The sequence below is a fragment of the Cryptomeria japonica genome, unplaced genomic scaffold (genome assembly GCF_030272615.1).
Source record: "Cryptomeria japonica unplaced genomic scaffold, Sugi_1.0 HiC_scaffold_59, whole genome shotgun sequence".
Lineage (NCBI taxonomy): Eukaryota > Viridiplantae > Streptophyta > Pinopsida > Cupressales > Cupressaceae > Cryptomeria > Cryptomeria japonica.
This window is the reverse complement of record NW_026728881.1, coordinates 241725-385903: the sequence shown is the minus strand read 5'-3', so window position 1 is coordinate 385903 and position 144179 is coordinate 241725. Positions and strand designations below refer to the sequence as shown.

At 35.6% G+C, this 144179-nt stretch overlaps 4 protein-coding genes across 4 annotated transcripts; all 4 read right to left on the bottom strand.

Annotated features, from left to right (window-relative positions):
• Positions 1-34716: 34716 nt before the first annotated feature.
• LOC131863298 (laccase-4-like) lies at positions 34717-58946 on the bottom strand. Its single transcript, XM_059215097.1, has 7 exons — positions 58899-58946; positions 36872-37003; positions 36615-36766; positions 36264-36508; positions 36033-36161; positions 34956-35927; positions 34717-34850 (listed from the first exon to the last, which is right to left on the bottom strand). Exons 1-7 carry the CDS (start codon positions 58944-58946, stop codon positions 34717-34719), a joined length of 1812 nt encoding a protein of 603 aa, XP_059071080.1.
• Positions 58947-59123: 177 nt separating this feature from the next.
• Positions 59124-83351, bottom strand: LOC131863297 (laccase-4-like). Its single transcript, XM_059215096.1, has 7 exons — positions 83304-83351; positions 61279-61410; positions 61022-61173; positions 60671-60915; positions 60440-60568; positions 59363-60334; positions 59124-59257 (listed from the first exon to the last, which is right to left on the bottom strand). The coding sequence occupies exons 1-7, from the start codon at positions 83349-83351 to the stop codon at positions 59124-59126; spliced, it is 1812 nt and encodes a 603-aa protein (XP_059071079.1).
• A 177-nt stretch (positions 83352-83528) lies between these two features.
• On the bottom strand, positions 83529-107707 carry LOC131863296 (laccase-4-like). The gene is made up of 7 exons (XM_059215095.1): positions 107660-107707; positions 85684-85815; positions 85427-85578; positions 85076-85320; positions 84845-84973; positions 83768-84739; positions 83529-83662 (listed from the first exon to the last, which is right to left on the bottom strand). Exons 1-7 carry the CDS (start codon positions 107705-107707, stop codon positions 83529-83531), a joined length of 1812 nt encoding a protein of 603 aa, XP_059071078.1.
• A 177-nt stretch (positions 107708-107884) lies between these two features.
• Positions 107885-134499, bottom strand: LOC131030741 (laccase-4-like). The gene is made up of 13 exons (XM_059215094.1): positions 134392-134499; positions 134135-134286; positions 133784-134028; positions 133553-133681; positions 132905-133447; positions 132602-132674; positions 132313-132370; positions 110040-110171; positions 109783-109934; positions 109432-109676; positions 109201-109329; positions 108124-109095; positions 107885-108018 (listed from the first exon to the last, which is right to left on the bottom strand). Exons 1-13 carry the CDS (start codon positions 134497-134499, stop codon positions 107885-107887), a joined length of 3072 nt encoding a protein of 1023 aa, XP_059071077.1.
• Between the last annotated feature and the right edge of the window lie 9680 nt (positions 134500-144179).

The following is a 144179-nucleotide window of genomic DNA, read 5'->3' as shown; positions in this document are numbered from 1 at the left end:
CAACTTCATTTTCAACTTGAGCCTTAAATATCTTGAATTTCTCTAATGCTTCTAGCTTCTCTCTCAAAAATGCAAACCATGAAATTCTAGAATAATCATCAATCAACAACATGAAATGCTTCTCACCTTGTATACTTCTTGTTTTGGTCGGACCGCATAGTTTTGTGTGCACTAAATTCAACAACCTAGTGGACAAGTGCTCTAAATTATTTTGTATTTTCCTTTCATCTACTTCAAAGTTTACATTCTCTACAAATTTTGTTGGTTTGGTCGAACTCGGTAAATCTCTCACTACACTTGATGAGCTAATCTTCACCAAGTTGTCAAAATTGATATGACATGTCCTTTGGTGCCAGAGTCAGATATCATTGATCTAAGATAACAAACAATTGTTTGCATCTCCTTCCAAGAAATACATGTTCCACCAATCTTTTTCCCTACTACAATAACAATTTCAGATTCTTTCTAGATCTCACAACCATCATCTTGAAAAACAACGTTGTAACCATTTTCACACATTTGTCCAACACTCAAAATATTAAGATGAAAACCATTAACATAGTAAACATTATCAGTATTGTTCTTTCCATCAAAAGAAATAGAACCAATCCCACAATTTGTGTTGTTTGATCATCTCTGAACCTAACAAAACTACCATCGTACTTTTCAAGTTTCACAAACTTACTTTAGTCATGAGTCATATGATTTCAGCATCCACTATAAATCAATCATTCATTTCTATCTCTTCTAACATGTACAACAGTAGCAACCACCTTAGGAATATCAATCTTTGTTACATCTCTTTTTACCAAAACAAGCAATCACCATCTTCATAATTTAAATCATCATCTAAAATACCAACATCATCTTTGCCATAATAGGCTCTCTTATTAAATTTTCCTTTACCTTCTCTAGACCTTTGTCTTGAACCTTTTCCCGAACATCTAGTAGCAATGTGACCAATCTTTTCACATCTAAAGCATTTAAAAGGTAACATACCTTTGTATTTGTCGGTGTCTCTCTTCAGTTTTCTCACAAAGCTTGCTTTCGTCTCATCTAAAATTTCATCTTCTGGATCTTCGTTAGATGCTTTGAAGGTAGACTCGATCTTAGCTTTGTGTTTTCCAAGCTTACCTCTCTCAAATCCTAATAGAGTACCATAAGGCTTCACTCTTGTAAATTTCTTCCGATCATAGGTTTCTTCATTAGTCAAGATCTTATCATTGTAGCTTTCTGGTAGGGACATTAGAATCTTCTCAATTATGTATTCATCCAACAAGCTGACACCAAGTTCTCTGATTTCATTTACCGCACTATCAACCTTATAAAAATCGGTTGTTATATCTTCTCCTTCTTCCATTTTCAAGTTCTCATATCTGTGATTAGTTTTTATCTTCTTTGATAATTTAACTCTGTCACTTCCTTCATAGATATCTCTCAACTTTTTCCAAACCTCATGAGTAGTATTCAATGAAATAATCATTGTCAATTCAATCTTTGATAAAGCACTAAACATAGCATACCGTGCCTTTTCATTCACTTCATAAGCTTGAACCTTATCTAGAGTACTAAGACCATTTTCCGATTGAATATACTAAGTTTCCACTGCTTTCCAAGTGTTGTATCCCAAAGAGATCAGGTAGCCTCTAATCTTTAATTTCCAAAAACTATATTCGAATCCTTCAAAAATAGTAATAGTCAATTTATGTGCCATTGGATCAAGATCTACCTCAAGCAGATAAGCTCTTCTCCAAGTAACCAAATCTCTGATACCAATTGTTGAATATCCGAGCAACTGATAGGGGGAATGAATTAGATGAAAAAATTAAATCAATTTCTTCTAACCCTTTTGCATATCTATAGTGACCAATAAAATTATTTAAGAAAAATATAGCATGAACATATAAACATACAATAGATCACACAATGAACACCAGATATAACGTGGAAAACCCAAGAAGGGAAAAACCATAGAGAATGTTAGTTCTCAATATAAAACACCGGTTAAGGTGACACGGGTTAAGGTGATTTTTACAAAGGGTGGCTCACTGCTAGGATCCTCACTATGAGAGAGAACACTACCCAAAAAAAGGCTCACTATCGAAGAAATAAAGGAATAATTTAGAAAAGAAAGAATCCACCACTGAATCTCAATCTACAAGACTGGACTGCTTCTGATACCTCAATACCAATGCACTCTCACCCATTTCCAACTATCAGATCTTTCCTTTTCAATCTCGCATATCTTCAATAATAATACAATATTTTTTTATATAAATTCATTCAAATCTTCCTCATATATATATATATATATATATATATATATATATATATATATATATATATATATATATATTATCTCCAAGAAACATAATCTTCTTAGTTGGCCAAGAGTGAGATCTAAAATAGGTCAACACTAAACATTCTTATGGTGGGAAGGAATGAGAATTAGATGATACCACAATGAACAATAATGATCATATCAACATGTTACATCCATTACAAATTCCAGAACCAAATCATGGCTCATACGCTACACCAAACCTCGAATTCTGGACTTAATCTATCTCCAAAAATCATTGCCCAGTAAAAAAAAAGAATGGAATCAAGATACACATGAATACAATCAATCAACACCATATCCAATAGATAAAACTATCCAGATTGCCATCAACTCAATTAACCCATGCTAAAACACAACTTTTATAGCACCAAACGTTCCAAGAACACATCAACTGGATCACCAACACCAAGGACATCAATGACAACCATTATGTTGACATTGAAATGACAACCAGTGATAATCATCATCATCACATTTGCAACAAATATCAAGTTTCATATTGTCCTCAATGTTAGGGGGAAGAGGGTCAATCCCATTCCAATAAAATCCTTGTCTTTGGAATGCACCAATATTTTCAAAAGCATCCGCAAGAGAATTACCTTCCCTAAAAATATCATAAATATACAAACTATCAAAATCCTTGATAATGTTTAACACAACCTTCACCAAATATTTAATGGAACAACTTGAAGTATGTAATAAGTTTAAACAATTAATTATGTTGAGTGAATCATCCTCAATCTAAACCTTCCAAGAACCAAGATCAAGAGCTAACTTGAAGGAATTAAAAATAGATGAGGCTTCAGCCAGGTGGTTGGACTTGATTCCCAAAGGGAGTGCCATTTGCAAAAGGAGCCTACCATAATCATCACTCAGCACACCCCACAACTAGTTGGCCCAGGATTCCCCTTAGCTGCCCCATCAAAATTAACCTTCACCGAATCAAAAAATGGAGTAGACCATTTAACATTAGTTCTAGAGGTTTTAACATTTCCCAAAGTTATAGAAATATCAAAATTTGAACCCCAATTAATAGGAGACTACTGATCTGAAGCATTAATATATATAGGAGGCAAGCCAAGATTAACATCCTTAAGTACAATCTAGAAATTATCCTTTACAACTGTACGAATCCTCTAAAACACCACCTTAAAAGGGAGAAGTACATCCCTAAAGACACAGTTGTTTCTCTTGTTTTCAGATCTACATAGACACATGAGGCATAATCAAAGACCAAAGTAAATTCAAAGATAGATTAAGAGAAGGAGGGGACCAGTGAGACCACATCTCCCCGACAGAGGAAAGGAAGACCCAATTAAAATTCTAGGTGGCCAAGATAAGAGACCAAAATTATCTGGTAAAACAACACTCCATAAAATGATAATTGACACTCTCTATTTATGCAAATAAAAAAGAAGGCATTTATTAACAGGAAAAATACCATGCTTACAAAGGTTATCCAAAGTAAGAATCTTAGTTTGAATCAAGAACCAGAAAAAGATGTTAATCTTAAGAATCAACTTACAATTCCAGATTGAAAATCCCATAGAGAAAAGGTCAACTTAGGATGATAGGGAAGGGAAAAGGCTAAGGTGGAAAAAAAAAATCCAAAGGGTGGAGGCCCCCAAATAATATGATCTAGAAAAGAAGCCATGAAAGGAATATGCTAGAAGCTCAAAAAATTGGAGCTCACCTAGACCTCGATCAATCACTAAGGTTCCTTCAACTATCATTAGTAAAGTAATGCACCATCTTATCACCAAATTGGGCCAAGAAAGCCTCCCTAATTGGTCTAAAGGAAGGGACCTCGAAAATAGGGGAATCTCCAATCCACCAATCATATAAAAATTCAATGCTCCATCCATTCCCTAGAATCCATCTAATACCCTCAGAGAGAATACATATGGCCTTGATCAAATTATTCCAAAGCACCATCTTAGTAGGGTGAGAAAGAGCCTCCAAGAGTTGCCCCAAACCAAGCATGGCCTGGGCATATTTACAGCTATAATCTTACACCAATCCAAATCTCCAAAGAAAAGTCTTTGTAATTACTTAGCTGACAAAGCAACATTGAAATCCTCAAGCTTTTTGATACTCAAACCACTAGATTTATAAGGCAAGCAAACTTGGTCCAAGAAGCCAAATGAATACATTTACTATCTTCTGTGACAAACAAGAGAAAGCATTTCTAAATATTTTCAATTCTTTCATAAAAAATTGAGGGAGTTTTAAAAAGGTTCATAGCATACACCAAAATATTCTAAATCAAATCCTTGATCATTTGAACTTTACTCGCTTGACTAAGATGCATAACTTTCCATCTAACAAGTTCTGAATTGAATCTATCAATCAACCCATTCCAAAATAAATTATGAATCACATTACTATGAAGCGGGAGACCAAGATAAGTTGTAGGAAGATCCTCAATTTTACAACCCAAAATATCAACAATTCTTCTCTGTCTAAGAATAGGAGTGTTAAATAAGAATAAAGAGCTCTTCTCAAAACTAACTTTTTGACTCGAGTTAGATTCATACCTAACAATATAGGCTTCAAAGATCTTACTTCTCTAATTCAAGAGTATCTCAAAATCAAAGTATTATCAACAAATTATTAATGTGGAGGGCATATGAAATAAACTTTGAAATAAGCGAAGGTGGGAGAAGTGATTGTGGGGGCAGTAGGGCATCTGTAGGGGAGGACGAGGACACTAACTCTTATGACGATGAAGGCAGCAAGGAGTGGTTGGTCGCAGGGCTTGCTATGCCAAATGGGTCGTTGTTTTGGGTGGTTCATTTTGTTTTTGGCTAGGCAGGTGTTATGATGGGCATGGACTGGTTTCTCCTTAACATAGTGGGTCTGCATGTTTTTTCACCTTCTTTGTGCCCTATGGCGGTAGTTGCAATTCTTTCCTATGGATCTGGAGTGGTGGTGGCCTTTGGGTGGTGTTGGGAGGATGTTGTAGGAGTTGTAGATTCTCTCATGTCTTTTTTTTTGCTCGCAGGTTTGCTACTCTATCATGCGTGATGGTAAGTGTGGGCTTGGTCTGTGATGAACCAGGATGGGACAGTTGTTATTATTTTTTTGAACAGCGCTAGTAGTTGTTTCTATTCTCCCTCCCTGTTCTTTTTCTCGCTTTCTTTCCTTGGATCTCATTGAGAACCCTCACCGGTAGTTGGGTGTTCGATCCAGGAAATTGCTAGAGCTTGGCTTTGTGCAGTCATTTTGGTGGGAGTTTTTTTTCTTTTGGGTGTGACCAGACCCTTGTTTATTTCCTTGTCTCATCCTGGTTGTGAGTCTCTTCTACTCTTCCCTCTTTTCTTGGTTCTCCGTTGGCTTTGGGTTGCCCTACTATTGAGGTGGAGGGGCTGCTTGTGTGTTGGGTTGTGCAAGGATTGCTTAAGCAGTGGGTCTTCTCTCCTCAGTGTCCTATTGAGGTGCCTCTTTCTCCTTTTGAGGTGGAGACAAGGTATCAGGGAGTGGTTCAGCTTCTGCGAACTGCGAATGGAGTTTGTGTATGGTTGGCTTGATTTCCACTCTTGCCTATAGAGGTGGCTCTTTATCCTATTGAGGTGGAGAGAAGGGGTGAGGGAGCTTTTTGAATCCTATTGATGCTTGTGTTGCTAGTTGTGGGTGCCTGTCAATCCTTCCATGGTGACCGTCACAGTTGGGTTTGGGTTTCCTTTATTAACCCAGCTTCATAAGTTGGTTTGTGGGTTGAGGGAGCCTATAAAAACCCTCTTGTTCTTTCCTTTAAAATGTTTAGGGTGGCTTTTAAAAACCCCGTTTCCCAGATTGTTGTTTTCAGGTTGTTTTATTGTGATCTGGTTCCTGTCTGGTTGTTGGATCCGTGTAAAACCCATTTTTAAGGTTGAGGGAGCCTGGAAAAAACGTATTGTTTTTCTTTCATTCAGGGGTTGGCTGGATGCTAGTAGTACGCTATCAAGTTGTGGGATCCTCTTAAAACCCATTCTCAAGCTTGTGGGAGCTATCGATTCTCTCATGTCTATTTTTTTGCTCCAAGGTTTACTGCTCTATCGTGTGTGATGGTAAGGGTGGGCTTGGTCTGTGATGAGCCAAGATGGGAGGTTGTTATTATTGTTTTTGACAGCGCTGGTGGTTGTTTCTATTCTCCCTCCCTATTCTTTCTCTCACTTTCTTTCCTTGGATCACATTGAGAACCCTCACCTGTAGTTGGGTGTTCGATCCAAGGACTTGCGAGAGCTTGGCTTTGTGCAATCATTTTGGTGGGAGTTTTTTTTTCTTTTCGGTGTGAGTAGACCCTTGTTTATTTCCTTGTCTCATCCTTGTTGTGAGTCTCTTATGCTCTCCCCTATTTTCCCGGTTCTCTGTTGTCTTTGGGTTGCCCTCCTACTGAGGTGGAGGGGCTTCTTGTATGTTGGGTGCTACAAGGATTGCTTAGGCAGTGGGTCTGCTCTCCTCGGTGTCTGATTGAGGTAGCTCTCTCTCCTTTTGAGGTGGAGACAAGGTATGAGGGAGTGCTTCAACTTCTGCGGGCTGCAAATGGACTTTGTGGATGGTTGGCTTTCTTTCCACTCTTGCCTATAGAGGTGGCTCTTTCTCCTATTGAGGTGGAGAGAAGGGGTGAGGGAGCTTTTTGAATCCTAATGATGCTCGTGTTGCTGGTTGTGGGTGTCTACCAATCCTTCCATGGTGACCGTCATAGTTGGGTTTGGGTTTCCTTTCTTAACCCATCTTCACAAGTTGCTTTACGGGTTGAGGGAGCCTGTAAAAACCCTCTTGGTCTTTCCTTTAAAAGCTTTAGAGTGCCTTTTAAAAACCCTATTTCCCATATTTTTTTTCTGGTTGTTTTACTATGATCTGGGTCTTGTCTGGTTGTGGGATCTGTGTAAAACCCATTTTTAAGGTTGAGGGAGCCTAGGAAAAACCTATTGTTTTTCATTCGTTCAAGGGCTGGATGGATGCTAGTAGTACCGTGTCTGGTTCTTGGAGCCTCTTAAAACCCATCCTCAAGGTTGAGGGAGCCTAGAAAAACCCTTGGTATTTTTCTTTTTTAATGGATAGGCTGGATGCTGGTAGTTTTCAATGGCCCAATTTGGCCAGTTTGTGTTTTCGATTAGGCTTAGGTTTTGCTGTTAGTGATCTGGAGACTCTGCTATAGGTTAAGGGAGCTTGGTAAAACCCAAATGTGTGGGTTGGGGTGCTAGTTAAACCCTCATTTTCGATTTCTCAGATCTATAAGGTGGTTTAGATCTGTTGATTTGGCCGGCCTTGTTTGCATTGTCGCTCTTTTGTGTTTGGCTCATGATTGTTTCATTTTGGGTGCCCTGTGTCTTGTAGCCTCTTGTGCCACAAGAGAAGTAATGTACAAACCTTCTCAGATGTTTGTGGCTTTTCTGTTGTTGAGCTTTGTTGTATCTGTCTACAGCATCCCTTTGTTGTTGTGAACAAACCAGATTAGAAGAGGAGGGGGATAAACCTCTTAGCAAACCAACAACTACAACTTTAAAAATGAAATAGCTCAAGGCTTCAACCATAATAATAAAGAGAAAAGAGGAAATTAGATCCCCCTATTCGATACCCTTATAACTCTTGAATAAACTAGAGGGGAAGTAATTAATCACCACCTAAAAGGTAGGAAGCGAAACAAATTGCCAAGAAATCTCCAAAAAAATATCTCTAAAACCAAAATCTTTAAGAACTTTAATAAGAAAACCCCAACTCACACGGTCATAAGCCTTCATAAGATCAAGCTTGAGGAGAATCCCTACTCTCGTTTTGCATCTCAATGAGTGACTGTTCTCGTAAAAAATTGCAATAGAATCAATAATTTTCCTCCTATGAAAAAAAACCATTTTTCTTAGGAGAAATAATCAGCGAGAGGACCAGCTACAATCTTAAAGCCATAATTTTGAAAAATATTTTATAAATAGAGTTGTAGAGACTAGTCTATCTGAAAGTATCAAAATAATTAGCCCCCATGAAACTAGGGACAAGAAAAATTAAATCGGCATTGAGTTCCTTGAGAATCCTTCTACAACCAAAAAATTCCTTAGCTGGATCATAAATATCTTTTTCCACAATCTCCCAGAAACATTGGAAGTAGAAAAATGGAAAAGCATCTGGACCCAAGCCTTGTTATATTCAAAAGAGAACACCATATTTTTAATTTTATCATCAAAGGGGATGGAATTGAGAATTCTATTAGTATCATCTTTAATAACATTAGGTATAACAACCAAAAAAATTCTCCACATCACCACTCAGAGGCAATCCTTCCTCAAAGAGGCGATTGGAGAAAAAACTAGCAACTGCCACATTAATGTGCTTTTCCAAATCCAATAGTGCACAGTTCTCATTGGTGGATGAGATCCAATTAGAAGCCTTATTTTTAAGAGTGGAAAGATGAAAAAATATACTATTCTTATCCTCGCATCGCAACTATAGAGATCTCTCTATATTTGTTAGCATAATTCTTCCTCCTTTGAAATGAGGTTATGGAGACAAGCCAGCAAGGAATTTTTCTAGTCTAGGATACTGCAACTTTAACCATCTTTTTTGAATGGAATCTTACACAACCTTGAGATCTCTTTAAATGATTTTCTTCTTAGAAAAGATATGAACAAAACAAGTATCATTCAAAAGAATAACCTTAGCTTTGACCAATCTCATTTTTTTAGAAACTCAAAACATAGTCGTATTGTTAGTCCTGACATTCCATCATTTTCTAATTCTATAGAATAGGTTAGGGTGCTTGAGCCACATTTTCTCAAAGTGAAAGGAAAAAAGAATTTCCTTCCAAGACAATCAAGCAAGAGAGATGGGGAAGTGATCAAATCCAATACGAAAGATCAACTAAAGGGACCACGAGTACAAAACAAAACAGTAATGGGTAATTAGGGCTCTATCCAATATCACTATAGTGTCAAAAAAAAAAATTAATTAATAATCAACACAAAATTTTAAATGAAAATTACAAACATTATTGACTAGGAGAAAAATAGTTACAGATGTAGAAATGAATCTCTATTTTTTTCCTTTTTTCACTTTGTCTTTGTTAACAAGTCGTGTCTCTTACATGCTTTGTTCTAAATCACTACTACATCTATCTTCTCAATCCATTTACCACACAACCCTAGCAGGCTCATCTATTTCTGGTTTTCCTTGTCCATGCTTCATATCCTTTTCCATGATCTCTACCCTGTCTGTATTCATGCACTGGGCATCAATTTCTTATCATCTGTTCTTTATTTCCTCCATCCCACACTGATTGATATGCCTGCAATATGTTTCAATTATTTTATTTAAACTACCTATCACTTTAAACTTACTTGGACAATATTTCTTATTGTTTGTTCATTTCACCTCATATTTGACTCTCCTTAGCTTTGTTAGTGTTGTTAATTTTCTTCAAAGAATTTAATTACTCAAATAAAACACTTACAAACTTATAAGCTAAAATTTATCAAAATAAAGATAAGAAATGAAAATCCTCATTTTAATATTTCAAAATTGAGGTTTGGTGGAAGCTATTTGTGCCCCCTCCCAGATGCCCCTGCATCAATTTGTGTTTGATATAATTGTTAAAACATTTATATGTAACATATGCTTTATTTATTATGTAGTGAAAGCATATTTCAATTTCAATGGTCCTTGGATTATAATTCATATTATGTATGAATTGATTTAAATTATATGTATGTAGAATTTCAATACAAGCAAGTAGTTATTTGTGTGTGTGTGTGTGTGCATTTATTCCAATAATATGTTTTCTTAACTAGAAGAGATTCTATAGAGCCAAACCCCATCTCAAAACTCCACACCACAAAGCCCCAAACCCCCTCCACTTTATGAAGCTTTAATTAAGAGAAACAAAATATGAAAACATAGCCACATTATTGGTAGTATAGATTATTTCGCAATGAACTGAATAATTCCCATACATTAAATATTCAATACTGAAGATGTAAGTCATCATCGATTCCATGAAATAAGTCAATATCAATTGACGCGGCTGTGATAGTGGTATGTGCACTGACAATAAAAATGTCTATAAAGTTTTATGTGATAAATCAAAACCATATGAATATCAATTGATATCAATAGGTATACACCTTAACAATGATATACATCAATTATATGTTGTAGCTAGCTATATTTGTGTTATATTGTTGTTAAATCATTTATATGTCACACGTGCATTATGTATCATATACTGAAAACATATTAAAGTTTCAATGGTACTTATAAGATTACAATTCAAATTATATAGGAATTGAGTTAAATTATAAAAACAAATTAAATCATATGCATGTAGCATATCAATACAAGCAAGTGCAATTATGTGCATGTGTGGGGGGGGAGAAACTAAATTCCAAGAATGTAGTTTTTATCTAGAAGAGATTCGACATAATGAATGCCCATCTCGGAGCTCTACACCACAAAGCCCCCACCCCCTCCGTTTGATAGAAGCTCTAATTAAGGGAATGAATAAATGTTCAAATATAGAGAGATTATTGAGAAAATATATTTTTTCACAATGAATTGAATAATTTCCATATATTTCATATTTAGTATTGAAGATATGAGTCATCATTAATCACATCAAATATGTTGATGCAAATCTAGATAGATTCTATGCATAGAAGGAGGAGAAGTGGTATTATAATTGAGATTAAATAAAACAAAGACAGATCTTTCATTTACATATCTATAAGTATGCCTTAATCCAATTATTTAATTAAATTTAACTTTTTATAATGCACTTAAAAACTAATTCAGAAAAGTGCTAGTCCTAGTACAAAATGAGGTAGTATCAGATAACAATCTGACAGAAATCATGAGAAAAAGGTTACAAACGATAGATATCAATGTGTTTTTAAAAGTTTCTTATAAATCTTACTATATTTCAAAATAGACTAAATTGTCAATAACAAAATTGTAATTTTTCTAATGATTCATTATACATTTTTTCTTATTTATTAATTGACTATTTAGATGTTGAAAAATGAAGATAATATTTAAGATTAAATTATCTGTCACAGAACAACATTATTTTCAATTAAGTATTCGAATGAAGAAATATACTGCTGAAAATCTCAACCATATAAAACAACAATAAATAAGTATATTACAAGGAAATGTGAATCTTACTGTTAGAAATTCTCTGCAAAACTTGTAATTTTAATTCTACCTTCGCACTTTCACTTTTGAAAGGTCCATGTGGAGATGTCTCTGTCATAGTAATTCAACCAAGGTCTCATCACTGATATATTCCAAAGCATACTTATTGATACACAAATATACTGATATGTTTCTCTTTATCGATCGTTTGCAAACTACTTTGGACCAGCACACGATTGGATGCAGTCAGATTTTAGGAAGCACAAATTGAATAGTCTAATTGAAGGATGAATGATCAACAGGGGGGAAGATCTTTGGGAGGAGGAAGAAGAGATTGAGATCTGCCACCATTTCCATTTAAAACAACCCACGCCATCTTCAATCCCCAGCTGGTATGCAGCTCGAGATGACAATGCATGAACCACACTCCTGCAAAAAACATACATACAATCGGATATATGTTTATACGAAAGAAGCACAAATCTTTGAACCAGATGAGCGATTGAAGCTAACATTACGTAATGATATTAATACCTGGATTATCAGCTAGGAATCTGAGAGCCACCCAACCTCCACTGGGAACTCCAACTGTGTTTCTCTCCGGAGGATCCACCAGATTAAAGTTAGATGGGTCAGTGCTTGCATTGTAGTTTCCCATACCCTGACCCACTATGAAGAAGTTGAAGCCGTGCAGATGCAGAGGATGGCTCTCGAAGGTCGCAATGCTGGTGTCCTGCAGAACTAGCTGTACGCTAGTGTTAAAGGGAAGCACTTCGACTCTGGTGTCGTTGAGGGTCTGTGTGTTGTTAGGCGGCGTGCCGGTGTAGTTGAAAGGAAATGGCGGATTGTCAGGGAAAGTGGTATTGTAAACTCCATTGGACTGATTAAAGTAGTATGCTTGAAGAAGAGCGGTGGTGGGAAGAATGAAGGATATGTTGTTAATGGAGGCTGCAAATTTGGTACCGTTGGGGCCTTGACATGTCTGTCCTTGGGGACACGGATTTAGCCCCAACCCGACTGTGAATAGGAACTGTTTATCCATCTTCTGAGGGACAGCTGCTGCAGGAAATTTCGGATTGCCCAAGCTTCTCATCTTTTGGCTAAAATTGGCGGCAAAGGAGGTATCGTTGGGGGCTGGAAGCGTCGGTTTCATCATAGGAAGAGAGGATGAGGATGAATTAACTGCTGTCGCATTGGAAGTTACATACTCTAAAATTCCAGCACTGGTTGAGTTATCAAAAGCTGCTGTTCCCGTAGCGAATGGGCCTGCTAACATGAGGAATGTGGCATTGGGTGGCTGAGACATAGCTGTCAAGAGGACGTTGGTAGTCTGACCGGGAGTGATGAGAATAACATTGGTTTGAAAAGGCTTGACATACACAGCATCCGCTTCTACCACAGTCAATGTGTGGTTGGCTATTGCGAAAAACAGGTCACTATTGAGTGCAGCATTAACTATACGCAGTAGGTAAGTTTTCCCAGGGTTCACTTTGAGCCTGAATGTATCTGCATTACACAACACAGGAAACCTTTGTTACATTTACATTTAAACAAATGAACAATAGCGACCAGTCTAGTTATGTTTCATCCATTTTAATACCCCGCCCTCACCGTTGGTAGAGCAGTTATACATAAGTCCAGGGAGCCCGTTGATGGTATATGCATCTGACACATTAGCTTGCGCACCACTTTGCATTGCTTGATTGATAACAGTCTCAGTGTCTGCATTCCACCACTCCGCTGCAATTTGCAACACATTATCAACAGCAGTATTTTCATTGTAAATTTAGGACTATGTACGTACAATGGCAACACATTATCAACGAGTACTGAAGGGCATACCGAAAACAATAGGCACTTCCTGGTGTGGGCGAGGGAATGGGTAAGAAGCATTCTTCTTGGGATAGATGATAATGGGCCCATGTATGCTTGCTCGCAACCATGAGATGTGGGCATGCCACCACAGTGTTCCTCTCTGCCTTTTGACAATAAACTTGTACACATAACTTTGCCCGGTTTGAATTGGACACTGAGTGACATAAGCAGGACCATCCGCCCATCCAGATCTAAGCTGCCGAATTCCATGCCTGAGCGATTCATAGGAATTCATTAGGTGCACCCACTAAAGGGACATCAGCATATAATATTATTTTTATTAAGTAAATAACTGAGTAGCGGGAGCAGAAGAGATACCAATGTATGCTAATATTGTTTTTAACATTATTTGTTACTTTGATAACCACGCGATCTCTTTCTCGAGCAACTACTGGAGGCCCCGGATATTGCCCGTTGACAGTCAAGAGAGCTTTCGTGGTGCAAAGACGAGTCACATTCGTCATTTGGATCTGTGGATATTTAGAACAAAGAATCAATCACGGCTATCTGTAAAAATTTAATACTTTCCTAAACAATAAAACATTCAACTCATTCCATAGAATTATATAACCCACAGTGAAATTGTAGCGCCGTGTGATCACAGCATGTTTCGCTGAAACAAATTGAATAGTGAACCACAATGCCAAAAGTGGCAGCACGAGGCGGCCATAAAATGTCTGCATTGCTAGAATCGTACAATACTTCCTCTTTCAGAGTCTGATCACAACTTAAACAGGCTAAAATGCCAAATTGTTTCTGAACTGAGATGTGAAAATCTGTTTCTTTGTGTTTGTATATATAGATACACGAATTAAATCAGCTGTTGTTGGGTAGGTTGGTAGGCAATACTGATATTTTAACACGAGTATAAATCGACATGAACAAGTATTGTTAGCAACTGTATTAATCTATTTCATTTTCTTGACTTTTAATGATTCACATGTACTCTTCGTCGTTTTTGTTTGTTATGGAGATAAGGTGGGGCTTTCTATCCGGAGTGGCAACCAAGTAAACGATTCGCCCGATGAATACACCATCTTTTCCATTGTCATTAAAATCCATGAAATGTAAACCTATTTTGGTATACCAACCACTGCTCATATTTTTGTTATTGGGAATTTTTGAGTTACTGGGTTCACATCCGTTCGTTCCAGACTGGTCTAAGCCTCCACTCCCGGTCTTCGAAGCAACATCGTTTACCCATGCGGGACTACGAAACTTTAACTCCTTTTAGCTTCTAGGATCACATGAAATGATTGCATGATTAGAATTTCAGTAAACATAAATCAAACGAGACCACTCCTAAAAACACTCTGATGTTTTCTCAATCTTCATTTATGATTGTCATATCTACATGATGCCAATCAACTTCAAGCATCCGATCTTGCTCATGGATGTGACGATATAGCTCCTATATATATTTTTAGCTCATTGTTAATCACACACCACACCCTAATTTCCCAATGGAAATTACTGAGCCCCGTTTTGGAGGTTGGTCTAATCCTCATTCATTTGAATTAGGTCCTATATTTGTGCATGTGTGGTCCCTTCATTGGAAAACCATAGTTATGTTAATAAGTGATTTGAGAGTGTTTGTTTTCGCATATAGATTTCCCTTGTGTTTCTCCCATGCCTGCGACATTCAGTCTAACCTCCTCACCCAAAGTTATGATTCCTAGGCTACCTTCTACGTTAGTAATTTGAATACACATGTAATTAGTGTTTATATGTCACAAATTAAATTTACTATAATGTTCAATGTTCATGTTTGTGGGTGTGCCATGAGGTCTTGTTTTGTGAGTAACAAGTCAGAATCAGGGCCAAGTGGCTAAATAAATTGGTTTGCAATCGATTTCATTCTCCTCATTTTTCACATATTAGTCGATCTAGTTGTGATCAATGTTAATCATAATATACATTTAAAGCCCTTATCCTAACCCATCTCATGTTCTAGTGAGATAGGGATTTAATAAATAAAAAATGATAATTGAAAAAGATTCTAGTGTATTATATGTTGTCACACAACCAGTGTTTCTTTTGTATCAATACATGTGGCTAGAGCAGATGATTAAAAATGCAAATTATAATACTTCTATGAGTCTTGACATAAAATAATGGAGATATACAACTACAAAAATGTGCATTATTAAATCTTTACTATACTAATATAAAGTGCATCCATTCATTTACAATTTATATGTTCAATTCTCTATAACACTAAAAAAAATTACTATACCTTAGAATTGGTTTAGTGACCAATTTTTTAAATGAACTACTAGTTCATATAGATGTATCATTAGATCTATCATTTATTAGCGTTTAGCAACTCTTGGGAGACTTGGTACTAGGAAATTGTTAAATATTCAAGGAAAATTGTGATGTCCCACTCACAATTAACTATTATTTAACAGTCACATTCAAAAAATTGTGAAAAACGTTTTAGTAATTTCATTCATCACTCCTATAGGTCTAGCATGAAATGAAGTGAGGAAACCTAGAAAATATATTGCAAATAGAATCTAGATATTGTCTTAAGTTTATCATGATCTATGATAGTAACAACAAAAATAATTAGGAAAAAAAAACCCATTTCATTCATTTTTACTTCTTAAATATAGGTCATTTTGGCTAAAATATATACCTTTGGGGCACTTGCAAAATTAAATTTGGTGATTGTAGGGGCTTATCAACCACTAATGGAATCACGAGCATTGCAAAAGGATAGGCGACATTTATTAGAGATATTTAGCATGCTATTATTCATTATATCTCTTTCTATAATTAAAATAATTATTTTAGCTACGCTTACTTGATATGTTAGATCTTTTTTCCTATTATGAACCATGTCATATTGTTGGCACAATAGTGAGCTTTTGAAATATGGACCACACTTTTGAATTGTTTGAAAACTCATACACCTTGTAATTCTTTTGCCTATGCATCTTTATTTGATTTTAAATGGTGATTCAAAGTGTTTCAAAGCCTACATGAAATCGATAATACCTATTCACATCATCTTCAGTTTAGAGCATTTCCCCTCACAGAATCATGTTGAGGATTTATAAGGTTCTTAAACCTTCATATTGTCCAAAACCAATACTTGCTTTTTTCTCTCTTTCATGTCAAATATTTTGTAAACATTTTAACTTGATGCATGAGACACTTCTTCATTGTTTGTGTTTGCATATTGAGAGTATTGAGGTAAACATCCCTTAAAGTAGGTGGATGGATGAAATCCTGACAAGTTGATAAGCATATAGGAAAGTTAAACTCCTAGAAGGAAGCATGGGGACCGAGGGAATCTTAAAAGTCCAACTTTAAAAGTTATTAAAAGGGCCTTTGAATATTTTAGAAGATTGAGGAAGGTATGAAGGGAAGGCCAAGTCTAAAGGTTGAAGAAATAGACTTAGAAAATGTTCAGAGGACAAGGGATTAGGATATCAATTTTAACAGGTAAATGGTATTTGGGATGGGAATGTCCAATGGTCCAGCTTGAAAGACTCAATTTTTTTTAAAGGTGATGTATTAGGAGGTTAGGATTGACGAGAAAGATGTGACATAAACTGAAACTTTGAAACTATATCAATTTGGCAAACATAGAAAACACCGAGGAAATCAAGTAGAGAGCTCTCATACTTAAATTTTATGGAAATTTGATATTTTTTAATATATGAGGGGATTAAAAATAACTACAATAAGTTATAAATCATAAATTAATACCCACATAGATGTTTCTTAGATTGATTACAAGTAATGGGTCAAATAGGGTTAAACATACAAAAGGGAGGGGACTCAAGAAGTATTGTGGGATCACCCGTGAAGAGGGACAAGAACAAGAAGAGGAACAAGACACAAAAGGAAAGGAACGACAAAAATCTAAGTAAAATTAGAAGAAGAAGGTCAATGAGAAGGAGAAGGAAAAGTAGAAGAAAGGCAATAAGAAGAGGAAAAATTACATGAAATTAAAATATCTAATACAAATATAGTGTGGTATTAATAGTAGGTCAAATAAGAGTATATCACAGAAGATAACATAAAACATTTTGAAGAATAAGTATCTGATCATTATACCTATTTCATTATTACAATATATTACCCTTTTACATGAATATTGTGACCAAATATGTAGCTTGATAATTCTTCTTGCCAAAGAGCTTCCTTATTTTTGGCGCTAAATTTTTTTTTGATTTTATGGTACTTGAATATTCATGTCAAACACTATATTTTTTTGTTGGGCACTGGGGTCACCATTCGTATTTTCCTTGTTGACCTTGGTGGCCTCTACAATATCCCTTTTTAAAGTAATTAATGCATTTAATACACTGCATGAGTTCTATGAACACAAATTTCTAAGTTAGTTTAGTGCACTTGTTCCCTTGAGTTGAGTAGTCCTACAAAGTGGGGGAAAAATTTAGTGTCGTAAACTACACCTAGTGCATTAATGACACTTATGCAATAGGCTCGGTGTGTTTATAATAAAAAATAATAATCAAGATACTATCATTCCAGCATCATGGATTTTAAAGATGAAGCATTAGCAACCCCTAATCCAAATGTGGGATTGATTTGGTCAAATGGGAGAGTGGTGAGCATACATGTATGTAGCGCACAAACGTCCCGAAATGATTTTAGATTTAAATTGGATATATTCTACATCGAGCCTCTTTTGATGCATGTCCCTTCTTTTGGGCACATTCAAAATGGCTATTCCCACTCATTTTGAGCAGAAAAACTCTTCTTTCTCTTTCATTTTGCAACATTCACACTCTCGGATATCTATCTCTCACACTAGTAATAAAACTCTACCAAAATCTGCACTCATGAAAATAAAAAACAATTATTATCTTGCTTACAATCGTGCCATTATTTCAAGAGAGGGGTCTTTCCTATGTAATGTTTTCCTTTCTCTCTTATCTCTTGTATGTATTTTTTTTCAATATAACATCATGTCACTAGTCTCTAAATGTATTTATTATCTATTTGAATTAATCAAATTAACATTTTATCTCAAATAATAGTGGGTTTCCTCCATTAAGAAGAGTTTGTTTCTATTGCACAATCTAATCTTTTATTTTATCCAATCTATGTATCTAGTTGTCTATGGAGGTATAAACATAGAAACAGGGGTTTGAATAAGGCAAACCCCTATACAACCCCAACATGTTGCCCTATATGAGTGTGTGTTGGTGATGAATAGTTTCATAGTGCATGAGATTCTTTTTGGTGTGACTTTTGGTGCTTTTCTATTTTTTGTTTCTACATATGACACCGCAATGTGTAGATGTCCCTCTGGCACATTGGTATCCAAGGCTAAGGCTTCACCAGTTCATGGGTAAAGTATGCATTTATAGAGATTTCTTTTTCTATAATCAAAATATTTTGACTATTTGATATTCCTTTCTTATGTAGTATTTTATGTTTATAGACATAGTTTAGTTTGTTTCCTTTCTTCCATATCAATCTTCTTGGCTCACGAGAGTGAAAATTAAGTGATGTATCGAAGGTTGGTTTCCTACACAAGATATTTTCATCTCAACGGTAGTAAATACTCTCCTCTACATTCTCTTTTTTAAACATGATAAATATCTAAGAGCATTTGAAGAAGATTTCGAAGTACAATGGAGGCTTCATACATTCAATAAATTCCTTAATCTAGCAATTCCTTTTCATTTAAACCTCCTTCAAAATTTGAAGGATTAAATTGTAGCTTCAAATTAATCCAGGTGATGGCCTTGATGAATATCTCCTCTCTTTGATCAAGCCTGAGTTGATTCACATTATCTCCCCCTTCAACAGTATACTCTTTGACATTTTCATTGACGTCCTCTATATGGGCTCCTCTTCTCTGAGACATCTCCAATGTGTCCATTTTCCATATTAAACCTCTAACTATGTCTGTAATATCGAGCTCAAAGCCTCTTTGTCTTCTTCCTCTTCAACCCTTGTTTCTATATGTCATATTGGCTACCTATAGGTCTTCTTCTTGACACAAATGAACTTCCTCTAATCCTACTTGATGCATGCCAACTTACTAAACAGAATTTCAAATTGGGTATGGTTTATTATTAAGGAAAAAATGGTTTTGAAGGGATCTGAAAACCCTGAGTACAAAGAGCTGCAAATAGAAAACACATAGCCAAACAACAACACAAAAATTACCTAGAATACAGAACCCTAAAATAGTAGGCCAACAAAAGAAAATATAAAACCTAACACAAATTCTTCAGGGCTTTAGCAAACTCAACTTTCATTTGTTCCATATTTTGGGTAATGTTCATCAGATCTTGCAATTCTATGTTTGCTTTAGCTCCCTAGCGTTCTTGAGATGTCCATGGGTTTGAGATGATGGACCTACACTATCATCCTTATTCTAGTTACTCTTCTCGACTAGGTTGATATTAATTGAAATGTTGCCCCCAAACTTCAAAGCCTACATAGTCTACCACTGATTCACAAAAGTTTTATCCCCTTCTACATTGCTGTGAATGGTTTTAAGGCTCATGCTAATAGATTAGTGAGGTTATAATTAATTCTCTTCATCTTGGCTTCAATAGCCCAAGTCTACCTTCATAGTCTTCAAGTGAGCAACATATTTGGTCATGTTTTCTAAGATAGAGAGCATTTTGTCTTTTTCCTCATAAGAGATCACATTGTCAACAGGATCCCTAAAAGAATATCGACCATCACCTTGCTCCAAAATAACCACTTTTCTTTTAATGGATTGGATGTTGATATTAACTTGATTGATTTCTAAAAAAGGCTCTTAGGAAATCCTAAACTAGTCTACTATGGCATCCCTATTAATACCCAAAAAATAGCTAGATTCCCAGGGTCACTTCCAAGGAAAGGGGACTATTTTTAAAGATCCCTAGGAAAGGGAGGATTATTAATTCTCTCTTGATTAGCATAATTAAAAGATCAAGGGGAAGGGGAACTCCCAAGAAGCCTTCTCCTCCACCCATCACATTCTCCCTTTCGCCCAAAAAATTCTCCCCTTCCAAATTTTGGTTCTTGTCAACCTCCTCAGCATCTAACTCCTCATCAAGTCATCTAGGAGAATCATGCATGTAAAATTATTTAATTTAACAAATCTTTCTTTTTATACTGAATTTAATGAGATTCTCTTTTTCTTCTCCTCTGACACATTATTCTTGTTTTACTTTGAGGAAGTTTCATCCTTTGTTTACTAGTCCTCATCCTCTGAATCATCATTACATTCCCCTATATTTCTCTACATACCCTCCTTTGACACCTATTCACCGAGTGCAAAGGGGGATAACCTTGATATTTTCACTTAGAGGAAAATGGGAGGGCATTGAATTGTTCCATAATTAGAAGGATCGAGCCCTCATGAAGATTAGGGTTTCTTTGCTTCTTATTATGTTCTCTAATATTGTCTTCCAAGGATGATAAGAGATAGAATGGAAACAAACGAAGAACTTATTTCTAAAGTGTTTAAGCCGAGAAAAATGACCACCATAGATTTTGGTAAACCACCCATCCAAGGTAAAATATTGTATAAGGACCTTAGCCACACCCACCCAAAGGGGTTTAACGGTGTCTACTTGGTAAGAAATGTTTGAATTGTTGACAAGATTCAACCCCTCTCCATATTTTAGAAAGGTTTTCACCATGGACTCAGAAGATTTTGCCCTTGAAATTGTTTGTTCCTTCCATAGGCAGCCCAATAAGCTCCACAATCAACTCCTTTGTGAAATCTGAGCTTTTATTGTCATTTCAAAAAAATAAAGTGCATCCATTATCTACCAAAAATCTTTGTTACCTTTGGATCAAAGCCACGAGGATTCTCTAAAAAGGGTGTAACCCCACATTAAGTAAAAATCCACAAATTTTTCTCTTTTATGTGCATTTCGTCAGAGGAAATGCGCTCCTATTGATGTCTCTCCTCCTATTATGGATCCCACATATAAAATAAAAAAGAAATGCCTACCCCAACAACAGTCATAATCAAAGCCCTAAAAAACCCACCATGAATGTCATCAGAGGAAATGGACTCCTATTGATGTATGTCCCCCGCCATGATGGAGCCCACACATAAAATAACAAAGAAATGCCTACCCCACAATTGACCACCCAACAACATAGTCTCAATTGAAGCCCTTAAAAGCGCTATTTGAAATAAGGAAATCTAAAAACCAAGAAACTGGGTACTAATATCACCCACAATCCAATTCGAAATAGTTAGCTAGTGAGCACCAAGGGGGAAAAATACCTAACTATCATCATTAAAACATATCAAATAATGAAGAAAGGATAGGTTGAAAAATATAATCACCCACATAGACAAAAACAAGTTAACCAAGGTGGTTAATATTGTTAAATATCCAGGCAACTGAGAGGGGCTTGAATTAGTTGAAAAACATAAATCAATTTCATGTAACCCTTTTGCACATCTGGAGTAACCAATAGAATTAATTAAGATAGATATAGCATGAAAACATAAACATACAACAAATCACACAATGAACACTAGATATGATGTGGAAAACCCAGAAAGCGAAAAATCACAGAGAATGTTAGTTCTCAATATAAAATATTGGTTTAGGTGACACCAGTTAAGGTAATTTTTACAAAGGGTTTCTCATTGTTAGAATACTCACTTCAAGAGGGCTCATTGCCCAGAAAAAAGGTCGACTACTGAAGAAACAAAAAATGAAAAGAAAGAATCCACCATTGAATCTCAATCTGAAACACCAGACTACTTCTGGTAGCTCAGTACCAATGCACTCTCACATATTGCCAAAAATCAGATCTTTCCTTTCCAATATCGCATTCAATAGAAATGCGACACTTTTTCTATATAAATTCATTTAGATCTTTCTTTTATATAAATACATATATACATGTATATATGTATATATATATACATGTATATATGTATATACATGTATATATATACATGTATATACATGTATATATATACATGTATATACATGTATATATATACATGTATATACATGTATATATATACATGTATATATATCTACATATATACATGTATACATATATACATGTATATATATATGTATATATGTATATATATATATGTATCTATACATGTATATATACATGTATACATGTATACATATATCTATACATGTATATATACATTTACACATGTATATATGTATACATGTATAGATACATATATATATATGTATGTATATATATGTATATCTATGTATATATATATACATATATATGTATATATATACATATATATGTATATATATACATATATATACATATATATATTGTCTCAGGGAAACATAATCTTCTAAATCGGCCAAGAGAGAGTTCTAAAATAGGTCAACACTAAACCTTATTGTGGTGGGAAGGAATCAGAAGTAGACCATACCACAATGGAGAACAATTGTCAGATCAAAATGTTACATCCATTATAAATTTTGGACCCGAAACATGACTTACACTACACCAAAGCTACTACACAACCTCAAATTCTAGACTTAATCCAGACCCAAAAATCATTGCCCAATACAATGAAAATAAGAATGGAATCAAGATACACATGAATACAATTAATCAACACCATATCTAATAGACAAAAATATCTAGATTGACAGATCAACTCAATTAACCCATGTTGAAACATAACTTCCAGAGTACCAAAGGTTTCAGGAGTTCATCTTTTGGATCACCAACACCAAGGACATCAAAAATGTTGATTTCACATCCATCTGATAAACCTTGAAATCCTTATAAGCTACAAAAGCCAAAAGCATCCTAATTTCCTCCATCCGAGCAACCAGGCCATATGTCTCGTCAAAATTAATCTCTTCAATCAAAGTGTAACCTTTACAAACCAATATTTCTTTATTTCTCATAACATTTCCAGCTTCATTGAGCTTGTTCTAGAATACCCACTTTGTTCCAATCACATTCTTATATGTCATTTTATTAACTAGTTCCCATGTTGAATTATTCTCAATTGTGTCCAACTCTTCTATCATTACCTTCATCCAATTCTGATAATTGCAAGCTTCTTCTGTTGTTTTCAATTCAATCTCTAAAAGTTAACATAACAAAACTTGTTCTTGAGCTGCTTTGCTTCTTGTGATAATTCCTTTGTTTGTATCTCTGAAAAAACAGTCCACTAAATGATTCTTCTAAACATATCTCAATGTCTTAGATGTAGAAGTTGAAGCTTCCTAATCTTTCTTTTCTTCTTCTCCTTCTTCGATCTTCTCTCCACTTTTTCTGTCGGTCAATTCATCAGACTCATAACCTACCAATTTGTCAGACTCTTTAGAAATGTATTCATCAACCTTCGCATTTTCACTTTCAACAATCTTGTTTAGCCTTATATTACAATGCTGATATGCTTTCCTCTTTGTTGAATATCCTAGGAATATGCCTTCATCTTCTCTATTGTCAAATTTTCCAAGATTATCTTCATCTCTCCGGATGTAGCAGTTTCTTCCAAATACCTTAAAATATTTCACTGTCGACTTTCTACCATGTCATAGCTCATAAGATGTATTTCCATGTATTTTCTTATATAAAATTACGTTAGGATTGTAGACTATAGTATGAAATGCTTCTCTCCAGTAGACTTCTCTGTTGATCACTATTTTGGTTGCATCTTGAATTATTTGGTTCATCCTTTCCACTACACCATTCTGTTGCAGTGTTCTAGGGGAAGATGACTATTTTCTAATACCATGTCTCTCACAAAAGTTGTTGAACTCTTCCGAATTAAATTCTCCTCCTCTATTAGACCTCAAACACTTAATTTTTCTATCAACTTCATTTTCAACTTGAGCCTTAAATATCTTGAATTTCTCTAATGCTTCTAGCTTCTCTCTCAAAAATGCAAACCATGAAATTCTAGAATAATCATCAATCAACAACATGAAATGCTTCTCACCTTGTATACTTCTTGTTTTGGTCGGACCGCATAGTTTTGTGTGCACTAAATTCAACAACCTAGTGGACAAGTGCTCTAAATTATTTTGTATTTTCCTTTCATCTACTTCAAAGTTTACATTCTCTACAAATTTTGTTGGTTTGGTCGAACTCGGTAAATCTCTCACTACACTTGATGAGCTAATCTTCACCAAGTTGTCAAAATTGATATGACATGTCCTTTGGTGCCAGAGTCAGATATCATTGATCTAAGATAACAAACAATTGTTTGCATCTCCTTCCAAGAAATACATGTTCCACCAATCTTTTTCCCTGCTACAATAACAATTTCAGATTCTTTCTAGATCTCACAACCATCATCTTGAAAAACAACGTTGTAACCATTTTCACACATTTGTCCAACACTCAAAATATTAAGATGAAAACCATTAACATAGTAAACATTATCAGTATTGTTCTTTCCATCAAAAGAAATAGAACCAATCCCACAATTTGTGTTGTTTGATCATCTCTGAACCTAACAAAACTACCATCGTACTTTTCAAGTTTCACAAACTTACTTTAGTCATGAGTCATATGATTTCAGCATCCACTATAAATCAATCATTCATTTCTATCTCTTCTAACATGTACAACAGTAGCAACCACCTTAGGAATATCAATCTTTGTTACATCTCTTTTTACCAAAACAAGCAATCACCATCTTCATAATTTAAATCATCATCTAAAATACCAACATCATCTTTGACATAATAGGCTCTCTTATTAAATTTTCCTTTACCTTCTCTAGACCTTTTTCTTGAACCTTTTCCCGAACATCTAGTGGCAATGTGACCAATCTTTTCACATCTAAAGCATTTAAAAGGTAACATACCTTTGTATTTGTCGGTGTCTCTCTTCAGTTTTCTCACAAAGCTTGCTTTCGTCTCATCTAAAATTTCATCTTCTGGATCTTCGTTAGATGCTTTGAAGGTAGACTCGATCTTAGCTTTGTGTTTTCCAAGCTTACCTCTCTCAAATCCTAATAGAGTACCATAAGGCTTCACTCTTGTAAATTTCTTCCGATCATAGGTTTCTTCATTAGTCAAGATCTTATCATTGTAGCTTTCTGGTAGGGACATTAGAATCTTCTCAATTATGTATTCATCCAACAAGCTGACACCAAGTTCTCTGATTTCATTTACCACACTATCAACCTTATAAAAATCGGTTGTTATATCTTCTCCTTCTTCCATTTTCAAGTTCTCATATCTGTGATTAGTTTTTATCTTCTTTGATAATTTAACTCTGTCACTTCCTTCATAGATATCTCTCAACTTTTTCCAAACCTCATGAGTAGTATTCAATGAAATAATCATTGTCAATTCAATCTTTGATAAAGCACTAAACATAGCATACCGTGCCTTTTCATTCACTTCATAAGCTTGAACCTTATCTAGAGTACTAAGACCATTTTCCGATTGAATATACTAAGTTTCCACTGCTTTCCAAGTGTTGTATCCCAAAGAGATCAAGTAGCCTCTAATCTTTAATTTCCAAAAACTATATTCGGATCCTTCAAAAATAGGAATAGTCAATTTATGTGCCATTGGATCAAGATCTACCTCAAGCAGATAAGCTCTTCTCCAAGTAACCAAATCTCTGAAACCAATTGTTGAATATCCGAGCAACTGATAGGGGGAATGAATTAGATGAAAAAATTAAATCAATTTCTTCTAACCCTTTTGCATATCTATAGTGACCAATAAAATTATTTAAGAAAAATATAGCATGAACATATAAACATACAATAGATCACACAATGAACACCAGATATAACGTGGAAAACCCAAGAAGGGAAAAACCATAGAGAATGTTAGTTCTCAATATAAAACACCGGTTAAGGTGACATGGGTTAAGGTGATTTTTACAAAGGGTGGCTCACTGCTAGGATCCTCACTATGAGAGAGAACACTACCCAAAAAAAGGCTCACTATCGAAGAAATAAAGGAATAATTTAGAAAAGAAAGAATCCACCACTGAATCTCAATCTGCAAGACTGGACTGCTTCTGATACCTCAATACCAATGCACTCTCACCCATTTCCAACTATCAGATCTTTCCTTTTCAATCTCGCATATCTTCAATAATAATACCATATTTTTTTATATAAATTCATTTAAATCTTCCTCATATATATATATATATATATATATATATATATATATATATATATATATTATCTCCAAGAAACATAATCTTCTTAGTTGGCCAAGAGTGAGATCTAAAATAGGTCAACACTAAACATTCTTATGGTGGGAAGGAATGAGAATTAGATGATACCACAATGAACAATAATGATCATATCAACATGTTACATCCATTACAAATTCCAGAACCAAATCATGGCTCATACGCTACACCAAACCTCGAATTCTGGACTTAATCTATCTCCAAAAATCATTGCCCAGTAAAAAAAAAGAATGGAATCAAGATACACATGAATACAATCAATCAACACCATATCCAATAGATAAAACTATCCAGATTGCCATCAACTCAATTAACCCATGCTAAAACACAACTTTTATAGCACCAAACGTTCCAAGAACACATCAACTGGATCACCAACACCAAGGACATCAATGACAACCATTATGTTGACATTGAAATGACAACCAGTGATAATCATCATCATCACATTTGCAACGAATATCAAGTTTCATATTGTCCTCAATGTTAGGGGGAAGAGGGTCAATCCCATTCCAATAAAATCCTTGTCTTCGGAATGCACCAATATTTTCAAAAGCATCCGCAAGAGAATTACCTTCCCTAAAAATATCATAAATATACAAACTATCAAAATCCTTGATAATGTTTAACACAACCTTCACCAAATATTTAATGGAACAACTTGAAGTATGTAATAAGTTTAAACAATTAATTATGTTGAGTGAATCATCCTCAATCTAAACCTTCCAAGAACCAAGATCAAGAGCTAACTTGAAGGAATTAAAAATAGATGAGGCTTCAGCCAGGTGGTTGGACTTGATTCCCAAAGGGAGTGCCATTTGCAAAAGGAGCCTACCATAATCATCACTCAGCACACCCCACAACTAGTTGGCCCAGGATTTCCCTTAGCTGCCCCATCAAAATTAACCTTCACCGAATCAAAAAATGGAGTAGACCATTTAACATTAGTTCTAGAGGTTTTAACATTTCCCAAAGTTCTAGAAATATCAAAATTTGAACCCCAATTAATAGGAGACTACTGATCTGAAGCATTAATATATATAGGAGGCAAGCCAAGATTAACATCCTTAAGTACAATCTAGAAATTATCCTTTACAACTGTACGAATCCTCTAAAACACCACCTTAAAAGGGAGAAGTACATCCCTAAAGACACAGTTGTTTCTCTTGTTTTCAGATCTACATAGACACATGAGGCATAATCAAAGACCAAAGTAAATTCAAAGATAGATTAAGAGAAGGAGGGGACCAGTGAGACCACATCTCCCCGATAGAGGAAAGGAAGACCCAATTAAAATTCTAGGTGGCCAAGATAAGAGACCAAAATTATCTGGTAAAACAACACTCCATAAAATGATAATTGACACTCTCTATTTATGCAAATAACAAAGAAGGCATTTATTAACAGGAAAAATACCATGCTTACAAAGGTTATCCAAAGTAAGAATCTTAGTTTGAATCAAGAACCAGAAAAAGATGTTAATCTTAAGAATCAACTTACAATTCCAGATTGAAAATCCCATAGAGAAAAGGTCAACTTAGGATGATAGGGAAGGGAAAAGGCTAAGGTGGAAAAAAAAAATCCAAAGGGTGGAGGCCCCCAAATAATATGATCTAGAAAAGAAGCCATGAAAGGAATATGCTAGAAGCTCAAAAAATTGGAGCTCACCTAGACCTCGATCAATCACTAAGGTTCCTTCAACTATCATTAGTAAAGTAATGCACCATCTTATCACCAAATTGGGCCAAGAAAGCCTCCCTAATTGGTCTAAAGGAAGGGACCTCGAAAATAGGGGAATCTCCAATCCACCAATCATATAAAAATTCAATGCTCCATCCATTCCCTAGAATCCATCTAATACCCTCAGAGAGAATACATATGGCCTTGATCAAATTATTCCAAAGCACCATCTTAGTAGGGTGAGAAAGAGCCTCCAAGAGTTGCCCCAAACCAAGCATGGCCTGGGCATATTTACAGCTATAATCTTACACCAATCCAAATCTCCAAAGAAAAGTCTTTGTAATTACTTAGCTGACAAAGCAACATTGAAATCCTCAAGCTTTTTGATACTCAAACCACTAGATTTATAAGGCAAGCAAACTTGGTCCAAGAAGCCAAATGAATACATTTACTATCTTCTGTGACAAACAAGAGAAAGCATTTCTAAATATTTTCAATTCTTTCATAAAAAATTGAGGGAGTTTTAAAAAGGTTCATAGCATACACCAAAATATTCTAAATCAAATCCTTGATCATTTGAACTTTACTCGCTTGACTAAGATGCATAACTTTCCATCTAACAAGTTCTGAATTGAATCTATCAATCAACCCATTCCAAAATAAATTATGAATCACAGTACTATGAAGCGGGAGACCAAGATAAGTTGTAGGAAGATCCTCAATTTTACAACCCAAAATATCAACAATTCTTCTCTGTCTAAGAATAGGAGTGTTAAATAAGAATAAAGAGCTCTTCTCAAAACTAACTTTTTGACTCGAGTTAGATTCATACCTAACAATATAGGCTTCAAAGATCTTACTTCTCTAATTCAAGAGTATCTCAAAATCAAAGTATTATCAACAAATTATTAATGTGGAGGGCATATGAAATAAACTTTGAAATAAGCGAAGGTGGGAGAAGTGATTGTGGGGGCGGTAGGGCATCTGTAGGGGAGGACGAGGACACTAACTCTTATGACGATGAAGGCAGCAAGGAGTGGTTGGTCGCAGGGCTTGCTATGCCAAATGGGTCGTTGTTTTGGGTGGTTCATTTTGTTTTTGGCTAGGCAGGTGTTATGATGGGCATGGACTGGTTTCTCCTTAACATAGCGGGTCTGCGTGTTTTTTCACCTTCTTTGTGCCCTATGGCGGTAGTTGCAATTCTTTCCTATGGATCTGGAGTGGTGGTGGCCTTTGGGTGGTGTTGGGAGGATGTTGTGGGAGTTGTAGATTCTCTCATGTCTTTTTTTTTGCTCCCAGGTTTGCTACTCTATCGTGCGTGATGGTAAGTGTGGGCTTGGTCTGTGATGAACCAGGATGGGAAGTTGTTATTATTTTTTTGAACAGCGCTAGTAGTTGTTTCTATTCTCCCTCCCTGTTCTTTTTCTCCCTTTCTTTCCTTGGATCTCATTGAGAACCCTCACCGGTAGTTGGGTGTTCGATCCAGGAAATTGCTAGAGCTTGGCTTTGTGCAGTCATTTTGGTGGGAGTTTTTTTTCTTTTGGGTGTGACCAGACCCTTGTTTATTTCCTTGTCTCATCCTGGTTGTGAGTCTCTTCTACTCTTCCCTCTTTTCTTGGTTCTCCGTTGGCTTTGGGTTGCCCTACTATTGAGGTGGAGGGGCTGCTTGTGTGTTGGGTTGTGCAAGGATTGCTTAAGTAGTGGGTCTTCTCTCCTCAGTGTCCTATTGAGGTGCCTCTTTCTCCTTTTGAGGTGGAGACAAGGTATCAGGGAGTGGTTCAGCTTCTGCGAACTGCGAATGGACTTTGTGTATGGTTGGCTTGATTTCCACTCTTGCCTATAGAGGTGGCTCTTTCTCCTATTGAGGTGGAGAGAAGGGGTGAGGGAGCTTTTTGAATCCTATTGATGCCCGTGTTGCTAGTTGTGGGTGCCTGTCAATCCTTCCATGGTGACCGTCACAGTTGGGTTTGGGTTTCCTTTATTAACCCAGCTTCATAAGTTGCTTTGTGGGTTGAGGGAGCCTATAAAAACCCTCTTGTTCTTTCCTTTAAAATGTTTAGGGTGGCTTTTAAAAACCCTGTTTCCCAGATTGTTGTTTTCAGGTTGTTTTATTGTGATCTGGTTCCTGTCTGGTTGTTGGATCCGTGTAAAACCCATTTTTAAGGTTGAGGGAGCCTGGAAAAAACATATTGTTTTTCTTTCATTCAGGGGTTGGCTGGATGCTAGTAGTACGCTATCAAGTTGTGGGATCCTCTTAAAACCCATTCTCAAGCTTGTGGGAGCTACCGATTCTCTCATGTCTACTTTTTTGCTCCAAGGTTTACTGCTCTATCGTGTGTGATGGTAAGGGTGGGCTTGGTCTGTGATGAGCCAAGATGGGAGGTTGTTATTATTGTTTTTGACAGCGCTGGTGGTTGTTTCTATTCTCCCTCCCTATTCTTTCTCTCACTTTCTTTCCTTGGATCACATTGAGAACCCTCACCTGTAGTTGGGTGTTCGATCCAAGGACTTGCGAGAGCTTGGCTTTGTGCAATCATTTTGGTGGGAGTTTTTTTTTCTTTTCGGTGTGAGTAGACCCTTGTTTATTTCCTTGTCTCATCCTTGTTGTGAGTCTCTTCTGCTCTCCCCTATTTTATCGGTTCTCTGTTGTCTTTGGGTTGCCCTCCTACTGAGGTGGAGGGGCTTCTTGTATGTTGGGTGCTACAAGGATTGCTTAGGCAGTGGGTCTGCTCTCCTCGGTGTCTGATTGAGGTAGCTCTCTCTCCTTTTGAGGTGGAGACAAGGTATGAGGGAGTGCTTCAACTTCTGCGGGCTGCAAATGGACTTTGTGGATGGTTGGCTTTCTTTCCACTCTTGCCTATAGAGGTGGCTCTTTCTCCTATTGAGGTGGAGAGAAGGGGTGAGGGAGCTTTTTGAATCCTAATGATGCTCGTGTTGCTGGTTTTGGGTGTCTGCCAATCCTTCCATGGTGACCGTCATAGTTGGGTTTGGGTTTCCTTTCTTAACCCATCTTCACAAGTTGCTTTACGGGTTGAGGGAGCCTGTAAAAACCCTCTTGGTCTTTCCTTTAAAAGCTTTAGAGTGCCTTTTAAAAACCCTATTTCCCATAGTTTTTTTCTGGTTGTTTTACTATGATCTGGGTCTTGTCTGGTTGTGGGATCTGTGTAAAACCCATTTTTAAGGTTGAGGGAGCCTAGGAAAAACCTATTGTTTTTCATTCGTTCAAGGGCTGGATGGATGCTAGTAGTACCGTGTCTGGTTCTTGGAGCCTCTTAAAACCCATCCTCAAGGTTGAGGGAGCCTAGAAAAACCCTTGGTATTTTTCTTTTTTAATGGATAGGCTGGATGCTGGTAGTTTTCAATGGCCCAATTTGGCTAGTTTGTGTTTTCGATTAGGCTTAGGTTTTGCTGTTAGTGATCTGGAGACTCTGCTATAGGTTAAGGGAGCCTGGTAAAACCCAAATGTGTGGGTTGGGGTGCTAGTTAAACCCTCATTTTCGATTTCTCAGATCTATAAGGTGGTTTAGATCTGTTGATTTGGCCGGCCTTGTTTGCATTGTCGCTCTTTTGTGTTTGGCTCATGATTGTTTCATTTTGGGTGCCCTGTGTCTTGTAGCCTCTTGTGCCACAAGAGAAGTAATGTACAAACCTTCTCAGATGTTTGTGGCTTTTCTGTTGTTGAGCTTTGTTGTATCTGTCTACAGCATCCCTTTGTTGTTGTGAACAAACCAGATTAGAAGAGGAGGGGGATAAACCTCTTAGCAAACCAACAACTACAACTTTAAAAATGAAACAGCTCAAGGCTTCAACCATAATAATAAAGAGAAAAGAGGAAATTAGATCCCCCTATTCGATACCCTTATAACTCTTGAATAAACTAGAGGGGGAGTAATTAATCACCACCTAAAAGGTAGGAAGCGAAACAAATTGCCAAGAAATCTCCAAAAAAATATCTCTAAAACCAAAATCTTTAAGAACTTTAATAAGAAAACCCCAACTCACATGGTCATAAGCCTTCATAAGATCAAGCTTGAAGAGAATCCCTACTCTCGTTTTGCATCTCAATGAGTGACTGTTCTCGTAAAAAATTGCAATAGAATCAATAATTTTCCTCCTATGAAAAAAAACCATTTTTCTTAGGAGAAATAATCAGCGAGAGGACCAGCTACAATCTTAAAGCCATAATTTTGAAAAATATTTTATAAATAGAGTTGTAGAGACTAGTCTATCTGAAAGTATCAAAATAATTAGCCCCCATGAAACTAGGGACAAGAACAATTAAATCGGCATTGAGTTCCTTGAGAATCCTTCTACAACCAAAAAATTCCTTAGCTGGATCATAAATATCTTTTTCCACAATCTCCCAGAAACATTGGAAGTAGAAAAAAGGAAAAGCATCTGGACCCAAGCCTTTTTATATTCAAAAGAGAACACCATATTTTTAATTTTATCATCAAAGGGGATGGAATTGAGAATTCTATTAGTATCATCTTTAATAACATTAGGTATAACATCCAAAAAAATTCTCCACATCACCACTCAGAGGCAATCCTTCCTCAAAGAGGCGATTGGAGAAAAAACTAGCAACTGCCACATTAATGTGCTTTTCCAAATCCAATAGCGCACAGTTCTCATTGGTGGACGAGATCCAATTAGAAGCCTTAGTTTTAAGAGTGGAAAGATGAAAAAATATACTATTCTTATCCTCGCATCGCAACTATAGAGATCTCTCTATATTTGTTAGCATAATTCTTCCTCCTTTGAAATGAGGTTATGGAGACAAGCCAGCAAGGAATTTTTCTAGTCTAGGATACTGCAACTTTAACCATCTTTTTTGAATGGAATCTTACACAACCTTGAGATCCCTTTAAATGATTTTCTTCTCAGAAAAGATATGAACAAAACAAGTATCATTCAAAAGAATAACCTTAGCTTTGACCAATCTCATTTTTTTAGAAACTCAAAACATAGTCGTATTGTTAGTCCTGACATTCCATCATTTTGTAATTCTATAGAACAGGTTAGGTTGCTTGAGCCACATTTTCTCAAAGTGAAAGGAAAAAAGAATTTCCTTCCAAGAACTGAATAATTCCCATACATTAAATATTCAATACTGAAGATGTAAGTCATCATCGATTCCATGAAATAAGTCAATATCAATTGACGCGGCTGTAATAGTGGTATGTGCACTGACAATAAAAATGTCTATAAAGTTTTATGTGATAAATGAAAACCATATGAATATCAATTGATATCAATAGGTATACACCTTAACAATGATATACATCAATTATATGTTGTAGCTAGCTATATTTGTGTTATATTCTTGTTAAATCATTTATATGTCACACGTGCATTATGTATCATATACTGAAAACATATTAAAGTTTCAATGGTACTTATAAGATTACAATTCAAATTATATAGGAATTGAGTTAAATTATAAAAACAAATTAAATCATATGCATGTAGCATATCAATACAAGCAAGTGCAATTATGTGCATGTGTGGGGGGGAGAAACTAAATTCCAAGAATGTAGTTTTTATCTAGAAGAGATTCGACATAATGAATGCCCATCTCGGAGCTCTACACCACAAAGCCCCCACCCCCTCCGTTTGATAGAAGCTCTAATTAAGGGAATGAATAAATGTTCAAATATAGAGAGATTATTGAGAAAATATATTTTTTCACAATGAATTGAATAATTTCCATATATTTCATATTTAGTATTGAAGATATGAGTCATCATTAATCACATCAAATATGTTGATGCAAATCTAGATAGATTCTATGCATAGAAGGAGGAGAAGTGGTATTATAATTGAGATTAAATAAAACAAAGACAGATCTTTCATTTACATATCTATAAGTATGCCTTAATCCAATTATTTAATTAAATTTAACTTTTTATAATGCACTTAAAAACTAATTCAGAAAAGTGCTAGTCCTAGTACAAAATGAGGTAGTATCAGATAACAATCTGACAGAAATCATGAGAAAAAGGTTACAAACGATAGATATCAATGTGTTTTTAAAAGTTTCTTATAAATCTTACTATATTTCAAAATAGACTAAATTGTCAATAACAAAATTGTAATTTTTCTAATGATTCATTATACATTTTTTCTTATTTATTAATTGACTATTTAGATGTTGAAAAATGAAGATAATATATAAGATTAAATTATCTGTCACAGAACAACATTATTTTCAATTAAGTATTCGAATGAAGAAATATACTGCTGAAAATCTCAACCATATAAAACAACAATAAATAAGTATATTATAAGGAAATGTGAATCTTACTGTTAGAAATTCTCTGCAAAACTTGTAATTTTAATTCTACCTTCGCACTTTCACTTTTGAAAGGTCCATGTGGAGATGTCTCTGTCATAGTAATTCAACCAAGGTCTCATCACTGATATATTCCAAAGCATACTTATTGATACACAAATATACTGATATGTTTCTCTTTATCGATCGTTTGCAAACTACTTTGGACCAGCACACGATTGGATGCAGTCAGATTTTAGGAAGCACAAATTGAATAGTCTAATTGAAGGATGAATGATCAACAGGGGGGAAGATCTTTGGGAGGAGGAAGAAGAGATTGAGATCTGCCACCATTTCCATTTAAAACAACCCACGCCATCTTCAATCCCCAGCTGGTATGCAGCTCGAGATGACAATGCATGAACCACACTCCTGCAAAAAACATACATACAATCGGATATATGTTTATACGAAAGAAGCACAAATCTTTGAACCAGATGAGCGATTGAAGCTAACATTACGTAATGATATTAATACCTGGATTATCAGCTAGGAATCTGAGAGCCACCCAACCTCCACTGGGAACTCCAACTGTGTTTCTCTCCGGAGGATCCACCAGATTAAAGTTAGATGGGTCAGTGCTTGCATTGTAGTTTCCCATACCCTGACCCACTATGAAGAAGTTGAAGCCGTGCAGATGCAGAGGATGGCTCTCGAAGGTCGCAATGCTGGTGTCCTGCAGAACTAGCTGTACGCTAGTGTTAAAGGGAAGCACTTCGACTCTGGTGTCGTTGAGGGTCTGTGTGTTGTTAGGCGGCGTGCCGGTGTAGTTGAAAGGAAATGGCGGATTGTCAGGGAAAGTGGTATTGTAAACTCCATTGGACTGATTAAAGTAGTATGCTTGAAGAAGAGCGGTGGTGGGAAGAATGAAGGATATGTTGTTAATGGAGGCTGCAAATTTGGTACCGTTGGGGCCTTGACATGTCTGTCCTTGGGGACACGGATTTAGCCCCAACCCGACTGTGAATAGGAACTGTTTATCCATCTTCTGAGGGACAGCTGCTGCAGGAAATTTCGGATTGCCCAAGCTTCTCATCTTTTGGCTAAAATTGGCGGCAAAGGAGGTATCGTTGGGGGCTGGAAGCGTCGGTTTCATCATAGGAAGAGAGGATGAGGATGAATTAACTGCTGTCGCATTGGAAGTTACATACTCTAAAATTCCAGCACTGGTTGAGTTATCAAAAGCTGCTGTTCCCGTAGCGAATGGGCCTGCTAACATGAGGAATGTGGCATTGGGTGGCTGAGACATAGCTGTCAAGAGGACGTTGGTAGTCTGACCGGGAGTGATGAGAATAACATTGGTTTGAAAAGGCTTGACATACACAGCATCCGCTTCTACCACAGTCAATGTGTGGTTGGCTATTGCGAAAAACAGGTCACTATTGAGTGCAGCATTAACTATACGCAGTAGGTAAGTTTTCCCAGGGTTCACTTTGAGCCTGAATGTATCTGCATTACACAACACAGGAAACCTTTGTTACATTTACATTTAAACAAATGAACAATAGCGACCAGTCTAGTTATGTTTCATCCATTTTAATACCCCGCCCTCACCGTTGGTAGAGCAGTTATACATAAGTCCAGGGAGCCCGTTGATGGTATATGCATCTGACACATTAGCTTGCGCACCACTTTGCATTGCTTGATTGATAACAGTCTCAGTGTCTGCATTCCACCACTCCCCTGCAATTTGCAACACATTATCAACAGCAGTATTTTCATTGTAAATTTAGGACTATGTACGTACAATGGCAACACATTATCAACGAGTACTGAAGGGCATACCGAAAACAATAGGCACTTCCTGGTGTGGGCGAGGGAATGGGTAAGAAGCATTCTTCTTGGGATAGATGATAATGGGCCCATGTATGCTTGCTCGCAACCATGAGATGTGGGCATGCCACCACAGTGTTCCTCTCTGCCTTTTGACAATAAACTTGTACACATAACTTTGCCCGGTTTGAATTGGACACTGAGTGACATAAGCAGGACCATCCGCCCATCCAGATCTAAGCTGCCGAATTCCATGCCTGAGCGATTCATAGGAATTCATTAGGTGCACCCACTAAAGGGACATCAGCATATAATATTATTTTTATTAAGTAAATAACTGAGTAGCGGGAGCAGAAGAGATACCAATGTATGCTAATATTGTTTTTAACATTATTTGTTACTTTGATAACCACGCGATCTCCTTCTCGAGCAACTACTGGAGGCCCCGGATATTGCCCGTTGACAGTCAAGAGAGCTTTCGTGGTGCAAAGACGAGTCACATTCGTCATTTGGATCTGTGGATATTTAGAACAAAGAATCAATCACGGCTATCTGTAAAAATTTAATACTTTCCTAAACAATAAAACATTCAACTCATTCCATAGAATTATATAACCCACAGTGAAATTGTAGCGCCGTGTGATCACAGCATGTTTCGCTGAAACAAATTGAATAGTGAACCACAATGCCAAAAGTGGCAGCACGAGGCGGCCATAAAATGTCTGCATTGCTAGAATCGTACAATACTTCCTCTTTCAGAGTCTGATCACAACTTAAACAGGCTAAAATGCCAAATTGTTTCTGAACTGAGATGTGAAAATCTGTTTCTTTGTGTTTGTATATATAGATACACGAATTAAATCAGCTGTTGTTGGGTAGGTTGGTAGGCAATACTGATATTTTAACACGAGTATAAATCGACATGAACAAGTATTGTTAGCAACTGTATTAATCTATTTCATTTTCTTGACTTTTAATGATTCACATGTACTCTTCGTCGTTTTTGTTTGTTATGGAGATAAGGTGGGGCTTTCTATCCGGAGTGGCAACCAAGTAAACGATTCGCCCGATGAATACACCATCTTTTCCATTGTCATTAAAATCCATGAAATGTAAACCTATTTTGGTATACCAACCACTGCTCATATTTTTGTTATTGGGAATTTTTGAGTTACTGGGTTCACATCCGTTCGTTCCAGACTGGTCTAAGCCTCCACTCCCGGTCTTCGAAGCAGCATCGTTTACCCATGCGGGACTACGAAACTTTAACTCCTTTTAGCTTCTAGGATCACATGAAATGATTGCATGATTAGAATTTCAGTAAACATAAATCAAACGAGACCACTCCTAAAAACACTCTGATGTTTTCTCAATCTTCATTTATGATTGTCATATCTACATGATGCCAATCAACTTCAAGCATCCGATCTTGCTCATGGATGTGACGATATAGCTCCTATATATATTTTTAGCTCATTGTTAATCACACACCACACCCTAATTTCCCAATGGAAATTACTGAGCCCCGTTTTGGAGGTTGGTCTAATCCTCATTCATTTGAATTAGGTCCTATATTTGTGCATGTGTGGTCCCTTCATTGGAAAACCATAGTTATGTTAATAAGTGATTTGAGAGTGTTTGTTTTCGCATATAGATTTCCCTTGTGTTTCTCCCATGCCTGCGACATTCAGTCTAACCTCCTCACCCAAAGTTATGATTCCTAGGCTACCTTCTATGTTAGTAATTTGAATACACATGTAATTAGTGTTTATATGTCACAAATTAAATTTACTATAATGTTCAATGTTCATGTTTGTGGGTGTGCCATGAGGTCTTGTTTTGTGAGTAACAAGTCAGAATCAGGGCCAAGTGGCTAAATAAATTGGTTTGCAATCGATTTCATTCTCCTCATTTTTCACATATTATTCGATCTAGTTGTGATCAATGTTAATCATAATATACATTGAAAGCCCTTATCCTAACCCATCTCATGTTCTAGTGAGATAGGGATTTAATAAATAAAAAATGATAATTGAAAAAGATTCTAGTGTATTATATGTTGTCACACAACCAGTGTTTCTTTTGTATCAATACATGTGGCTAGAGCAGATGATTAAAAATGCAATTATAATACTTCTATGAGTCTTGACATAAAATAATGGAGATATACAACTACAAAAATGTGCATTATTAAATCTTTACTATACTAATATAAAGTGCATCCATTCATTTACAATTTATATGTTCAATTCTCTATAACACTAAAAAAAATTACTATACCTTAGAATTGGTTTAGTGACCAATTATTTAAATGAACTACTAGTTCATATAGATGTATCATTAGATCTATCATTTATTAGCGTTTAGCAACTCTTGGGAGACTTGGTACTAGGAAATTGTTAAATATTCAAGGAAAATTGTGATGTCCCACTCACAATTAACTATTATTTAACAGTCACATTCAAAAAATTGTGAAAAACGTTTTAGTAATTTCATTCATCACTCCTATAGGTCTAGCATGAAATGAAGTGAGGAAACCTAGAAAATATATTGCAAATAGAATCTAGATATTGTCTTAAGTTTATCATGATCTATGATAGTAACCACAAAAATAATTAGGGAAAAAAAACCCATTTCATTCATTTTTACTTCTTAAATATACGTCATTTTGGCTAAAATATATACCTTTGGGGCACTTGCAAAATTAAATTTGGTGATTGTAGGGGCTTATCAACCACTAATGGAATCACGAGCATTGCAAAAGGATAGGCGACATTTATTAGAGATATTTAGCATGCTATTATTCATTATATCTCTTTCTATAATTAAAATAATTATTTTAGCTACGCTTACTTGATATGTTAGATCTTTTTTCCTATTATGAACCATGTCATATTGTTGGCACAATAGTGAGCTTTTGAAATATGGACCACACTTTTGAATGGTTTGAAAACTCATACACCTTGTAATTCTTTTGCCTATGCATCTTTATTTGATTTTAAATGGTGATTCAAAGTGTTTCAAAGCCTACATGAAATCGATAATACCTATTCACATCATCTTCAGTTTAGAGCATTTCCCCTCACAGAATCATGTTGAGGATTTATAAGGTTCTTAAACCTTCATATTGTCCAAAACCAATACTTGCTTTTTTCTCTCTTTCATGTCAAATATTTTGTAAACATTTTAACTTGATGCATGAGACACTTCTTCATTGTTTGTGTTTGCATATTGAGAGTATTGAGGTAAACATCCCTTAAAGTAGGTGGATGGACGAAATCCTGACAAGTTGATAAGCATATAGGAAAGTTAAACTCCTAGAAGGAAGCATGGGGACCGAGGGAATCTTAAAAGTCCAACTTTAAAAGTTATTAAAAGGGCCTTTGAATATTTTAGAGGATTGAGGAAGGTATGAAGGGAAGGCCAAGTCTAAAGGTTGAAGAAATAGACTTAGAAAATGTTCAGAGGACAAGGGATTAGGATATCAATTTTAACAGGTAAATGGTATTTGGGATGGGAATGTCCAATGGTCCAACTTGAAAGACTCAATTTTTTTTAAAGGTGATGTATTAGGAGGTTAGGATTGACGAGAAAGATGTGACATAAACTGAAACTTTGAAACTATATGAATTTGGCAAACATAGAAAACACCGAGGAAATCAAGTAGAGAGCTCTCATACTTAAATTTTATGGAAATTTGATATTTTTTAATATATGAGGGGATTAAAAATAACTACAATAAGTTATAAATCATAAATTAATACCCACATAGATGTTTCTTAGATTGATTACAAGTAATGGGTCAAATAGGGTTAAACATACAAAAGGGAGGGGACTCAAGAAGTATTGTGGGATCACCCGTGAAGAGGGACAAGAACAAGAAGAGGAACAAGACACAAAAGGAAAGGAACGACAAAAATCTAAGTAAAATTAGAAGAAGAAGGTCAATGAGAAGGAGAAGGAAAAGTAGAAGAAAGGCAATAAGAAGAGGAAAAATTACATGAAATTAAAATATCTAATACAAATATAGTGTGGTATTAATAGTAGGTCAAATAAGAGTATATCACAGAAGATAACATAAAACATTTTGAAGAATAAGTATCTGATCATTATACCTATTTCATTATTACAATATATTACCCTTTTACATGAATATTGTGACAAAATATGTAGCTTGATAATTCTTCTTGCCAAAGAGCTTCCTTATTTTTGGCGCTAAATTTTTTTTTGATTTTATGGTACTTGAATATTCATGTCAAACACTATATTTTTTTGTTGGGCACTGGGGTCACCATTCGTATTTTCCTTGTTGACCTTGGTGGCCTCTACAATATCCCTTTTTAAAGTAATTAATGCATTTAATACACTGCATGAGTTCTATGAACACAAATTTCTAAGTTAGTTTAGTGCACTTGTTCCCTTGAGTTGAGTAGTCCTACAAAGTGGGGGAAAAATTTAGTGTCGTAAACTACACCTAGTGCATTAATGACACTTATGCAATAGGCTCGGTGTGTTTATAATAAAAAATAATAATCAAGATACTATCATTCCAGCATCATGGATTTTAAAGATGAAGCATTAGCAACCCCTAATCCAAATGTGGGATTGATTTGGTCAAATGGGAGAGTGGTGAGCATACATGTATGTAGCGCACAAACGTCCCGAAATGATTTTAGATTTAAATTGGATATATTCTACATCGAGCCTCTTTTGATGCATGTCCCTTCTTTTGGGCACATTCAAAATGGCTATTCCCACTCATTTTGAGCAGAAAAACTCTTCTTTCTCTTTCATTTTGCAACATTCACACTCTCGGATATCTATCTCTCACACTAGTAATAAAACTCTACCAAAATCTGCACTCATGAAAATAAAAAACAATTATTATCTTGCTTACAATCGTGCCATTATTTCAAGAGAGGGGTCTTTCCTATGTAATGTTTTCCTTTCTCTCTTATCTCTTGTATGTATTTTTTTTCAATATAACATCATGTCACTAGTCTCTAAATGTATTTATTATCTATTTGAATTAATCAAATTAACATTTTATCTCAAATAATAGTGGGTTTCCTCCATTAAGAAGAGTTTGTTTCTATTGCACAATCTAATCTTTTATTTTATCCAATCTATGTATCTAGTTGTCTATGGAGGTATAAACATAGAAACAGGGGTTTGAATAAGGCAAACCCCTATACAACCCCAACATGTTGCCCTATATGAGTGTGTGTTGGTGATGAATAGTTTCATAGTGCATGAGATTCTTTTTGGTGTGACTTTTGGTGCTTTTCTATTTTTTGTTTCTACATATGACACCGCAATGTGTAGATGTCCCTCTGGCACATTGGTATCCAAGGCTAAGGCTTCACCAGTTCATGGGTAAAGTATGCATTTATAGAGATTTCTTTTTCTATAATCAAAATATTTTGACTATTTGATATTCCTTTCTTATGTAGTATTTTATGTTTATAGACATAGTTTAGTTTGTTTCCTTTCTTCCATATCAATCTTCTTGGCTCACGAGAGTGAAAATTAAGTGATGTATCGAAGGTTGGTTTCCTACACAAGATATTTTCATCTCAACGGTAGTAAATACTCTCCTCTACATTCTCTTTTTTAAACATGATAAATATCTAAGAGCATTTGAAGAAGATTTCGAAGTACAATGGAGGCTTCATACATTCAATAAATTCCTTAATCTAGCAATTCCTTTTCATTTAAACCTCCTTCAAAATTTGAAGGATTAAATTGTAGCTTCAAATTAATCCAGGTGATGGCCTTGATGAATATCTCCTCTCTTTGATCAAGCCTGAGTTGATTCACATTATCTCCCCCTTCAACAGTATACTCTTTGACATTTTCATTGACGTCCTCTATATGGGCTCCTCTTCTCTGAGACATCTCCAATGTGTCCATTTTCCATATTAAACCTCTAACTATGTCTGTAATATCGAGCTCAAAGCCTCTTTGTCTTCTTCCTCTTCAACCCTTGTTTCTATATGTCATATTGGCTACCTATAGGTCTTCTTCTTGACACAAATGAACTTCCTCTAATCCTACTTGATGCATGCCAACTTACTAAAGAGAATTTCAAATTGGGTATGGTTTATTATTAAGGAAAAAATGGTTTTGAAGGGATCTGAAAACCCTGAGTACAAAGAGCTGCAAATAGAAAACACATAGCCAAACAACAACACAAAAATTACCTAGAATACAGAACCCTAAAATAGTAGGCCAACAAAAGAAAATATAAAACCTAACACAAATTCTTCAGGGCTTTAGCAAACTCAACTTTCATTTGTTCCATATTTTGGGTAATGTTCATCAGATCTTGCAATTCTATGTTTGCTTTAGCTCCCTAGCGTTCTTGAGATGTCCATGGGTTTGAGATGATGGACCTACACTATCATCCTTATTCTAGTTACTCTTCTCGACTAGGTTGATATTAATTGAAATGTTGCCCCCAAACTTCAAAGCCTACATAGTCTACCACTGATTCACAAAAGTTTTATCCCCTTCTACATTGCTGTGAATGGTTTTAAGGCTCATGCTAATAGATTAGTGAGGTTATAATTAATTCTCTTCATCTTGGCTTCAATAGCCCAAGTCTACCTTCATAGTCTTCAAGTGAGCAACATATTTGGTCATGTTTTCTAAGATAGAGAGCATTTTGTCTTTTTCCTCATAAGAGATCACATTGTCAACAGGATCCCTAAAAGAATATCGACCATCACCTTGCTCCAAAATAACCACTTTTCTTTTAATGGATTGGATGTTGATATTAACTTGATTGATTTCTAAAAAAGGCTCTTAGGAAATCCTAAACTAGTCTACTATGGCATCCCTATTAATACCCAAAAAATAGCTAGATTCCCAGGGTCACTTCCAAGGAAAGGGGACTATTTTTAAAGATCCCTAGGAAAGGGAGGATTATTAATTCTCTCTTGATTAGCATAATTAAAAGATCAAGGGGAAGGGGAACTCCCAAGAAGCCTTCTCCTCCACCCATCACATTCTCCCTTTCGCCCAAAAAATTCTCCCCTTCCAAATTTTGGTTCTTGTCAACCTCCTCAGCATCTAACTCCTCATCAAGTCATCTAGGAGAATCATGCATGTAAAATTATTTAATTTAACAAATCTTTCTTTTTATACTGAATTTAATGAGATTCTCTTTTTCTTCTCCTCTGACACATTATTCTTGTTTTACTTTGAGGAAGTTTCATCCTTTGTTTGCTAGTCCTCATCCTCTGAATCATCATCACATTCCCCTATATTTATCTACATACCCTCCTTTGACACCTATTCACCGAGTGCAAAGGGGGATAACCTTGATATTTTCACTTAGAGGAAAATGGGAGGGCATTGAATTGTTCCATAATTAGAAGGATCGAGCCCTCATGAAGATTAGGGTTTCTTTGCTTCTTATTATGTTCTTTAATATTGTCTTCCAAGGATGATAAGAGATAGAATGGAAACAAACGAAGAACTTATTTCTAAAGTGTTTAAGCCGAGAAAAATGACCACCATAGATTTTGGTAAACCACCCATCCAAGGTAAAATATTGTATAAGGACCTTAGCCACACCCACCCAAAGGGGTTTAACGGTGTCTACTTGGTAAGAAATGTTTGAATTGTTGACAAGATTCAACCCCTCTCCATATTTTAGAAAGGTTTTCACCATGGACTCAGAAGATTTTGCCCTTGAAATTGTTTGTTCCTTCCATAGGCAGCCCAATAAGCTCCACAATCAACTCCTTTGTGAAATCTGAGCTTTTATTGTCATTTCAAAAAAATAAAGTGCATCCATTATCTACCAAAAATCTTTGTTACCTTTGGATCAAAGCCATGAGGATTCTCTAAAAAGGGTGTAACCCCACATTAAGTAAAAATCCACAAATTTTTCTCTTTTATGTGCATTTCGTCAGAGGAAATGCGCTCCTATTGATGTCTCTCCTCCTATTATGGATCCCACATATAAAATAAAAAAGAAATGCCTACCCCAACAACAGTCATAATCAAAGCCCTAAAAACCCCACCATGAATGTCATCAGAGGAAATGGACTCCTATTGATGTATGTCCCCCGCCATGATGGAGCCCACACATAAAATAACAAAGAAATGCCTACCCCACAATTGACCACCCAACAACATAGTCTCAATTGAAGCCCTTAAAAGCGCTATTTGAAATAAGGAAATCTAAAAACCAAGAAACTGGGTACTAATATCACCCACAATCCAACTGGAAATAGTTAGCTAGTGAGCACCAAGGGGGAAAAATACCTAACTATCATCATTAAAACATATCAAATAATGAAGAAAGGATAGGTTGAAAAATATAATCACCCACATAGACAAAAACAAGTTAACCAAGGTGGTTAATATTGTTAAATATCCAGGCAACTGAGAGGGGCTTGAATTAGTTGAAAAACATAAATCAATTTCATGTAACCCTTTTGCACATCTGGAGTAACCAATAGAATTAATTAAGATAGATATAGCATGAAAACATAAACATACAACAAATCACACAATGAACACTAGATATGATGTGGAAAACCCAGAAAGTGAAAAATCACAGAGAATGTTAGTTCTCAATATAAAATATTGGTTTAGGTGACACCAGTTAAGGTAATTTTTACAAAGGGTTTCTCATTGTTAGAATACTCACTTCAAGAGGGCTCATTGCCCAGAAAAAAGGTCGACTACTGAAGAAACAAAAAATGAAAAGAAAGAATCCACCATTGAATCTCAATCTGAAACACCAGACTACTTCTGGTAGCTCAGTACCAATGCACTCTCACATATTGCCAAAAATCAGATCTTTCCTTTCCAATATCGCATTCAATAGAAATGCGACACTTTTTCTATATAAATTCATTTAGATCTTTCTTTTATATAAATACATATATACATGTATATATGTATATATATATACATGTATATATGTATATACATGTATATATATACATGTATATACATGTATATATATACATGTATATACATGTATATATATACATGTATATATATCTACATATATACATGTATACATATATACATGTATATATATATATGTATATATGTATATATATATATGTATCTATACATGTATATATACATGTATACATGTATACATATATCTATACATGTATATATACATTTACACATGTATATATGTATACATGTATACATGTATATATACATGTATAGATACATATATATATATGTATGTATATATATGTATATCTATGTATATATATATACATATATATGTATATATATACATATATATGTATATATATACATATATATACATATATATATTGTCTCAGGGAAACATAATCTTCTAAATCGGCCAAGAGAGAGTTCTAAAATAGGTCAACACTAAACCTTATTGTGGTGGGAAGGAATCAGAAGTAGACCATACCACAATGGAGAACAATTGTCAGATCAAAATGTTACATCCATTATAAATTTTGGACCCGAAACATGACTTACACTACACCAAAGCTGCTACACAACCTCAAATTCTAGACTTAATCCAGACCCAAAAATCATTGCCCAATACAATGAAAATAAGAATGGAATCAAGATACACATGAATACAATTAATCAACACCATATCTAATAGACAAAAATATCTAGATTGACAGATCAACTCAATTAACCCATGTTGAAACATAACTTCCAGAGTACCAAAGGTTTCAGGAGTTCATCTTTTGGATCACCAACACCAAGGACATCAAAAATGTTGATTTCACATCCATCTGATAAACCTTGAAATCCTTATAAGCTACAAAAGCCAAAAGCATCCTAATTTCCTCCATCCGAGCAACCAGGCCATATGTCTTGTCAAAATTAATCTCTTCAATCAAAGTGTAACCTTTACAAACCAATATTTCTTTATTTCTCATAACATTTCCAGCTTCATTGAGCTTGTTCTAGAATACCCACTTTGTTCCAATCACATTCTTATATGTCATTTTATTAACTAGTTCCCATGTTGAATTATTCTCAATTGTGTCCAACTCTTCTATCATTACCTTCATCCAATTCTGATAATTGCAAGCTTCTTCTGTTGTTTTCAATTCAATCTCTAAAAGTTAACATAACAAAACTTGTTCTTGAGCTGCTTTGCTTCTTGTGATAATTCCTTTGTTTGTATCTCTGAAAAAACGGTCCACTAAATGATTCTTCTAAACATATCTCAATGTCTTAGATGTAGAAGTTGAAGCTTCCTAATCTTTCTTTTCTTCTTCTCCTTCTTCGATCTTCTCTCCACTTTTTCTGTCGGTCGATTCATCAGACTCATAACCTACCAATTTGTCAGACTCTTTAGAAATGTATTCATCAACCTTCGCATTTTCACTTTCAACAATCTTGTTTAGCCTTATATTACAACGCTGATATGCTTTCCTCTTTGTTGAATATCCTAGGAATATGCCTTCATCTTCTCTATTGTCAAATTTTCCAAGATTATCTTCATCTCTCCGGATGTAGCAGTTTCTTCCAAATACCTTAAAATATTTCACTGTCGACTTTCTACCATGTCATAGCTCATAAGATGTATTTCCATGTATTTTCTTATATAAAATTACGTTAGGATTGTAGACTATAGTATGAAATGCTTCTCTCCAGTAGACTTCTCTGTTGATCACTATTTTGGTTGCATCTTGAATTATTTGGTTCATCCTTTCCACTACACCATTCTGTTGCAGTGTTCTAGGGGAAGATGACTATTTTCTAATACCATGTCTCTCACAAAAGTTGTTGAACTCTTCCGAATTAAATTCTCCTCCTCTATTAGACCTCAAACACTTAATTTTTCTATCAACTTCATTTTCAACTTGAGCCTTAAATATCTTGAATTTCTCTAATGCTTCTAGCTTCTCTCTCAAAAATGCAAACCATGAAATTCTAGAATAATCGTCAATCAACAACATGAAATGCTTCTCACCTTGTATACTTCTTGTTTTGGTCGGACCGCATAGTTTTGTGTGCACTAAATTCAACAACCTAGTGGACAAGTGCTCTAAATTATTTTGTATTTTCCTTTCATCTACTTCAAAGTTTACATTCTCTACAAATTTTGTTGGTTTGGTCGAACTCGGTAAATCTCTCACTACACTTGATGAGCTAATCTTCACCAAGTTGTCAAAATTGATATGACATGTCCTTTGGTGCCAGAGTCAGATATCATTGATCTAAGATAACAAACAATTGTTTGCATCTCCTTCCAAGAAATACATGTTCCACCAATCTTTTTCCCTGCTACAATAACAATTTCAGATTCTTTCTAGATCTCACAACCATCATCTTGAAAAATAACGTTGTAACCATTTTCACACATTTGTCCAACACTCAAAATATTAAGATGAAAACCATTAACATAGTAAACATTATCAGTATTGTTCTTTCCATCAAAAGAAATAGAACCAATCCCACAATTTGTGTTGTTTGATCATCTCTGAACCTAACAAAACTACCATCGTACTTTTCAAGTTTCATAAACTTACTTTAGTCATGAGTCATATGATTTCAGCATCCACTATAAATCAATCATTCATTTCTATCTCTTCTAACATGTACAACAGTAGCAACCACCTTAGGAATATCAATCTTTGTTACATCTCTTTTTACCAAAACAAGCAATCACCATCTTCATAATTTAAATCATCATCTAAAATACCAACATCATCTTTGACATAATAGGCTCTCTTATTAAATTTTCCTTTACCTTCTCTAGACCTTTGTCTTGAACCTTTTCCCGAACATCTAGTAGCAATGTGACCAATCTTTTCACATCTAAAGCATTTAAAAGGTAACATACCTTTGTATTTGTCGGTGTCTCTCTTCAGTTTTCTCACAAAGCTTGCTTTCGTCTCATCTAAAATTTCATCTTCTGGATCTTCGTTAGATGCTTTGAAGGTAGACTCGATCTTAGCTTTGTGTTTTCCAAGCTTACCTCTCTCAAATCCTAATAGAGTACCATAAGGCTTCACTCTTGTAAATTTCTTCCGATCATAGGTTTCTTCATTAGTCAAGATCTTATCATTGTAGCTTTCTGGTAGGGACATTAGAATCTTCTCAATTATGTATTCATCCAACAAGCTGACACCAAGTTCTCTGATTTCATTTACCGCACTATCAACCTTATAAAAATCGGTTGTTATATCTTCTCCTTCTTCCATTTTCAAGTTCTCATATCTGTGATTGGTTTTTATCTTCTTTGATAATTTAACTCTGTCACTTCCTTCATAGATATCTCTCAACTTTTTCCAAACCTCATGAGTAGTATTCAATGAAATAATCATTGTCAATTCAATCTTTGATAAAGCACTAAACATAGCATACCGTGCCTTTTCATTCACTTCATAAGCTTGAACCTTATCTAGAGTACTAAGACCATTTTCCGATTGAATATACTAAGTTTCCACTGCTTTCCAAGTGTTGTATCCCAAAGAGATCAGGTAGCCTCTAATCTTTAATTTCCAAAAACTATATTCGGATCCTTCAAAAATAGGAATAGTCAATTTATGTGCCATTGGATCAAGATCTACCTCAAGCAGATAAGCTCTTCTCCAAGTAACCAAATCTCTGATACCAATTGTTGAATATCCGAGCAACTGATAGGGGGAATGAATTAGATGAAAAAATTAAATCAATTTCTTCTAACCCTTTTGCATATCTATAGTGACCAATAAAATTATTTAAGAAAAATATAGCATGAACATATAAACATACAATAGATCACACAATGAACACCAGATATAACGTGGAAAACCCAAGAAGGGAAAAACCATAGAGAATGTTAGTTCTCAATATAAAACACGGGTTAAGGTGACACGGGTTAAGGTGATTTTTACAAAGGGTGGCTCACTGCTAGGATCCTCACTATGAGAGAGAACACTACCCAGAAAAAGGCTCACTATCGAAGAAATAAAGGAATAATTTAGAAAAGAAAGAATCCACCACTGAATCTCAATCTGCAAGACTAGACTGATTCTGATACCTCAATACCAATGCACTCTCACCCATTTCCAACTATCAGATCTTTCCTTTTCAATCTCGCATATCTTCAATAATAATACCATATTTTTTTATATAAATTCATTCAAATCTTCCTCATATATATATATATATATATATATTATCTCCAAGAAACATAATCTTCTTAGTTGGCCAAGAGTGAGATCTAAAATAGGTCAACACTAAACATTCTTATGGTGGGAAGGAATGAGAATTAGATGATACCACAATGAACAATAATGATCATATCAACATGTTACATCCATTACAAATTCCAGAACCAAATCATGGCTCATACGCTACACCAAACCTCGAATTCTGGACTTAATCTATCTCCAAAAATCATTGCCCGGTAAAAAAAAAGAATGGAATCAAGATACACATGAATACAATCAATCAACACCATATCCAATAGATAAAACTATCCAGATTGCCATCAACTCAATTAAGCCATACTAAAACACAACTTTTATAGCACCAAACGTTCCAAGAACACATCAACTGGATCACCAACACCAAGGACATCAATGACAACCATTATGTTGACTTTGAAATGACAACCAGTGATAATCATCATCATCACATTTGCAACGAATATCAAGTTTCATATTGTCCTCAATGTTAGGGGGAAGAGGGTCAATCCCATTCCAATAAAATCCTTGTCTTTGGAATGCACCAATATTTTCAAAAGCATCCGCAAGAGAATTACCTTCCCTAAAAATATCATAAATATACAAACTATCAAAATCCTTGATAATGTTTAACACAACCTTCACCAAATATTTAATGGAACAACTTGAAGTATGTAATAAGTTTAAACAATTAATTATGTTGAGTGAATCATCCTCAATCTAAACCTTCCAAGAACCAAGATCAAGAGCTAACTTGAAGGAATTAAAAATAGATGAGGCTTCAGCCAGGTGGTTGGACTTGATTCCCAAAGGGAGTGCCATTTGCAAAAGGAGCCTGCCATAATCATCACTCAGCACACCCCACAACTAGTTGGCCCAGGATTCCCCTTAGCTGCCCCGTCAAAATTAACCTTCACCGAATCAAAAAATGGAGTAGACCATTTAACATTAGTTCTAGAGGTTTTAACATTTCCCAAAGTTCTAGAAATATCAAAATTTGAACCCCAATTAATAGGAGACTACTGATCTGAAGCATTAATATATATAGGAGGCAAGCCAAGATTAACATCCTTAAGTACAATCTAGAAATTATCCTTTACAACTGTACGAATCCTCTAAAACACCACCTTAAAAGGGAGAAGTACATCCCTAAAGACACAGTTGTTTCTCTTGTTTTCAGATCTACATAGACACATGAGGCATAATCAAAGACCAAAGTAAATTCAAAGATAGATTAAGAGAAGGAGGGGACCAGTGAGACCACATCTCCCCGACAGAGGAAAGGAAGACCCAATTAAAATTCTAGGTGGCCAAGATAAGAGACCAAAATTATCTGGTAAAACAACACTCCATAAAATGATAATTGACACTCTCTATTTATGCAAATAACAAAGAAGGCATTTATTAACAGGAAAAATACCATGCTTACAAAGGTTATCCAAAGTAAGAATCTTAGTTTGAATCAAGAACCAGAAAAAGATGTTAATCTTAAGAATCAACTTACAATTCCAGATTGAAAATCCCATAGAGAAAAGGTCAACTTAGGATGATAGGGAAGGGAAAAGGCTAAGGTGGAAAAAAAAAATCCAAAGGGTGGAGGCCCCCAAATAATATGATCTAGAAAAGAAGCCATGAAAGGAATATGCTAGAAGCTCAAAAAATTGGAGCTCACCTAGACCTCGATCAATCACTAAGGTTCCTTCAACTATCATTAGTAAAGTAATGCACCATCTTATCACCAAATTGGGCCAAGAAAGCCTCCCTAATTGGTCTAAAGGAAGGGACCTCGAAAATAGGGGAATCTCCAATCCACCAATCATATAAAAATTCAATGCTCCATCCATTCCCTAGAATCCATCTAATACCCTCAGAGAGAATACATATGGCCTTGATCAAATTATTCCAAAGCACCATCTTAGTAGGGTGAGAAAGAGCCTCCAAGAGTTGCCCCAAACCAAGCATGGCCTGGGCATATTTACAGCTATAATCTTACACCAATCCAAATCTCCAAAGAAAAGTCTTTGTAATTACTTAGCTGACAAAGCAACATTGAAATCCTCAAGCTTTTTGATACTCAAACCACTAGATTTATGAGGCAAGCAAACTTGGTCCAAGAAGCCAAATGAATACATTTACTATCTTCTGTGACAAACAAGAGAAAGCATTTCTAAATATTTTCAATTCTTTCATAAAAAATTGAGGGAGTTTTAAAAAGGTTCATAGCATACACCAAAATATTCTAAATCAAATCCTTGATCATTTGAACTTTACTCGCTTGACTAAGATGCATAACTTTCCATCTAACAAGTTCTGAATTGAATCTATCAATCAACCCATTCCAAAATAAATTATGAATCACATTACTATGAAGCGGGAGACCAAGATAAGTTGTAGGAAGATCCTCAATTTTACAACCCAAAATATCAACAATTCTTCTCTGTCTAAGAATAGGAGTGTTAAATAAGAATAAAGAGCTCTTCTCAAAACTAAATTTTTGACTCGAGTTAGATTCATACCTAACAATATAGGCTTCAAAGATCTTACTTCTCTAATTCAAGAGTATCTCAAAATCAAAGTATTATCAACAAATTATTAATGTGGAGGGCATATGAAATAAACTTTGAAATAAGCGAAGGTGGGAGAAGTGATTGTGGGGGCGGTAGGGCATCTGTAGGGGAGGACGAGGACACTAACTCTTATGACGATGAAGGCAGCAAGGAGTGGTTGGTCGCAGGGCTTGCTATGCCAAATGGGTCATTGTTCTGGGTGGTTCATTTTGTTTTTGGCTAGGCAAGTGTTATGATGGGCATGGACTGGTTTCTCCTTAACATAGCGGGTCTGCGTGTTTTTTCACCTTCTTTGTGCCCTATGGCGGTAGTTGCAATTCTTTCCTATGGATCTGGAGTGGTGGTGGCCTTTGGGTGGTGTTGGGAGGATGTTGTGGGAGTTGTAGATTCTCTCATGTCTTTTTTTTTGCTACCAGGTTTGCTACTCTATCGTGCGTGATGGTAAGTGTGGGCTTGGTCTGTGATGAACCAGGATGGGAAGTTGTTATTATTTTTTTGAACAGCGCTAGTAGTTGTTTCTATTCTCCCTCCCTGTTCTTTTTCTCCCTTTCTTTCCTTGGATCTCATTGAGAACCCTCACCGGTAGTTGGGTGTTCGATCCAGGAAATTGCTAGAGCTTGGCTTTGTGCAGTCATTTTGGTGGGAGTTTTTTTTCTTTTGGGTGTGACCAGACCCTTGTTTATTTCCTTGTCTCATCCTGGTTGTGAGTCTCTTCTACTCTTCCCTCTTTTCTTGGTTCTCCGTTGGCTTTGGGTTGCCCTACTATTGAGGTGGAGGGGCTGCTTGTGTGTTGGGTTGTGCAAGGATTGCTTAAGCAGTGGGTCTTCTCTCCTCAGTGTCCTATTGAGGTGCCTCTTTCTCCTTTTGAGGTGGAGACAAGGTATCAGGGAGTGGTTCAGCTTCTGCGAACTGCGAATGGACTTTGTGTATGGTTGGCTTGATTTCCACTCTTGCCTATAGAGGTGGCTCTTTCTCCTATTGAGGTGGAGAGAAGGGGTGAGGGAGCTTTTTGAATCCTATTGATGCTCGTGTTGCTAGTTGTGGGTGCCTGTCAATCCTTCCATGGTGACCGTCACAGTTGGGTTTGGGTTTCCTTTATTAACCCAGCTTCATAAGTTGCTTTGTGGGTTGAGGGAGCCTGTAAAAACCCTCTTGTTCTTTCCTTTAAAATGTTTAGGGTGGCTTTTAAAAACCCCGTTTCCCAGATTGTTGTTTTCAGGTTGTTTTATTGTGATCTGGTTCCTGTCTGGTTGTTGGATCCATGTAAAACCCATTTTTAAGGTTGAGGGAGCCTGGAAAAAACGTATTGTTTTTCTTTCATTCAGGGGTTGGCTGGATGCTAGTAGTACGCTATCAAGTTGTGGGATCCTCTTAAAACCCATTCTCAAGCTTGTGGGAGCTACCGATTCTCTCATGTCTATTTTTTTGCTCCAAGGTTTACTGCTCTATCGTGTGTGATGGTAAGGGTGGGCTTGGTCTGTGATGAGCCAAGATGGGAGGTTGTTATTATTGTTTTTGACAGCGCTGGTGGTTGTTTCTATTCTCCCTCCCTATTCTTTCTCTCACTTTCTTTCCTTGGATCACATTGAGAACCCTCACCCGTAGTTGGGTGTTCGATCCAAGGACTTGCGAGAGCTTGGCTTTGTGCAATCATTTTGGTGGGAGTTTTTTTTTCTTTTCGGTGTGAGTAGACCCTTGTTTATTTCCTTGTCTCATCCTTGTTGTGAGTCTCTTCTGCTCTCCCCTATTTTCCCGGTTCTCTGTTGTCTTTGGGTTGCCCTCCTATTGAGGTGGAGGGGCTTCTTGTATGTTGGGTGCTACAAGGATTGCTTAGGCAGTGGGTCTGCTCTCCTCGGTGTCTGATTGAGGTAGCTCTCTCTCCTTTTGAGGTGGAGACAAGGTATGAGGGAGTGCTTCAACTTCTGCGGGCTGCAAATGGACTTTGTGGATGGTTGGCTTTCTTTCCACTCTTGCCTATAGAGGTGGCTCTTTCTCCTATTGAGGTGGAGAGAAGGGGTGAGGGAGCTTTTTGAATCCTAATGATGCTCGTGTTGCTGGTTGTGTGGGTGTCTGCCAATCCTTCCATGGTGACCGTCATAGTTGGGTTTGGGTTTCCTTTCTTAACCCATCTTCACAAGTTGCTTTACGGGTTGAGGGAGCCTGTAAAAACCCTCTTGGTCTTTCCTTTAAAAGCTTTAGAGTGCCTTTTAAAAACCCTATTTCCCATATTTTTTTTCTGGTTGTTTTACTATGATCTGGGTCTTGTCTGGTTGTGGGATCTGTGTAAAACCCATTTTTAAGGTTGAGGGAGCCTAGGAAAAACCTATTGTTTTTCATTCGTTCAAGGGCTGGATGGATGCTAGTAGTATCGTGTCTGGTTCTTGGAGCCTCTTAAAACCCATCCTCAAGGTTGAGGGAGCCTAGAAAAACCCTTGGTATTTTTCTTTTTTAATGGATAGGCTGGATGCTGGTAGTTTTCAATGGCCCAATTTGGCCAGTTTGTGTTTTCAATTAGGCTTAGGTTTTGCTGTTAGTGATCTGGAGACTCTGCTATAGGTTAAGGGAGCCTGGTAAAACCCAAATGTGTGGGTTGGGGTGCTAGTTAAACCCTCATTTTTGATTTCTCAGATCTATAAGGTGGTTTAGATCTGTTGATTTGGCCGGCCTTGTTTGCATTGTCGCTCTTTTGTGTTTGGCTCATGATTGTTTCATTTTGGGTGCCCTGTGTCTTGTAGCCTCTTGTGCCACAAGAGAAGTAATGTACAAACCTTCTCAGATGTTTGTGGCTTTTCTGTTGTTGAGCTTTGTTGTATTTGTCTACAGCATCCCTTTGTTGGTGTGAACAAACTAGATTAGAAGAGGAGGGGGATAAACCTCTTAGCAAACCAACAACTACAACTTTAAAAATGAAACAGCTCAAGGCTTCAACCATAATAATAAAGAGAAAAGAGGAAATTAGATCCCCCTATTCGATACCCTTATAACTCTTGAATAAACTAGAGGGGGAGTAATTAATCACCACCTAAAAGGTAGGAAGCGAAACAAATTGCCAAGAAATCTCCAAAAAAATATCTCTAAAACCAAAATCTTTAAGAACTTTAATAAGAAAACCCCAACTCACACGGTCATAAGCCTTCATAAGATCAAGCTTGAGGAGAATCCCTACTCTCGTTTTGCATCTCAATGAGTGACTGTTCTCGTAAAAAATTGCAATAGAATCAATAATTTTCCTCCTATGAAAAAAAACCATTTTTCTTAGGAGAAATAATCAGCGAGAGGACCAGCTACAATCTTAAAGCCATAATTTTGAAAAATATTTTATAAATAGAGTTGTAGAGACTAGTCTATCTGAAAGTATCAAAATAATTAGCCCCCATGAAACTAGGGACAGGAACAATTAAATCGGCATTGAGTTCCTTGAGAATCCTTCTACAACCAAAAAATTCCTTAGCTGGATCATAAATATCTTTTTCCACAATCTCCCAGAAACATTGGAAGTAGAAAAAAGGAAAAGCATATGGACCCAAGCCTTGTTATATTCAAAAGAGAACACCATATTTTTAATTTTATCATCAAAGGGGATGGAATTGAGAATTCTATTAGTATCATCTTTAATAACATTAGGTATAACATCCAAAAAAATTCTCCACATCACCACTCAGAGGCAATCCTTCCTCAAAGAGGCGATTGGAGAAAAAACTAGCAACTGGCACATTAATGTGCTTTTCCAAATCCAATAGCGCACAGTTCTCATTGGTGGACGAGATCCAATTAGAAGCCTTATTTTTAAGAGTGGAAAGATGAAAAAATATACTATTCTTATCCTCGCATCGCAACTATAGAGATCTCTCTATATTTGTTAGCATAATTCTTCCTCCTTTGAAATGAGGTTATGGAGACAAGCCAGCAAGGAATTTTTCTAGTCTAGGATACTGCAACTTTAACCATCTTTTTTGAATGGAATCTTACACAACCTTGAGATCCCTTTAAATGATTTTCTTCTCAGAAAAGATATGAACAAAACAAGTATCATTCAAAAGAATAACCTTAGCTTTGACCAATCTCATTTTTTTAGAAACTCAAAACATAGTCGTATTGTTAGTCCTGACATTCCATCATTTTCTAATTCTATAGAACAGGTTAGGGTGCTTGAGCCACATTTTCTCAAAGTGAAAGGAAAAAAGAATTTCCTTCCAAGACAATCAAGCAAGAGAGATGGGGAAGTGATCAAATCCAATACGAAAGATCAACTAAAGGGACCACGAGTACAAAACAAAACAGTAATGGGTAATTAGGGCTCTATCCAATATCACTATAGTGTCAAAAAAAAAAATTAATTAATAATCAACACAAAATTTTAAATGAAAATTACAAACATTATTGACTAGGAGAAAAATAGTTACAGATGTAGAAATGAATCTCTATTTTTTTCCTTTTTTCACTTTGTCTTTGTTAACAAGTCGTGTCTCTTACATGCTTTGTTCTAAATCACTACTACATCTATCTTCTCAATCCATTTACCACACAACCCTAGCAGGCTCATCTATTTCTGGTTTTCCTTGTCCATGCTTCATATCCTTTTCCATGATCTCTACCCTGTCTGTATTCATGCACTGGGCATCAATTTCTTATCATCTGTTCTTTATTTCCTCCACACGCTTTTCTAGCTATCCCTTTGTTTTTGAATCTCATAGGTTTGATGTCTTCTACTCTACACACTCTCCTTCCCTTTGTAATTAAAAATATGTTGATCTTCCCACACAATGTTATTATTTTTCCTTACTCATAAATCCCTTTTCACCTTTCAGTTTTTCTCAATCATTTTGGCGCACCCTCTCTTCTTTTTCGGATTTCTATTTTGTTTTATTTTACATAATAATTATTTCCCATCTTTTCAAATCCACATGTGGCCCCACGCCTTCATTCTTATTCTAGTTTTTTTTTGTTTAACATCCAAACTCTTCATTTACCCCAGACACCTCTTCGCCACGCCTCCATCCCACACTGATTGATATGCCTGCAATATGTTTCAATTATTTTATTTAAACTACCTATCACTTTAAACTTACTTGGACAATATTTCTTATTGTTTGTTCATTTCACCTCATATTTGACTCTCCTTAGCTTTGTTAGTGTTGTTAATTTTCTTCAAAGAATTTAATTACTCAAATAAAACACTTACAAACTTATAAGCTAAAATTTATCAAAATAAAGATAAGAAATGAAAATCCTCATTTTAATATTTCAAAATTGAGGTTTGGTGCAAGCTATTTGTGCCCCCTCCCAGATGCCCCTGCATCAATTTGTGTTTGATATAATTGTTAAAACATTTATATGTAACATATGCTTTATTTATTATGTAGTGAAAGCATATTTCAATTTCAATGGTCCTTGGATTATAATTCATATTATGTATGAATTGATTTAAATTATATGTATGTAGAATTTCAATACAAGCAAGTAGTTATTTGTGTGTGTGTGTGCATTTATTCCAATAATATGTTTTCTTAACTAGAAGAGATTCTATAGAGCCAAACCCCATCTCAAAACTCCACACCACAAAGCCCCAAACCCCCTCCACTTTATGAAGCTTTAATTAAGAGAAACAAAATATGAAAACATAGCCACATTATTGGTAGTATAGATTATTTCGCAATGAACTGAATAATTCCCATACATTAAATATTCAATACTGAAGATGTAAGTCATCATCGATTCCATGAAATAAGTCAATATCAATTGACGCGGCTGTAATAGTGGTATGTGCACTGACAATAAAAATGTCTATAAAGTTTTATGTGATAAATGAAAACCATATGAATATCAATTGATATCAATAGGTATACACCTTAACAATGATATACATCAATTATATGTTGTAGCTAGCTATATTTGTGTTATATTGTTGTTAAATCATTTATATGTCACACGTGCATTATGTATCATATACTGAAAACATATTAAAGTTTCAATGGTACTTATAAGATTACAATTCAAATTATATAGGAATTGAGTTAAATTATAAAAACAAATTAAATCATATGCATGTAGCATATCAATACAAGCAAGTGCAATTATGTGCATGTGTGGGGGGGAGAAACTAAATTCCAAGAATGTAGTTTTTATCTAGAAGAGATTCGACATAATGAATGCCCATCTCGGAGCTCTACACCACAAAGCCCCCACCCCCTCCGTTTGATAGAAGCTCTAATTAAGGGAATGAATAAATGTTCAAATATAGAGAGATTATTGAGAAAATATATTTTTTCACAATGAATTGAATAATTTCCATATATTTCATATTTAGTATTGAAGATATGAGTCATCATTAATCACATCAAATATGTTGATGCAAATCTAGATAGATTCTATGCATAGAAGGAGGAGAAGTGGTATTATAATTGAGATTAAATAAAACAAAGACAGATCTTTCATTTACATATCTATAAGTATGCCTTAATCCAATTATTTAATTAAATTTAACTTTTTATAATGCACTTAAAAACTAATTCAGAAAAGTGCTAGTCCTAGTACAAAATGAGGTAGTATCAGATAACAATCTGACAGAAATCATGAGAAAAAGGTTACAAACGATAGATATCAATGTGTTTTTAAAAGTTTCTTATAAATCTTACTATATTTCAAAATAGACTAAATTGTCAATAACAAAATTGTAATTTTTCTAATGATTCATTATACATTTTTTCTTATTTATTAATTGACTATTTAGATGTTGAAAAATGAAGATAATATTTAAGATTAAATTATCTGTCACAGAACAACATTATTTTCAATTAAGTATTCGAATGAAGAAATATACTGCTGAAAATCTCAACCATATAAAACAACAATAAATAAGTATATTACAAGGAAATGTGAATCTTACTGTTAGAAATTCTCTGCAAAACTTGTAATTTTAATTCTACCTTCGCACTTTCACTTTTGAAAGGTCCATGTGGAGATGTCTCTGTCATAGTAATTCAACCAAGGTCTCATCACTGATATATTCCAAAGCATACTTATTGATACACAAATATACTGATATGTTTCTCTTTATCGATCGTTTGCAAACTACTTTGGACCAGCACACGATTGGATGCAGTCAGATTTTAGGAAGCACAAATTGAATAGTCTAATTGAAGGATGAATGATCAACAGGGGGGAAGATCTTTGGGAGGAGGAAGAAGAGATTGAGATCTGCCACCATTTCCATTTAAAACAACCCACGCCATCTTCAATCCCCAGCTGGTATGCAGCTCGAGATGACAATGCATGAACCACACTCCTGCAAAAAACATACATACAATCGGATATATGTTTATACGAAAGAAGCACAAATCTTTGAACCAGATGAGCGATTGAAGCTAACATTACGTAATGATATTAATACCTGGATTATCAGCTAGGAATCTGAGAGCCACCCAACCTCCACTGGGAACTCCAACTGTGTTTCTCTCCGGAGGATCCACCAGATTAAAGTTAGATGGGTCAGTGCTTGCATTGTAGTTTCCCATACCCTGACCCACTATGAAGAAGTTGAAGCCGTGCAGATGCAGAGGATGGCTCTCGAAGGTCGCAATGCTGGTGTCCTGCAGAACTAGCTGTACGCTAGTGTTAAAGGGAAGCACTTCGACTCTGGTGTCGTTGAGGGTCTGTGTGTTGTTAGGCGGCGTGCCGGTGTAGTTGAAAGGAAATGGCGGATTGTCAGGGAAAGTGGTATTGTAAACTCCATTGGACTGATTAAAGTAGTATGCTTGAAGAAGAGCGGTGGTGGGAAGAATGAAGGATATGTTGTTAATGGAGGCTGCAAATTTGGTACCGTTGGGGCCTTGACATGTCTGTCCTTGGGGACACGGATTTAGCCCCAACCCGACTGTGAATAGGAACTGTTTATCCATCTTCTGAGGGACAGCTGCTGCAGGAAATTTCGGATTGCCCAAGCTTCTCATCTTTTGGCTAAAATTGGCGGCAAAGGAGGTATCGTTGGGGGCTGGAAGCGTCGGTTTCATCATAGGAAGAGAGGATGAGGATGAATTAACTGCTGTCGCATTGGAAGTTACATACTCTAAAATTCCAGCACTGGTTGAGTTATCAAAAGCTGCTGTTCCCGTAGCGAATGGGCCTGCTAACATGAGGAATGTGGCATTGGGTGGCTGAGACATAGCTGTCAAGAGGACGTTGGTAGTCTGACCGGGAGTGATGAGAATAACATTGGTTTGAAAAGGCTTGACATACACAGCATCCGCTTCTACCACAGTCAATGTGTGGTTGGCTATTGCGAAAAACAGGTCACTATTGAGTGCAGCATTAACTATACGCAGTAGGTAAGTTTTCCCAGGGTTCACTTTGAGCCTGAATGTATCTGCATTACACAACACAGGAAACCTTTGTTACATTTACATTTAAACAAATGAACAATAGCGACCAGTCTAGTTATGTTTCATCCATTTTAACACCCCGCCCTCACCGTTGGTAGAGCAGTTATACATAAGTCCAGGGAGCCCGTTGATGGTATATGCATCTGACACATTAGCTTGCGCACCACTTTGCATTGCTTGATTGATAACAGTCTCAGTGTCTGCATTCCACCACTCCCCTGCAATTTGCAACACATTATCAACAGCAGTATTTTCATTGTAAATTTAGGACTATGTACGTACAATGGCAACACATTATCAACGAGTACTGAAGGGCATACCGAAAACAATAGGCACTTCCTGGTGTGGGCGAGGGAATGGGTAAGAAGCATTCTTCTTGGGATAGATGATAATGGGCCCATGTATGCTTGCTCGCAACCATGAGATGTGGGCATGCCACCACAGTGTTCCTCTCTGCCTTTTGACAATAAACTTGTACACATAACTTTGCCCGGTTTGAATTGGACACTGAGTGACATAAGCAGGACCATCCGCCCATCCAGATCTAAGCTGCCGAATTCCATGCCTGAGCGATTCATAGGAATTCATTAGGTGCACCCACTAAAGGGACATCAGCATATAATATTATTTTTATTAAGTAAATAACTGAGTAGCGGGAGCAGAAGAGATACCAATGTATGCTAATATTGTTTTTAACATTATTTGTTACTTTGATAACCACGCGATCTCCTTCTCGAGCAACTACTGGAGGCCCCGGATATTGCCCGTTGACAGTCAAGAGAGCTTTCGTGGTGCAAAGACGAGTCACATTCGTCATTTGGATCTGTGGATATTTAGAACAAAGAATCAATCACGGCTATCTGTAAAAATTTAATACTTTCCTAAACAATAAAACATTCAACTCATTCCATAGAATTATATAACCCACAGTGAAATTGTAGCGCCGTGTGATCACAGCATGTTTCGCTGAAACAAATTGAATAGTGAACCACAATGCCAAAAGTGGCAGCACGAGGCGGCCATAAAATGTCTGCATTGCTAGAATCGTACAATACTTCCTCTTTCAGAGTCTGATCACAACTTAAACAGGCTAAAATGCCAAATTGTTTCTGAACTGAGATGTGAAAATCTGTTTCTTTGTGTTTGTATATATAGATACACGAATTAAATCAGCTGTTGTTGGGTAGGTTGGTAGGCAATACTGATATTTTAACACGAGTATAAATCGACATGAACAAGTATTGTTAGCAACTGTATTAATCTATTTCATTTTCTTGACTTTTAATGATTCACATGTACTCTTCGTCGTTTTTGTTTGTTATGGAGATAAGGTGGGGCTTTCTATCCGGAGTGGCAACCAAGTAAACGATTCGCCCGATGAATACACCATCTTTTCCATTGTCATTAAAATCCATGAAATGTAAACCTATTTTGGTATACCAACCACTGCTCATATTTTTGTTATTGGGAATTTTTGAGTTACTGGGTTCACATCCGTTCGTTCCAGACTGGTCTAAGCCTCCACTCCCGGTCTTCGAAGCAACATCGTTTACCCATGCGGGACTACGAAACTTTAACTCCTTTTAGCTTCTAGGATCACATGAAATGATTGCATGATTAGAATTTCAGTAAACATAAATCAAACGAGACCACTCCTAAAAACACTCTGATGTTTTCTCAATCTTCATTTATGATTGTCATATCTACATGATGCCAATCAACTTCAAGCATCCGATCTTGCTCATGGATGTGACGATATAGCTCCTATATATATTTTTAGCTCATTGTTAATCACACACCACACCCTAATTTCCCAATGGAAATTACTGAGCCCCGTTTTGGAGGTTGGTCTAATCCTCATTCATTTGAATTAGGTCCTATATTTGTGCATGTGTGGTCCCTTCATTGGAAAACCATAGTTATGTTAATAAGTGATTTGAGAGTGTTTGTTTTCGCATATAGATTTCCCTTGTGTTTCTCCCATGCCTGCGACATTCAGTCTAACCTCCTCACCCAAAGTTATGATTCCTAGGCTACCTTCTACGTTAGTAATTTGAATACACATGTAATTAGTGTTTATATGTCACAAATTAAATTTACTATAATGTTCAATGTTCATGTTTGTGGGTGTGCCATGAGGTCTTGTTTTGTGAGTAACAAGTCAGAATCAGGGCCAAGTGGCTAAATAAATTGGTTTGCAATCGATTTCATTCTCCTCATTTTTCACATATTAGTCGATCTAGTTGTGATCAATGTTAATCATAATATACATTTAAAGCCCTTATCCTAACCCATCTCATGTTCTAGTGAGATAGGGATTTAATAAATAAAAAATGATAATTGAAAAAGATTCTAGTGTATTATATGTTGTCACACAACCAGTGTTTCTTTTGTATCAATACATGTGGCTAGAGCAGATGATTAAAAATGCAATTATAATACTTCTATGAGTCTTGACATAAAATAATGGAGATATACAACTACAAAAATGTGCATTATTAAATCTTTACTATACTAATATAAAGTGCATCCATTCATTTACAATTTATATGTTCAATTCTCTATAACACTAAAAAAAATTACTATACCTTAGAATTGGTTTAGTGACCAATTATTTAAATGAACTACTAGTTCATATAGATATATCATTAGATCTATCATTTATTAGCGTTTAGCAACTCTTGGGAGACTTGGTACTAGGAAATTGTTAAATATTCAAGGAAAATTGTGATGTCCCACTCACAATTAACTATTATTTAACAGTCACATTCAAAAAATTGTGAAAAACGTTTTAGTAATTTCATTCATCACTCCTATAGGTCTAGCATGAAATGAAGTGAGGAAACCTAGAAAATATATTGCAAATAGAATCTAGATATTGTCTTAAGTTTATCATGATCTATGATAGTAACCACAAAAATAATTAGGGAAAAAAAACCCATTTCATTCATTTTTACTTCTTAAATATACGTCATTTTGGCTAAAATATATACCTTTGGGGCACTTGCAAAATTAAATTTGGTGATTGTAGGGGCTTATCAACCACTAATGGAATCACGAGCATTGCAAAAGGATAGGCGACATTTATTAGAGATATTTAGCATGCTATTATTCATTATATCTCTTTCTATAATTAAAATAATTATTTTAGCTACGCTTACTTGATATGTTAGATCTTTTTTCCTATTATGAACCATGTCATATTGTTGGCACAATAGTGAGCTTTTGAAATATGGACCACACTTTTGAATGGTTTGAAAACTCATACACCTTGTAATTCTTTTGCCTATGCATCTTTATTTGATTTTAAATGGTGATTCAAAGTGTTTCAAAGCCTACATGAAATCGATAATACCTATTCACATCATCTTCAGTTTAGAGCATTTCCCCTCACAGAATCATGTTGAGGATTTATAAGGTTCTTAAACCTTCATATTGTCCAAAACCAATACTTGCTTTTTTCTCTCTTTCATGTCAAATATTTTGTAAACATTTTAACTTGATGCATGAGACACTTCTTCATTGTTTGTGTTTGCATATTGAGAGTATTGAGGTAAACATCCCTTAAAGTAGGTGGATGGACGAAATCCTGACAAGTTGATAAGCATATAGGAAAGTTAAACTCCTAGAAGGAAGCATGGGGACCGAGGGAATCTTAAAAGTCCAACTTTAAAAGTTATTAAAAGGGCCTTTGAATATTTTAGAGGATTGAGGAAGGTATGAAGGGAAGGCCAAGTCTAAAGGTTGAAGAAATAGACTTAGAAAATGTTCAGAGGACAAGGGATTAGGATATCAATTTTAACAGGTAAATGGTATTTGGGATGGGAATGTCCAATGGTCCAACTTGAAAGACTCAATTTTTTTTAAAGGTGATGTATTAGGAGGTTAGGATTGACGAGAAAGATGTGACATAAACTGAAACTTTGAAACTATATGAATTTGGCAAACATAGAAAACACAGAGGAAATCAAGTAGAGAGCTCTCATACTTAAATTTTATGAAAATTTGATATTTTTTAATATATGAGGGGATTAAAAATAACTACAATAAGTTATAAATCATAAATTAATACCCACATAGATGTTTCTTAGATTGATTACAAGTAATGGGTCAAATAGGGTTAAACATACAAAAGGGAGGGGACTCAAGAAGTATTGTGGGATCACCCGTGAAGAGGGACAAGAACAAGAAGAGGAACAAGACACAAAAGGAAAGGAACGACAAAAATCTAAGTAAAATTAGAAGAAGAAGGTCAATGAGAAGGAGAAGGAAAAGTAGAAGAAAGGCAATAAGAAGAGGAAAAATTACATGAAATTAAAATATCTAATACAAATATAGTGTGGTATTAATAGTAGGTCAAATAAGAGTATATCACAGAAGATAACATAAAACATTTTGAAGAATAAGTATCTGATCATTATACCTATTTCATTATTACAATATATTACCCTTTTACATGAATATTGTGACAAAATATGTAGCTTGATAATTCTTCTTGCCAAAGAGCTTCCTTATTTTTGGCGCTAAATTTTTTTTTGATTTTATGGTACTTGAATATTCATGTCAAACACTATATTTTTTTGTTGGGCACTGGGGTCACCATTCGTATTTTCCTTGTTGACCTTGGTGGCCTCTACAATATCCCTTTTTAAAGTAATTAATGCATTTAATACATTGCATGAGTTCTATGAACACAAATTTCTAAGTTAGTTTAGTGCACTTGTTCCCTTGAGTTGAGTAGTCCTACAAAGTGGGGGAAAAATTTAGTGTCGTAAACTACACCTAGTGCATTAATGACACTTATGCAATAGGCTCGGTGTGTTTATAATAAAAAATAATAATCAAGATACTATCATTCCAGCATCATGGATTTTAAAGATGAAGCATTAGCAACCCCTAATCCAAATGTGGGATTGATTTGGTCAAATGGGAGAGTGGTGAGCATACATGTATGTAGCGCACAAACGTCCCGAAATGATTTTAGATTTAAATTGGATATATTCTACATCGAGCCTCTTTTGATGCATGTCCCTTCTTTTGGGCACATTCAAAATGGCTATTCCCACTCATTTTGAGCAGAAAAACTCTTCTTTCTCTTTCATTTTGCAACATTCACACTCTCGGATATCTATCTCTCACACTAGTAATAAAACTCTACCAAAATCTGCACTCATGAAAATAAAAAACAATTATTATCTTGCTTACAATCGTGCCATTATTTCAAGAGAGGGGTCTTTCCTATGTAATGTTTTCCTTTCTCTCTTATCTCTTGTATGTATTTTTTTTCAATATAACATCATGTCACTAGTCTCTAAATGTATTTATTATCTATTTGAATTAATCAAATTAACATTTTATCTCAAATAATAGTGGGTTTCCTCCATTAAGAAGAGTTTGTTTCTATTGCACAATCTAATCTTTTATTTTATCCAATCTATGTATCTAGTTGTCTATGGAGGTATAAACATAGAAACAGGGGTTTGAATAAGGCAAACCCCTATACAACCCCAACATGTTGCCCTATATGAGTGTGTGTTGGTGATGAATAGTTTCATAGTGCATGAGATTCTTTTTGGTGTGACTTTTGGTGCTTTTCTATTTTTTGTTTCTACATATGACACCGCAATGTGTAGATGTCCCTCTGGCACATTGGTATCCAAGGCTAAGGCTTCACCAGTTCATGAGTAAAGTATGCATTTATAGAGATTTCTTTTTCTATAATCAAAATATTTTGACTATTTGATATTCCTTTCTTATGTAGTATTTTATGTTTATAGACATAGTTTAGTTTGTTTCCTTTCTTCCATATCAATCTTCTTGGCTCACGAGAGTGAAAATTAAGTGATGTATCGAAGGTTGGTTTCCTACACAAGATATTTTCATCTCAACGGTAGTAAATACTCTCCTCTACATTCTCTTTTTTAAACATGATAAATATCTAAGAGCATTTGAAGAAGATTCCGAAGTACAATGGAGGCTTCATACATTCAATAAATTCCTTAATCTAGCAATTCCTTTTCATTTAAACCTCCTTCAAAATTTGAAGGATTAAATTGTAGCTTCAAATTAATCCAGGTGATGGCCTTGATGAATATCTCCTCTCTTTGATCAAGCCTGAGTTGATTCACATTATCTCCCCCTTCAACAGTATACTCTTTGACATTTTCATTGACGTCCTCTATATGGGCTCCTCTTCTCTGAGACATCTCCAATGTGTCCATTTTCCATATTAAACCTCTAACTATGTCTGTAATATCGAGCTCAAAGCCTCTTTGTCTTCTTCCTCTTCAACCCTTGTTTCTATATGTCATATTGGCTACCTATAGGTCTTCTTCTTGACACAAATGAACTTCCTCTAATCCTACTTGATGCATGCCAACTTACTAAACAGAATTTCAAATTGGGTATGGTTTATTATTAAGGAAAAAATGGTTTTGAAGGGATCTGAAAACCCTGAGTACAAAGAGCTGCAAATAGAAAACACATAGCCAAACAACAACACAAAAATTACCTAGAATACAGAACCCTAAAATAGTAGGCCAACAAAAGAAAATATAAAACCTAACACAAATTCTTCAAGGCTTTAGCAAACTCAACTTTCATTTGTTCCATATTTTGGGTAATGTTCATCAGATCTTGCAATTCTATGTTTGCTTTAGCTCCCTAGCGTTCTTGAGATGTCCATGGGTTTGAGATGATGGACCTACACTATCATCCTTATTCTAGTTACTCTTCTCGACTAGGTTGATATTAATTGAAATGTTGCCCCCAAACTTCAAAGCCTAAATAGTCTACCACTGATTCACAAAAGTTTTATCCCCTTCTACATTGCTGTGAATGGTTTTAAGGCTCATGCTAATAGATTAGTGAGGTTATAATTAATTCTCTTCATCTTGGCTTCAATAGCCCAAGTCTACCTTCATAGTCTTCAAGTGAGCAACATATTTGGTCATGTTTTCTAAGATAGAGAGCATTTTGTCTTTTTCCTCATAAGAGATCACATTGTCAACAGGATCCCTAAACGAATATCGACCATCACCTTGCTCCAAAATAACCACTTTTCTTTTAATGGATTGGATGTTGATATTAACTTGATTGATTTCTAAAAAAGGCTCTTAGGAAATCCTAAACTAGTCTACTATGGCATCCCTATTAATACCCAAAAAATAGCTAGATTCCCAGGGTCACTTCCAAGGAAAGGGGACTATTTTTAAAGATCCCTAGGAAAGGGAGGATTATTAATTCTCTCTTGATTAGCATAATTAAAAGATCAAGGGGAAGGGGAACTCCCAAGAAGCCTTCTCCTCCACCCATCACATTCTCCCTTTCGCCCAAAAAATTCTCCCCTTCCAAATTTTGGTTCTTGTCAACCTCCTCAGCATCTAACTCCTCATCAAGTCATCTAGGAGAATCATGCATGTAAAATTATTTAATTTAACAAATCTTTCTTTTTATACTGAATTTAATGAGATTCTCTTTTTCTTCTCCTCTGACACATTATTCTTGTTTTACTTTGAGGAAGTTTCATCCTTTGTTTGCTAGTCCTCATCCTCTGAATCATCATCACATTCCCCTATATTTCTCTACATACCCTCCTTTGACACCTATTCACCGAGTGCAAAGGGGGATAACCTTGATATTTTCACTTAGAGGAAAATGGGAGGGCATTGAATTGTTCCATAATTAGAAGGATCGAGCCCTCATGAAGATTAGGGTTTCTTTGCTTCTTATTATGTTCTTTAATATTGTCTTCCAAGGATGATAAGAGATAGAATGGAAACAAACGAAGAACTTATTTCTAAAGTGTTTAAGCCGAGAAAAATGACCACCATAGATTTTGGTAAACCACCCATCCAAGGTAAAATATTGTATAAGGACCTTAGCCACACCCACCCAAAGGGGTTTAACGGTGTCTACTTGGTAAGAAATGTTTGAATTGTTGACAAGATTCAACCCCTCTCCATATTTTAGAAAGGTTTTCACCATGGACTCAGAAGATTTTGCCCTTGAAATTGTTTGTTCCTTCCATAGGCAGCCCAATAAGCTCCACAATCAACTCCTTTGTGAAATCTGAGCTTTTATTGTCATTTCAAAAAAATAAAGTGCATCCATTATCTACCAAAAATCTTTGTTACCTTTGGATCAAAGCCATGAGGATTCTCTAAAAAGGGTGTAACCCCACATTAAGTAAAAATCCACAAATTTTTCTCTTTTATGTGCATTTCGTCAGAGGAAATGCGCTCCTATTGATGTCTCTCCTCCTATTATGGATCCCACATATAAAATAAAAAAGAAATGCCTACCCCAACAACAGTCATAATCAAAGCCCTAAAAACCCCACCATGAATGTCATCAGAGGAAATGGACTCCTATTGATGTATGTCCCCCGCCATGATGGAGCCCACACATAAAATAACAAAGAAATGCCTACCCCACAATTGACCACCCAACAACATAGTCTCAATTGAAGCCCTTAAAAGCGCTATTTGAAATAAGGAAATCTAAAAACCAAGAAACTGGGTACTAATATCACCCACAATCCAACTGGAAATAGTTAGCTAGTGAGCACCAAGGGGGAAAAATACCTAACTATCATCATTAAAACATATCAAATAATGAAGAAAGGATAGGTTGAAAAATATAATCACCCACATAGACAAAAACAAGTTAACCAAGGTGGTTAATATTGTTAAATATCCAGGCAACTGAGAGGGGCTTGAATTAGTTGAAAAACATAAATCAATTTCATGTAACCCTTTTGCACATCTGGAGTAACCAATAGAATTAATTAAGATAGATATAGCATGAAAACATAAACATACAACAAATCACACAATGAACACTAGATATGATGTGGAAAACCCAGAAAGCGAAAAATCACAGAGAATGTTAGTTCTCAATATAAAATATTGGTTTAGGTGACACCAGTTAAGGTAATTTTTACAAAGGGTTTCTCATTGTTAGAATACTCACTTCAAGAGGGCTCATTGCCCAGAAAAAAGGTCGACTACTGAAGAAACAAAAAATGAAAAGAAAGAATCCACCATTGAATCTCAATCTGAAACACCAGACTACTTCTGGTAGCTCAGTACCAATGCATTCTCACATATTGCCAAAAATCAGATCTTTCCTTTCCAATATCGCATTCAATAGAAATGCGACACTTTTTCTATATAAATTCATTTAGATCTTTCTTTTATATAAATACATATATACATGTATATATGTATATATATATACATGTATATATGTATATACATGTATATATATACATGTATATACATGTATATATATACATGTATATACATGTATATATATACATGTATATATATCTACATATATACATGTATACATATATACATGTATATATATATATGTATATATGTATATATATATATGTATCTATACATGTATATATACATGTATACATGTATACATATATCTATACATGTATATATACATTTACACATGTATATATGTATACATGTATACATGTATATATACATGTATAGATACATATATATATATGTATGTATATATATGTATATCTATGTATATATATATACATATATATGTATATATATACATATATATGTATATATATACATATATATACATATATATATTGTCTCAGGGAAACATAATCTTCTAAATCGGCCAAGAGAGAGTTCTAAAATAGGTCAACACTAAACCTTATTGTGGTGGGAAGGAATCAGAAGTAGACCATACCACAATGGAGAACAATTGTCAGATCAAAATGTTACATCCATTATAAATTTTGGACCCGAAACATGACTTACACTACACCAAAGCTGCTACACAACCTCAAATTCTAGACTTAATCCAGACCCAAAAATCATTGCCCAATACAATGAAAATAAGAATGGAATCAAGATACACATGAATACAATTAATCAACACCATATCTAATAGACAAAAATATCTAGATTGACAGATCAACTCAATTAACCCATGTTGAAACATAACTTCCAGAGTACCAAAGGTTTCAGGAGTTCATCTTTTGGATCACCAACACCAAGGACATCAAAAATGTTGATTTCACATCCATCTGATAAACCTTGAAATCCTTATAAGCTACAAAAGCCAAAAGCATCCTAATTTCCTCCATCCGAGCAACCAGGCCATATGTCTCGTCAAAATTAATCTCTTCAATCAAAGTGTAACCTTTACAAACCAATATTTCTTTATTTCTCATAACATTTCCAGCTTCATTGAGCTTGTTCTAGAATACCCACTTTGTTCCAATCACATTCTTATATGTCATTTTATTAACTAGTTCCCATGTTGAATTATTCTCAATTGTGTCCAACTCTTCTATCATTACCTTCATCCAATTCTGATAATTGCAAGCTTCTTCTGTTGTTTTCAATTCAATCTCTAAAAGTTAACATAACAAAACTTGTTCTTGAGCTGCTTTGCTTCTTGTGATAATTCCTTTGTTTGTATCTCTGAAAAAACGGTCCACTAAATGATTCTTCTAAACATATCTCAATGTCTTAGATGTAGAAGTTGAAGCTTCCTAATCTTTCTTTTCTTCTTCTCCTTCTTCGATCTTCTCTCCACTTTTTCTGTCGGTCGATTCATCAGACTCATAACCTACCAATTTGTCAGACTCTTTAGAAATGTATTCATCAACCTTCGCATTTTCACTTTCAACAATCTTGTTTAGCCTTATATTACAACGTTGATATGCTTTCCTCTTTGTTGAATATCCTAGGAATATGCCTTCATCTTCTCTATTGTCAAATTTTCCAAGATTATCTTCATCTCTCCGGATGTAGCAGTTTCTTCCAAATACCTTAAAATATTTCATTGTCGACTTTCTACCATGTCATAGCTCATAAGATGTATTTCCATGTATTTTCTTATATAAAATTACATTAGGATTGTAGACTATAGTATGAAATGCTTCTCTCCAGTAGACTTCTCTGTTGATCACTATTTTGGTTGCATCTTGAATTATTTGGTTCATCCTTTCCACTACACCATTCTGTTGCAGTGTTCTAGGGGAAGATGACTATTTTCTAATACCATGTCTCTCACAAAAGTTGTTGAACTCTTCCGAATTAAATTCTCCTCCTCTATTAGACCTCAAACACTTAATTTTTCTATCAACTTCATTTTCAACTTGAGCCTTAAATATCTTGAATTTCTCTAATGCTTCTAGCTTCTCTCTCAAAAATGCAAACCATGAAATTCTAGAATAATCCTCAATCAACAACATGAAATGCTTCTCACCTTGTATACTTCTTGTTTTGGTCGGACCGCATAGTTTTGTGTGCACTAAATTCAACAACCTAGTGGACAAGTGCTCTAAATTATTTTGTATTTTCCTTTCATCTACTTCAAAGTTTACATTCTCTACAAATTTTGTTGGTTTGGTCGAACTCGGTAAATCTCTCACTACACTTGATGAGCTAATCTTCACCAAGTTGTCAAAATTGATATGACATGTCCTTTGGTGCCAGAGTCAGATATCATTGATCTAAGATAACAAACAATTGTTTGCATCTCCTTCCAAGAAATACATGTTCCACCAATCTTTTTCCCTGCTACAATAACAATTTCAGATTCTTTCTAGATCTCACAACCATCATCTTGAAAAACAACGTTGTAACCATTTTCACACATTTGTCCAACACTCAAAATATTAAGATGAAAACCATTAACATAGTAAACATTATCAGTATTGTTCTTTCCATCAAAAGAAATAGAACCAATCCCACAATTTGTGTTGTTTGATCATCTCTGAACCTAACAAAACTACCATCGTACTTTTCAAGTTTCACAAACTTACTTTAGTCATGAGTCATATGATTTCAGCATCCACTATAAATCAATCATTCATTTCTATCTCTTCTAACATGTACAACAGTAGCAACCACCTTAGGAATATCAATCTTTGTTACATCTCTTTTTACCAAAACAAGCAATCACCATCTTCATAATTTAAATCATCATCTAAAATACCAACATCATCTTTGACATAATAGGCTCTCTTATTAAATTTTCCTTTACCTTCTCTAGACCTTTGTCTTGAACCTTTTCCCGAACATCTAGTAGCAATGTGACCAATCTTTTCACATCTAAAGCATTTAAAAGGTAACATACCTTTGTATTTGTCGGTGTCTCTCTTCAGTTTTCTCACAAAGCTTGCTTTCGTCTCATCTAAAATTTCATCTTCTGGATCTTCGTTAGATGCTTTGAAGGTAGACTCGATCTTAGCTTTGTGTTTTCCAAGCTTACCTCTCTCAAATCCTAATAGAGTACCATAAGGCTTCACTCTTGTAAATTTCTTCCGATCATAGGTTTCTTCATTAGTCAAGATCTTATCATTGTAGCTTTCTGGTAGGGACATTAGAATCTTCTCAATTATGTATTCATCCAACAAGCTGACACCAAGTTCTCTGATTTCATTTACCGCACTATCAACCTTATAAAAATCGGTTGTTATATCTTCTCCTTCTTCCATTTTCAAGTTCTCATATCTGTGATTAGTTTTTATCTTCTTTGATAATTTAACTCTGTCACTTCCTTCATAGATATCTCTCAACTTTTTCCAAACCTCATGAGTAGTATTCAATGAAATAATCATTGTCAATTCAATCTTTTATAAAGCACTAAACATAGCATACCGTGCCTTTTCATTCACTTCATAAGCTTGAACCTTATCTAGAGTACTAAGACCATTTTCTGATTGAATATACTAAGTTTCCACTGCTTTCCAAGTGTTGTATCCCAAAGAGATCAGGTAGCCTCTAATCTTTAATTTCCAAAAACTATATTCGGATCCTTCAAAAACAGGAATAGTCAATTTATGTGCCATTGGATCAAGATCTACCTCAAGCAGATAAGCTCTTCTCCAAGTAACCAAATCTCTGATACCAATTGTTGAATATCCGAGCAACTGATAGGGGGAATGAATTAGATGAAAAAATTAAATCAATTTCTTCTAACCCTTTTGCATATCTATAGTGACCAATAAAATTATTTAAGAAAAATATAGCATGAACATATAAACATACAATAGATCACACAATGAACACCAGATATAACGTGGAAAACCCAAGAAGGGAAAAACCATAGAGAATGTTAGTTCTCAATATAAAACACGGGTTAAGGTGACACGGGTTAAGGTGATTTTTACAAAGGGTGGCTCACTGCTAGGATCCTCACTATGAGAGAGAACACTACCCAGAAAAAGGCTCACTATCGAAGAAATAAAGGAATAATTTAGAAAAGAAAGAATCCACCACTGAATCTCAATCTGCAAGACTGGACTGCTTCTGATACCTCAATACCAATGCACTCTCACCCATTTCCAACTATCAGATCTTTCCTTTTCAATCTAGCATATCTTCAATAATAATACCATATTTTTTTATATAAATTCATTCAAATCTTCCTCATATATATATATATATATATTATCTCCAAGAAACATAATCTTCTTAGTTGGCCAAGAGTGAGATCTAAAATAGGTCAACACTAAACATTCTTATGGTGGGAAGGAATGAGAATTAGATGATACCACAATGAACAATAATGATCATATCAACATGTTACATCCATTACAAATTCCAGAACCAAATCATGGCTCATACGCTACACCAAACCTCGAATTCTGGACTTAATCTATCTCCAAAAATCATTGCCCAGTAAAAAAAAAGAATGGAATCAAGATACACATGAATACAATCAATCAACACCATATCCAATAGATAAAACTATCCAGATTGCCATCAACTCAATTAACCCATGCTAAAACACAACTTTTATAGCACCAAACGTTCCAAGAACACATCAACTGGATCACCAACACCAAGGACATCAATGACAACCATTATGTTGACTTTGAAATGACAACCAGTGATAATCATCATCATCACATTTGCAACGAATATCAAGTTTCATATTGTCCTCAATGTTAGGGGGAAGAGGGTCAATCCCATTCCAATAAAATCCTTGTCTTTGGAATGCACCAATATTTTCAAAAGCATCCGCAAGAGAATTACCTTCCCTAAAAATATCATAAATATACAAACTATCAAAATCCTTGATAATGTTTAACACAACCTTCACCAAATATTTAATGGAACAACTTGAAGTATGTAATAAGTTTAAACAATTAATTATGTTGAGTGAATCATCCTCAATCTAAACCTTCCAAGAACCAAGATCAAGAGCTAACTTGAAGGAATTAAAAATAGATGAGGCTTCAGCCAGGTGGTTGGACTTGATTCCCAAAGGGAGTGCCATTTGCAAAAGGAGCCTGCCATAATCATCACTCAGCACACCCCACAACTAGTTGGCCCAGGATTCCCCTTAGCTGCCCCGTCAAAATTAACCTTCACCGAATCAAAAAATGGAGTAGACCATTTAACATTAGTTCTAGAGGTTTTAACATTTCCCAAAGTTCTAGAAATATCAAAATTTGAACCCCAATTAATAGGAGACTACTGATCTGAAGCATTAATATATATAGGAGGCAAGCCAAGATTAACATCCTTAAGTACAATCTAGAAATTATCCTTTACAACTGTACGAATCCTCTAAAACACCACCTTAAAAGGGAGAAGTACATCCCTAAAGACACAGTTGTTTCTCTTGTTTTCAGATCTACATAGACACATGAGGCATAATCAAAGACCAAAGTAAATTCAAAGATAGATTAAGAGAAGGAGGGGACCAGTGAGACCACATCTCCCCGACAGAGGAAAGGAAGACCCAATTAAAATTCTAGGTGGCCAAGATAAGAGACCAAAATTATCTGGTAAAACAACACTCCATAAAATGATAATTGACACTCTCTATTTATGCAAATAACAAAGAAGGCATTTATTAACAGGAAAAATACCATGCTTACAAAGGTTATCCAAAGTAAGAATCTTAGTTTGAATCAAGAACCAGAAAAAGATGTTAATCTTAAGAATCAACTTACAATTCCAGATTGAAAATCCCATAGAGAAAAGGTCAACTTAGGATGATAGGGAAGGGAAAAGGCTAAGGTGGAAAAAAAAAATCCAAAGGGTGGAGGCCCCCAAATAATATGATCTAGAAAAGAAGCCATGAAAGGAATATGCTAGAAGCTCAAAAAATTGGAGCTCACCTAGACCTCGATCAATCACTAAGGTTCCTTCAACTATCATTAGTAAAGTAATGCACCATCTTATCACCAAATTGGGCCAAGAAAGCCTCCCTAATTGGTCTAAAGGAAGGGACCTCGAAAATAGGGGAATCTCCAATCCACCAATCATATAAAAATTCAATGCTCCATCCATTCCCTAGAATCCATCTAATACCCTCAGAGAGAATACATATGGCCTTGATCAAATTATTCCAAAGCACCATCTTAGTAGGGTGAGAAAGAGCCTCCAAGAGTTGCCCCAAACCAAGCATGGCCTGGGCATATTTACAGCTATAATCTTACACCAATCCAAATCTCCAAAGAAAAGTCTTTGTAATTACTTAGCTGACAAAGCAACATTGAAATCCTCAAGCTTTTTGATACTCAAACCACTAGATTTATGAGGCAAGCAAACTTGGTCCAAGAAGCCAAATGAATACATTTACTATCTTCTGTGACAAACAAGAGAAAGCATTTCTAAATATTTTCAATTCTTTCATAAAAAATTGAGGGAGTTTTAAAAAGGTTCATAGCATACACCAAAATATTCTAAATCAAATCCTTGATCATTTGAACTTTACTCGCTTGACTAAGATGCATAACTTTCCATCTAACAAGTTCTGAATTGAATCTATCAATCAACCCATTCCAAAATAAATTATGAATCACATTACTATGAAGCGGGAGACCAAGATAAGTTGTAGGAAGATCCTCAATTTTACAACCCAAAATATCAACAATTCTTCTCTGTCTAAGAATAGGAGTGTTAAATAAGAATAAAGAGCTCTTCTCAAAACTAACTTTTTGACTCGAGTTAGATTCATACCTAACAATATAGGCTTCAAAGATCTTACTTCTCTAATTCAAGAGTATCTCAAAATCAAAGTATTATCAACAAATTATTAATGTGGAGGGCATATGAAATAAACTTTGAAATAAGCGAAGGTGGGAGAAGTGATTGTGGGGGTGGTAGGGCATCTGTAGGGGAGGACGAGGACACTAACTCTTATGACGATGAAGGCAGCAAGGAGTGGTTGGTCGCAGGGCTTGCTATGCCAAATGGGTCGTTGTTTTGGGTGGTTCATTTTGTTTTTGGCTAGGCAGGTGTTATGATGGGCATGGACTGGTTTCTCCTTAACATAGTGGGTCTGCATGTTTTTTCACCTTCTTTGTGCCCTATGGCGGTAGTTGCAATTCTTTCCTATGGATCTGGAGTGGTGGTGGCCTTTGGGTGGTGTTGGGAGGATGTTGTGGGAGTTGTAGATTCTCTCATGTCTTTTTTTTTGCTCCCAGGTTTGCTACTCTATCGTGCGTGATGGTAAGTGTGGGCTTGGTCTGTGATGAACCAGGATGGGAAGTTGTTATTATTTTTTTGAACAGCGCTAGTAGTTGTTTCTATTCTCCCTCCTTGTTCTTTTTCTCCCTTTCTTTCCTTGGATCTCATTGAGAACCCTCACCGGTAGTTGGGTGTTCGATCCAGGAAATTGCTAGAGCTTGGCTTTGTGCTGTCATTTTGGTGGGAGTTTTTTTTCTTTTGGGTGTGACCAGACCCTTGTTTATTTCCTTGTCTCATCCTGGTTGTGAGTCTCTTCTACTCTTCCCTCTTTTCTTGGTTCTCCGTTGGCTTTGGGTTGCCCTACTATTGAGGTGGAGGGGCTGCTTGTGTGTTGGGTTGTGCAAGGATTGCTTAAGCAGTGGGTCTTCTCTCCTCAGTGTCCTATTGAGGTGCCTCTTTCTCATTTTGAGGTGGAGACAAGGTATCAGGGAGTGGTTCAGCTTCTGCGAACTGCGAATGGACTTTGTGTATGGTTGGCTTGATTTCCACTCTTGCCTATAGAGGTGGCTCTTTCTCCTATTGAGGTGGAGAGAAGGGGTGAGGGAGCTTTTTGAATCCTATTGATGCTCGTGTTGCTAGTTGTGGGTGCCTGTCAATCCTTCCATGGTGACCGTCACAGTTGGGTTTGGGTTTCCTTTATTAACCCAGCTTCATAAGTTGCTTTGTGGGTTGAGGGAGCCTATAAAAACCCTCTTGTTCTTTCCTTTAAAATGTTTAGGGTGGCTTTTAAAAACCCCGCTTCACAGATTGTTGTTTTCAGGTTGTTTTATTGTGATCTGGTTCCTGTCTGGTTGTTGGATTCGTGTAAAACCCATTTTTAAGGTTGAGGGAGCTTGGAAAAAACGTATTGTTTTTCTTTCATTCAGGGGTTGGCTGGATGCTAGTAGTACGCTATCAAGTTGTGGGATCCTCTTAAAACCCATTCTCAAGCTTGTGGGAGCTACCGATTCTCTCATGTCTATTTTTTTGCTCCAAGGTTTACTGCTCTATCGTGTGTGATGGTAAGGGTGGGCTTGGTCTGTGATGAGCCAAGATGGGAGGTTGTTATTATTGTTTTTGACAGCGCTGGTGGTTGTTTCTATTCTCCCTCCCTATTCTTTCTCTCACTTTCTTTCCTTGGATCACATTGAGAACCCTCACCCGTAGTTGGGTGTTCGATCCAAGGACTTGCGAGAGCTTGGCTTTGTGCAATCATTTTGGTGGGATTTTTTTTTTCTTTTCGGTGTGAGTAGACCCTTGTTTATTTCCTTGTCTCATCCTTGTTGTGAGTCTCTTCTGCTCTCCCCTATTTTCCCGGTTCTCTGTTGTCTTTGGGTTGCCCTCCTACTGAGGTGGAGGGGCTTCTTGTATGTTGGGTGCTACAAGGATTGCTTAGGCAGTGGGTCTGCTCTCCTCGGTGTCTGATTGAGGTAGCTCTCTCTCCTTTTGAGGTGGAGACAAGGTATGAGGGAGTGCTTCAACTTCTGCGGGCTGCAAATGGACTTTGTGGATGGTTGGCTTTCTTTCCACTCTTGCCTATAGAGGTGTCTCTTTCTCCTATTGAGGTGGAGAGAAGGGGTGAGGGAGCTTTTTGAATCCTAATGATGCTCATGTTGCTGGTTGTGGGTGTCTGCCAATCCTTCCATGGTGACCGTCATAGTTGGGTTTGGGTTTCCTTTCTTAACCCATCTTCACAAGTTGCTTTACGGGTTGAGGGAGCCTGTAAAAACCCTCTTGGTCTTTCCTTTAAAAGCTTTAGAGTGCCTTTTAAAAACCCTATTTCCCATATTTTTTTTCTGGTTGTTTTACTATGATCTGGGTCTTGTCTGGTTGTGGGATCTGTGTAAAACCCATTTTTAAGGTTGAGGGAGCCTAGGAAAAACCTATTGTTTTTCATTCGTTCAAGGGCTGGATGGATGCTAGTAGTACCGTGTCTGGTTCTTGGAGCCTCTTAAAACCCATCCTCAAGGTTGAGGGAGCCTAGAAAAACCCTTGGTATTTTTCTTTTTTAATGGATAGGCTGGATGCTGGTAGTTTTCAATGGCCCAATTTGGCCAGTTTGTGTTTTCGATTAGGCTTAGGTTTTGCTGTTAGTGATCTGGAGACTCTGCTATAGGTTAAGGGAGCCTGGTAAAACCCAAATGTGTGGGTTGGGGTGCTAGTTAAACCCTCATTTTCGATTTCTCAGATCTATAAGGTGGTTTAGATCTGTTGATTTGGCCGGCCTTGTTTGCATTGTCGCTCTTTTGTGTTTGGCTCATGATTGTTTCATTTTGGGTGCCTTGTCTCTTGTAGCCTCTTGTACCACAAGAGAAGTAATGTACAAACCTTCTCAGATGTTTGTGGCTTTTCTGTTGTTGAGCTTTGTTGTATCTGTCTACAGCATCCCTTTGTTGTTGTGAACAAACCAGATTAGAAGAGGAGGGGGATAAACCTCTTAGCAAACCAACAACTACAACTTTAAAAATGAAACAGCTCAAGGCTTCAACCATAATAATAAAGAGAAAAGAGGAAATTAGATCCCCCTATTCGATACCCTTATAACTCTTGAATAAACTAGAGGGGGAGTAATTAATCACCACCTAAAAGGTAGGAAGCGAAACAAATTGCCAAGAAATCTCCAAAAAAATATCTCTAAAACCAAAATCTTTAAGAACTTTAATAAGAAAACCCCAACTCACACGGTCATAAGCCTTCATAAGATCAAGCTTGAGGAGAATCCCTACTCTCGTTTTGCATCTCAATGAGTGACTGTTCTCGTAAAAAATTGCAATAGAATCAATAATTTTCCTCCTATGAAAAAAAACCATTTTTCTTAGGAGAAATAATCAGCGAGAGGACCAGCTACAATCTTAAAGCCATAATTTTGAAAAATATTTTATAAATAGAGTTGTAGAGACTAGTCTATCTGAAAGTATCAAAATAATTAGCCCCCATGAAACTAGGGACAAGAACAATTAAATCGGCATTGAGTTCCTTGAGAATCCTTCTACAACCAAAAAATTCCTTAGCTGGATCATAAATATCTTTTTCCACAATCTCCCAGAAACATTGGAAGTAGAAAAAAGGAAAAGCATCTGGACCCAAGCCTTGTTATATTCAAAAGAGAACACCATATTTTTAATTTTATCATCAAAGGGGATGGAATTGAGAATTCTATTAGTATCATCTTTAATAACATTAGGTATAACATCCAAAAAAATTCTCCACATCACCACTCAGAGGCAATCCTTCCTCAAAGAGGCGATTGGAGAAAAAACTAGCAACTACCACATTAATGTGCTTTTCCAAATCCAATAGTGCACAGTTCTCATTGGTGGACGAGATCCAATTAGAAGCCTTATTTTTAAGAGTGGAAAGATGAAAAAATATACTATTCTTATTCTCGCATCGCAACTATAGAGATCTCTCTATATTTGTTAGCATAATTCTTCCTCCTTTGAAATGAGGTTATGGAGACAAGCCAGCAAGGAATTTTTCTAGTCTAGGATACTGCAACTTTAACCATCTTTTCTGAATGGAATCTTACACAACCTTGAGATCTCTTTAAATGATTTTCCTCTCAGAAAAGATATGAACAAAACAAGTATCATTCAAAAGAATAACCTTAGCTTTGACCAATCTCATTTTTTTAGAAACTCAAAACATAGTCGTATTGTTAGTCCTGACATTCCATCATTTTCTAATTCTATAGAACAGGTTAGGGTGCTTGAGCCACATTTTCTCAAAGTGAAAGGAAAAAAGAATTTCCTTCCAAGACAATCAAGCAAGAGAGATGGGGAAGTGATCAGATCCAATACGAAAGATCAACTAAAGGGACCACAAGTACAAAACAAAACAGTAATGGGTAATTAGGGCTCTATCCAATATCACTATAGTGTCAAAAAAAAAAATTAATTAATAATCAACACAAAATTTTAAATGAAAATTACAAACATTATTGACAAGGAGAAAAATAGTTACAGATGTAGAAATGAATCTCTATTTTTTTCCTTTTTTCACTTTGTCTTTGTTAACAAGTCGTGTCTCTTACATGCTTTGTTCTAAATCACTACTACATCTATCTTCTCAATCCATTTACCACACAACCCTAGCAGGCTCATCTATTTCTGGTTTTCCTTGTCCATGCTTCATATCCTTTTCCATGATCTCTACCCTGTCTGTATTCATGCACTGGGCATCAATTTCTTATCATCTGTTCTTTATTTCCTCTACACGCTTTTCTGGCCATCCCTTTGTTTTTGAATCTCATAGGTTTGATGTCTTCTACTCTACACACTCTCCTTCCCTTTGTAATTAAAAATATGTTGATTTTCCCACACAATGTTATTATTTTTCCTTACTCATAAATCCCTTTTCACCTTTCAGTTTTTCTCAATCATTTTGGCGCACCCTCTCTTCTCTTTCGGATTTCTATTTTGTTTTATTTTACATAATAATTATTTCCCATCTTTTCAAATCCCCATGTGGCCCCACGCCTTCATTCTTATTCTAGTTTTTTTTTGTTTAACATCCAAACTCTTCATTTACCCCAGACACCTCTTCGCCACGCCTCCATCCCACACTGATTGATATGCCTGCAATATGTTTCAATTATTTTATTTAAACTACCTATCACTTTAAACTTACTTGGACAATATTTCTTATTGTTTGTTCATTTCACCTCATATTTGACTCTCCTTAGCTTTGTTAGTGTTGTTAATTTTCTTCAAAGAATTTAATTACTCAAATAAAACACTTACAAACTTATAAGCTAAAATTTATCAAAATAAAGATAAGAAATGAAAATCCTCATTTTAATATTTCAAAATTGAGGTTTGGTGCAAGCTATTTGTGCCCCCTCCCAGATGCCCCTGCATCAATTTGTGTTTGATATAATTGTTAAAACATTTATATGTAACATATGCTTTATTTATTATGTAGTGAAAGCATATTTCAATTTCAATGGTCCTTGGATTATAATTCATATTATGTATGAATTGATTTAAATTATATGTATGTAGAATTTCAATACAAGCAAGTAGTTATTTGTGTGTGTGTGTGTGTGCATTTATTCCAATAATATGTTTTCTTAACTAGAAGAGATTCTATAGAGCCAAACCCCATCTCAAAACTCCACACCACAAAGCCCCAAACCCCCTCCACTTTATGAAGCTTTAATTAAGAGAAACAAAATATGAAAACATAGCCACATTATTGGTAGTATAGATTATTTCGCAATGAACTGAATAATTCCCATACATTAAATATTCAATACTGAAGATGTAAGTCATCATCGATTCCATGAAATAAGTCAATATCAATTGACGCGGCTGTAATAGTGGTATGTGCACTGACAATAAAAATGTCTATAAAGTTTTATGTGATAAATGAAAACCATATGAATATCAATTGATATCAATAGGTATACACCTTAACAATGATATACATCAATTATATGTTGTAGCTAGCTATATTTGTGTTATATTGTTGTTAAATCATTTATATGTCACACGTGCATTATGTATCATATACTGAAAACATATTAAAGTTTCAATGGTACTTATAAGATTACAATTCAAATTATATAGGAATTGAATTAAATTATAAAAACAAATTAAATCATATGCATGTAGCATATCAATACAAGCAAGTGCAATTATGTGCATGTGTGGGGGGGAGAAACTAAATTCCAAGAATGTAGTTTTTATCTAGAAGAGATTCGACATAATGAATGCCCATCTCGGAGCTCTACACCACAAAGCCCCCACCCCCTCCGTTTGATAGAAGCTCTAATTAAGGGAATGAATAAATGTTCAAATATAGAGAGATTATTGAGAAAATATATTTTTTCACAATGAATTGAATAATTTCCATATATTTCATATTTAGTATTGAAGATATGAGTCATCATTAATCACATCAAATATGTTGATGCAAATCTAGATAGATTCTATGCATAGAAGGAGGAGAAGTGGTATTATAATTGAGATTAAATAAAACAAAGACAGATCTTTCATTTACATATCTATAAGTATGCCTTAATCCAATTATTTAATTAAATTTAACTTTTTATAATGCACTTAAAAACTAATTCAGAAAAGTGCTAGTCCTAGTACAAAATGAGGTAGTATCAGATAACAATCTGACAGAAATCATGAGAAAAAGGTTACAAACGATAGATATCAATGTGTTTTTAAAAGTTTCTTATAAATCTTACTATATTTCAAAATAGACTAAATTGTCAATAACAAAATTGTAATTTTTCTAATGATTCATTATACATTTTTTCTTATTTATTAATTGACTATTTAGATGTTGAAAAATGAAGATAATATTTAAGATTAAATTATCTGTCACAGAACAACATTATTTTCAATTAAGTATTCGAATGAAGAAATATACTGCTGAAAATCTCAACCATATAAAACAACAATAAATAAGTATATTACAAGGAAATGTGAATCTTACTGTTAGAAATTCTCTGCAAAACTTGTAATTTTAATTCTACCTTCGCACTTTCACTTTTGAAAGGTCCATGTGGAGATGTCTCTGTCATAGTAATTCAACCAAGGTCTCATCACTGATATATTCCAAAGCATACTTATTGATACACAAATATACTGATATGTTTCTCTTTATCGATCGTTTGCAAACTACTTTGGACCAGCACACGATTGGATGCAGTCAGATTTTAGGAAGCACAAATTGAATAGTCTAATTGAAGGATGAATGATCAACAGGGGGGAAGATCTTTGGGAGGAGGAAGAAGAGATTGAGATCTGCCACCATTTCCATTTAAAACAACCCACGCCATCTTCAATCCCCAGCTGGTATGCAGCTCGAGATGACAATGCATGAACCACACTCCTGCAAAAAACATACATACAATCGGATATATGTTTATACGAAAGAAGCACAAATCTTTGAACCAGATGAGCGATTGAAGCTAACATTACGTAATGATATTAATACCTGGATTATCAGCTAGGAATCTGAGAGCCACCCAACCTCCACTGGGAACTCCAACTGTGTTTCTCTCCGGAGGATCCACCAGATTAAAGTTAGATGGGTCAGTGCTTGCATTGTAGTTTCCCATACCCTGACCCACTATGAAGAAGTTGAAGCCGTGCAGATGCAGAGGATGGCTCTCGAAGGTCGCAATGCTGGTGTCCTGCAGAACTAGCTGTACGCTAGTGTTAAAGGGAAGCACTTCGACTCTGGTGTCGTTGAGGGTCTGTGTGTTGTTAGGCGGCGTGCCGGTGTAGTTGAAAGGAAATGGCGGATTGTCAGGGAAAGTGGTATTGTAAACTCCATTGGACTGATTAAAGTAGTATGCTTGAAGAAGAGCGGTGGTGGGAAGAATGAAGGATATGTTGTTAATGGAGGCTGCAAATTTGGTACCGTTGGGGCCTTGACATGTCTGTCCTTGGGGACACGGATTTAGCCCCAACCCGACTGTGAATAGGAACTGTTTATCCATCTTCTGAGGGACAGCTGCTGCAGGAAATTTCGGATTGCCCAAGCTTCTCATCTTTTGGCTAAAATTGGCGGCAAAGGAGGTATCGTTGGGGGCTGGAAGCGTCGGTTTCATCATAGGAAGAGAGGATGAGGATGAATTAACTGCTGTCGCATTGGAAGTTACATACTCTAAAATTCCAGCACTGGTTGAGTTATCAAAAGCTGCTGTTCCCGTAGCGAATGGGCCTGCTAACATGAGGAATGTGGCATTGGGTGGCTGAGACATAGCTGTCAAGAGGACGTTGGTAGTCTGACCGGGAGTGATGAGAATAACATTGGTTTGAAAAGGCTTGACATACACAGCATCCGCTTCTACCACAGTCAATGTGTGGTTGGCTATTGCGAAAAACAGGTCACTATTGAGTGCAGCATTAACTATACGCAGTAGGTAAGTTTTCCCAGGGTTCACTTTGAGCCTGAATGTATCTGCATTACACAACACAGGAAACCTTTGTTACATTTACATTTAAACAAATGAACAATAGCGACCAGTCTAGTTATGTTTCATCCATTTTAACACCCCGCCCTCACCGTTGGTAGAGCAGTTATACATAAGTCCAGGGAGCCCGTTGATGGTATATGCATCTGACACATTAGCTTGCGCACCACTTTGCATTGCTTGATTGATAACAGTCTCAGTGTCTGCATTCCACCACTCCCCTGCAATTTGCAACACATTATCAACAGCAGTATTTTCATTGTAAATTTAGGACTATGTACGTACAATGGCAACACATTATCAACGAGTACTGAAGGGCATACCGAAAACAATAGGCACTTCCTGGTGTGGGCGAGGGAATGGGTAAGAAGCATTCTTCTTGGGATAGATGATAATGGGCCCATGTATGCTTGCTCGCAACCATGAGATGTGGGCATGCCACCACAGTGTTCCTCTCTGCCTTTTGACAATAAACTTGTACACATAACTTTGCCCGGTTTGAATTGGACACTGAGTGACATAAGCAGGACCATCCGCCCATCCAGATCTAAGCTGCCGAATTCCATGCCTGAGCGATTCATAGGAATTCATTAGGTGCACCCACTAAAGGGACATCAGCATATAATATTATTTTTATTAAGTAAATAACTGAGTAGCGGGAGCAGAAGAGATACCAATGTATGCTAATATTGTTTTTAACATTATTTGTTACTTTGATAACCACGCGATCTCCTTCTCGAGCAACTACTGGAGGCCCCGGATATTGCCCGTTGACAGTCAAGAGAGCTTTCGTGGTGCAAAGACGAGTCACATTCGTCATTTGGATCTGTGGATATTTAGAACAAAGAATCAATCACGGCTATCTGTAAAAATTTAATACTTTCCTAAACAATAAAACATTCAACTCATTCCATAGAATTATATAACCCACAGTGAAATTGTAGCGCCGTGTGATCACAGCATGTTTCGCTGAAACAAATTGAATAGTGAACCACAATGCCAAAAGTGGCAGCACGAGGCGGCCATAAAATGTCTGCATTGCTAGAATCGTACAATACTTCCTCTTTCAGAGTCTGATCACAACTTAAACAGGCTAAAATGCCAAATTGTTTCTGAACTGAGATGTGAAAATCTGTTTCTTTGTGTTTGTATATATAGATACACGAATTAAATCAGCTGTTGTTGGGTAGGTTGGTAGGCAATACTGATATTTTAACACGAGTATAAATCGACATGAACAAGTATTGTTAGCAACTGTATTAATCTATTTCATTTTCTTGACTTTTAATGATTCACATGTACTCTTCGTCGTTTTTGTTTGTTATGGAGATAAGGTGGGGCTTTCTATCCGGAGTGGCAACCAAGTAAACGATTCGCCCGATGAATACACCATCTTTTCCATTGTCATTAAAATCCATGAAATGTAAACCTATTTTGGTATACCAACCACTGCTCATATTTTTGTTATTGGGAATTTTTGAGTTACTGGGTTCACATCCGTTCGTTCCAGACTGGTCTAAGCCTCCACTCCCGGTCTTCGAAGCAACATCGTTTACCCATGCGGGACTACGAAACTTTAACTCCTTTTAGCTTCTAGGATCACATGAAATGATTGCATGATTAGAATTTCAGTAAACATAAATCAAACGAGACCACTCCTAAAAACACTCTGATGTTTTCTCAATCTTCATTTATGATTGTCATATCTACATGATGCCAATCAACTTCAAGCATCCGATCTTGCTCATGGATGTGACGATATAGCTCCTATATATATTTTTAGCTCATTGTTAATCACACACCACACCCTAATTTCCCAATGGAAATTACTGAGCCCCGTTTTGGAGGTTGGTCTAATCCTCATTCATTTGAATTAGGTCCTATATTTGTGCATGTGTGGTCCCTTCATTGGAAAACCATAGTTATGTTAATAAGTGATTTGAGAGTGTTTGTTTTCGCATATAGATTTCCCTTGTGTTTCTCCCATGCCTGCGACATTCAGTCTAACCTCCTCACCCAAAGTTATGATTCCTAGGCTACCTTCTACGTTAGTAATTTGAATACACATGTAATTAGTGTTTATATGTCACAAATTAAATTTACTATAATGTTCAATGTTCATGTTTGTGGGTGTGCCATGAGGTCTTGTTTTGTGAGTAACAAGTCAGAATCAGGGCCAAGTGGCTAAATAAATTGGTTTGCAATCGATTTCATTCTCCTCATTTTTCACATATTAGTCGATCTAGTTGTGATCAATGTTAATCATAATATACATTTAAAGCCCTTATCCTAACCCATCTCATGTTCTAGTGAGATAGGGATTTAATAAATAAAAAATGATAATTGAAAAAGATTCTAGTGTATTATATGTTGTCACACAACCAGTGTTTCTTTTGTATCAATACATGTGGCTAGAGCAGATGATTAAAAATGCAATTATAATACTTCTATGAGTCTTGACATAAAATAATGGAGATATACAACTACAAAAATGTGCATTATTAAATCTTTACTATACTAATATAAAGTGCATCCATTCATTTACAATTTATATGTTCAATTCTCTATAACACTAAAAAAAATTACTATACCTTAGAATTGGTTTAGTGACCAATTATTTAAATGAACTACTAGTTCATATAGATATATCATTAGATCTATCATTTATTAGCGTTTAGCAACTCTTGGGAGACTTGGTACTAGGAAATTGTTAAATATTCAAGGAAAATTGTGATGTCCCACTCACAATTAACTATTATTTAACAGTCACATTCAAAAAATTGTGAAAAACGTTTTAGTAATTTCATTCATCACTCCTATAGGTCTAGCATGAAATGAAGTGAGGAAACCTAGAAAATATATTGCAAATAGAATCTAGATATTGTCTTAAGTTTATCATGATCTATGATAGTAACCACAAAAATAATTAGGGAAAAAAAACCCATTTCATTCATTTTTACTTCTTAAATATACGTCATTTTGGCTAAAATATATACCTTTGGGGCACTTGCAAAATTAAATTTGGTGATTGTAGGGGCTTATCAACCACTAATGGAATCACGAGCATTGCAAAAGGATAGGCGACATTTATTAGAGATATTTAGCATGCTATTATTCATTATATCTCTTTCTATAATTAAAATAATTATTTTAGCTACGCTTACTTGATATGTTAGATCTTTTTTCCTATTATGAACCATGTCATATTGTTGGCACAATAGTGAGCTTTTGAAATATGGACCACACTTTTGAATGGTTTGAAAACTCATACACCTTGTAATTCTTTTGCCTATGCATCTTTATTTGATTTTAAATGGTGATTCAAAGTGTTTCAAAGCCTACATGAAATCGATAATACCTATTCACATCATCTTCAGTTTAGAGCATTTCCCCTCACAGAATCATGTTGAGGATTTATAAGGTTCTTAAACCTTCATATTGTCCAAAACCAATACTTGCTTTTTTCTCTCTTTCATGTCAAATATTTTGTAAACATTTTAACTTGATGCATGAGACACTTCTTCATTGTTTGTGTTTGCATATTGAGAGTATTGAGGTAAACATCCCTTAAAGTAGGTGGATGGACGAAATCCTGACAAGTTGATAAGCATATAGGAAAGTTAAACTCCTAGAAGGAAGCATGGGGACCGAGGGAATCTTAAAAGTCCAACTTTAAAAGTTATTAAAAGGGCCTTTGAATATTTTAGAGGATTGAGGAAGGTATGAAGGGAAGGCCAAGTCTAAAGGTTGAAGAAATAGACTTAGAAAATGTTCAGAGGACAAGGGATTAGGATATCAATTTTAACAGGTAAATGGTATTTGGGATGGGAATGTCCAATGGTCCAACTTGAAAGACTCAATTTTTTTTAAAGGTGATGTATTAGGAGGTTAGGATTGACGAGAAAGATGTGACATAAACTGAAACTTTGAAACTATATGAATTTGGCAAACATAAAAAACACAGAGGAAATCAAGTAGAGAGCTCTCATACTTAAATTTTATGAAAATTTGATATTTTTTAATATATGAGGGGATTAAAAATAACTACAATAAGTTATAAATCATAAATTAATACCCACATAGATGTTTCTTAGATTGATTACAAGTAATGGGTCAAATAGGGTTAAACATACAAAAGGGAGGGGACTCAAGAAGTATTGTGGGATCACCCGTGAAGAGGGACAAGAACAAGAAGAGGAACAAGACACAAAAGGAAAGGAACGACAAAAATCTAAGTAAAATTAGAAGAAGAAGGTCAATGAGAAGGAGAAGGAAAAGTAGAAGAAAGGCAATAAGAAGAGGAAAAATTACATGAAATTAAAATATCTAATACAAATATAGTGTGGTATTAATAGTAGGTCAAATAAGAGTATATCACAGAAGATAACATAAAACATTTTGAAGAATAAGTATCTGATCATTATACCTATTTCATTATTACAATATATTACCCTTTTACATGAATATTGTGACAAAATATGTAGCTTGATAATTCTTCTTGCCAAAGAGCTTCCTTATTTTTGGCGCTAAATTTTTTTTTGATTTTATGGTACTTGAATATTCATGTCAAACACTATATTTTTTTGTTGGGCACTGGGGTCACCATTCGTATTTTCCTTGTTGACCTTGGTGGCCTCTACAATATCCCTTTTTAAAGTAATTAATGCATTTAATACATTGCATGAGTTCTATGAACACAAATTTCTAAGTTAGTTTAGTGCACTTGTTCCCTTGAGTTGAGTAGTCCTACAAAGTGGGGGAAAAATTTAGTGTCGTAAACTACACCTAGTGCATTAATGACACTTATGCAATAGGCTCGGTGTGTTTATAATAAATAATAATAATCAAGATACTATCATTCCAGCATCATGGATTTTAAAGATGAAGCATTAGCAACCCCTAATCCAAATGTGGGATTGATTTGGTCAAATGGGAGAGTGGTGAGCATACATGTATGTAGCGCACAAACGTCCCGAAATGATTTTAGATTTAAATTGGATATATTCTACATCGAGCCTCTTTTGATGCATGTCCCTTCTTTTGGGCACATTCAAAATGGCTATTCCCACTCATTTTGAGCAGAAAAACTCTTCTTTCTCTTTCATTTTGCAACATTCACACTCTCGGATATCTATCTCTCACACTAGTAATAAAACTCTACCAAAATCTGCACTCATGAAAATAAAAAACAATTATTATCTTGCTTACAATCGTGCCATTATTTCAAGAGAGGGGTCTTTCCTATGTAATGTTTTCCTTTCTCTCTTATCTCTTGTATGTATTTTTTTTCAATATAACATCATGTCACTAGTCTCTAAATGTATTTATTATCTATTTGAATTAATCAAATTAACATTTTATCTCAAATAATAGTGGGTTTCCTCCATTAAGAAGAGTTTGTTTCTATTGCACAATCTAATCTTTTATTTTATCCAATCTATGTATCTAGTTGTCTATGGAGGTATAAACATAGAAACAGGGGTTTGAATAAGGCAAACCCCTATACAACCCCAACATGTTGCCCATATGAGTGTGTGTTGGTGATGAATAGTTTCATAGTGCATGAGATTCTTTTTGGTGTGACTTTTGGTGCTTTTCTATTTTTTGTTTCTACATATGACACCGCAATGTGTAGATGTCCCTCTGGCACATTGGTATCCAAGGCTAAGGCTTCACCAGTTCATGGGTAAAGTATGCATTTATAGAGATTTCTTTTTCTATAATCAAAATATTTTGACTATTTGATATTCCTTTCTTATGTAGTATTTTATGTTTATAGACATAGTTTAGTTTGTTTCCTTTCTTCCATATCAATCTTCTTGGCTCACGAGAGTGAAAATTAAGTGATGTATCGAAGGTTGGTTTCCTACACAAGATATTTTCATCTCAACGGTAGTAAATACTCTCCTCTACATTCTCTTTTTTAAACATGATAAATATCTAAGAGCATTTGAAGAAGATTCCGAAGTACAATGGAGGCTTCATACATTCAATAAATTCCTTAATCTAGCAATTCCTTTTCATTTAAACCTCCTTCAAAATTTGAAGGATTAAATTGTAGCTTCAAATTAATCCAGGTGATGGCCTTGATGAATATCTCCTCTCTTTGATCAAGCCTGAGTTGATTCACATTATCTCCCCCTTCAACAGTATACTCTTTGACATTTTCATTGACGTCCTCTATATGGGCTCCTCTTCTCTGAGACATCTCCAATGTGTCCATTTTCCATATTAAACCTCTAACTATGTCTGTAATATCGAGCTCAAAGCCTCTTTGTCTTCTTCCTCTTCAACCCTTGTTTCTATATGTCATATTGGCTACCTATAGGTCTTCTTCTTGACACAAATGAACTTCCTCTAATCCTACTTGATGCATGCCAACTTACTAAACAGAATTTCAAATTGGGTATGGTTTATTATTAAGGAAAAAATGGTTTTGAAGGGATCTGAAAACCCTGAGTACAAAGAGCTGCAAATAGAAAACACATAGCCAAACAACAACACAAAAATTACCTAGAATACAGAACCCTAAAATAGTAGGCCAACAAAAGAAAATATAAAACCTAACACAAATTCTTCAGGGCCTTAGCAAACTCAACTTTCATTTGTTCCATATTTTGGGTAATGTTCATCAGATCTTGCAATTCTATGTTTGCTTTAGCTCCCTAGCGTTCTTGAGATGTCCATGGGTTTGAGATGATGGACCTACACTATCATCCTTATTCTAGTTACTCTTCTCGACTAGGTTGATATTAATTGAAATGTTGCCCCCAAACTTCAAAGCCTACATAGTCTACCACTGATTCACAAAAGTTTTATCCCCTTCTACATTGCTGTGAATGGTTTTAAGGCTCATGCTAATAGATTAGTGAGGTTATAATTAATTCTCTTCATCTTGGCTTCAATAGCCCAAGTCTACCTTCATAGTCTTCAAGTGAGCAACATATTTGGTCATGTTTTCTAAGATAGAGAGCATTTTGTCTTTTTCCTCATAAGAGATCACATTGTCAACAGGATCCCTAAACGAATATCGACCATCACCTTGCTCCAAAATAACCACTTTTCTTTTAATGGATTGGATGTTGGTATTAACTTGATTGATTTCTAAAAAAGGCTCTTAGGAAATCCTAAACTAGTCTACTATGGCATCCCTATTAATACCCAAAAAATAGCTAGATTCCCAGGGTCACTTCCAAGGAAAGGGGACTATTTTTAAAGATCCCTAGGAAAGGGAGGATTATTAATTCTCTCTTGATTAGCATAATTAAAAGATCAAGGGGAAGGGGAACTCCCAAGAAGCCTTCTCCTCCACCCATCACATTCTCCCTTTCGCCCAAAAAATTCTCCCCTTCCAAATTTTGGTTCTTGTCAACCTCCTCAGCATCTAACTCCTCATCAAGTCATCTAGGAGAATCATGCATGTAAAATTATTTAATTTAACAAATCTTTCTTTTTATACTCTATTTAATGAGATTCTCTTTTTCTTCTCCTCTGACACATTATTCTTGTTTTACTTTGAGGAAGTTTCATCCTTTGTTTGCTAGTCCTCATCCTCTGAATCATCATCACATTCCCCTATATTTCTCTACATACCCTCCTTTGACACCTATTCACCGAGTGCAAAGGGGGATAACCTTGATATTTTCACTTAGAGGAAAATGGGAGGGCATTGAATTGTTCCATAATTAGAAGGATCGAGCCCTCATGAAGATTAGGGTTTCTTTGCTTCTTATTATGTTCTTTAATATTGGCTTCCAAGGATGATAAGAGATAGAATGGAAACAAACGAAGAACTTATTTCTAAAGTGTTTAAGCCGAGAAAAATGACCACCATAGATTTTGGTAAACCACCCATCTAAGGTAAAATATTGTATAAGGACCTTAGCCACACCCACCCAAAGGGGTTTAAGGGTGTCTACTTGGTAAGAAATGTTTGAATTGTTGACAAGATTCAACCCCTCTCCATATTTTAGAAAGGTTTTCACCATGGACTCAAAAGATTTTGCCCTTGAAATTGTTTGTTCCTTCCATAGGCAGCCCAATAAGCTCCACAATCAACTCCTTTGTGAAATCTGAGCTTTTATTGTCATTTCAAAAAAATAAAGTGCATCCATTATCTACCAAAAATCTTTGTTACCTTTGGATCAAAGCCATGAGGATTCTCTAAAAAGGGTGTAACCCCACATTAAGTAAAAATCCACAAATTTTTCTCTTTTATGTGCATTTCGTCAGAGGAAATGCGCTCCTATTGATGTCTCTCCTCCTATTATGGATCCCACATATAAAATAAAAAAGAAATGCCTACCCCAACAACAGTCATAATCAAAGCCCTAAAAACCCCACCATGAATGTCATCAGAGGAAATGGACTCCTATTGATGTATGTCCCCCGCCATGATGGAGCCCACACATAAAATAACAAAGAAATGCCTACCCCACAATTGACCACCCAACAACATAGTCTCAATTGAAGCCCTTAAAAGCGCTATTTGAAATAAGGAAATCTAAAAACCAAGAAACTGGGTACTAATATCACCCACAATCCAACTGGAAATAGTTAGCTAGTGAGCACCAAGGGGGAAAAATACCTAACTATCATCATTAAAACATATCAAATAATGAAGAAAGGATAGGTTGAAAAATATAATCACCCACATAGACAAAAACAAGTTAACCAAGGTGGTTAATATTGTTAAATATCCAGGCAACTGAGAGGGGCTTGAATTAGTTGAAAAACATAAATCAATTTCATGTAACCCTTTTGCACATCTGGAGTAACCAATAGAATTAATTAAGATAGATATAGCATGAAAACATAAACATACAACAAATCACACAATGAACACTAGATATGATGTGGAAAACCCAGAAAGCGAAAAATCACAGAGAATGTTAGTTCTCAATATAAAATATTGGTTTAGGTGACACCAGTTAAGGTAATTTTTACAAAGGGTTTCTCATTGTTTGAATACTCACTTCAAGAGGGCTCATTGCCCAGAAAAAAGGTCGACTACTGAAGAAACAAAAAATGAAAAGAAAGAATCCACCATTGAATCTCAATCTGAAACACCAGACTACTTCTGGTAGCTCAGTACCAATGCACTCTCACATATTGCCAAAAATCAGATCTTTCCTTTCCAATATCGCATTCAATAGAAATGCGACACTTTTTCTATATAAATTCATTTAGATCTTTCTTTTATATAAATACATATATACATGTATATATGTATATACATGTATATATATACATGTATATACATGTATATATATACATGTATATACATGTATATATATACATGTATATATATCTACATATATACATGTATACATATATACATGTATATATATATGTATATATGTATATATATATATATGTATCTATACATGTATATATACATGTATACATGTATACATATATCTATACATGTATATATACATTTACACATGTATATATGTATACATGTATACATGTATAGATACATATATATATATATGTATGTATATATATGTATATCTATGTATATATATATACATATATATGTATATATATACATATATATACATATATATATATTGTCTCAGGGAAACATAATCTTCTAAATCGGCCAAGAGAGAGTTCTAAAATAGGTCAACACTAAACCTTATTGTGGTGGGAAGGAATCAGAAGTAAACCATACCACAATGGAGAACAATTGTCAGATCAAAATGTTACATCCATTATAAATTTTGGACCCGAAACATGACTTACACTACACCAAAGCTGCTACACAACCTCAAATTCTAGACTTAATCCAGACCCAAAAATCATTGCCCAATACAATGAAAATAAGAATGGAATCAAGATACACATGAATACAATTAATCAACACCATATCTAATAGACAAAAATATCTAGATTGACAGATCAACTCAATTAACCCATGTTGAAACATAACTTCCAGAGTACCAAAGGTTTCAGGAGTTCATCTTTTGGATCACCAACACCAAGGACATCAAAAATGTTGATTTCACATCCATCTGATAAACCTTGAAATCCTTATAAGCTACAAAAGCCAAAAGCATCCTAATTTCCTCCATCCGAGCAACCAGGCCATATGTCTCGTCAAAATTAATCTCTTCAATCAAAGTGTAACCTTTACAAACCAATATTTCTTTATTTCTCATAACATTTCCAGCTTCATTGAGCTTGTTCTAGAATACCCACTTTGTTCCAATCACATTCTTATATGTCATTTTATTAACTAGTTCCCATGTTGAATTATTCTCAATTGTGTCCAACTCTTCTATCATTACCTTCATCCAATTCTGATAATTGCAAGCTTCTTCTGTTGTTTTCAATTCAATCTCTAAAAGTTAACATAACAAAACTTGTTCTTGAGCTGCTTTGCTTCTTGTGATAATTCCTTTGTTTGTATCTCTGAAAAAATAGTCCACTAAATGATTCTTCTAAACATATCTCAATGTCTTAGATGTAGAAGTTGAAGCTTCCTAATCTTTCTTTTCTTCTTCTCCTTCTTCGATCTTCTCTCCACTTTTTCTGTCGGTCGATTCATCAGACTCATAACCTACCAATTTGTCAGACTCTTTAGAAATGTATTCATCAACCTTCGCATTTTCACTTTCAACAATCTTGTTTAGCCTTATATTACAACGCTGATATGCTTTCCTCTTTGTTGAATATCCTAGGAATATGCCTTCATCTTCTCTATTGTCAAATTTTCCAAGATTATCTTCATCTCTCCGGATGTAGCAGTTTCTTCCAAATACCTTAAAATATTTCACTGTCGACTTTCTACCATGTCATAGCTCATAAGATGTATTTCCATGTATTTTCTTATATAAAATTACGTTAGGATTGTAGACTATAGTATGAAATGCTTCTCTCCAGTAGACTTCTCTGTTGATCACTATTTTGGTTGCATCTTGAATTATTTGGTTCATCCTTTCCACTACACCATTCTGTTGCAGTGTTCTAGGGGAAGATGACTATTTTCTAATACCATGTCTCTCACAAAAGTTGTTGAACTCTTCCGAATTAAATTCTCCTCCTCTATTAGACCTCAAACACTTAATTTTTCTATCAACTTCATTTTCAACTTGAGCCTTAAATATCTTGAATTTCTCTAATGCTTCTAGCTTCTCTCTCAAAAATGCAAACCATGAAATTCTAGAATAATCATCAATCAACAACATGAAATGCTTCTCACCTTGTATACTTCTTGTTTTGGTCGGACCGCATAGTTTTGTGTGCACTAAATTCAACAACCTAGTGGACAAGTGCTCTAAATTATTTTGTATTTTCCTTTCATCTACTTCAAAGTTTACATTCTCTACAAATTTTGTTGGTTTGGTCGAACTCGGTAAATCTCTCACTACACTTGATGAGCTAATCTTCACCAAGTTGTCAAAATTGATATGACATGTCCTTTGGTGCCAGAGTCAGATATCATTGATCTAAGATAACAAACAATTGTTTGCATCTCCTTCCAAGAAATACATGTTCCACCAATCTTTTTCCCTGCTACAATAACAATTTCAGATTCTTTCTAGATCTCACAACCATCATCTTGAAAAACAACGTTGTAACCATTTTCACACATTTGTCCAACACTCAAAATATTAAGATGAAAACCATTAACATAGTAAACATTATCAGTATTGTTCTTTCCATCAAAAGAAATAGAACCAATCCCACAATTTGTGTTGTTTGATCATCTCTGAACCTAACAAAACTACCATCGTACTTTTCAAGTTTCACAAACTTACTTTAGTCATGAGTCATATGATTTCAGCATCCACTATAAATCAATCATTCATTTCTATCTCTTCTAACATGTACAACAGTAGCAACCACCTTAGGAATATCAATCTTTGTTACATCTCTTTTTACCAAAACAAGCAATCACCATCTTCATAATTTAAATCATCATCTAAAATACCAACATCATCTTTGACATAATAGGCTCTCTTATTAAATTTTCCTTTACCTTCTCTAGACCTTTGTCTTGAACCTTTTCCCGAACATCTAGTAGCAATGTGACCAATCTTTTCACATCTAAAGCATTTAAAAGGTAACATACCTTTGTATTTGTCGGTGTCTCTCTTCAGTTTTCTCACAAAGCTTGCTTTCGTCTCATCTAAAATTTCATCTTCTGGATCTTCGTTAGATGCTTTGAAGGTAGACTCGATCTTAGCTTTGTGTTTTCCAAGCTTACCTCTCTCAAATCCTAATAGAGTACCATAAGGCTTCACTCTTGTAAATTTCTTCCGATCATAGGTTTCTTCATTAGTCAAGATCTTATCATTGTAGCTTTCTGGTAGGGACATTAGAATCTTCTCAATTATGTATTCATCCAACAAGCTGACACCAAGTTCTCTGATTTCATTTACCGCACTATCAACCTTATAAAAATCGGTTGTTATATCTTCTCCTTCTTCCATTTTCAAGTTCTCATATCTGTGATTAGTTTTTATCTTCTTTGATAATTTAACTCTGTCACTTCCTTCATAGATATCTCTCAACTTTTTCCAAACCTCATGAGTAGTATTCAATGAAATAATCATTGTCAATTCAATCTTTGATAAAGCACTAAACATAGCATACCGTGCCTTTTCATTCACTTCATAAGCTTGAACCTTATCTAGAGTACTAAGACCATTTTCTGATTGAATATACTAAGTTTCCACTGCTTTCCAAGTGTTGTATCCCAAAGAGATCAGGTAGCCTCTAATCTTTAATTTCCAAAAACTATATTCGGATCCTTCAAAAATAGGAATAGTCAATTTATGTGCCATTGGATCAAGATCTACCTCAAGCAGATAAGCTCTTCTCCAAGTAACCAAATCTCTGATACCAATTGTTGAATATCCGAGCAACTGATAGGGGGAATGAATTAGATGAAAAAATTAAATCAATTTCTTCTAACCCTTTTGCATATCTATAGTGACCAATAAAATTATTTAAGAAAAATATAGCATGAACATATAAACATACAATAGATCACACAATGAACACCAGATATAACGTGGAAAACCCAAGAAGGGAAAAACCATAGAGAATGTTAGTTCTCAATATAAAACATGGGTTAAGGTGACACGGGTTAAGGTGATTTTTACAAAGGGTGGCTCACTGCTAGGATCCTCACTATGAGAGAGAACACTACCCAGAAAAAGGCTCACTATCGAAGAAATAAAGGAATAATTTAGAAAAGAAAGAATCCACCACTGAATCTCAATCTGCAAGACTGGACTGCTTCTGATACCTCAATACCAATGCACTCTCACCCATTTCCAACTATCAGATCTTTCCTTTTCAATCTAGCATATCTTCAATAATAATACCATATTTTTTTATATAAATTCATTCAAATCTTCCTCATATATATATATATATATATATTATCTCCAAGAAACATAATCTTCTTAGTTGGCCAAGAGTGAGATCTAAAATAGGTCAACACTAAACATTCTTATGGTGGGAAGGAATGAGAATTAGATGATACCACAATGAACAATAATGATCATATCAACATGTTACATCCATTACAAATTCCAGAACCAAATCATGGCTCATACGCTACACCAAACCTCAAATTCTGGACTTAATCTATCTCCAAAAATCATTGCCCAGTAAAAAAAAAGAATGGAATCAAGATACACATGAATACAATCAATCAACACCATATCCAATAGATAAAACTATCCAAATTGCCATCAACTCAATTAACCCATGCTAAAACACAACTTTTATAGCACCAAACGTTCCAAGAACACATCAACTGGATCACCAACACCAAGGACATCAATGACAACCATTATGTTGACTTTGAAATGACAACCAGTGATAATCATCATCATCACATTTGCAACGAATATCAAGTTTCATATTGTCCTCAATGTTAGGGGGAAGAGGGTCAATCCCATTCCAATAAAATCCTTGTCTTTGGAATGCACCAATATTTTCAAAAGCATCCGCAAGAGAATTACCTTCCCTAAAAATATCATAAATATACAAACTATCAAAATCCTTGATAATGTTTAACACAACCTTCACCAAATATTTAATGGAACAACTTGAAGTATGTAATAAGTTTAAACAATTAATTATGTTGAGTGAATCATCCTCAATCTAAACCTTCCAAGAACCAAGATCAAGAGTTAACTTGAAGGAATTAAAAATAGATGAGGCTTCAGCCAGGTGGTTGGACTTGATTCCCAAAGGGAGTGCCATTTGCAAAAGGAGCCTGCCATAATCATCACTCAGCACACCCCACAACTAGTTGGCCCAGGATTCCCCTTAGCTGCCCCATCAAAATTAACCTTCACCGAATCAAAAAATGGAGTAGACCATTTAACATTAGTTCTAGAGGTTTTAACATTTCCCAAAGTTCTAGAAATATCAAAATTTGAACCCCAATTAATAGGAGACTACTGATCTGAAGCATTAATATATATAGGAGGCAAGCCAAGATTAACATCCTTAAGTACAATCTAGAAATTATCCTTTACAACTGTACGAATCCTCTAAAACACCACCTTAAAAGGGAGAAGTACATCCCTAAAGACACAGTTGTTTCTCTTGTTTTCAGATCTACATAGACACATGAGGCATAATCAAAGACCAAAGTAAATTCAAAGATAGATTAAGAGAAGGAGGGGACCAGTGAGACCACATCTCCCCGACAGAGGAAAGGAAGACCCAATTAAAATTCTAGGTGGCCAAGATAAGAGACCAAAATTATCTGGTAAAACAACACTCCATAAAATGATAATTGACACTCTCTATTTATGCAAATAACAAAGAAGGCATTTATTAACAGGAAAAATACCATGCTTACAAAGGTTATCCAAAGTAAGAATCTTAGTTTGAATCAAGAACCAGAAAAAGATGTTAATCTTAAGAATCAACTTACAATTCCAGATTGAAAATCCCATAGAGAAAAGGTCAACTTAGGATGATAGGGAAGGGAAAAGGCTAAGGTGGAAAAAAAAAATCCAAAGGGTGGAGGCCCCCAAATAATATGATCTAGAAAAGAAGCCATGAAAGGAATATGCTAGAAGCTCAAAAAATTGGAGCTCACCTAGACCTCGATCAATCACTAAGGTTCCTTCAACTATCATTAGTAAAGTAATGCACCATCTTATCACCAAATTGGGCCAAGAAAGCCTCCCTAATTGGTCTAAAGGAAGGGACCTCGAAAATAGGGGAATCTCCAATCCACCAATCATATAAAAATTCAATGCTCCATCCATTCCCTAGAATCCATCTAATACCCTCAGAGAGAATACATATGGCCTTGATCAAATTATTCCAAAGCACCATCTTAGTAGGGTGAGAAAGAGCCTCCAAGAGTTGCCCCAAACCAAGCATGGCCTGGGCATATTTACAGCTATAATCTTACACCAATCCAAATCTCCAAAGAAAAGTCTTTGTAATTACTTAGCTGACAAAGCAACATTGAAATCCTCAAGCTTTTTGATACTCAAACCACTAGATTTATAAGGCAAGCAAACTTGGTCCAAGAAGCCAAATGAATACATTTACTATCTTCTGTGACAAACAAGAGAAAGCATTTCTAAATATTTTCAATTCTTTCATAAAAAATTGAGGGAGTTTTAAAAAGGTTCATAGCATACACCAAAATATTCTAAATCAAATCCTTGATCATTTGAACTTTACTCGCTTGACTAAGATGCATAACTTTCCATCTAACAAGTTCTGAATTGAATCTATCAATCAACCCATTCCAAAATAAATTATGAATCACATTACTATGAAGCGGGAGACCAAGATAAGTTGTAGGAAGATCCTCAATTTTACAACCCAAAATATCAACAATTCTTCTCTGTCTAAGAATAGGAGTGTTAAATAAGAATAAAGAGCTCTTCTCAAAACTAACTTTTTGACTCGAGTTAGATTCATACCAAACAATATAGGCTTCAAAGATCTTACTTCTCTAATTCAAGAGTATCTCAAAATCAAAGTATTATCAACAAATTATTAATGTGGAGAGCATATGAAATAAACTTTGAAATAAGCGAAGGTGGGAGAAGTGATTGTGGGGGCAGTAGGGCATCTGTAGGGGAGGACGAGGACACTAACTCTTATGACGATGAAGGCAGCAAGGAGTGGTTGGTCGCAGGGCTTGCTATGCCAAATGGGTCGTTGTTTTGGGTGGTTCATTTTGTTTTTGGCTAGGCAGGTGTTATGATGGGCATGGACTGGTTTCTCCTTAACATAGCGGGTCTGCGTGTTTTTTCACCTTCTTTGTGCCCTATGGCGGTACTTGCAATTCTTTCCTATGGATCTGGAGTGGTGGTGGCCTTTGGGTGGTGTTGGGAGGATGTTGTGGGAGTTGTAGATTCTCTCATGTCTTTTTTTTTGCTCCCAGGTTTGCTACTCTATCGTGCGTGATGGTAAGTGTGGGCTTGGTCTGTGATGAACCAGGATGGGAAGTTGTTATTATCTTTTTGAACAGCGCTAGTAGTTGTTTCTATTCTCCCTCCCTGTTCTTTTTCTCCCTTTCTTTCCTTGGATCTCATTGAGAACCCTCACCGGTAGTTGGGTGTTCGATCCAGGAAATTGCTAGAGCTTGGCTTTGTGCAGTCATTTTGGTGGGAGTTTTTTTTTTCTTTTGGGTGTGACCAGACCCTTGTTTATTTCCTTGTCTCATCCTGGTTGTGAGTCTCTTCTACTCTTCCCTCTTTTCTTGGTTCTCCGCTGGCTTTGGGTTGCCCTACTATTGAGGTGGAGGGGCTGCTTGTGTGTTGGGTTGTGCAAGGATTGCTTAAGCAGTGGGTCTTCTCTCCTCAGTGTCCTATTGAGGTGCCTCTTTCTCCTTTTGAGGTGGAGACAAGGTATCAGGGAGTGGTTCAGCTTCTGCGAACTGCGAATGGACTTTGTGTATGGTTGGCTTGATTTCCACTCTTGCCTATAGAGGTGGCTCTTTCTCCTATTGAGGTGGAGAGAAGGGGTGAGGGAGCTTTTTGAATCCTATTGATGCTCGTGTTGCTAGTTGTGGGTGCCTGTCAATCCTTCCATGGTGACCGTCACAGTTGGGTTTGGGTTTCCTTTATTAACCCAGCTTCATAAGTTGCTTTGTGGGTTGAGGGAGCCTATAAAAACCCTCTTGTTCTTTCCTTTAAAATGTTTAGGGTGGCTTTTAAAAACCCCATTTCCCAGATTGTTGTTTTCAGGTTGTTTTATTGTGATCTGGTTCCTGTCTGGTTGTTGGATCCGTGTAAAACCCATTTTTAAGGTTGAGGGAGCCTGGAAAAAACGGATTGTTTTTCTTTCATTCAGGGGTTGGCTGGATCCTAGTAGTACGCTATCAAGTTGTGGGATCCTCTTAAAACCCATTCTCAAGCTTGTGGGAGCTACCGATTCTCTCATGTCTATTTTTTTGCTCCAAGGTTTACTGCTCTATCGTGTGTGATGGTAAGGGTGGGCTTGGTCTGTGATGAGCCAAGATGGGAGGTTGTTATTATTGTTTTTGACAGCGCTGGTGGTTGTTTCTATTCTCCCTCCCTATTCTTTCTCTCACTTTCTTTCCTTGGATCACATTGAGAACCCTCACCCATAGTTGTCTGTTCGATCCAAGGACTTGCGAGAGCTTGGCTTTGTGCAATCATTTTGGTGGGAGTTTTTTTTTCTTTTCGGTGTGAGTAGACCCTTGTTTATTTCCTTGTCTCATCCTTGTTGTGAGTCTCTTCTGCTCTCCCCTATTTTCCCGGTTCTCTGTTGTCTTTGGGTTGCCCTCCTACTGAGGTGGAGGGGCTTCTTGTATGTTGGGTGCTACAAGGATTGCTTAGGCAGTGGGTCTGCTCTCCTCGGTGTCTGATTGAGGTAGCTCTCTCTCCTTTTGAGGTGGAGACAAGGTATGAGGGAGTGCTTCAACTTCTGCGGGCTGCAAATGGACTTTGTGGATGGTTGGCTTTCTTTCCACTCTTGCCTATAGAGGTGGCTCTTTCTCCTATTGAGGTGGAGAGAAGGGGTGAGGGAGCTTTTTGAATCCTAATGATGCTCGTGTTGCTGGTTGTGGGTGTCTGCCAATCCTTCCATGGTGACCGTCATAGTTGGGTTTGGGTTTCCTTTCTTAACCCATCTTCACAAGTTGCTTTACGGGTTGAGGGAGCCTGTAAAAACCCTCTTGGTCTTTCCTTTAAAAGCTTTAGAGTGCCTTTTAAAAACCCTATTTCCCATATTTTTTTTCTGGTTGTTTTACTATGATCTGGGTCTTGTCTGGTTGTGGGATCTGTGTAAAACCCATTTTTAAGGTTGAGGGAGCCTAGGAAAAACCTATTGTTTTTCATTCGTTCAAGGGCTGGATGGATGCTAGTAGTACCGTGTCTGGTTCTTGGAGCCTCTTAAAACCCATCCTCAAGGTTGAGGGAGCATAGAAAAACCCTTGGTATTTTTCTTTTTTAATGGATAGGCTGGATGCTGGTAGTTTTCAATGGCCCAATTTGGCCAGTTTGTGTTTTCGATTAGGCTTAGGTTTTGCTGTTAGTGATCTGGAGACTCTGCTATAAGTTAAGGGAGCCTGGTAAAACCCAAATGTGTGGGTTGGGGTGCTAGTTAAACCCTCATTTTCGATTTCTCAGATCTATAAGGTGGTTTAGATCTGTTGATTTGGCCGGCCTTGTTTGCATTGTCGCTCTTTTGTGTTTGGCTCATGATTGTTTCATTTTGGGTGCCCTGTGTCTTGTAGCCTCTTGTGCCACAAGAGAAGTAATGTACAAACCTTCTCAGATGTTTGTGGCTTTTCTGTTGTTGAGCTTTGTTGTATCTGTCTACAGCATCCCTTTGTTGTTGTGAACAAACCAGATTAGAAGAGGAGGGGGATAAACCTCTTAGCAAACCAACAACTACAACTTTAAAAATGAAACAGCTCAAGGCTTCAACCATAATAATAAAGAGAAAAGAGGAAATTAGATCCCCCTATTCGATACCCTTATAACTCTTGAATAAACTAGAGGGGGAGTAATTAATCACCACCTAAAAGGTAGGAAGCGAAACAAATTGCCAAGAAATCTCCAAAAAAATATCTCTAAAACCAAAATCTTTAAGAACTTTAATAAGAAAACCCCAACTCACACGGTCATAAGCCTTCATAAGATCAAGCTTGAGGAGAATCCCTACTCTCGTTTTGCATCTCAATGAGTGACTGTTCTCGTAAAAAATTGCAATAGAATCAATAATTTTCCTCCTATGAAAAAAAACCATTTTTCTTAGGAGAAATAATCAGCGAGAGGACCAGCTACAATCTTAAAGCCATAATTTTGAAAAATATTTTATAAATAGAGTTGTAGAGACTAGTCTATCTGAAAGTATCAAAATAATTAGCCCCCATGAAACTAGGGACAAGAACAATTAAATCGGCATTGAGTTCCTTGAGAATCCTTCTACAACCAAAAAATTCCTTAGCTGGATCATAAATATCTTTTTCCACAATCTCCCAGAAACATTGGAAGTAGAAAAAAGGAAAAGCATCTGGACCCAAGCCTTGTTATATTCAAAAGAGAACACCATATTTTTAATTTTATCATCAAAGGGGATGGAATTGAGAATTCTATTAGTATCATCTTTAATAACATTAGGTATAACATCCAAAAAAATTCTCCACATCACCACTCAGAGGCAATCCTTCCTCAAAGAGGCGATTGGAGAAAAAACTAGCAACTACCACATTAATGTGCTTTTCCAAATCCAATAGTGCACAGTTCTCATTGGTGGACGAGATCCAATTAGAAGCCTTATTTTTAAGAGTGGAAAGATGAAAAAATATACTATTCTTATTCTTGCATCGCAACTATAGAGATCTCTCTATATTTGTTAGCATAATTCTTCCTCCTTTGAAATGAGGTTATGGAGACAAGCCAGCAAGGAATTTTTCTAGTCTAGGATACTGCAACTTTAACCATCTTTTCTGAATGGAATCTTACACAACCTTGAGATCTCTTTAAATGATTTTCCTCTCAGAAAAGATATGAACAAAACAAGTATCATTCAAAAGAATAACCTTAGCTTTGACCAATCTCATTTTTTTAGAAACTCAAAACATAGTCGTATTGTTAGTCCTGACATTCCATCATTTTCTAATTCTATAGAACAGGTTAGGGTGCTTGAGCCACATTTTCTCAAAGTGAAAGGAAAAAAGAATTTCCTTCCAAGACAATCAAGCAAGAGAGATGGGGAAGTGATCAGATCCAATACGAAAGATCAACTAAAGGGACCACAAGTACAAAACAAAACAGTAATGGGTAATTAGGGCTCTATCCAATATCACTATAGTGTCAAAAAAAAAAATTAATTAATAATCAACACAAAATTTTAAATGAAAATTACAAACATTATTGACAAGGAGAAAAATAGTTACAGATGTAGAAATGAATCTCTATTTTTTTCCTTTTTTCACTTTGTCTTTGTTAACAAGTCGTGTCTCTTACATGCTTTGTTCTAAATCACTACTACATCTATCTTCTCAATCCATTTACCACACAACCCTAGCAGGCTCATCTATTTCTGGTTTTCCTTGTCCATGCTTCATATCCTTTTCCATGATCTCTACCCTGTCTGTATTCATGCACTGGGCATCAATTTCTTATCATCTGTTCTTTATTTCCTCTACACGCTTTTCTGGCCATCCCTTTGTTTTTGAATCTCATAGGTTTGATGTCTTCTACTCTACACACTCTCCTTCCCTTTGTAATTAAAAATATGTTGATTTTCCCACACAATGTTATTATTTTTCCTTACTCATAAATCCCTTTTCACCTTTCAGTTTTTCTCAATCATTTTGGCGCACCCTCTCTTCTCTTTCGGATTTCTATTTTGTTTTATTTTACATAATAATTATTTCCCATCTTTTCAAATCCCCATGTGGCCCCACGCCTTCATTCTTATTCTAGTTTTTTTTTGTTTAACATCCAAACTCTTCATTTACCCCAGACACCTCTTCGCCACGCCTCCATCCCACACTGATTGATATGCCTGCAATATGTTTCAATTATTTTATTTAAACTACCTATCACTTTAAACTTACTTGGACAATATTTCTTATTGTTTGTTCATTTCACCTCATATTTGACTCTCCTTAGCTTTGTTAGTGTTGTTAATTTTCTTCAAAGAATTTAATTACTCAAATAAAACACTTACAAACTTATAAGCTAAAATTTATCAAAATAAAGATAAGAAATGAAAATCCTCATTTTAATATTTCAAAATTGAGGTTTGGTGCAAGCTATTTGTGCCCCCTCCCAGATGCCCCTGCATCAATTTGTGTTTGATATAATTGTTAAAACATTTATATGTAACATATGCTTTATTTATTATGTAGTGAAAGCATATTTCAATTTCAATGGTCCTTGGATTATAATTCATATTATGTATGAATTGATTTAAATTATATGTATGTAGAATTTCAATACAAGCAAGTAGTTATTTGTGTGTGTGTGTGTGTGCATTTATTCCAATAATATGTTTTCTTAACTAGAAGAGATTCTATAGAGCCAAACCCCATCTCAAAACTCCACACCACAAAGCCCCAAACCCCCTCCACTTTATGAAGCTTTAATTAAGAGAAACAAAATATGAAAACATAGCCACATTATTGGTAGTATAGATTATTTCGCAATGAACTGAATAATTCCCATACATTAAATATTCAATACTGAAGATGTAAGTCATCATCGATTCCATGAAATAAGTCAATATCAATTGACGTGGCTGTAATAGTGGTATGTGCACTGACAATAAAAATGTCTATAAAGTTTTATGTGATAAATGAAAACCATATGAATATCAATTGATATCAATAGGTATACACCTTAACAATGATATACATCAATTATATGTTGTAGCTAGCTATATTTGTGTTATATTGTTGTTAAATCATTTATATGTCACACGTGCATTATGTATCATATACTGAAAACATATTAAAGTTTCAATGGTACTTATAAGATTACAATTCAAATTATATAGGAATTGAGTTAAATTATAAAAACAAATTAAATCATATGCATGTAGCATATCAATACAAGCAAGTGCAATTATGTGCATGTGTGGGGGGGAGAAACTAAATTCCAAGAATGTAGTTTTTATCTAGAAGAGATTCGACATAATGAATGCCCATCTCGGAGCTCTACACCACAAAGCCCCCACCCCCTCCGTTTGATAGAAGCTCTAATTAAGGGAATGAATAAATGTTCAAATATAGAGAGATTATTGAGAAAATATATTTTTTCACAATGAATTGAATAATTTCCATATATTTCATATTTAGTATTGAAGATATGAGTCATCATTAATCACATCAAATATGTTGATGCAAATCTAGATAGATTCTATGCATAGAAGGAGGAGAAGTGGTATTATAATTGAGATTAAATAAAACAAAGACAGATCTTTCATTTACATATCTATAAGTATGCCTTAATCCAATTATTTAATTAAATTTAACTTTTTATAATGCACTTAAAAACTAATTCAGAAAAGTGCTAGTCCTAGTACAAAATGAGGTAGTATCAGATAACAATCTGACAGAAATCATGAGAAAAAGGTTACAAACGATAGATATCAATGTGTTTTTAAAAGTTTCTTATAAATCTTACTATATTTCAAAATAGACTAAATTGTCAATAACAAAATTGTAATTTTTCTAATGATTCATTATACATTTTTTCTTATTTATTAATTGACTATTTAGATGTTGAAAAATGAAGATAATATTTAAGATTAAATTATCTGTCACAGAACAACATTATTTTCAATTAAGTATTCGAATGAAGAAATATACTGCTGAAAATCTCAACCATATAAAACAACAATAAATAAGTATATTACAAGGAAATGTGAATCTTACTGTTAGAAATTCTCTGCAAAACTTGTAATTTTAATTCTACCTTCGCACTTTCACTTTTGAAAGGTCCATGTGGAGATGTCTCTGTCATAGTAATTCAACCAAGGTCTCATCACTGATATATTCCAAAGCATACTTATTGATACACAAATATACTGATATGTTTCTCTTTATCGATCGTTTGCAAACTACTTTGGACCAGCACACGATTGGATGCAGTCAGATTTTAGGAAGCACAAATTGAATAGTCTAATTGAAGGATGAATGATCAACAGGGGGGAAGATCTTTGGGAGGAGGAAGAAGAGATTGAGATCTGCCACCATTTCCATTTAAAACAACCCACGCCATCTTCAATCCCCAGCTGGTATGCAGCTCGAGATGACAATGCATGAACCACACTCCTGCAAAAAACATACATACAATCGGATATATGTTTATACGAAAGAAGCACAAATCTTTGAACCAGATGAGCGATTGAAGCTAACATTACGTAATGATATTAATACCTGGATTATCAGCTAGGAATCTGAGAGCCACCCAACCTCCACTGGGAACTCCAACTGTGTTTCTCTCCGGAGGATCCACCAGATTAAAGTTAGATGGGTCAGTGCTTGCATTGTAGTTTCCCATACCCTGACCCACTATGAAGAAGTTGAAGCCGTGCAGATGCAGAGGATGGCTCTCGAAGGTCGCAATGCTGGTGTCCTGCAGAACTAGCTGTACGCTAGTGTTAAAGGGAAGCACTTCGACTCTGGTGTCGTTGAGGGTCTGTGTGTTGTTAGGCGGCGTGCCGGTGTAGTTGAAAGGAAATGGCGGATTGTCAGGGAAAGTGGTATTGTAAACTCCATTGGACTGATTAAAGTAGTATGCTTGAAGAAGAGCGGTGGTGGGAAGAATGAAGGATATGTTGTTAATGGAGGCTGCAAATTTGGTACCGTTGGGGCCTTGACATGTCTGTCCTTGGGGACACGGATTTAGCCCCAACCCGACTGTGAATAGGAACTGTTTATCCATCTTCTGAGGGACAGCTGCTGCAGGAAATTTCGGATTGCCCAAGCTTCTCATCTTTTGGCTAAAATTGGCGGCAAAGGAGGTATCGTTGGGGGCTGGAAGCGTCGGTTTCATCATAGGAAGAGAGGATGAGGATGAATTAACTGCTGTCGCATTGGAAGTTACATACTCTAAAATTCCAGCACTGGTTGAGTTATCAAAAGCTGCTGTTCCCGTAGCGAATGGGCCTGCTAACATGAGGAATGTGGCATTGGGTGGCTGAGACATAGCTGTCAAGAGGACGTTGGTAGTCTGACCGGGAGTGATGAGAATAACATTGGTTTGAAAAGGCTTGACATACACAGCATCCGCTTCTACCACAGTCAATGTGTGGTTGGCTATTGCGAAAAACAGGTCACTATTGAGTGCAGCATTAACTATACGCAGTAGGTAAGTTTTCCCAGGGTTCACTTTGAGCCTGAATGTATCTGCATTACACAACACAGGAAACCTTTGTTACATTTACATTTAAACAAATGAACAATAGCGACCAGTCTAGTTATGTTTCATCCATTTTAACACCCCGCCCTCACCGTTGGTAGAGCAGTTATACATAAGTCCAGGGAGCCCGTTGATGGTATATGCATCTGACACATTAGCTTGCGCACCACTTTGCATTGCTTGATTGATAACAGTCTCAGTGTCTGCATTCCACCACTCCCCTGCAATTTGCAACACATTATCAACAGCAGTATTTTCATTGTAAATTTAGGACTATGTACGTACAATGGCAACACATTATCAACGAGTACTGAAGGGCATACCGAAAACAATAGGCACTTCCTGGTGTGGGCGAGGGAATGGGTAAGAAGCATTCTTCTTGGGATAGATGATAATGGGCCCATGTATGCTTGCTCGCAACCATGAGATGTGGGCATGCCACCACAGTGTTCCTCTCTGCCTTTTGACAATAAACTTGTACACATAACTTTGCCCGGTTTGAATTGGACACTGAGTGACATAAGCAGGACCATCCGCCCATCCAGATCTAAGCTGCCGAATTCCATGCCTGAGCGATTCATAGGAATTCATTAGGTGCACCCACTAAAGGGACATCAGCATATAATATTATTTTTATTAAGTAAATAACTGAGTAGCGGGAGCAGAAGAGATACCAATGTATGCTAATATTGTTTTTAACATTATTTGTTACTTTGATAACCACGCGATCTCCTTCTCGAGCAACTACTGGAGGCCCCGGATATTGCCCGTTGACAGTCAAGAGAGCTTTCGTGGTGCAAAGACGAGTCACATTCGTCATTTGGATCTGTGGATATTTAGAACAAAGAATCAATCACGGCTATCTGTAAAAATTTAATACTTTCCTAAACAATAAAACATTCAACTCATTCCATAGAATTATATAACCCACAGTGAAATTGTAGCGCCGTGTGATCACAGCATGTTTCGCTGAAACAAATTGAATAGTGAACCACAATGCCAAAAGTGGCAGCACGAGGCGGCCATAAAATGTCTGCATTGCTAGAATCGTACAATACTTCCTCTTTCAGAGTCTGATCACAACTTAAACAGGCTAAAATGCCAAATTGTTTCTGAACTGAGATGTGAAAATCTGTTTCTTTGTGTTTGTATATATAGATACACGAATTAAATCAGCTGTTGTTGGGTAGGTTGGTAGGCAATACTGATATTTTAACACGAGTATAAATCGACATGAACAAGTATTGTTAGCAACTGTATTAATCTATTTCATTTTCTTGACTTTTAATGATTCACATGTACTCTTCGTCGTTTTTGTTTGTTATGGAGATAAGGTGGGGCTTTCTATCCGGAGTGGCAACCAAGTAAACGATTCGCCCGATGAATACACCATCTTTTCCATTGTCATTAAAATCCATGAAATGTAAACCTATTTTGGTATACCAACCACTGCTCATATTTTTGTTATTGGGAATTTTTGAGTTACTGGGTTCACATCCGTTCGTTCCAGACTGGTCTAAGCCTCCACTCCCGGTCTTCGAAGCAACATCGTTTACCCATGCGGGACTACGAAACTTTAACTCCTTTTAGCTTCTAGGATCACATGAAATGATTGCATGATTAGAATTTCAGTAAACATAAATCAAACGAGACCACTCCTAAAAACACTCTGATGTTTTCTCAATCTTCATTTATGATTGTCATATCTACATGATGCCAATCAACTTCAAGCATCCGATCTTGCTCATGGATGTGACGATATAGCTCCTATATATATTTTTAGCTCATTGTTAATCACACACCACACCCTAATTTCCCAATGGAAATTACTGAGCCCCGTTTTGGAGGTTGGTCTAATCCTCATTCATTTGAATTAGGTCCTATATTTGTGCATGTGTGGTCCCTTCATTGGAAAACCATAGTTATGTTAATAAGTGATTTGAGAGTGTTTGTTTTCGCATATAGATTTCCCTTGTGTTTCTCCCATGCCTGCGACATTCAGTCTAACCTCCTCACCCAAAGTTATGATTCCTAGGCTACCTTCTACGTTAGTAATTTGAATACACATGTAATTAGTGTTTATATGTCACAAATTAAATTTACTATAATGTTCAATGTTCATGTTTGTGGGTGTGCCATGAGGTCTTGTTTTGTGAGTAACAAGTCAGAATCAGGGCCAAGTGGCTAAATAAATTGGTTTGCAATCGATTTCATTCTCCTCATTTTTCACATATTAGTCGATCTAGTTGTGATCAATGTTAATCATAATATACATTTAAAGCCCTTATCCTAACCCATCTCATGTTCTAGTGAGATAGGGATTTAATAAATAAAAAATGATAATTGAAAAAGATTCTAGTGTATTATATGTTGTCACACAACCAGTGTTTCTTTTGTATCAATACATTTGGCTAGAGCAGATGATTAAAAATGCAATTATAATACTTCTATGAGTCTTGACATAAAATAATGGAGATATACAACTACAAAAATGTGCATTATTAAATCTTTACTATACTAATATAAAGTGCATCCATTCATTTACAATTTATATGTTCAATTCTCTATAACACTAAAAAAAATTACTATACCTTAGAATTGGTTTAGTGACCAATTATTTAAATGAACTACTAGTTCATATAGATATATCATTAGATCTATCATTTATTAGCGTTTAGCAACTCTTGGGAGACTTGGTACTAGGAAATTGTTAAATATTCAAGGAAAATTGTGATGTCCCACTCACAATTAACTATTATTTAACAGTCACATTCAAAAAATTGTGAAAAACGTTTTAGTAATTTCATTCATCACTCCTATAGGTCTAGCATGAAATGAAGTGAGGAAACCTAGAAAATATATTGCAAATAGAATCTAGATATTGTCTTAAGTTTATCATGATCTATGATAGTAACCACAAAAATAATTAGGGAAAAAAAACCCATTTCATTCATTTTTACTTCTTAAATATACGTCATTTTGGCTAAAATATATACCTTTGGGGCACTTGCAAAATTAAATTTGGTGATTGTAGGGGCTTATCAACCACTAATGGAATCACGAGCATTGCAAAAGGATAGGCGACATTTATTAGAGATATTTAGCATGCTATTATTCATTATATCTCTTTCTATAATTAAAATAATTATTTTAGCTACGCTTACTTGATATGTTAGATCTTTTTTCCTATTATGAACCATGTCATATTGTTGGCACAATAGTGAGCTTTTGAAATATGGACCACACTTTTGAATGGTTTGAAAACTCATACACCTTGTAATTCTTTTGCCTATGCATCTTTATTTGATTTTAAATGGTGATTCAAAGTGTTTCAAAGCCTACATGAAATCGATAATACCTATTCACATCATCTTCAGTTTAGAGCATTTCCCCTCACAGAATCATGTTGAGGATTTATAAGGTTCTTAAACCTTCATATTGTCCAAAACCAATACTTGCTTTTTTCTCTCTTTCATGTCAAATATTTTGTAAACATTTTAACTTGATGCATGAGACACTTCTTCATTGTTTGTGTTTGCATATTGAGAGTATTGAGGTAAACATCCCTTAAAGTACGTGGATGGACGAAATCCTGACAAGTTGATAAGCATATAGGAAAGTTAAACTCCTAGAAGGAAGCATGGGGACCGAGGGAATCTTAAAAGTCCAACTTTAAAAGTTATTAAAAGGGCCTTTGAATATTTTAGAGGATTGAGGAAGGTATGAAGGGAAGGCCAAGTCTAAAGGTTGAAGAAATAGACTTAGAAAATGTTCAGAGGACAAGGGATTAGGATATCAATTTTAACAGGTAAATGGTATTTGGGATGGGAATGTCCAATGGTCCAACTTGAAAGACTCAATTTTTTTTAAAGGTGATGTATTAGGAGGTTAGGATTGACGAGAAAGATGTGACATAAACTGAAACTTTGAAACTATATGAATTTGGCAAACATAGAAAACACCGAGGAAATCAAGTAGAGAGCTCTCATACTTAAATTTTATGGAAATTTGATATTTTTTAATATATGAGGGGATTAAAAATAACTACAATAAGTTATAAATCATAAATTAATACCCACATAGATGTTTCTTAGATTGATTACAAGTAATGGGTCAAATAGGGTTAAACATACAAAAGGGAGGGGACTCAAGAAGTATTGTGGGATCACCCGTGAAGAGGGACAAGAACAAGAAGAGGAACAAGACACAAAAGGAAAGGAACGACAAAAATCTAAGTAAAATTAGAAGAAGAAGGTCAATGAGAAGGAGAAGGAAAAGTAGAAGAAAGGCAATAAGAAGAGGAAAAATTACATGAAATTAAAATATCTAATACAAATATAGTGTGGTATTAATAGTAGGTCAAATAAGAGTATATCACAGAAGATAACATAAAACATTTTGAAGAATAAGTATCTGATCATTATACCTATTTCATTATTACAATATATTACCCTTTTACATGAATATTGTGACAAAATATGTAGCTTGATAATTCTTCTTGCCAAAGAGCTTCCTTATTTTTGGCGCTAAATTTTTTTTTGATTTTATGGTACTTGAATATTCATGTCAAACACTATATTTTTTTGTTGGGCACTGGGGTCACCATTCGTATTTTCCTTGTTGACCTTGGTGGCCTCTACAATATCCCTTTTTAAAGTAATTAATGCATTTAATACATTGCATGAGTTCTATGAACACAAATTTCTAAGTTAGTTTAGTGCACTTGTTCCCTTGAGTTGAGTAGTCCTACAAAGTGGGGGAAAAATTTAGTGTCGTAAACTACACCTAGTGCATTAATGACACTTATGCAATAGGCTCGGTGTGTTTATAATAAAAAATAATAATCAAGATACTATCATTCCAGCATCATGGATTTTAAAGATGAAGCATTAGCAACCCCTAATCCAAATGTGGGATTGATTTGGTCAAATGGGAGAGTGGTGAGCATACATGTATGTAGCGCACAAACGTCCCGAAATGATTTTAGATTTAAATTGGATATATTCTACATCGAGCCTCTTTTGATGCATGTCCCTTCTTTTGGGCACATTCAAAATGGCTATTCCCACTCATTTTGAGCAGAAAAACTCTTCTTTCTCTTTCATTTTGCAACATTCACACTCTCGGATATCTATCTCTCACACTAGTAATAAAACTCTACCAAAATCTGCACTCATGAAAATAAAAAACAATTATTATCTTGCTTACAATCGTGCCATTATTTCAAGAGAGGGGTCTTTCCTATGTAATGTTTTCCTTTCTCTCTTATCTCTTGTATGTATTTTTTTTCAATATAACATCATGTCACTAGTCTCTAAATGTATTTATTATCTATTTGAATTAATCAAATTAACATTTTATCTCAAATAATAGTGGGTTTCCTCCATTAAGAAGAGTTTGTTTCTATTGCACAATCTAATCTTTTATTTTATCCAATCTATGTATCTAGTTGTCTATGGAGGTATAAACATAGAAACAGGGGTTTGAATAAGGCAAACCCCTATACAACCCCAACATGTTGCCCTATATGAGTGTGTGTTGGTGATGAATAGTTTCATAGTGCATGAGATTCTTTTTGGTGTGACTTTTGGTGCTTTTCTATTTTTTGTTTCTACATATGACACCGCAATGTGTAGATGTCCCTCTGGCACATTGGTATCCAAGGCTAAGGCTTCACCAGTTCATGGGTAAAGTATGCATTTATAGAGATTTCTTTTTCTATAATCAAAATATTTTGACTATTTGATATTCCTTTCTTATGTAGTATTTTATGTTTATAGACATAGTTTAGTTTGTTTCCTTTCTTCCATATCAATCTTCTTGGCTCACGAGAGTGAAAATTAAGTGATGTATCGAAGGTTGGTTTCCTACACAAGATATTTTCATCTCAACGGTAGTAAATACTCTCCTCTACATTCTCTTTTTTAAACATGATAAATATCTAAGAGCATTTGAAGAAGATTCCGAAGTACAATGGAGGCTTCATACATTCAATAAATTCCTTAATCTAGCAATTCCTTTTCATTTAAACCTCCTTCAAAATTTGAAGGATTAAATTGTAGCTTCAAATTAATCCAGGTGATGGCCTTGATGAATATCTCCTCTCTTTGATCAAGCCTGAGTTGATTCACATTATCTCCCCCTTCAACAGTATACTCTTTGACATTTTCATTGACGTCCTCTATATGGGCTCCTCTTCTCTGAGACATCTCCAATGTGTCCATTTTCCATATTAAACCTCTAACTATGTCTGTAATATCGAGCTCAAAGCCTCTTTGTCTTCTTCCTCTTCAACCCTTGTTTCTATATGTCATATTGGCTACCTATAGGTCTTCTTCTTGACACAAATGAACTTCCTCTAATCCTACTTGATGCATGCCAACTTACTAAACAGAATTTCAAATTGGGTATGGTTTATTATTAAGGAAAAAATGGTTTTGAAGGGATCTGAAAACCCTGAGTACAAAGAGCTGCAAATAGAAAACACATAGCCAAACAACAACACAAAAATTACCTAGAATACAGAACCCTAAAATAGTAGGCCAACAAAAGAAAATATAAAACCTAACACAAATTCTTCAGGGCCTTAGCAAACTCAACTTTCATTTGTTCCATATTTTGGGTAATGTTCATCAGATCTTGCAATTCTATGTTTGCTTTAGCTCCCTAGCGTTCTTGAGATGTCCATGGGTTTGAGATGATGGACCTACACTATCATCCTTATTCTAGTTACTCTTCTCGACTAGGTTGATATTAATTGAAATGTTGCCCCCAAACTTCAAAGCCTACATAGTCTACCACTGATTCACAAAAGTTTTATCCCCTTCTACATTGCTGTGAATGGTTTTAAGGCTCATGCTAATAGATTAGTGAGGTTATAATTAATTCTCTTCATCTTGGCTTCAATAGCCCAAGTCTACCTTCATAGTCTTCAAGTGAGCAACATATTTGGTCATGTTTTCTAAGATAGAGAGCATTTTGTCTTTTTCCTCATAAGAGATCACATTGTCAACAGGATCCCTAAACGAATATCGACCATCACCTTGCTCCAAAATAACCACTTTTCTTTTAATGGATTGGATGTTGGTATTAACTTGATTGATTTCTAAAAAAGGCTCTTAGGAAATCCTAAACTAGTCTACTATGGCATCCCTATTAATACCCAAAAAATAGCTAGATTCCCAGGGTCACTTCCAAGGAAAGGGGACTATTTTTAAAGATCCCTAGGAAAGGGAGGATTATTAATTCTCTCTTGATTAGCATAATTAAAAGATCAAGGGGAAGGGGAACTCCCAAGAAGCCTTCTCCTCCACCCATCACATTCTCCCTTTCGCCCAAAAAATTCTCCCCTTCCAAATTTTGGTTCTTGTCAACCTCCTCAGCATCTAACTCCTCATCAAGTCATCTAGGAGAATCATGCATGTAAAATTATTTAATTTAACAAATCTTTCTTTTTATACTCTATTTAATGAGATTCTCTTTTTCTTCTCCTCTGACACATTATTCTTGTTTTACTTTGAGGAAGTTTCATCCTTTGTTTGCTAGTCCTCATCCTCTGAATCATCATCACATTCCCCTATATTTCTCTACATACCCTCCTTTGACACCTACTCACCGAGTGCAAAGGGGGATAACCTTGATATTTTCACTTAGAGGAAAATGGGAGGGCATTGAATTGTTCCATAATTAGAAGGATCGAGCCCTCATGAAGATTAGGGTTTCTTTGCTTCTTATTATGTTCTTTAATATTGGCTTCCAAGGATGATAAGAGATAGAATGGAAACAAACGAAGAACTTATTTCTAAAGTGTTTAAGCCGAGAAAAATGACCACCATAGATTTTGGTAAACCACCCATCTAAGGTAAAATATTGTATAAGGACCTTAGCCACACCCACCCAAAGGGGTTTAAGGGTGTCTACTTGGTAAGAAATGTTTGAATTGTTGACAAGATTCAACCCCTCTCCATATTTTAGAAAGGTTTTCACCATGGACTCAAAAGATTTTGCCCTTGAAATTGTTTGTTCCTTCCATAGGCAGCCCAATAAGCTCCACAATCAACTCCTTTGTGAAATCTGAGCTTTTATTGTCATTTCAAAAAAATAAAGTGCATCCATTATCTACCAAAAATCTTTGTTACCTTTGGATCAAAGCCATGAGGATTCTCTAAAAAGGGTGTAACCCCACATTAAGTAAAAATCCACAAATTTTTCTCTTTTATGTGCATTTCGTCAGAGGAAATGCGCTCCTATTGATGTCTCTCCTCCTATTATGGATCCCACATATAAAATAAAAAAGAAATGCCTACCCCAACAACAGTCATAATCAAAGCCCTAAAAACCCCACCATGAATGTCATCAGAGGAAATGGACTCCTATTGATGTATGTCCCCCGCCATGATGGAGCCCACACATAAAATAACAAAGAAATGCCTACCCCACAATTGACCACCCAACAACATAGTCTCAATTGAAGCCCTTAAAAGCGCTATTTGAAATAAGGAAATCTAAAAACCAAGAAACTGGGTACTAATATCACCCACAATCCAACTGGAAATAGTTAGCTAGTGAGCACCAAGGGGGAAAAATACCTAACTATCATCATTAAAACATATCAAATAATGAAGAAAGGATAGGTTGAAAAATATAATCACCCACATAGACAAAAACAAGTTAACCAAGGTGGTTAATATTGTTAAATATCCAGGCAACTGAGAGGGGCTTGAATTAGTTGAAAAACATAAATCAATTTCATGTAACCCTTTTGCACATCTGGAGTAACCAATAGAATTAATTAAGATAGATATAGCATGAAAACATAAACATACAACAAATCACACAATGAACACTAGATATGATGTGGAAAACCCAGAAAGCGAAAAATCACAGAGAATGTTAGTTCTCAATATAAAATATTGGTTTAGGTGACACCAGTTAAGGTAATTTTTACAAAGGGTTTCTCATTGTTTGAATACTCACTTCAAGAGGGCTCATTGCCCAGAAAAAAGGTCGACTACTGAAGAAACAAAAAATGAAAAGAAAGAATCCACCATTGAATCTCAATCTGAAACACCAGACTACTTCTGGTAGCTCAGTACCAATGCACTCTCACATATTGCCAAAAATCAGATCTTTCCTTTCCAATATCGCATTCAATAGAAATGCGACACTTTTTCTATATAAATTCATTTAGATCTTTCTTTTATATAAATACATATATACATGTATATATGTATATACATGTATATATATACATGTATATACATGTATATATATACATGTATATACATGTATATATATACATGTATATATATCTACATATATACATGTATACATATATACATGTATATATATATGTATATATGTATATATATATATATGTATCTATACATGTATATATACATGTATACATGTATACATATATCTATACATGTATATATACATTTACACATGTATATATGTATACATGTATACATGTATAGATACATATATATATATATGTATGTATATATATGTATATCTATGTATATATATATACATATATATGTATATATATACATATATATACATATATATATATTGTCTCAGGGAAACATAATCTTCTAAATCGGCCAAGAGAGAGTTCTAAAATAGGTCAACACTAAACCTTATTGTGGTGGGAAGGAATCAGAAGTAAACCATACCACAATGGAGAACAATTGTCAGATCAAAATGTTACATCCATTATAAATTTTGGACCCGAAACATGACTTACACTACACCAAAGCTGCTACACAACCTCAAATTCTAGACTTAATCCAGACCCAAAAATCATTGCCCAATACAATGAAAATAAGAATGGAATCAAGATACACATGAATACAATTAATCAACACCATATCTAATAGACAAAAATATCTAGATTGACAGATCAACTCAATTAACCCATGTTGAAACATAACTTCCAGAGTACCAAAGGTTTCAGGAGTTCATCTTTTGGATCACCAACACCAAGGACATCAAAAATGTTGATTTCACATCCATCTGATAAACCTTGAAATCCTTATAAGCTACAAAAGCCAAAAGCATCCTAATTTCCTCCATCCGAGCAACCAGGCCATATGTCTCGTCAAAATTAATCTCTTCAATCAAAGTGTAACCTTTACAAACCAATATTTCTTTATTTCTCATAACATTTCCAGCTTCATTGAGCTTGTTCTAGAATACCCACTTTGTTCCAATCACATTCTTATATGTCATTTTATTAACTAGTTCCCATGTTGAATTATTCTCAATTGTGTCCAACTCTTCTATCATTACCTTCATCCAATTCTGATAATTGCAAGCTTCTTCTGTTGTTTTCAATTCAATCTCTAAAAGTTAACATAACAAAACTTGTTCTTGAGCTGCTTTGCTTCTTGTGATAATTCCTTTGTTTGTATCTCTGAAAAAACAGTCCACTAAATGATTCTTCTAAACATATCTCAATGTCTTAGATGTAGAAGTTGAAGCTTCCTAATCTTTCTTTTCTTCTTCTCCTTCTTCGATCTTCTCTCCACTTTTTCTGTCGGTCGATTCATCAGACTCATAACCTACCAATTTGTCAGACTCTTTAGAAATGTATTCATCAACCTTCGCATTTTCACTTTCAACAATCTTGTTTAGCCTTATATTACAACGCTGATATGCTTTCCTCTTTGTTGAATATCCTAGGAATATGCCTTCATCTTCTCTATTGTCAAATTTTCCAAGATTATCTTCATCTCTCCGGATGTAGCAGTTTCTTCCAAATACCTTAAAATATTTCACTGTCGACTTTCTACCATGTCATAGCTCATAAGATGTATTTCCATGTATTTTCTTATATAAAATTACGTTAGGATTGTAGACTATAGTATGAAATGCTTCTCTCCAGTAGACTTCTCTGTTGATCACTATTTTGGTTGCATCTTGAATTATTTGGTTCATCCTTTCCACTACACCATTCTGTTGCAGTGTTCTAGGGGAAGATGACTATTTTCTAATACCATGTCTCTCACAAAAGTTGTTGAACTCTTCCGAATTAAATTCTCCTCCTCTATTAGACCTCAAACACTTAATTTTTCTATCAACTTCATTTTCAACTTGAGCCTTAAATATCTTGAATTTCTCTAATGCTTCTAGCTTCTCTCTCAAAAATGCAAACCATGAAATTCTAGAATAATCATCAATCAACAACATGAAATGCTTCTCACCTTGTATACTTCTTGTTTTGGTCGGACCGCATAGTTTTGTGTGCACTAAATTCAACAACCTAGTGGACAAGTGCTCTAAATTATTTTGTATTTTCCTTTCATCTACTTCAAAGTTTACATTCTCTACAAATTTTGTTGGTTTGGTCGAACTCGGTAAATCTCTCACTACACTTGATGAGCTAATCTTCACCAAGTTGTCAAAATTGATATGACATGTCCTTTGGTGCCAGAGTCAGATATCATTGATCTAAGATAACAAACAATTGTTTGCATCTCCTTCCAAGAAATACATGTTCCACCAATCTTTTTCCCTGCTACAATAACAATTTCAGATTCTTTCTAGATCTCACAACCATCATCTTGAAAAACAACGTTGTAACCATTTTCACACATTTGTCCAACACTCAAAATATTAAGATGAAAACCATTAACATAGTAAACATTATCAGTATTGTTCTTTCCATCAAAAGAAATAGAACCAATCCCACAATTTGTGTTGTTTGATCATCTCTGAACCTAACAAAACTACCATCGTACTTTTCAAGTTTCACAAACTTACTTTAGTCATGAGTCATATGATTTCAGCATCCACTATAAATCAATCATTCATTTCTATCTCTTCTAACATGTACAACAGTAGCAACCACCTTAGGAATATCAATCTTTGTTACATCTCTTTTTACCAAAACAAGCAATCACCATCTTCATAATTTAAATCATCATCTAAAATACCAACATCATCTTTGACATAATAGGCTCTCTTATTAAATTTTCCTTTACCTTCTCTAGACCTTTGTCTTGAACCTTTTCCCGAACATCTAGTAGCAATGTGACCAATCTTTTCACATCTAAAGCATTTAAAAGGTAACATACCTTTGTATTTGTCGGTGTCTCTCTTCAGTTTTCTCACAAAGCTTGCTTTCGTCTCATCTAAAATTTCATCTTCTGGATCTTCGTTAGATGCTTTGAAGGTAGACTCGATCTTATCTTTGTGTTTTCCAAGCTTACCTCTCTCAAATCCTAATAGAGTACCATAAGGCTTCACTCTTGTAAATTTCTTCCGATCATAGGTTTCTTCATTAGTCAAGATCTTATCATTGTAGCTTTCTGGTAGGGACATTAGAATCTTCTCAATTATGTATTCATCCAACAAGCTGACACCAAGTTCTCTGATTTCATTTACCGCACTATCAACCTTATAAAAATCGGTTGTTATATCTTCTCCTTCTTCCATTTTCAAGTTCTCATATCTGTGATTAGTTTTTATCTTCTTTGATAATTTAACTCTGTCACTTCCTTCATAGATATCTCTCAACTTTTTCCAAACCTCATGAGTAGTATTCAATGAAATAATCATTGTCAATTCAATCTTTGATAAAGAACTAAACATAGCATACCGTGCCTTTTCATTCACTTCATAAGCTTGAACCTTATCTAGAGTACTAAGACCATTTTCTGATTGAATATACTAAGTTTCCACTGCTTTCCAAGTGTTGTATCCCAAAGAGATCAGGTAGCCTCTAATCTTTAATTTCCAAAAACTATATTCGGATCCTTCAAAAATAGGAATAGTCAATTTATGTGCCATTGGATCAAGATCTACCTCAAGCAGATAAGCTCTTCTCCAAGTAACCAAATCTCTGATACCAATTGTTGAATATCCGAGCAACTGATAGGGGGAATGAATTAGATGAAAAAATTAAATCAATTTCTTCTAACCCTTTTGCATATCTATAGTGACCAATAAAATTATTTAAGAAAAATATAGCATGAACATATAAACATACAATAGATCACACAATGAACACCAGATATAACGTGGAAAACCCAAGAAGGGAAAAACCATAGAGAATGTTAGTTCTCAATATAAAACACGGGTTAAGGTGACACGGGTTAAGGTGATTTTTACAAAGGGTGGCTCACTGCTAGGATCCTCACTATGAGAGAGAACACTACCCAGAAAAAGGCTCACTATCGAAGAAATAAAGGAATAATTTAGAAAAGAAAGAATCCACCACTGAATCTCAATCTGCAAGACTGGACTGCTTCTGATACCTCAATACCAATGCACTCTCACCCATTTCCAACTATCAGATCTTTCCTTTTCAATCTAGCATATCTTCAATAATAATACCATATTTTTTTATATAAATTCATTCAAATCTTCCTCATATATATATATATATATATATATTATCTCCAAGAAACATAATCTTCTTAGTTGGCCAAGAGTGAGATCTAAAATAGGTCAACACTAAACATTCTTATGGTGGGAAGGAATGAGAATTAGATGATACCACAATGAACAATAATGATCATATCAACATGTTACATCCATTACAAATTCCAGAACCAAATCATGGCTCATACGCTACACCAAACCTCGAATTCTGGACTTAATCTATCTCCAAAAATCATTGCCCAGTAAAAAAAAAGAATGGAATCAAGATACACATGAATACAATCAATCAACACCATATCCAATAGATAAAACTATCCAGATTGCCATCAACTCAATTAACCCATTCTAAAACACAACTTTTATAGCACCAAACGTTCCAAGAACACATCAACTGGATCACCAACACCAAGGACATCAATGACAACCATTATGTTGACTTTGAAATGACAACCAGTGATAATCATCATCATCACATTTGCAACGAATATCAAGTTTCATATTGTCCTCAATGTTAGGGGGAAGAGGGTCAATCCCATTCCAATAAAATCCTTGTCTTTGGAATGCACCAATATTTTCAAAAGCATCCGCAAGAGAATTACCTTCCCTAAAAATATCATAAATATACAAACTATCAAAATCCTTGATAATGTTTAACACAACCTTCACCAAATATTTAATGGAACAACTTGAAGTATGTAATAAGTTTAAACAATTAATTATGTTGAGTGAATCATCCTCAATCTAAACCTTCCAAGAACCAAGATCAAGAGCTAACTTGAAGGAATTAAAAATAGATGAGGCTTCAGCCAGGTGGTTGGACTTGATTCCCAAAGGGAGTGCCATTTGCAAAAGGAGCCTGCCATAATCATCACTCAGCACACCCCACAACTAGTTGGCCCAGGATTCCCCTTAGCTGCCCCGTCAAAATTAACCTTCACCGAATCAAAAAATGGAGTAGACCATTTAACATTAGTTCTAGAGGTTTTAACATTTCCCAAAGTTCTAGAAATATCAAAATTTGAACCCCAATTAATAGGAGACTACTGATCTGAAGCATTAATATATATAGGAGGCAAGCCAAGATTAACATCCTTAAGTACAATCTAGAAATTATCCTTTACAACTGTACGAATCCTCTAAAACACCACCTTAAAAGGGAGAAGTACATCCCTAAAGACACAGTTGTTTCTCTTGTTTTCAGATCTACATAGACACATGAGGCATAATCAAAGACCAAAGTAAATTCAAAGATAGATTAAGAGAAGGAGGGGACCAGTGAGACCACATCTCCCCGACAGAGGAAAGGAAGACCCAATTAAAATTCTAGGTGGCCAAGATAAGAGACCAAAATTATCTGGTAAAACAACACTCCATAAAATGATAATTGACACTCTCTATTTATGCAAATAACAAAGAAGGCATTTATTAACAGGAAAAATACCATGCTTACAAAGGTTATCCAAAGTAAGAATCTTAGTTTGAATCAAGAACCAGAAAAAGATGTTAATCTTAAGAATCAACTTACAATTCCAGATTGAAAATCCCATAGAGAAAAGGTCAACTTAGGATGATAGGGAAGGGAAAAGGCTAAGGTGGAAAAAAAAAATCCAAAGGGTGGAGGCCCCCAAATAATATGATCTAGAAAAGAAGCCATGAAAGGAATATGCTAGAAGCTCAAAAAATTGGAGCTCACCTAGACCTCGATCAATCACTAAGGTTCCTTCAACTATCATTAGTAAAGTAATGCACCATCTTATCACCAAATTGGGCCAAGAAAGCCTCCCTAATTGGTCTAAAGGAAGGGACCTCGAAAATAGGGGAATCTCCAATCCACCAATCATATAAAAATTCAATGCTCCATCCATTCCCTAGAATCCATCTAATACCCTCAGAGAGAATACATATGGCCTTGATCAAATTATTCCAAAGCACCATCTTAGTAGGGTGAGAAAGAGCCTCCAAGAGTTGCCCCAAACCAAGCATGGCCTGGGCATATTTACAGCTATAATCTTACACCAATCCAAATCTCCAAAGAAAAGTCTTTGTAATTACTTAGCTGACAAAGCAACATTGAAATCCTCAAGCTTTTTGATACTCAAACCACTAGATTTATAAGGCAAGCAAACTTGGTCCAAGAAGCCAAATGAATACATTTACTATCTTCTGTGACAAACAAGAGAAAGCATTTCTAAATATTTTCAATTCTTTCATAAAAAATTGAGGGAGTTTTAAAAAGGTTCATAGCATACACCAAAATATTCTAAATCAAATCCTTGATCATTTGAACTTTACTCGCTTGACTAAGATGCATAACTTTCCATCTAACAAGTTCTGAATTGAATCTATCAATCAACCCATTCCAAAATAAATTATGAATCACATTACTATGAAGCGGGAGACCAAGATAAGTTGTAGGAAGATCCTCAATTTTACAACCCAAAATATCAACAATTCTTCTCTGTCAAGAATAGGAGTGTTAAATAAGAATAAAGAGCTCTTCTCAAAACTAACTTTTTGACTCGAGTTAGATTCATACCTAACAATATAGGCTTCAAAGATCTTACTTCTCTAATTCAAGAGTATCTCAAAATCAAAGTATTATCAACAAATTATTAATGTGGAGGGCATATGAAATCAACTTTGAAATAAGCGAAGGTGGGAGAAGTGATTGTGGGGGCGGTAGGGCATCTGTAGGGGAGGACGAGGACACTAACTCTTATGATGATGAAGGCAGCAAGGAGTGGTTGGTCGCAGGGCTTGCTATGCCAAATGGGTCGTTGTTTTGGGTGGTTCATTTTGTTTTTGGCTAGGCAGGTGTTATGATGGGCATGGACTGGTTTCTCCTTAACATAGCGGGTCTGCGTGTTTTTTCACCTTCTTTGTGCCCTATGGCGGTAGTTGCAATTCTTTCCTATGGATCTGGAGTGGTGGTGGCCTTTGGGTGGTGTTGGGAGGATGTTGTGGGAGTTGTAGATTCTCTCATGTCTTTTTTTTTGCTCCCAGGTTTGCTACTCTATCGTGCGTGATGGTAAGTGTGGGCTTGGTCTGTGATGAACCAGGATGGGAAGTTGTTATTATTTTTTTGAACAGCGCTAGTAGTTGTTTCTATTCTCCCTCCCTGTTCTTTTTCTCCCTTTCTTTCCTTGGATCTCATTGAGAACCCTCACCGGTAGTTGGGTGTTCGATCCAGGAAATTGCTAGAGCTTGGCTTTGTGCAGTCATTTTGGTGGGAGTTTTTTTTCTTTTGGGTGTGACCAGACCCTTGTTTATTTCCTTGTCTCATCCTGGTTGTGAGTCTCTTCTACTCTTCCCTCTTTTCTTGGTTCTCCGTTGGCTTTGGGTTGCCCTACTATTGAGGTGGAGGGGCTGCTTGTGTGTTGGGTTGTGCAAGGATTGCTTAAGCAGTGGGTCTTCTCTCCTCAGTGTCCTATTGAGGTGCCTCTTTCTCCTTTTGAGGTGGAGACAAGGTATCAGGGAGTGGTTCAGCTTCTGCGAACTGCGAATGGACTTTGTGTATGGTTGGCTTGATTTCCACTCTTGCCTATAGAGGTGGCTCTTTCTCCTATTGAGGTGGAGAGAAGGGGTGAGGGAGCTTTTTGAATCCTATTGATGCTCGTGTTGCTAGTTGTGGGTGCCTGTCAATCCTTCCATGGTGACCGTCACAGTTGGGTTTGGGTTTCCTTTATTAACCCAGCTTCATAAGTTGCTTTGTGGGTTGAGGGAGCCTATAAAAACCCTCTTGTTCTTTCCTTTAAAATGTTTAGGGTGGCTTTTAAAAACCTCGTTTCCCAGATTGTTGTTTTCAGGTTGTTTTATTGTGATCTGGTTCCTGTCTGGTTGTTGGATCCGTGTAAAACCCATTTTTAAGGTTGAGGGAGCCTGGAAAAAACGTATTGTTTTTCTTTCATTCAAGGGTTGGCTGGATGCTAGTAGTACGCTATCAAGTTGTGGGATCCTCTTAAAACCCATTCTCAAGCTTGTGGGAGCTACCGATTCTCTCATGTCTATTTTTTTGCTCCAAGGTTTACTGCTCTATCGTGTGTGATGGTAAGGGTGGGCTTGGTCTGTGATGAGCCAAGATGGGAGGTTGTTATTATTGTTTTTGACAGCGCTGGTGGTTGTTTCTATTCTCCCTCCCTATTCTTTCTCTCACTTTCTTTCCTTGGATCACATTGAGAACCCTCACCCGTAGTTGGGTGTTCGATCCAAGGACTTGCGAGAGCTTGGCTTTGTGCAATCATTTTGGTGGGAGTTTTTTTTTCTTTTCGGTGTGAGTAGACCCTTGTTTATTTCCTTGTCTCATCCTTGTTGTGAGTCTCTTCTGCTCTCCCCTATTTTCCCGGTTCTCTGTTGTCTTTGGGTTGCCCTCCTACTGAGGTGGAGGGGCTTCTTGTATGTTGGGTGCTACAAGGATTGCTTAGGCAGTGGGTCTGCTCTCCTCGGTGTCTGATTGAGGTAGCTCTCTCTCCTTTTGAGGTGGAGACAAGGTATGAGGGAGTGCTTCAACTTCTGCGGGCTGCAAATGGACTTTGTGGATGGTTGGCTTTCTTTCCACTCTTGCCTATAGAGGTGGCTCTTTCTCCTATTGAGGTGGAGAGAAGGGGTGAGGGAGCTTTTTGAATCCTAATGATGCTCGTGTTGCTGGTTGTGGGTGTCTGCCAATCCTTCCATGGTGACCGTCATAGTTGGGTTTGGGTTTCCTTTCTTAACCCATCTTCACAAGTTGCTTTACGGGTTGAGGGAGCCTGTAAAAACCCTCTTGGTGTTTCCTTTAAAAGCTTTAGAGTGCCTTTTAAAAACCCTATTTCCCATATTTTTTTTCTGGTTGTTTTACTATGATCTGGGTCTTGTCTGGTTGTGGGATCTGTGTAAAACCCATTTTTAAGGTTGAGGGAGCCTAGGAAAAACCTATTGTTTTTCATTCGTTCAAGGGCTGGATGGATGCTAGTAGTACCGTGTCTGGTTCTTGGAGCCTCTTAAAACCCATCCTCAAGGTTGAGGGAGCCTAGAAAAACCCTTGGTATTTTTCTTTTTTAATGGATAGGCTGGATGCTGGTAGTTTTCAATGGCCCAATTTGGCCAATTTGTGTTTTCGATTAGGCTTAGGTTTTGCTGTTAGTGATCTGGAGACTCTGCTATAGGTTAAGGGAGCCTGGTAAAACCCAAATGTGTGGGTTGGGGTGCTAGTTAAACCCTCATTTTCGATTTCTCAGATCTATAAGGTGGTTTAGATCTGTTGATTTGGCCGGCCTTGTTTGCATTGTCGCTCTTTTGTGTTTGGCTCATGATTGTTTCATTTTGGGTGCCCTGTGTCTTGTAGCCTCTTGTGCCACAAGAGAAGTAATGTACAAACCTTCTCAGATGTTTGTGGCTTTTCTGTTGTTGAGCTTTGTTGTATCTGTCTACAGCATCCCTTTGTTGGTGTGAACAAACCAGATTAGAAGAGGAGGGGGATAAACCTCTAAGCAAACCAACAACTACAACTTTAAAAATGAAACAGCTCAAGGCTTCAACCATAATAATAAAGAGAAAAGAGGAAATTAGATCCCCCTATTCGATACCCTTATAACTATTGAATAAACTAGAGGGGGAGTAATTAATCACCACCTAAAAGGTAGGAAGCGAAACAAATTGCCAAGAAATCTCCAAAAGAATATCTCTAAAACCAAAATCTTTAAGAACTTTAATAAGAAAACCCCAACTCACACGGTCATAAGCCTTCATAAGATCAAGCTTGAGGAGAATCCCTACTCTCGTTTTGCATCTCAATGAGTGACTGTTCTCGTAAAAAATTGCAATAGAATCAATAATTTTCCTCCTATGAAAAAAAACCATTTTTCTTAGGAGAAATAATCATTGAGAGGACCAGCTACAATCTTAAAGCCATAATTTTGAAAAATATTTTATAAATAGAGTTGTAGAGACTAGTCTATCTGAAAGTATCAAAATAATTAGCCCCCATGAAACTAGGGACAAGAACAATTAAATCGGCATTGAGTTCCTTGAGAATCCTTCTACAACCAAAAAATTCCTTACCTGGATCATAAATATCTTTTTCCACAATCTCCCAGAAACATTGGAAGTAGAAAAAAGGAAAAGCATCTGGACCCAAGCCTTGTTATATTCAAAAGAGAACACCATATTTTTAATTTTATCATCAAAGGGGATGGAATTGAGAATTCTATTAGTATCATCTTTAATAACATTAGGTATAACATCCAAAAAAATTCTCCACATCACCACTCAGAGGCAATCCTTCCTCAAAGAGGCGATTGGAGAAAAAACTAGCAACTGCCACATTAATGTGCTTTTCCAAATCCAATAGCGCACAGTTCTCATTGGTGGACGAGATCCAATTAGAAGCCTTATTTTTAAGAGTGGAAAGATGAAAAAATATACTATTCTTATCCTTGCATCGCAACTATAGAGATCTCTCTATATTTGTTAGCATAATTCTTCCTCCTTTGAAATGAGGTTATGGAGACAAGCCAGCAAGGAATTTTTCTAGTCTAGGATACTGCAACTTTAACCATCTTTTTTGAATGGAATCTTACACAACCTTGAGATCCCTTTAAATGATTTTCTTCTCAGAAAAGATATGAACAAAACAAGTATCATTCAAAATAATAACCTTAGCTTTGACCAATCTCATTTTTTTAGAAACTCAAAACATAGTCGTATTGTTAGTCCTGACATTCCATCATTTTCTAATTCTATAGAACAGTATAGGTTGCTTGAGCCACATTTTCTCAAAGTGAAAGGAAAAAAGAATTTCCTTCCAAGACAATCAAGCAAGAGAGATGGGGAAGTGATCAAATCCAATACGAAAGATCAACTAAAGGGACCACGAGTACAAAACAAAACAGTAATGGGTAATTAGGGCTCTATCCAATATCACTATAGTGTCAAAAAAAAAAATTAATTAATAATCAACACAAAATTTTAAATGAAAATTACAAACATTATTGACTAGGAGAAAAATAGTTACAGATGTAGAAATGAATCTCTATTTTTTTCCTTTTTTCACTTTGTCTTTGTTAACAAGTCGTGTCTCTTACATGCTTTGTTCTAAATCACTACTACATCTATCTTCTCAATCCATTTACCACACAACCCTAGCAGGCTCATCTATTTCTGGTTTTCCTTGTCCATGCTTCATATCCTTTTCCATGATCTCTACCCTGTCTGTATTCATGCACTGGGCATCAATTTCTTATCATCTGTTCTTTATTTCCTCCACACGCTTTTCTGGCTATCCCTTTGTTTTTGAATCTCATAGGTTTGATGTCTTCTACTCTACACACTCTCCTTCCCTTTGTAATTAAAAATATGTTGATCTTCCCACACAATGTTATTATTTTTCCTTACTCATAAATCCCTTTTCACCTTTCAGTTTTTCTCAATCATTTTGGCGCACCCTCTCTTCTTTTTCGGATTTCTATTTTGTTTTATTTTACATAATAATTATTTCCCATCTTTTCAAATCCACATGTGGCCCCACGCCTTCATTCTTATTCTAGTTTTTTTTTGTTTAACATCCAAACTCTTCATTTACCCCAGACACCTCTTCGCCACGCCTCCATCCCACACTGATTGATATACCTGCAATATGTTTCAATTATTTTATTTAAACTACCTATCACTTTAAACTTACTTGGACAATATTTCTTATTGTTTGTTCATTTCACCTCATATTTGACTCTCCTTAGCTTTGTTAGTGTTGTTAATTTTCTTCAAAGAATTTAATTACTCAAATAAAACACTTACAAACTTATAAGCTAAAATTTATCAAAATAAAGATAAGAAATGAAAATCCTCATTTTAATATTTCAAAATTGAGGTTTGGTGCAAGCTATTTGTGCCCCCTCCCAGATGCCCCTGCATCAATTTGTGTTTGATATAATTGTTAAAACATTTATATGTAACATATGCTTTATTTATTATGTAGTGAAAGCATATTTCAATTTCAATGGTCCTTGGATTATAATTCATATTATGTATGAATTGATTTAAATTATATGTATGTAGAATTTCAATACAAGCAAGTAGTTATTTGTGTGTGTGTGTGCATTTATTCCAATAATATGTTTTCTTAACTAGAAGAGATTCTATAGAGCCAAACCCCATCTCAAAACTCCACACCACAAAGCCCCAAACCCCCTCCACTTTATGAAGCTTTAATTAAGAGAAACAAAATATGAAAACATAGCCACATTATTGGTAGTATAGATTATTTCGCAATGAACTGAATAATTCCCATACATTAAATATTCAATACTGAAGATGTAAGTCATCATCGATTCCATGAAATAAGTCAATATCAATTGACGCCGCTGTAATAGTGGTATGTACACTGACAATAAAAATGTCTATAAAGTTTTATGTGATAAATGAAAACCATATGAATATCAATTGATATCAATAGGTATACACCTTAACAATGATATACATCAATTATATGTTGTAGCTAGCTATATTTGTGTTATATTGTTGTTAAATCATTTATATGTCACACGTGCATTATGTATCATATACTGAAAACATATTAAAGTTTCAATGGTACTTATAAGATTACAATTCAAATTATATAGGAATTGAGTTAAATTATAAAAACAAATTAAATCATATGCATGTAGCATATCAATACAAGCAAGTGCAATTATGTGCATGTGTGGGGGGGAGAAACTAAATTCCAAGAATGTAGTTTTTATCTAGAAGAGATTTGACATAATGAATGCCCATCTCGGAGCTCTACACCACAAAGCCCCCACCCCCTCCGTTTGATAGAAGCTCTAATTAAGGGAATGAATAAATGTTCAAATATAGAGAGATTATTGAGAAAATATATTTTTTCACAATGAATTGAATAATTTCCATATATTTCATATTTAGTATTGAAGATATGAGTCATCATTAATCACATCAAATATGTTGATGCAAATCTAGATAGATTCTATGCATAGAAGGAGGAGAAGTGGTATTATAATTGAGATTAAATAAAACAAAGACAGATCTTTCATTTACATATCTATAAGTATGCCTTAATCCAATTATTTAATTAAATTTAACTTTTTATAATGCACTTAAAAACTAATTCAGAAAAGTGCTAGTCCTAGTACAAAATGAGGTAGTATCAGATAACAATCTGACAGAAATCATGAGAAAAAGGTTACAAACGATAGATATCAATGTGTTTTTAAAAGTTTCTTATAAATCTTACTATATTTCAAAATAGACTAAATTGTCAATAACAAAATTGTAATTTTTCTAATGATTCATTATACATTTTTTCTTATTTATTAATTGACTATTTAGATGTTGAAAAATGAAGATAATATTTAAGATTAAATTATCTGTCACAGAACAACATTATTTTCAATTAAGTATTCGAATGAAGAAATATACTGCTGAAAATCTCAACCATATAAAACAACAATAAATAAGTATATTACAAGGAAATGTGAATCTTACTGTTAGAAATTCTCTGCAAAACTTGTAATTTTAATTCTACCTTCGCACTTTCACTTTTGAAAGGTCCATGTGGAGATGTCTCTGTCATAGTAATTCAACCAAGGTCTCATCACTGATATATTCCAAAGCATACTTATTGATACACAAATATACTGATATGTTTCTCTTTATCGATCGTTTGCAAACTACTTTGGACCAGCACACGATTGGATGCAGTCAGATTTTAGGAAGCACAAATTGAATAGTCTAATTGAAGGATGAATGATCAACAGGGGGGAAGATCTTTGGGAGGAGGAAGAAGAGATTGAGATCTGCCACCATTTCCATTTAAAACAACCCACGCCATCTTCAATCCCCAGCTGGTATGCAGCTCGAGATGACAATGCATGAACCACACTCCTGCAAAAAACATACATACAATCGGATATATGTTTATACGAAAGAAGCACAAATCTTTGAACCAGATGAGCGATTGAAGCTAACATTACGTAATGATATTAATACCTGGATTATCAGCTAGGAATCTGAGAGCCACCCAACCTCCACTGGGAACTCCAACTGTGTTTCTCTCCGGAGGATCCACCAGATTAAAGTTAGATGGGTCAGTGCTTGCATTGTAGTTTCCCATACCCTGACCCACTATGAAGAAGTTGAAGCCGTGCAGATGCAGAGGATGGCTCTCGAAGGTCGCAATGCTGGTGTCCTGCAGAACTAGCTGTACGCTAGTGTTAAAGGGAAGCACTTCGACTCTGGTGTCGTTGAGGGTCTGTGTGTTGTTAGGCGGCGTGCCGGTGTAGTTGAAAGGAAATGGCGGATTGTCAGGGAAAGTGGTATTGTAAACTCCATTGGACTGATAAAAGTATTATGCTTGAAGAAGAGCGGTGGTGGGAAGAATGAAGGATATGTTGTTAATGGAGGCTGCAAATTTGGTACCGTTGGGGCCTTGACATGTCTGTCCTTGGGGACACGGATTTAGCCCCAACCCGACTGTGAATAGGAACTGTTTATCCATCTTCTGAGGGACAGCTGCTGCAGGAAATTTCGGATTGCCCAAGCTTCTCATCTTTTGGCTAAAATTGGCGGCAAAGGAGGTATCGTTGGGGGCTGGAAGCGTCGGTTTCATCATAGGAAGAGAGGATGAGGATGAATTAACTGCTGTCGCATTGGAAGTTACATACTCTAAAATTCCAGCACTGGTTGAGTTATCAAAAGCTGCTGTTCCCGTAGCGAATGGGCCTGCTAACATGAGGAATGTGGCATTGGGTGGCTGAGACATAGCTGTCAAGAGGACGTTGGTAGTCTGACCGGGAGTGATGAGAATAACATTGGTTTGAAAAGGCTTGACATACACAGCATCCGCTTCTACCACAGTCAATGTGTGGTTGGCTATTGCGAAAAACAGGTCACTATTGAGTGCAGCATTAACTATACGCAGTAGGTAAGTTTTCCCAGGGTTCACTTTGAGCCTGAATGTATCTGCATTACACAACACAGGAAACCTTTGTTACATTTACATTTAAACAAATGAACAATAGCGACCAGTCTAGTTATGTTTCATCCATTTTAACACCCCGCCCTCACCGTTGGTAGAGCAGTTATACATAAGTCCAGGGAGCCCGTTGATGGTATATGCATCTGACACATTAGCTTGCGCACCACTTTGCATTGCTTGATTGATAACAGTCTCAGTGTCTGCATTCCACCACTCCCCTGCAATTTGCAACACATTATCAACAGCAGTATTTTCATTGTAAATTTAGGACTATGTACGTACAATGGCAACACATTATCAACGAGTACTGAAGGGCATACCGAAAACAATAGGCACTTCCTGGTGTGGGCGAGGGAATGGGTAAGAAGCATTCTTCTTGGGATAGATGATAATGGGCCCATGTATGCTTGCTCGCAACCATGAGATGTGGGCATGCCACCACAGTGTTCCTCTCTGCCTTTTGACAATAAACTTGTACACATAACTTTGCCCGGTTTGAATTGGACACTGAGTGACATAAGCAGGACCATCCGCCCATCCAGATCTAAGCTGCCGAATTCCATGCCTGAGCGATTCATAGGAATTCATTAGGTGCACCCACTAAAGGGACATCAGCATATAATATTATTTTTATTAAGTAAATAACTGAGTAGCGGGAGCAGAAGAGATACCAATGTATGCTAATATTGTTTTTAACATTATTTGTTACTTTGATAACCACGCGATCTCCTTCTCGAGCAACTACTGGAGGCCCCGGATATTGCCCGTTGACAGTCAAGAGAGCTTTCGTGGTGCAAAGACGAGTCACATTCGTCATTTGGATCTGTGGATATTTAGAACAAAGAATCAATCACGGCTATCTGTAAAAATTTAATACTTTCCTAAACAATAAAACATTCAACTCATTCCATAGAATTATATAACCCACAGTGAAATTGTAGCGCCGTGTGATCACAGCATGTTTCGCTGAAACAAATTGAATAGTGAACCACAATGCCAAAAGTGGCAGCACGAGGCGGCCATAAAATGTCTGCATTGCTAGAATCGTACAATACTTCCTCTTTCAGAGTCTGATCACAACTTAAACAGGCTAAAATGCCAAATTGTTTCTGAACTGAGATGTGAAAATCTGTTTCTTTGTGTTTGTATATATAGATACACGAATTAAATCAGCTGTTGTTGGGTAGGTTGGTAGGCAATACTGATATTTTAACACGAGTATAAATCGACATGAACAAGTATTGTTAGCAACTGTATTAATCTATTTCATTTTCTTGACTTTTAATGATTCACATGTACTCTTCGTCGTTTTTGTTTGTTATGGAGATAAGGTGGGGCTTTCTATCCGGAGTGGCAACCAAGTAAACGATTCGCCCGATGAATACACCATCTTTTCCATTGTCATTAAAATCCATGAAATGTAAACCTATTTTGGTATACCAACCACTGCTCATATTTTTGTTATTGGGAATTTTTGAGTTACTGGGTTCACATCCGTTCGTTCCAGACTGGTCTAAGCCTCCACTCCCGGTCTTCGAAGCAACATCGTTTACCCATGCGGGACTACGAAACTTTAACTCCTTTTAGCTTCTAGGATCACATGAAATGATTGCATGATTAGAATTTCAGTAAACATAAATCAAACGAGACCACTCCTAAAAACACTCTGATGTTTTCTCAATCTTCATTTATGATTGTCATATCTACATGATGCCAATCAACTTCAAGCATCCGATCTTGCTCATGGATGTGACGATATAGCTCCTATATATATTTTTAGCTCATTGTTAATCACACACCACACCCTAATTTCCCAATGGAAATTACTGAGCCCCGTTTTGGAGGTTGGTCTAATCCTCATTCATTTGAATTAGGTCCTATATTTGTGCATGTGTGGTCCCTTCATTGGAAAACCATAGTTATGTTAATAAGTGATTTGAGAGTGTTTGTTTTCGCATATAGATTTCCCTTGTGTTTCTCCCATGCCTGCGACATTCAGTCTAACCTCCTCACCCAAAGTTATGATTCCTAGGCTACCTTCTACGTTAGTAATTTGAATACACATGTAATTAGTGTTTATATGTCACAAATTAAATTTACTATAATGTTCAATGTTCATGTTTGTGGGTGTGCCATGAGGTCTTGTTTTGTGAGTAACAAGTCAGAATCAGGGCCAAGTGGCTAAATAAATTGGTTTGCAATCGATTTCATTCTCCTCATTTTTCACATATTAGTCGATCTAGTTGTGATCAATGTTAATCATAATATACATTTAAAGCCCTTATCCTAACCCATCTCATGTTCTAGTGAGATAGGGATTTAATAAATAAAAAATGATAATTGAAAAAGATTCTAGTGTATTATATGTTGTCACACAACCAGTGTTTCTTTTGTATCAATACATGTGGCTAGAGCAGATGATTAAAAATGCAATTATAATACTTCTATGAGTCTTGACATAAAATAATGGAGATATACAACTACAAAAATGTGCATTATTAAATCTTTACTATACTAATATAAAGTGCATCCATTCATTTACAATTTATATGTTCAATTCTCTATAACACTAAAAAAAATTACTATACCTTAGAATTGGTTTAGTGACCAATTATTTAAATGAACTACTAGTTCATATAGATATATCATTAGATCTATCATTTATTAGCGTTTAGCAACTCTTGGGAGACTTGGTACTAGGAAATTGTTAAATATTCAAGGAAAATTGTGATGTCCCACTCACAATTAACTATTATTTAACAGTCACATTCAAAAAATTGTGAAAAACGTTTTAGTAATTTCATTCATCACTCCTATAGGTCTAGCATGAAATGAAGTGAGGAAACCTAGAAAATATATTGCAAATAGAATCTAGATATTGTCTTAAGTTTATCATGATCTATGATAGTAACCACAAAAATAATTAGGGAAAAAAAACCCATTTCATTCATTTTTACTTCTTAAATATACGTCATTTTGGCTAAAATATATACCTTTGTGGCACTTGCAAAATTAAATTTGGTGATTGTAGGGGCTTATCAACCACTAATGGAATCACGAGCATTGCAAAAGGATAGGCGACATTTATTAGAGATATTTAGCATGCTATTATTCATTATATCTCTTTCTAAAATTAAAATAATTATTTTAGCTATGCTTACTTGATATGTTAGATCTTTTTTCCTATTATGAACCATGTCATATTGTTGGCACAATAGTGAGCTTTTGAAATATGGACCACACTTTTGAATGGTTTGAAAACTCATACACCTTGTAATTCTTTTGCCTATGCATCTTTATTTGATTTTAAATGGTGATTCAAAGTGTTTCAAAGCCTACATGAAATCGATAATACCTATTCACATCATCTTCAGTTTAGAGCATTTCCCCTCACAGAATCATGTTGAGGATTTATAAGGTTCTTAAACCTTCATATTGTCCAAAACCAATACTTGCTTTTTTCTCTCTTTCATGTCAAATATTTTGTAAACATTTTAACTTGATGCATGAGACACTTCTTCATTGTTTGTGTTTGCATATTGAGAGTATTGAGGTAAACATCCCTTAAAGTAGGTGGATGGACGAAATCCTGACAAGTTGATAAGCATATAGAAAAGTTAAACTCCTAGAAGGAAGCATGGGGACCGAGGGAATCTTAAAAGTCCAACTTTAAAAGTTATTAAAAGGGCCTTTGAATATTTTAGAGGATTGAGGAAGGTATGAAGGGAAGGCCAAGTCTAAAGGTTGAAGAAATAGACTTAGAAAATGTTCAGAGGACAAGGGATTAGGATATCAATTTTAACAGGTAAATGGTATTTGGGATGGGAATGTCCAATGGTCCAACTTGAAAGACTCAATTCTTTTTAAAGGTGATGTATTAGGAGGTTAGGATTGACGAGAAAGATGTGACATAAACTGAAACTTTGAAACTATATGAATTTGGCAAACATAGAAAACACCGAGGAAATCAAGTAGAGAGCTCTCATACTTAAATTTTATGGAAATTTGATATTTTTTAATATATGAGGGGATTAAAAATAACTACAATAAGTTATAAATCATAAATTAATACCCACATAGATGTTTCTTAGATTGATTACAAGTAATGGGTCAAATAGGGTTAAACATACAAAAGGGAGGGGACTCAAGAAGTATTGTGGGATCACCCGTGAAGAGGGACAAGAACAAGAAGAGGAACAAGACACAAAAGGAAAGGAACGACAAAAATCTAAGTAAAATTAGAAGAAGAAGGTCAATGAGAAGGAGAAGGAAAAGTAGAAGAAAGGCAATAAGAAGAGGAAAAATTACATGAAATTAAAATATCTAATACAAATATAGTGTGGTATTAATAGTAGGTCAAATAAGAGTATATCACAGAAGATAACATAAAACATTTTGAAGAATAAGTATCTGATCATTATACCTATTTCATTATTACAATATATTACCCTTTTACATGAATATTGTGACAAAATATGTAGCTTGATAATTCTTCTTGCCAAAGAGCTTCCTTATTTTTGGCGCTAAATTTTTTTTTGATTTTATGGTACTTGAATATTCATGTCAAACACTATATTTTTTTGTTGGGCACTGGGGTCACCATTCGTATTTTCCTTGTTGACCTTGGTGGCCTCTACAATATCCCTTTTTAAAGTAATTAATGCATTTAATACACTGCATGAGTTCTATGAACACAAATTTCTAAGTTAGTTTAGTGCACTTGTTCCCTTGAGTTGAGTAGTCCTACAAAGTGGGGGAAAAATTTAGTGTCGTAAACTACACCTAGTGCATTAATGACACTTATGCAATAGGCTCGGTGTGTTTATAATAAAAAATAATAATCAAGATACTATCATTCCAGCATCATGGATTTTAAAGATGAAGCATTAGCAACCCCTAATCCAAATGTGGGATTGATTTGGTCAAATGGGAGAGTGGTGAGAATACATGTATGTAGCGCACAAACGTCCCGAAATGATTTTAGATTTAAATTGGATATATTCTACATCGAGCCTCTTTTGATGCATGTCCCTTCTTTTGGGCACATTCAAAATGGCTATTCCCACTCATTTTGAGCAGAAAAACTCTTCTTTCTCTTTCATTTTGCAACATTCACACTCTCGGATATCTATCTCTCACACTAGTAATAAAACTCTACCAAAATCTGCACTCATGAAAATAAAAAACAATTATTATCTTGCTTACAATCGTGCCATTATTTCAAGAGAGGGGTCTTTCCTATGTAATGTTTTCCTTTCTCTCTTATCTCTTGTATGTATTTTTTTTCAATATAACATCATGTCACTAGTCTCTAAATGTATTTATTATCTATTTGAATTAATCAAATTAACATTTTATCTCAAATAATAGTGGGTTTCCTCCATTAAGAAGAGTTTGTTTCTATTGCACAATCTAATCTTTTATTTTATCCAATCTATGTATCTAGTTGTCTATGGAGGTATAAACATAGAAACAGGGGTTTGAATAAGGCAAACCCCTATACAACCCCAACATGTTGCCCTATATGAGTGTGTGTTGGTGATGAATAGTTTCATAGTGCATGAGATTCTTTTTGGTGTGACTTTTGGTGCTTTTCTATTTTTTGTTTCTACATATGACACCGCAATGTGTAGATGTCCCTCTGGCACATTGGTATCCAAGGCTAAGGCTTCACCAGTTCATGGGTAAAGTATGCATTTATAGAGATTTCTTTTTCTATAATCAAAATATTTTGACTATTTGATATTCCTTTCTTATGTAGTATTTTATGTTTATAGACATAGTTTAGTTTGTTTCCTTTCTTCCATATCAATCTTCTTGGCTCACGAGAGTGAAAATTAAGTGATGTATCGAAGGTTGGTTTCCTACACAAGATATTTTCATCTCAACGGTAGTAAATACTCTCCTCTACATTCTCTTTTTTAAACATGATAAATATCTAAGAGCATTTGAAGAAGATTCCGAAGTACAATGGAGGCTTCATACATTCAATAAATTCCTTAATCTAGCAATTCCTTTTCATTTAAACCTCCTTCAAAATTTGAAGGATTAAATTGTAGCTTCAAATTAATCCAGGTGATGGCCTTGATGAATATCTCCTCTCTTTGATCAAGCCTGAGTTGATTCACATTATCTCCCCCTTCAACAGTATACTCTTTGACATTTTCATTGACGTCCTCTATATGGGCTCCTCTTCTCTGAGACATCTCCAATGTGTCCATTTTCCATATTAAACCTCTAACTATGTCTGTAATATCGAGCTCAAAGCCTCTTTGTCTTCTTCCTCTTCAACCCTTGTTTCTATATGTCATATTGGCTACCTATAGGTCTTCTTCTTGACACAAATGAACTTCCTCTAATCCTACTTGATGCATGCCAACTTACTAAACAGAATTTCAAATTGGGTATGGTTTATTATTAAGGAAAAAATGGTTTTGAAGGGATCTGAAAACCCTGAGTACAAAGAGCTGCAAATAGAAAACACATAGCCAAACAACAACACAAAAATTACCTAGAATACAGAACCCTAAAATAGTAGGCCAACAAAAGAAAATATAAAACCTAACACAAATTCTTCAGGGCTTTAGCAAACTCAACTTTCATTTGTTCCATATTTTGGGTAATGTTCATCAGATCTTGCAATTCTATGTTTGCTTTAGCTCCCTAGCGTTCTTGAGATGTCCATGGGTTTGAGATGATGGACCTACACTATCATCCTTATTCTAGTTACTCTTCTCGACTAGGTTGATATTAATTGAAATGTTGCCCCCAAACTTCAAAGCCTACATAGTCTACCACTGATTCACAAAAGTTTTATCCCCTTCTACATTGCTGTGAATGGTTTTAAGGCTCATGCTAATAGATTAGTGAGGTTATAATTAATTCTCTTCATCTTGGCTTCAATAGCCCAAGTCTACCTTCATAGTCTTCAAGTGAGAAACATATTTGGTCATGTTTTCTAAGATAGAGAGCATTTTGTCTTTTTCCTCATAAGAGATCACATTGTCAACAGGATCCCTAAACGAATATCGACCATCACCTTGCTCCAAAATAACCACTTTTCTTTTAATGGATTGGATGTTGGTATTAACTTGATTGATTTCTAAAAAAGGCTCTTAGGAAATCCTAAACTAGTCTACTATGGCATCCCTATTAATACCCAAAAAATAGCTAGATTCCCAGGGTCACTTCCAAGGAAAGGGGACTATTTTTAAAGATCCCTAGGAAAGGGAGGATTATTAATTCTCTCTTGATTAGCATAATTAAAAGATCAAGGGGAAGGGGAACTCCCAAGAAGCCTTCTCCTCCACCCATCACATTCTCCCTTTCGCCCAAAAAATTCTCCCCTTCCAAATTTTGGTTCTTGTCAACCTCCTCAGCATCTAACTCCTCATCAAGTCATCTAGGAGAATCATGCATGTAAAATTATTTAATTTAACAAATCTTTCTTTTTATACTGAATTTAATGAGATTCTCTTTTTCTTCTCCTCTGACACATTATTCTTGTTTTACTTTGAGGAAGTTTCATCCTTTGTTTGCTAGTCCTCATCCTCTGAATCATCATCACATTCCCCTATATTTCTCTACATACCCTCCTTTGACACCTATTCACCGAGTGCAAAGGGGGATAACCTTGATATTTTCACTTAGAGGAAAATGGGAGGGCATTGAATTGTTCCATAATTAGAAGGATCGAGCCCTCATGAAGATTAGGGTTTCTTTGCTTCTTATTATGTTCTTTAATATTGGCTTCCAAGGATGATAAGAGATAGAATGGAAACAAACGAAGAACTTATTTCTAAAGTGTTTAAGCCGAGAAAAATGACCACCATAGATTTTGGTAAACCACCCATCTAAGGTAAAATATTGTATAAGGACCTTAGCCACACCCACCCAAAGGGGTTTAAGGGTGTCTACTTGGTAAGAAATGTTTGAATTGTTGACAAGATTCAACCCCTCTCCATATTTTAGAAAGGTTTTCACCATGGACTCAGAAGATTTTGCCCTTGAAATTGTTTGTTCCTTCCATAGGCAGCCCAATAAGCTCCACAATCAACTCCTTTGTGAAATCTGAGCTTTTATTGTCATTTCAAAAAAATAAAGTGCATCCATTATCTACCAAAAATCTTTGTTACCTTTGGATCAAAGCCATGAGGATTCTCTAAAAAGGGTGTAACCCCACATTAAGTAAAAATCCACAAATTTTTCTCTTTTATGTGCATTTCGTCAGAGGAAATGCGCTCCTATTGATGTCTCTCCTCCTATTATGGATCCCACATATAAAATAAAAAAGAAATGCCTACCCCAACAACAGTCATAATCAAAGCCCTAAAAACCCCACCATGAATGTCATCAGAGGAAATGGACTCCTATTGATGTATGTCCCCCGCCATGATGGAGCCCACACATAAAATAACAAAGAAATGCCTACCCCACAATTGACCACCCAACAACATAGTCTCAATTGAAGCCCTTAAAAGCGCTATTTGAAATAAGGAAATCTAAAAACCAAGAAACTGGGTACTAATATCACCCACAATCCAACTGGAAATAGTTAGCTAGTGAGCACCAAGGGGGAAAAATACCTAACTATCATCATTAAAACAGATCAAATAATGAAGAAAGGATAGGTTGAAAAATATAATCACCCACATAGACAAAAACAAGTTAACCAAGGTGGTTAATATTGTTAAATATCCAGGCAACTGAGAGGGGCTTGAATTAGTTGAAAAACATAAATCAATTTCATGTAACCCTTTTGCACATCTGGAGTAACCAATAGAATTAATTAAGATAGATATAGCATGAAAACATAAACATACAACAAATCACACAATGAACACTAGATATGATGTGGAAAACCCAGAAAGCGAAAAATCACAGAGAATGTTAGTTCTCAATATAAAATATTGGTTTAGGTGACACCAGTTAAGGTAATTTTTACAAAGGGTTTCTCATTGTTAGAATACTCACTTCAAGAGGGCTCATTGCCCAGAAAAAAGGTCGACTACTGAAGAAACAAAAAATGAAAAGAAAGAATCCACCAATGAATCTCAATCTGAAACACCAGACTACTTCTGGTAGCTCAGTACCAATGCACTCTCACATATTGCCAAAAATCAGATCTTTCCTTTCCAATATCGCATTCAATAGAAATGCGACACTTTTTCTATATAAATTCATTTAGATCTTTCTTTTATATAAATACATATATACATGTATATATGTATATATATATACATGTATATATGTACATACATGTATATATATACATGTATATACATGTATATATATACATGTATATACATGTATATATATACATGTATATATATCTACATATATACATGTATACATATATACATGTATATATATATGTATATATGTATATATATATGTATCTATACATGTATATATACATGTATACATGTATACATATATCTATACATGTATATATACATTTACACATGTATATATGTATACATGTATACATGTATATATACATGTATAGATACATATATATATATGTATGTATATATATGTATATCTATGTATATATATATACATATATATGTATATATATACATATATATGTATATATATACATATATATACATATATATATTGTCTCAGGGAAACATAATCTTCTAAATCGGCCAAGAGAGAGTTCTAAAATAGGTCAACACTAAACCTTATTGTGGTGGGAAGGAATCAGAAGTAAACCATACCACAATGGAGAACAATTGTCAGATCAAAATGTTACATCCATTATAAATTTTGGACCCGAAACATGACTTACACTACACCAAAGCTACTACACAACCTCAAATTCTAGACTTAATCCAGACCCAAAAATCATTGCCCAATACAATGAAAATAAGAATGGAATCAAGATACACATGAATACAATTAATCAACACCATATCTAATAGACAAAAATATCTAGATTGACAGATCAACTCAATTAACCCATGTTGAAACATAACTTCCAGAGTACCAAAGGTTTCAGGAGTTCATCTTTTGGATCACCAACACCAAGGACATCAAAAATGTTGATTTCACATCCATCTGATAAACCTTGAAATCCTTATAAGCTACAAAAGCCAAAAGCATCCTAATTTCCTCCATCCGAGCAACCAGGCCATATGTCTCGTCAAAATTAATCTCTTCAATCAAAGTGTAACCTTTACAAACCAATATTTCTTTATTTCTCATAACATTTCCAGCTTCATTGAGCTTGTTCTAGAATACCCACTTTGTTCCAATCACATTCTTATATGTCATTTTATTAACTAGTTCCCATGTTGAATTATTCTCAATTGTGTCCAACTCTTCTATCATTACCTTCATCCAATTCTGATAATTGCAAGCTTCTTCTATTGTTTTCAATTCAATCTCTAAAAGTTAACATAACAAAACTTGTTCTTGAGCTGCTTTGCTTCTTGTGATAATTCCTTTGTTTGTATCTCTGAAAAAACGGTCCACTAAATGATTCTTCTAAACATATCTCAATGTCTTAGATGTAGAAGTTGAAGCTTCCTAATCTTTCTTTTCTTCTTCTCCTTCTTCGATCTTCTCTCCACTTTTTCTGTCAGTCGATTCATCAGACTCATAACCTACCAATTTGTCAGACTCTTTAGAAATGTATTCATCAACCTTCGCATTTTCACTTTCAACAATCTTGTTTAGCCTTATATTACAACGCTGATATGCTTTCCT

Coding starts and splice junctions, on each gene's coding strand:
- LOC131863298 (XM_059215097.1), bottom strand. CDS start 58,946: ATGACAGAGACATCTCCACATGGACCTTTCAAAAGTGAAAGTGCGAAG. Junction 36,509..36,614: donor AACAATATTAGCATACATTG/GTATCTCTTCTG, acceptor TGAATCGCTCAG/GCATGGAATTCGGCAGCTTA. Junction 36,162..36,263: donor GGAAGTGCCTATTGTTTTCG/GTATGCCCTTCA, acceptor TGCAAATTGCAG/GGGAGTGGTGGAATGCAGAC.
- LOC131863297 (XM_059215096.1), bottom strand. CDS start 83,351: ATGACAGAGACATCTCCACATGGACCTTTCAAAAGTGAAAGTGCGAAG. Junction 61,174..61,278: donor CACGGCGCTACAATTTCACT/GTGGGTTATATA, acceptor AAATATCCACAG/ATCCAAATGACGAATGTGAC. Junction 60,335..60,439: donor GTATAACTGCTCTACCAACG/GTGAGGGCGGGG, acceptor TGTGTAATGCAG/ATACATTCAGGCTCAAAGTG.
- LOC131863296 (XM_059215095.1), bottom strand. CDS start 107,707: ATGACAGAGACATCTCCACATGGACCTTTCAAAAGTGAAAGTGCGAAG. Junction 85,579..85,683: donor CACGGCGCTACAATTTCACT/GTGGGTTATATA, acceptor AAATATCCACAG/ATCCAAATGACGAATGTGAC. Junction 83,663..83,767: donor ATTCCTAGCTGATAATCCAG/GTATTAATATCA, acceptor TGTTTTTTGCAG/GAGTGTGGTTCATGCATTGT.
- LOC131030741 (XM_059215094.1), bottom strand. CDS start 134,499: ATGCAGACATTTTATGGCCGCCTCGTGCTGCCACTTTTGGCATTGTGG. Junction 134,287..134,391: donor CACGGCGCTACAATTTCACT/GTGGGTTATATA, acceptor AAATATCCACAG/ATCCAAATGACGAATGTGAC. Junction 108,019..108,123: donor ATTCCTAGCTGATAATCCAG/GTATTAATATCA, acceptor TGTTTTTTGCAG/GAGTGTGGTTCATGCATTGT.